Here is a 124,162-nt window from a genome sequence, read left to right as displayed (position 1 = left end):
GCTGCTTAGAATGTTGTGGGAGCAGGCTGGGCCATAAGAGTAGGCTGTTCAGCGGGAACAGGTTGGGCCACGAAAGTGCTCTGCTCGGCGGGAGCATGCAGGGCCACAAGAGTGGGTTGCTCGGTGGGAGCAGGTTGGGCCACGAGAATGGGCTAGGCCACGAGAGTAGGCTGCTCGGCTGGAACAGGCTGGGCCACTAAAGTAGGTTGCTCAACGAGAGCAGGTTGGGCCACGAGAGTGGGCTACTCGGCTTGTGATGCACGCGGGTGCAAGGCTTGGGCTCTGCTTGGCAACGCGTTGGGCGTGGAGTGACATGGCTTGGGCCATGGTCTTAGTGCCGTGAGCCACCTTAGATGGCACGGCTCGGGTCGTGGTGGTGACACTATAGACCTCGCCGTTGGTAGCTACCGTGGTAGCCACCGCGGTAGTTCCCGTGGTGGAAACTCGTGGTGGTGGTGCCGCTCCACCTATTGTCACATTTAGCCTCGTGGATCACCGTGGTCCCATCTCTTGAATGTTGAAATTTTCATTTGTTGAATTTTCTAAATTTCTAGTTATTGTACTTCTCTTTTACGTATTTTCAAAGAATTGTTACAAATAAAACAATAGACTACTAAGAATGTATGAAAGATCTACAAATGGACAAGAAAATAGAAAACCTTGGATGCGAGAGTCTTTTACGAGTGTGGGACTCAACTCTTAATGAAAGCACCAATTTGTGGATGCAAATTTTCGCCTTCTCCTTCTTTGACAAAATTGCACCTACAAAACAATCAACACATTTGGTCAAGGCAAAGAGATTCACGCGCCCATGATGAATTAGGGGGGGGGGGTGCTTTGGTTGAAGAACCTCCTATGCCAAAGTTAGAATTTAGAGAGAAAAGTGTTTGGAGAGTTTTTGGGAGTTTTACAAGAATGTGTTACTTAGCTTTTTAGAGAAAATGGGGTCCAATTTATAGAGCATGGCCAGCCATCTTTGGGAGAGAGAGTGGCCGGCCTTTGGGTGTCTTTTGGGGTGTAATGGGTGAGTTATTTGGCAATTAATGGATTAATTAGGTAAGAAATCCATTAATTGGCCAATTAACTCAATTTATATGGAATGTTTTGAAGGTTATGGAGTAAATATCTTGTAGGGAATATAAGATGAGGATGGATGAAATAATTTTGAATTTGTTACCTATTTTGGGCACTTTTGGCTTGGTTGAGGGATGCTTGCCCACTGCTCGTGCGTAGGAAACCTGGTGTGCCTCGAGGGTAATTTTGTCATTTTTCCCCAAAAATCAACGTGTTGCCTCTTCATTATTTTTGGCTCCACAGAGATGTTGTCACATATTAGGGATGTAGCATCTACTTTGAAAATGTAGATGGATCGAGGAACCCAATCCCAATAGATAAATAATCTCAATGTAAGATTTCAATCATACTATGTAACAGTGATGAACAAAATGTAATATGCGGATAAAAAGAACATAAGACACACGATATTCTTTTACATGGTAAAACCCTATACACAATGGGGAACTCTCACAAGCACACAACCGGTTAAAGAACCACTGAGGAATAAGAACTTTTACAAGACCCAACAAGACAAACAATTTCTGTACTTGAAGTTCTCTCTTGTAGTTTAATCTTGTAGCACACCGTCCTTCTTTTGCTCTATTTTGGATGAACATAACGCACTCAGCAGGGGTCTCCTCACAAGCAAAGAGATTGCACTCGACTTCGTCACAGAGATGCGCATGACTTCTTCACACAAATAAATATGATCAATAATATGCAAGGTATTAAGTGTTTCACTAAGATCACTTTTCTAACTTAGCACTCAAGAACATTGCTTTAAAACCTTTTATGCTCAAATCTTATAACCAAGGAAAGATGAATGGTAAGCTTGATTTCCAATGAAACCAACTGTACACCCCCCCTCCCCCAATTTATTTCAGAATTTACATTTAGGGGTAGGCCAAAAATGTCATAGTTACCCTTTATGTTAATAACCATTCTAACTTTTCTTTTGTAACGATTTTCCACTACAATTTAATCTCGTTTATTTTATGGCTACATCTAACTTCTCGTTACACTACTTACGTACCCGTTGGAGGGATCAAGCCAATCGTAGTTCACCAACCCTAAGAGAAATTGAACAAACCCTACTTAGTCACACACTTACTTAATACTCAACAAAGAATTATATATACATAACCAGATTCCGCCATTTTCTTATAATTCCTCCATCAAGTCCAAGATGAATAACATTAACCAAAGATTACCCAAAATTCAAGGTGAGGCTCATGGCAAGCCTACTCATCAACTTAAACCAATTCTTTACCACTTTAGTTACAAGTTTAAAATCCACACAAATTCATCCAACTTACACCAAGAACTTAACATAAATTAACTCATCTATTAGAACCAAAAAGAAAATATGATAGGGTTTCTTAGGTTCTCACCTCCAAACTCCTCCAAAGTTGTTCATCAATCTGCCACTTCGCTACTACGCTCTTAAATCAACTTCATCACCACGAATCCTCAACAAGAACCCTGAAATTTCAAGTTAAACACTTCAATCTCAAACTTGTTCAAAAATGAAACTTGGAATTCGAAAGATCCACTTACATATCCTGGAAGTGCATGATGAGAGGAGTATTTTTCTCTCTTGGGTTGAGACCCATCTCCAGCGAGGTTGGCCAGAATCGGCGAAAAACCCACGAAAATATGAGCACGCTTGGTTCCAGCATATGGTTTTGGTATCAAATTGAAGAGAGCTTCGCTATGAATACATAGCCTTCAAGCATGATTTCGTTGCCGTATGAGAAAGTTATCATTTTTGGAGTGAAGAAGAATTAAGGGGGAAAAGAACAAAGTAGCCCCCCTGCCAACCGGGAAAGAAAAAAGAAGAGAAGCCTTTGGCTTCTAGAATACTCCCTCCCAAAATTACCATTTTGCCCTCTAACTTTGCTTGTTCATATCTTATTTGTTATAACTTTGTTTCACGAACAGTTTTTGCCTACACCATCGTAGGGTCGTCCTCTATTTAAATATATCAAGATATACAATAAAATATATGAGGATAAAATACATCCTCGTATAATTACGTTAACCAAATAGGGGCATTTTCATCATTTTTGTCATTTTCTACTTAACAAAAAATTATACGACATAAATAATCAGAAAATTTGGAAGTGGGATTTTACATTTTCCCCGTTCGAATTTCATAACTATGAATCGATTTATTTTCGATTTTCTCCACATATTCATAATTATGTATATCAAATTCATATACTTATATTTTTCAAGGTATTACACCAACAACCTAGAATAAAGGAAACTGGAATTCTGTACTAAAAATCAAATTGGTTTTATGAGACAATAATTATTGCATACATTTTTTGAGTGAATTCAGTTCTCTTTCACTTACTTTTGTGTTTTTCCAAGGTTTACGGAGTAAAGATGAAGACACAACAAAAAGGATAGATTTTGCAATTGAAGCGAGTTATCTGTCCTGGAAGCAGAAACTGTCTATGTAGAATAGCCAAGTTGACGGAATAAACTGCTTCCTATGAAGGAATGAGCTGTTGAGCCTTATACCATTGCAAAAATATAGATGTTAGCTTTCAGATAAATTTTAAGGACTGCGATTTCGAGTTTTCTAGACGATGTTATGAAGATTTTCATACATGACGTCAGTCAGCCAAGTCCACGGAAATTGCGAATTCTGTTGGGCTTGTCAAGTCACAATTCAACCGAAGCCCAAAGCCCAAAATAGAACATGTTGGAGATGACTTCAATCTTATTTCAAATGGGTCTGGAGTAATTTACTTGCCAGGACAGATTGCAATACAAATGAGTTGTGCAACACAAATGAGGAAAAGATTGCAAATGACCTAATCATGCTAGGATTTTGACGAATATATGAAACAGAGATTGTAGGAAGTCTGAATGACGTTCTTTTGGGGGATTCTCTGCGACATTTTGAAGAGGAAGAGCAGCAGCCATCTACCATCGTTCGATTCTTCTATATTTCAATATCGTTCATAAGTTTTTCATGTTCTTTTCTGGACTTTTCATTATGTTTTTGTACTCTATGAATAACTAAACCCTTTTCTATGGCTAGGATGATGCTCTAGTATGAATTTTTATGGTTTTCAATGACTATTTGATGGATATTTAGTTTTATTGGATGAATTCTTACTCACCACAAAAATTGAATGCTTTGTGTTGAAATTCTTTGACGGATCACCTTAGGGCTTTGCATATAGTAATTTGAAGATAGATTTGAGGAGTAAATGCACTATAATTCAAACTAGCTTCTTGTCAATAAGGGTTGTGAATTACATAGAGGCGGTAACAAGATTTATAACTCATGATTCTTTGGTTCTGTTGTACGTAATGAGTTCTACATGTTAAATTTATGCCCTAGCCGGATAGACTACATGTTAAGATATACGATCTCTGCCTTAAATGGAGAGAATCATATACTTATGGAGAACTATGGCCAATAGTGCCTTAACCGGACTTAGATATGGGAATTGTCATCTAAGAGACAAAATATTCCATTGAGTGCATTGAACCTAAATCGAATTGCTTGTGGTTGATTCTGAATCCCTAGATTTTCATCACTTGCCTTAAAACTCAATGTTTTCTTCTCTTTAATCTTCATTTTAATTTTATATTCTTTTTTTGTTTGCTTATAAATTCATCACAACAAACTCTTCATATCTTTGATTGAATTGTTAATTAAGATTGAGTCTAGTTTGTTATTTGGGTTTATATTTTTGTGTTTGTGTGTCTTAAATATAACTAGATTTGGTTTAGTTTATCAAATTGGAGATTGAATTAGCATCCTCGTGGGAACGATACTTGGACATGCAAAACGCTATATTGCGACTGTCTTGTGCACTTGCAAGTTTACATTAAGTTTTTGGCGTCGTTGCCAGGGACTCTAATTGAGCACCCCAACTTGATATTTTATTCCATATCTAATTAGTCGTTTATTGTAGTTTGTTCAATTTGATTTTGTTTTGTTCTCTACTTCGAGTAAGAGTCATAACTATAAGATAAGTAAAAGTAATTTTCGTCACTATTTTATTTCAGTTTCTGTATCACTGTTTTGACATAGTTTTGGACTGACTTATTCAAGTTTTTACCAGGCACATTTTATATCGTTGGAAAGCCCCAGAAGCCTAGTTTTCAACCCAAAAACCAGATCAACAATTGGATATTTGAGTTGCAAGAAATTTGCTAAATACCGAGCAGTGGTTAAACAAGGAGCAAAGTTTGATCGTTTATGCACGGTAGACGTTCGTTACAACTTGAGTTGATTCCTATAGATCAAGAACTTGAGTGCAATTTAAGACACTTATGGAGACAACAAGATGTTGAAGGACTAATTATGGGTGATGACAACAATGGTGGAAATGATCCACCCCCACAACCAAGGCTCATGCGTGACTACACAAAACCAACAGAGTACAACGAGCCGTCGTGCATTGTATTGGCCCCCCATTTTGCAGCATTTCGAGATTCGCCCACAAATAATTCAAGTGTTGCCTATGTTCTATGGGAAAGAAGAGGAAAATCCTTAGCATCATATCAAGGCATTCTTCATGCTATGCTCCACATTCATCTTTACCCAATGTTAGTGAGGAACAAATTCGACTCCGTTTATTCCCGTTCTCTTTGAGGGATAAAGCAAGTAGCTGGTTGGATTCCCTCCCTAAAGCCTCCATTGACACATGGATAGAGTTATCCAAGAAGTTTCTATCCAAATTCTTCCCTGCTCAAAGAACCAATGCTTTAATTAATGAAATTATGAGTTTCCGATAGCAAGATGGTGAACAATTTCATGGGAATTGGGAGCGATATAAGGACTTGTTTCTTCAATGCCCTCATCATGGTTTTAATACTTGGCAGAATGTTCATTATTCTACAAAAGTATAAACCCTCAATGCAGGAGCTTGGTTGACTCAACTGTTGGTGGAAATCTTATGGACAAAACTCCAGAAGACTCCATACGTGCTCTCGAGGCCTATGTGAAAATTCTGAGCATTGAGATTTTCCGACAAAAGACTCGAGAGCCACAATTACATCGTCAACAAAAAAAAATGAGGTCTTTATGAAGTTGATACAAGGACTGGTTTAGAAGCACAAGTGGCAGCCCTTACAAAGCTTCTCACTCCACTAGTGAGCAAAATAAGTACACAACCATGTACCTTATGCGCTAGCATCACCCATGATACTGCAAGTTGTCCAGCAAATCTTATTTTGGAAGAGGTGCAAGAGGTCAATGTATTTAGTGGAATGCCTCGAAATAATCCATGATACTCCAATACATATAACCCGGGGTGGAGAGAACATCCTAATTTATCGTGAAGGGACTCGCAAAATACCATGGGACCATCCAATTCATCAAGGTCATACCAACAGCTCTATCATGCTCCAATCGATCAACAAGAAGATGCTAGGTGTGAAGGAGATGCTAACTTAGTTGTTGAAGAAAACAAAACACTACGATCAAAGTATATCAACACTTCAGAAAGGTCAAGCTGAGCTCGAAAAACAAATGGGGCAGATTGCTACATCTGTGAGCAAACTTCATAGAGAGCAGGGTCATTTTCCAAGCCAAACATAAATTAATCTAAGAAATAATGAGCATGTGCAGGCAGTTACAACTTTGAGAAATTATTGACAACAATGTTAAAATACGTGAAAAAGTTGAAAAAAAAGAAGAAGTGAGGGCCACAAATATGAATGACCAGTAGCTAGATCATGCTATTGAAAGCTTGAAACAACCATCATCTGAGCTGAAAAGAACTTTAATTGATCCAACACTTAAGGATGTGGTGTATGACGCTCCTTTACCATTCCCTCAGCGTGCAAAGAAAACTAAGAAGGATCAGTATATGGGGCATATATTGGAACAATTCAAGAAAGTTCAAATCAGCATACCATTGCTTGAAGCCATCAAAGAAATTCCTTCCCATGCAAAATTTCTCAAAGATCTCTACACAAATAAAATAAGATATGGAGAAAAATGAAAAGGTGATGCTTCCGGAGACTGTTAGTTCAGTTCTTCAACGAAAATTGCCATCAAAGCTTTAGGTCCCAGGAAGCTTTACAATCCCATGCGTTATTGGCAACAAAACATTTGAAAGGGCTTTGCTCAATTTAGGGACAAGTGTCAATCTTATGCCTTATGCTGTATATGAGCATTTAAGCTTGGGGGAATTGAAACCTATTTCAATATCTTTGCAATTTGAGGACCATTCTGTGAAATACCCAAGAGGCATTATTGAAGATGTACTTGTCAAAGTTGATCAATTTATCCTCCCAACTGATTTTATTATTTTGGACATGGAATAAATTGACATCAAAGATTATGAACTTCCTCTCATCCTAGGCTAACCCTTCATGGCGACTGCAGGTACAAAGATTGATGTCAAATCCGGTTTACTAACCATGACTGTGCAGGATATTACTATTGAGTTTCAGGTGTTCAAAGCTTTAAAAAAAAATCTTTGGGAGCTTATGATTGTTTTAATATTGACGTTGTGAATCATCTCGTCGAAAAGACTTTCATTAAGACAAGCATTGATGACCCTCTAGAAGTATGCATTACACAACATAGCATGGAGTTTGAAAATGAAGAAAACATAGCAGTTGAGGCAACACTCAATGCTGCAACCATTTACCCACCTAGATGGCAACCAAAGTTTGAAATTTTGCCTCCACAAACCAAAATTGTTTTGTCCATTGAGGAGCCTCCAAAGTTAGAATTGAAGCTTCTTCCTGATACGTTAAAGTATGCATTCTTAGGAGATTTTGAAACTCTTCCCGTCATTATTGCCTCTGATCTAAGTGCACGTGAAGAAGAAAAACTACTACGAGTACTAAAATAAAATAAGACAACCTTGGGATGGATAACTGCAGACATTAAAGAGATTAGCCCTTCTATGTGCATGCATAGAATACTACTTGAAAAGGAATCAAAGCCATCCATAGAAGCTCCAAGGCGTCTCAATTCTCACATGAAGATAGTGGTGCGTGCTGAAATTTTGAAATTGTTAGATGTTGGGGTCATATATTTGATCTCTGACAGTAAATGGGTGAGTGTAGTACATCAAAATGATTAGCTATTATTGTAGGAAAGAATGAAGAAAATGAGCTGATTCCTCGAAGAACAGTTACAGGTGGGAGTGTATTACTGATTGCAGAAGGTTCAATGATGCCACAAGAAAAGATCACTCCCCTTCTCCCTTGATTGATCAGATGCTCAAGAAACTTGCTGGAAATCAATATTACTGTTTTCTTGATGGTTATTCCAGTTACAACCAGATTACAATAGCTCCAGAAGATCAAGAAAAGACAACTTTCACATGCCCCTTTGGAACTTTTGCGTATAGATGAATGCCATTTAGATTATGCAATGCACCGGCGACTTTTCAAAGATACATGATGAGCTTTTTTTTTTGACATGGTGGGACTAATTATCAAGGTATTTATGGATGATTTTTCCATCCTGGGTTCTTCTTTTGATGAATGTCGCTATAATCTTACATTAGTGCTGAAACGTTGTCAAGAAACCAATTTGGTTTTGAATTGGGAGAAAAGTCACTTTCTAGTGAAGCAAGGCATTGTTTTAGGTCATGTTATTTCCTCCAAGGGCATCCAAGTGGATAAAGCTAAAATTTAATTGATCTCTAAGTTGCCAATTCCTACATCTATTAAAGGAATTCAATTGTTTCTTCGGCATGCGGGGTTCTATAGAAGGTTTATTAAAAACTTTTCAAAAACCACCAAGCCTTTATGTGATTTTTTGGTTAAAGTTGTTGTCTTTGATTTCAACGAGGAGTGCTTAAAATCATTTGAAATGTTGAAAAAAGAGCTAACACAAGCTCCCATCATGCAAGCTCCAAACTGGGATTTTTCGTTCGAATTGATATGCGATGCGTCTGACTATGTACTAGTTGCTATTTTAGGACAGTGGGTTAACAAGCTTCTCCACGTCATATATGTTAGTGTGAATCTGATTTTGCTGTGTTTGTTTTAGAATGCTAAACAGAAGCAAGAAAGCAAGCAAGCAGAAGAAGCTGAACCGAAAAAGTTTTCTTCTCTTTTTGTTCTCTCTCTACAAAAGTATTGCAGAGGAATAATCTTTGTACAGCACACACAATGCGCACTCACACTGCTTTACATTTAATTGATGGCCTTAGCTTTAGGACCACACAAAACACTACTTTTAATCTTAGTCACTCATCACCTAATTACATGGATCAAATACCACATGGCACTCATGGCCTTACATCATTTAACCTTACACTTGGCAGATATGCTCAAATGAATACACACATTAAAACTCATCTTATTTCTAATACTTAATCAGCTAGAGACTTATAATTCAACACTCCCCTTTAAGTCTTGAGCTGATTTCAATCCTAGCATGCTCCTGAGATAATTAAACCGATCTTTAGGCAGAGGTTTTGTGAAGATATCAGCAAGTTGTTCATTAGTTAGACAGTACACCAGATCAATGATGCCATCCTTCAGTGCATCCTTGATGAAATGATATCATCTGTTAATGTGTTTGGTCTTCTGATGGAACACAGAGTTCTTGGTGATTGCAATTGCTGAGGTGTTGTCACAGTGCACTGGAGTGGCTTCGGTTTGAAATTCTCCAAAGTCTTCAAGAACAAATCTCAACCAAATGGCTTGAGTAGTTGCTTCTGAAGCACTGATGTACTCTGCTTCTGCAGTGGAAAGAGCAACACAATTTTGCTTCACAGATGCCCAAGAGAATACTCCACTGCCAAAAGAGAAAGCATAACCAGAAGTACTTTTACTGTCCTCAATTGATCCACTCCAGTCACTATCACAGAACCCAATTAACATTGAGTTCTTGCCCTTCACATATTCCAGACCATAATCAAGTGTACCCTTAATGTATCTTAATACTCTTTTAGCAGTTCCAACATGCTTACTGGTAGGGCAGTGCATAAATCTGGCTAACAGACTGGATGCATACATAATATCAGGCCTGGTTGCAGTGAGATATAAGAGACTTCCCACCAAACTTCTGTATAATTCTTCACTTGCAGCACCATTTGCATCATCCATGGTTAACTTCTCAGTTGCAACCAATGGAGTAAGCACAGGTTTGCACTCTTTTAGACCAAATTTGTCTAACAAAGAGCTTGCATATTTCTTTTGGTGGATGAAAATGCTTGAAGTGGTCTGAATTATTCCCATTCCAAGAAAATGATATAGAAGACCCAAATCAGTCATCTCATACTTTCGTTTCATGTCTTCCTTGAATTCTTCAAGCATTCGTTTGTTGCTCCCAGTATAGATTATGTCATCCACATAGATCGACACAATCAAAATGCATTCCTCTTCTGTCTTGATGTACAGTGTTGGTTCACTTAAACTTCTTGTGAAACCACATTGTGAGAAATAGGTATCTATTTCTCCATACCAGGCCCGTGGTGCCTGTTTTAGGCCATACAAGGCTTTGTGAAGTTTATATACCCTGTCTTCCTCCCCTTTAGCTACAAAACCATCAGGCTGCTCCACATAAACCTCCTCCTCTAGAACACCATTCAAAAAAGCCGATTTGACATCAAGTTGATAGAGTTTCCAACTCTTTTGTGCAGCCAATGCTATAAGGGTTCTGATTGTATCTAAACGGGCAACAGGAGCAAAGGTCTCGTTGTAATCTATTCCTGGTTTCTGGGCATATCCCTTTGCAACAAGCCTTGCCTTGTTCTTTTGCACAGTTCCATCCAGGTTGAGCTTTGTTTTAAACACCCATTTTACTCCAATTATAGTCTTGTTACTTGGCCTGTCCACTAACTCCCAGGTTGCATTCTTTTCAATCATGGAGAGCTCATCCTTCATAGCATTCATCCAAGATTCATCCTTAGCTGCATCTTCATATTTCTCTGGTTCTATAATGCACAGATTACATTTAGCAAGTACATCATCCAGCCTTCTCCATTTTAATGGAGTATGATCAAATGCCTGAGTGTCACTCACACCTGCACTTGACTGTGAGTTGATCTGTGTATCATCAATACCACTTGAAACTTGAATGTCATTTTCTGTATTCTCACTTCTTGATGTATCAACAGAGTCAAACTCATAAGTAGGCAGTGACATATATCTTTTTGTGCTTCTTTCCCATTCCCAAGATGAGTTTTCATCGAACACAACATCTCTTGACAAAATCAGTCTCTTAGAAATTGGATCAAATACTCTATAGCCTTTCTTACACTTTGCATATCCAACAAAGACTCCTTTTATACTCTTGGGTTCTAGCTTGTGTCTTAGCTCAGATGGAGTATGGACATAACACACTGAGCCAAAAACCTTCAAGTGAGCAATACCTGGTTTCCTTTTGCTGTAAGCTTCAAATGGTGTTATACTATCCAGTGATTTGGTAGGACATCTGTTTAACAGATAAACAGCAGTATGCACAGCTTCTGCCCACATATAGTAAGGCATTCCTTTGTCATGAAGCATAGACTTGGCCATTTCAATAACCGTTCTGTTTTTTCTTTCAACCACTCCATTTTGCTGTGGAGTGTAAGAGAGAGACAGTTGCCTTTGGATTCCCTCTGTGTCACAGTATTGCTTGAATTCATTTGATAAGAACTCCCCTCCTCTATCACTCCTTACACATTTTACCTTCATTCCACTTTGCAACTCAGTCATGGCCTTGAATTTCTGAAAACAAATAAAAGCTTCAGATTTGAATCTAAGAAAATACACCCATGTCATCCTGGTTGCATCATCTACAAGCAACATGAAGTACTTGTTTCCTCCAGTAGACTCAATTCTCATCGGTCCACACAAATCTACATGAACCAATTCAAGTGAAGCACCAGCTCTTTGTGCTTGACCACTAGGAAACCTTTCTCTGTGTTGCTTACCATATTGGCAGCCTTCACACACTTTGTCATACTCATCTAGATATGGTAATCCATGAACCATGTCATTATCCTTCAATTTCTTGATTCCACCAAAGTGTAGGTGGCCTAATCTTCTGTGCCAAGTCAGAGAACAATGAGCAAAACTGGTCTTCAACACAAGTTGCTTCTCAGGCCTTAGAGATAGAGGATAGCACCTGTTTTCTTTCATTTTTACACAGATAATTTGACATTTCAGAGAAGGACCATCAAAAACAGTACACATATGTCCACCAAACACAAGATAATATCCGTGCTCATCCATTTGTCCTACACTTAATAGATTCTCTTTCAAACCAGGTAGGTACATGACTTCTCGAATGTATTTTCTTCCTCTGTTAGTCTCAATTTCCAGTGATCCCATTCCTGCCACATTAACTAACCCTCATGTTGGCATTTGAACTTTCCCTGCAACATTTGTATTCACATCAACAAGAAGATCAACATTTCCTGTCATATGATTACTGCAGCCACTATCTATGTACCAATCTCCATTAACCTTAGTCTCAGCAACTGCACAATTTGCATAAAACAAGTTCCCTGTTACTTCCATTTGACTTGCACAGTTTGCCTTTTGAACAGACTTTCCAACAGTACACTCTCTGGCCCAATGACCAAATCTATCACAGTTATGGCACTTGGATTTCCCCTTATACCTACATTCACCATAATGAAACTTTGAACACACCTTACATTGAGGTTTTACACTCTCTTGACCCATACCCTGTGAGGAAGTACTATTCTGTGCAACATTTGTGTATGATTTTTGCTGAAACTTTGGTTTTGACTCCCATTTCTTGCCCTTTTGATTCCAATTTCTCTGTGGTTTAAAAGTACTAGACTGAGCATAACTTCGATTCTGCCCTTTTGAACTAACAGTAAAAGAAGAAAATGCTCTCTCAGTTGCATCTGAGGAATGCAAATCAAACCTCTGCTCTTGACTCTTCAATATAGCTAATACCTCTTGCAGTTCAACAGATTCTAAACATTTGGTATTTTCTATCACTAAGCATATAGGATCATATATCTTAGTGAGACTGATTAATACCTTCTGTACTAGTCTCTCATTTGACATAGTCTCACCAAACGTTTTCATTTGATTTATCAGATCATTTAACCGAGTAAGATACCCAGTCAAGGATTCATCATCACGCATTCTAGTGTATTCGAATTCTCTTCTAAGATTCTGGAGTTTCACAGATCTTACCTGATCCCCACCGTGATATTCGCCATATAACAGATCCCATGCCATTTTTGCTGAGTCTGCGTTTGTGATTCGAGGGAAAATCTGGTCAGAGACTGCCTTTTGAATGATTCCGAGAGCTTTTGCATCTTTCATGAAGATTGCAGCTATTTTCTCATCATCGTCAGCATCAACATCTGTATCTTCATCAGTCTTAGCTTTCTTCTTCTTCGAATCAGAAACTGGAATCGCTTTTTCCACCAGGTTCCACAGTCCATATGACTTGAAAATGGTAACCATTTTGATTCTCCAGAACTCGTAGTTCTCACCGGAGAAGATCGGGGTCCTCACTTCAGCACTCCCAGATCCAGCCATCGTGAGCTTGTGTGAATCCAGAAAACACGTAGTTCTTAGATCACAGACAAGCTCCGGCAAACTTCACCGAGTCCAGAGACGATGATGTTTGAGCTCACAAAAACACGCCCAGATCTAATCGAAACAAGGCTCTGAGGCCATGTTAGTGTGAATCTGATTTTGCTGTGTTTGTTTTAGAATGCTAAACATAAGCAAGAAAGCAAGCAAGCAGAAGAAGCTGAACCGAAAAAGTTTTCTTCTCTTTTTGTTCTCTCTCTACAAAAGTATTGCAGAGGAATAATCTTTGTACAGCACACACAATGCGCACTCACACTGCTTTACATTTAATTGATGGCCTTAGCTTTAGGACCACACAAAACACTACTTTTAATCTTAGTCACTCATCACCTAATTACATGGATCAAATACCACATGGCACTCATGGCCTTACATCATTTAACCTTACACTTGGCAGATATGCTCAAATGAATACACACATTAAAACTCATCTTATTTCTAATACTTAATCAGCTAGAGACTTATACTTAAAACTCATCTTATGCTAGCAAGACTCTAAGCGATGCCCAATTAAACTACTCACAACGGAGAAAGAATTACTTGCAGTAGTCTTTGCTTTGGAGAAATGTCGGAGCTATTTGATTGGCTTTAAGGTGACTATATATATTCAGACCATGTTGCTCTTAAATATCTCTTACAAAAAAAAAAAAAAAAAAAAAACAATGCCAAGCCCAGACTTATAAGATGGGTATTATTGCTTCAAGAGTTTGATTTCGACATTAAGGATAAGAAAAGGTGCGAAAATGTGGTTACAGATCACTTGTCCAGATTAAGAAGTGCCAAAGTAGCAGATGCTGAGCTTCCAATCAATGATCACTTCCTTGATGAGCAACTCTTCTCTTTTCAAGAACTCTCATGGTATGCTGACATACTAAACAACTTGGCAAAGCAGTTTATGCCGGCGAAATGGTCAAAACAACAAAGAAAACAGTTTCTATCTACTGTGAAGCAGTACTATTGGGATGATCCCTATTTATTCAAGCATTGCCCAAATCAGATCATACGAAGGTGTGTGTCTCACTCTGAAGTTCATAGCATTCTAACTTTTTGTCATTCTCATACTTGTGGAGGCCACTTTGGTGCAAATAAGATAGCGTTAAAGGTATTACAAAGTGGATTCTATTGGCCTACGTTATTTAAAGATGCATATGCCTTTGTCATCGCTTGTGATAGGTGCCAAAGAATGGGGAATATTTCTTCTAGAACACAAACGCCATTAACCAACATTTTGGAATTTAAATTGTTTGATGTGGGGGAATCGATTTCATGGGCCCGTTTCCTACATGGCGGTAGATGATGTCTCTAAATGGGTGGAAGCAATGCCTACAAAAACCAACGATCATAGGGTTGTGTTAAACTTTTTGAAAGAGAACATCTTTACTCGATTTGGGACACCTGGAGCTATCCCTAGTGATGGTGGTTCTCACTTCATCAACAAGCCGTTTGAAGCTCTCATGAAGAAGTATAACATTACTCATAAATTTGCTACTCCATACCATCCTCAAACAAGCGGACAAGTTGAAGTTTTGAATAGAGAAATAAAACATATTTTCAAGAAGATGGTGAGTCAAAACCGCAAAGATTGGGCCAGTAAATTGAGCGATGCATGTTGGGCATGTCAAACGGCGTTTAAAACTCCCTTAGGCATGTCTCCTTATCGACTTGTCTTTAGGAAAGCATGTCATTTTGCCGGTGGAGATGGAACGTAAAGCATTTTGGGCTATTAAATTTTTGAATTTCGACATTCAAACAACAGGAAATTTGAGGAAGCTTCAATTGAACGAGTTGGATGAATGGAGGAATGAAGCTTAGGAGAATGCAAAAATCTATAAAGAGAAAACTGAAGCTGCCCATGACAAAGCCTTAATCCTAATCTTTCAAGCGAAACCAAAAATTTTTATTGTATAATTCAAGGCTTAGATTGTTTCCTGGGAAGCTTTGATTGAGATGGACTGGACCTTATCTCATTGTGCAAGCATATAGCAATCCAAGATATGAAGAGTGGTTTGACATTTAAGGTGAATGGCCATCGTTTAAAGCAATTGTTAAGCAAACATTGTACACAATATGTAAACAAATAATTCACTCGACACAATTTCACCCTCATTCATTTTTCCAAACAGGGTTTTATTAATTCGAGTTCAACTCATTCTAGGCTACACGCCTATTAATTACAACCCTTCTTTTGGAAAAGGAATACCCTTTGATTCTAATATGAATAAATTGTAACTTTGGGGATTTGGGTGTTTATTTGATTTTGTGACTGCATCTAGGTAGAGCCTTAGATTGCCTACGTATCCTCGTTGAGGGATCAAGTCACTCGTAGTTCCTTAGTATTTGGTACTTGTTTGGATTTGATGCCTTGTGCAGTTTTAGCTCATGCGGGCGAGGACTTTGAGCCATTGGAGGATTTGATGCCTTGTGCAGTTTTAGCTAGTGCGGGCAAGGACTTTAAGCCATTGGAGCATTTAATGCCTTGTGTAGTTTTAGCCCATGCAGACGAGGACTTTAAGCCTTTTGAGCATTTTAATGCCTTGTGCAATTTTAGCTCATGCAAACGAGGACTTTAAGCCGTTGGAGCATTTTGGTGCCTTGTGCAGTTTTAGCTTGTGCGGGCAAGGACTTTGAGCCATTGGAGCATTTGATGCCTTGTGCAGTTTTAGCTCGTGCATGAGAGGACTTTAAGCCATTGGAGCAATTGATGCCTTGTGCAGTTTTAGCTCGTGCGGGCGAGGACTTTGAACCATTGGAGTGTTTAATGCCTTATGCAGTTTTAGCTCGTGCAGGCGAGGACTTTGAGCCGTTGGAGTGGTTGATTCCTTGTGCAGTTTTAGCTCGTGCGGGCGAGGACTTTAAGCCATTAGAGCATGATGTGGCTTCGTGCCATTCGAATCTTGTTGCGGTTTCGTGCCATTTGATATTTGATACGGTCTCATGCCATTTGAGATTTTTCTTAGGCTTCGTGCCTTTTGGGATTTGATACGGCTTCTTGCCATTTGAGGCATCTTTGTGCCATTTGTAATTTGAATTGGCTTTATGTCATTTGAAGTTTGATGTGGCTTCGTGCCTTTTGAGCGGCTCTATTTTTATTAATGTGGCTTCATGCCTTTTGAGAGGCTCTATTTTTATTCACGGAGTCCACAAATATAAAGCTCACGTGAATACAAAATTGTTGTTTTACTTCAATCTCATATGGAGTAACATTCCCTAAAAAAACTAGGAACTTTGTTGCATAAGCAGCATCCATTAATTGGAAATCTGGGAACTTGTGCTTGAAGACTTCTCTTTTACTCTTTGTAGAATGTGTAATTACTTGATCAAAGTAGTAGGAGTGAATTTAGTTTATATAAACCAGGGATTCGTTTCGGTTTCAAGGTTGCGTCTAAAACTTGATATAATCCTTAACGGAATCAAACTGGCGTAGTTCGTAAGATATTTGATTTGGATTTGTATTCAAACTTTGGCAAAATGAGAAACCATTTGGATTTATTTAAAACCCATATATGACCTTTGGTAATTACCTAATAGGCCTTGTGAAATAGGAGTTTGATTTTGTCTTTTCCTTAAGTAGTTTAGGATTTGAAGACATAAGGTAAGACTCCTAGGCCCACGTGAGATGCACTTATCAATTCTTTCGTGCAAGAGTTTCTGGCAACAATATCTCTTCGATTGGTTGTTGAACAAACTATTTTGTAGTACTTTGAAAACAAGTGTTAATTCATGGCTCCAAAGGTGAGAATTGCCCTCCCTGAATTTTGTAGTGACGCACTCTCCATGTCTGCCATGCTTGATTGAGTTTTTGGTGCGTTAGTGTGTAATTATCACTCTGGCATTTCTATTTTCACATAAACAATTATTTGATTGGTCTTGAGAGTGGGCATTTGTACACCCTTTTTGTGTTCCCATTCATGTTTTGTTTTCGATATCTGCCATCCTTTCTCATTAACACTTGTACAAAGTGATGCTTTTCCCAAAATCTTTTGTAGCTTTGGTTTGTCTTCTAGTTCTTTGGGTGTTAATACGAAGGTTGCCATGTGAATGAGTTTCCCAATTAATTTGGGAAATTTGATAGCAAGCTTTTCCTTCTTTGTAAACTTGGGACAACTTTGAACTCTTTCAAATCCAACTTCACATGACAGAGAAGTAAATCCCCTTTAGCTGTTTATTTAGAGATTGGCAAGTTTCCTTTCTTTCCCTTTGTCTTGTAGCATCTGTCAGTCTTACTTCAATGCTTTTGGTCAATATTTTTGACCCATACTTTAACTTTCTTCTTTGGTAAAGTCCCATGCTTTGACTTTGGTCCATCTTTGAAATATGCAAACATCATCCCAATATATTTTGTTGGAACTTTATAAAGGGAGACATCATCTTTTCCAATTTCACTTTTTCCTTGGTCTCTTATCCCAAGTGAGTTTTCATAGGATTTTATGCAAAGGCCTTCTCCTTGTCTTGTACTCGTGAGTAGCAAAGAAAACAGAACAATTTCTTTCCTTTTGAGTTGCATTTTGTTATATGTTGATCCCTTCTTGTTTTTCTTCACAGAGACCAAGCATGGGTCAGTTTAAGGGGAACAAAAGTTGTATTTGACTTCTTTTCCTTTGTTCATTTGTCCATAAGTGCACCTATTTTCTCATTGGACTGCAAAGAATGACCTTGCATATAAGACTTGACTTTCTATGTCTGCTTCCTTGGCTTGATTTTTGACCGATAGCAATTAGAATGATCCCTTGTTGTCTTTCAAGTCTCCTTAACTTTGCCCAACATGATGACCATACGAATGACATTCATGTTACCTAGAAGACTTGCTGTCAATGTTCAGAGTCGAATGAAACTTTGCTCTTTCTTTATCCAAAACCTTTGATCGCCGTAACACTAGTTGCTCCTTTCCTTCTTGGCATGGACGGCAAGCATGGGTTACTTAGACTTGATTGGAACTTCACGGGATGGTCTAGGCCATCCCGAAGAAATTCATGGGAATGACGGCAGTGGCGAGAAGCGAAACTCTTGTGTACTTTTGCTCTCTTCAGATTTAGGCAGAAAGAAAACATGTGGCTACTTTTTTTTTTGGACTGCTTTGTGTTGTTGTTGCAGGTATAGAAGAGTAGTCGCGCTACCATTTAAGAAACCCCCCCTTGCACAGAAACCTTTTATGGTGGCTTGTTGGCAATTTTCTTGTATAAATTGAAGATTACAGGTTCTAGGTAGTTGATTATGCCCCATTTTTTCACTTTTGTCTGCAACACAACATTAAACAAGAGAGATAAATAAATTAACAGAACTTGTTTCATACCTGGTGATGAATGTTCGTCTTTGGGCGAAAGCACGAATGGTTGAACTCCTTGTTCACTTTTCTGGCAACACTTTGTTGCTTTTGATATTTTCTCTCAAAGTTTTTCTTATTTTTCTGCAGAGTATCCCCTCTCTTTGTCTGTCTCCTTTTTGCTGCAACTGATGCCTATTTATAGGCATCCTGGGAAGGCTCTAGAGTTTTTTACGTGGGGGAGATGGAGGCCATGTTTTCTGCCACTTTCTTTTAACCTCTTCCACGTTCTTTTGTTGCAGAAAAATGGGGAGCCCCCCCTGTCTTGCACGTTTCTCCCTTTTGTAGGAAGGGATTCACATCCTGTTTACTTTTATTATTATATTTGTTGAGGCATAAAATCGACGAGGATTTTGGTACAACAGAAAGTGTCAAGTTTGTGGCCTTCGCTAGGTTGCTCTGGTCATTAGTGTGGATAAGTATGTAAATGAATAGAGACAGGGAAGCAAATAACACAAGATGTACGTGGTTCACCCAGATTGGCTACGTCCACGGAGTAGAGGAGTTCTCATTAGTTGTGAAGGTTTACACAAATACATAGGTTCAAGCTCTCTTTTAGTGAGTTCTAGTGAATAGTTTAGTACAAATGACATTAGGGATTATTGTGGGAGAATGATCCCCTTTTATAGAAGAGAGTTTCTAGCTTTGTTCTGACATTGACACGTGTCGTGTTGTGATTGGCCTCTGATATCGACACGTGTCGCGTTGTGATTGGCTTCTGATACCGACATGTGTCGTGTTGTGATTGGCCTCCTGGTTGGAGGAAAAGTCTTGTGGGTCCTTAACGGTATGCTGTTGACCGATGCTTAGTAGTTTCGGGATTGGTCAAGTATGGTACAAACAATATTTATTTTTTAAAATTTATTTATGGATGTTTGACTTGTATGTAAAGCCCATCCTCATCTTTTGGGCTGAATTACATTTTTGTTTTGTCTTGTATCTTGATCCAATTTGTATGGATTTTATTTTTTTTATGTTATATATTTTTGTTGTTCAACAGCAAGACTTGGAACTTGTCCCACAAATGAATGAGGAGGTTTCGTACCTCAATAAGCCTAAATAAAGACTGTTATGTTCGGCTGAAGACTTAAAACTTACTGCTTCTTGGGAGGCAACCCAAGTTTTTAAAGAAGGCAAACTTTACTCTTTATTTTTCACATTATTTTTACTCAGCTCTACTTTTCCTTATTTGTTTAACTCATTGCATGCCTTGTATTTCACTTCACTTTGAGGACAATGTGTTATTCAAGTTTGGGGGAGGGGTCGCATTTTGATAGTTTTTCAGTTAGTTGTTTTGTGTCAGTAAACGTAGGCTCTCTGTTTTGTTAAATTCTGGAACAATCTGTTGTTGTTTCTAAGTTGTGGTCCCTATATGTTCTTCAATTTTTCGTTCTGAATCCAACCATATAAAGAACGTATAATTCTGCCAAGTATTTTGTGAGATACATGTCAAAAACCAAGCAAAGGTCAGAAACTGATTATCATAACTTGGAAGTCTGCATTTTTTAAATCTTTTAAATTTTGATTCTTGTTAGTTTTTTTTTTTTTTTTTTTTTTTTTTTTGTCATTAGTGTCCTAAAATCCTAAAAAAAAAAAAAAAAATTGATAATTTGAAAACCCAAAAAGATTTTTGGTTAGTTCTTTGAGTCGTTTTGGTTAGTCCTTTCCAAATGCAATGATAATAAATTGGTTACCACTTAAATATGGTTCTAAGAAATTGATAAGCATTGTTTCTGTTCTTTGTTTGATTCTTTGGTTAGCTATGCTTTATAAGATCATTCTTTACACCTTTCTCATGCACATACCCAATGTTAATGCAATTGTTTGCTTACTTACAGAATTATATGTGGATTAAGTAATCATTAGATCTCAACGAACACTAGAACTTGCTACAATATCTCTTGAGACGAAGTCCTAAATCATGCAATATTATAGGGAGACAATTTTGGCTCTCTTCGGACCGTTTGAGCCTTTCTACTTAACCCTTTATGTTATGTTATCCTTAGTTAACCATTTGAAGCCAAACAGTTAGTCTTTTCTTTCATCATCCACATGAATCCTTACCCATTTAACCTATATTTAGCCATACCCTATAGCTTGAGATGAATACCAAGATGATGAAGACAGAGATAAATGTTAAGTTGCACATCAAACAAATGGTGTGTACCCAAGTACCATGTCTCATAGTACTATTCATTTATTGTAAAAAAAAAAAGAGAGAGAAAAAGAAAAAATGAAATGAAATATTTGAAATTGTTCCATTCCTATGACATGAGTCCTAGATGCCAAGAATCAAAGATCAAGCTTCAAAAGAAGGTTAGCCGAATTACATATGAAGAAGTCTTGGTATATCTCAAGTTCTAGTTTTTCCCTACCATTTCTTTTTTAGCCAATAACTTAGCCAAATGTTACGATCCTTGTAAAGACCATTTGATCTTTGATGTTGCAATGATTTACAACAGTGGAGAGATGATATGAAGAGCAAGTTTATGGGGTTCGATACATTCATTATCTAGAGATCACTCATATTATATATTATACTTGTTTGCATATACCTATTCGAATTGCAAGCACTGTAGTAATTATTGGCTAGTCATATATATATCTGAAGAATGTTTATGTAAGGTGTTGTTAACTTTTGAATCATGTTTTAGAATACTTACAATGTTTATCTGTTCTTTTGAGCTACAGTTTCCATGCAATTTTTGAGGAATATATTTGGAAAGTCTAACTGCATTGTGTTTTTTTTTTTTAAATATAATCTTTAGTCTTTGTTGTGTTTGCTTGACAAGCAAAGCCTAAATTTGGGGGTATTTGATACAATCATTATTGCATACATTTTAATAGCCATTTTATTTAGATTCACGTGATGTTTTTGAGTGAATTCAGTTCTCTTTCACTTACTTTTGTGTTTTTCCTAGGTTTGAGGAGTAAAGACTAAGACACAACAAAAAGGATACATCTTGCAATTGAAACGAGTTATGTGTCTTGGAAGCAGAACTATCTGTGCAGATCAGCCAACTTGACGGAATAAACTGTGCTTCCTCAGGAGTGAGCTGTTGAGCCTTATACCATTGGAAAGATATGGATGTTAGCTTTAGGAGCATTTTACGGACTGCGATTTTGTGTTTTCTAAACAATGTTATGAAGATTTTCGTACATGACGTCAATCAGCCAAGTCTACGCGGAAATTGCAAAGTTTGTTGGGTTTTTCAAGTCACAATTCAACTGAAGCCCAAAGCCTAAAATAGAACATGTTGGAGATGACTTTAATTCTATTTCAAATGGGTCTGGACTAATTTTCTTGGAAAGTTTACTCGCCACATCATCAGTTGTCCAATACAAATGAGGAAAAAGATTTCAAAAGACCTAATCATGCTAGGATTTTGACGAATATATGAAAGTGAGATTGTCGGAAGCCTGAAGAACGTTCTTTTGGAGGATTCTCTGTGACATTTTGAAGATGAAAAGCTGCAGCCATCTACCCTCATTCGATTCTTTTGTATTTCAATATCGTTCATAAGTTTTTCATGTTCTTTTCTAGACTTTTCATTATGTTTTTGTACTCAATGAATAACTAAACCCTTTTCTAGGGCTAGCATGATGCCCTAGCATGAATGTTTATGGTTTTCAATAACTATTTGATGGATATTCAGTTTTATTGGATGAATTCTTATTCACTACAAGAATTGAATGCTTTGTGTTGAAGTTCTTTGACTGGTCACCTTAGGGTTTTGCATACAGTAATTTGAAGACGGATTTGAGGCGTAACTGCAATGTAATTCGAACTAGCTTCTTGTGAATAGGGGTTGTGAATAAATAGATGTTGTAACAAGATTTATGGTTTGCATGATTCTCTGGTTTTCTTGTATGTAATGAGTTCTACATGTTAAATTTATGCCCTAAACGGATAAACTACATATTAGGACGATCTATGCCCTAAATGGAGAGAATCATGTACTTATGGAGAACTATGGTCTTTAGTGCCTTAACCAGACTTAGATATGGGAATTGTCATCTAAGAGACAAAATATTCTATTGAATGCATTGAACGTAAATTGGATTGCTTGTGGTTGATTCTGAATCCATAGATTTTAATCACTTGCATTAAAACTCAACATTTTCTTCTCTTTAATCTTAGTTTTAATTTTATGATCTGTTTTTGTTCTTAAAATCATCACAACAAACTCTTCACATCTTTGATTGAATTGTTAATTAAGATTAAGTCTAGTTCATTGTTTGGATTTATATTTTCGTGTTTGTGTGTCTTTGACATAATTAGATTCGGTTTAATTTATCAAATTGGAAATTGAATTAGAATCCTTGTGGGAACAATACTTGGACTTGCAAAACACTATATTATGACTGTCTTGTGCACTTGCAAGTTTACACTACTTTATTTCTTAAAACTAGGCAATTAAACTGATCTTACAATCTTCAAGATATGCAATGATGTGGTTCTCGTTTCCTGAATGCACATGATACTCCAATATATGCCTTGATGTGCACGTTTTCAATACTTACACCTCGAAACTACGACACACCTGAAATCTAGAAGTAATATATTACAAACGCATTACACTTGTCTACGAAATGTAGTTGATACAATTTATATCCAAACCAGAGTTAGAGTTGTCCTCTTGCAACGTGTTAAATATGGAAGCGATCGAGTCGACTGAATCAGCAAGAGGGAACGGCACTAAGCTATCGCCTGGTCCCAGAGCTTCCGTAATCGGTGGACCAAAACTCCAACAGCTATTTTCACGTGCTCTGGTTTTGCGCCAGAAACGAAAAGAGTCCGTACCCTGGACTCTGGACGCAACTAGCTATATAACTGGTTGCAACTTGCAGTGGTTTTGGACTTTGTTTAATAGGTAGAAGTTTAAAAGATCTGAGATTATTGGAAGAATAAGCCGTTCTACAGCCGTCAAGCCGTCCTACAGCCGTCCTACCTTGTCCTACCTACACACTAGCCGTCCTACAGCCGTCCTACCTTGTCCTACCTACACACTAGGACGGCTACCTTGTCCTACCTACACACTTGTATCATGTATATATATCCTTGTAATCTTGTAGAGAAATATAAATGAGAAAAAGCATTCTCTTCCATATTTTCCACATGGTATTAGAGCCGGAACCTTAACCGGCCTGACTCCATTGTTGTCTCTTCTCTTCTTCTGCACATTTGTTTCGATAATGGCAGAAGATAATCTTTTTGACTCAGAAGCTGAAAGCTTCACAGCTCCTCGCCCTAGTTTTCCAGAAGTTGAAGTCAACCCAAACCAACGTTTGTGTTCTGTGTTGTTAAATGAGTTTAACTATCTTCCATGGTCCAGATCAATATCTCTTGCCCTTGGAGGAAGATCCAAACTTGGATTCGTCAATGGAAGTATTGAAGCACCTGACGTCACATCACCGGAGTATGAAGCATGGCTGTGCAAAGACCAGTTGGTCATGTCGTGGCTCCTCAACTCCATGGATCCTAAGCTGTCTGAAATTTTCAGTTTTTCAGAATCCTCTAGTGCTCTTTGGAAGGCAGTCAAGGACATGTATGGAAATCAAAACAATGCTGCTCGAGTGTTCCAGCTTAAGAGGAATCTTGCAAGTCTTCAACAAGGTGATAAATCCTTTGTTCATCATCTCGGTTGCATGAAAAACATGTGGAACGAACTAGAAATGTATCGACCACACACTATCGATGCTGCCGTACTGTTAAAAAGGTCCGAGGAAGACAAAATCTTTCATTTGCTTGCAAGTTTGGGTTCTGAATATGAAGATCTTAGAAGCCATATTCTAATGAATCCCGAACTTCCATCATTTGCAAGTGTTTGCACTACTATCCAGCGAGAAGAAGTACGCAGAAAAGTCATGAATGTTGACGTAAAACCTAGTCTGTCTGAGGCTAGAGCTTTTGTGACAAATCACAAGTCATTTGGAGATAAAGTATACAAGGGAAAAAAGCCAGATCTGAAGTGTCTACATTGTAATAATGTTGGACATCTAATAGATAGATGCTGGATATTGCACCCTGAGTTGAAGCCAAGGTTTGAGAACAAGCCTTTAAGAGATCATAAGGGCTCACACGCTAGACCACATACAAACAAGTACCATGCTGCTACTGCTACATCCATCGGTGGGTCGATGAACTTTACAGCCAATCCGGCTGACTTGTTGAATAAGTTCTCAACCTACCTTCAAACCAGAAAATGAAGCACAGGTGAAACGTCGATTGGGGAAAGTCAAACTGCTCTTCTTGGACAGTTTGCAGGGTTCTTAGCTGAATCTGGTCATGTGTGCTCTTTCAACTGCTCTAAATGTTAGTCACTCTCATGATTTTTGGATTATAGACTCAGGTGCCACAGATCACATGACAAATCAATATTCTAAGCTATACGATTTTGAAAGCCACACTAAACCATCACTAGTTTCTGTAGCAAATGGTAGAGGTGTGCCAGTTATAGGTAGAGGGAAAGTTAAACTGATCTCAGAAACTGTTGAGTCCACAGCGTTATATGTTCCATCTTTTCCTTTTCAATTATTGTCCGTAGGAAGGATTACAAACTCTCTAAACTGTCGTGCAATTTTTTCCCCCCACAATGTTGTTTTTCAGGGTCTAGCCATCAAGAAGTTGATTGGTGAAGGTCACTACCTAAATGGGCTTTACTATTTTTCAGAGGACCTCAATGTTCCAAAGGGGTTCCAAGTCAGCTCAAACCTAGAACATCGATTGTGGCATCAACGCTTAGCACATCCCTCAGAATCTGTGTTGTCTACGTTGTTCCCTAGTTTATGCAAATCCTCCCTTGTATGGGAAATTTGTCATTTGTCAAAATCTACTAGACTCCCATTCAATTCTTCCATGTCTAGGACTAGCAAGTTGTTTGAGATGGTGCACTCCGATGTTTAGGGACCTGCACCTCTAGAGTCTTTTGATGGTTATAGGTACTACGTTATCTTTGTTGATGATTTCTCAAGAGCCACTTGGTTGTACCTCCTAAAATTCAAAAGTGAAGTTATGGATGCTTTCAAGGACTTTCATAATCTTGTCATGAACCATTTTTCGTCCCAAATCCACATACTAAGGTCTGATAATGGCACTGAATATACATCCAAAAATATGACTAACTATTTGAGCACCCATGGAATTATACATCAAACAAGTTGTGTAGGTACTCCTCAGCAAAATGGAATTGCCGAAAGGAAGAATCGGGACCTACTTTAAAAAACCAGGGCGCTAATGTTGCAAATGAATGTGCCTAAGAGGTTTTGGTCTCAAGGAGTTCTTGCAGCCACCTACCTTATCAACAGACTGCCTAGTCGTGTTCTGGATACAAAATCACCATCTGAGGTTATGCAAAACAAAAAAATTAATCTTTCCCATCTGAGAATATTTGGATGTACCTGTTATGTTCATATTCAATCCCATCACCGAGACAAGCTTGATCCCAAAGCTGTCAAGTGTGTTTTCATGGGATACTCCTCCACCCAAAAAGGGTACAAATGCTACAATCCGTGCTCCAGGAAGATGTTTGTCTCAAGAGATGTACGGTTTGATGAAAACCAACCATATTTCAACAAATCATCAGATCAAAATCGTCAGGGGGAGCATTTCCTAGATCTCTTCCCATTGCCAAATCCAATCGAACCAAGTGACTGTGTCCATTCACTACTTCACAACCGGGACTCTCATGCAACTCTTAATGACAACCTGCTTATTGGAGACGACACTGAAGCCTCAGAAGCACAAGTAGTTCCCCATGACCATAACACAACATCTATACAAGAGAGTGGAGCTGAACCTATTGTGATCCCAGCTCAACCCCGCAGGAATCCGACTTGAGATTGACATCCACCATCAAGGCTGCAAGACTATGAAACTTACCATGCCAGGTACCCTATTCATAAGTTTGTAAATTACTCCAAAGTCTCTCACTCTCATGCAGTCTTCCTCAGTAAACTGTCCTATGAAAGTGAACCAAGGAACTTTCAAGAAGCCAATCGTCAAGTTGTGTGGAGGCTAGCCATGGAAGAAGAACTCAAAGCCTTGAATGAAAATAAAACCTGGAGTGTAGTTCAACTTCCCAAAGGCAAGAAGGTGGTAGGCAGTATATGGGTCTATAAAATCAAGTTTAATTCTGATGGCTCAATTGAACGACACAAGGCAAGATTGGTGGCTCGCGGTTTTACTCAAACTTTTGGAGTGGACTATAAGGAGACATTTGCTCCCGTGGCTAAGATGAGCACAATAAGGGTTTTGTTATCTGTTGCAGTGAACCATGAATGGCCATTGTACCAAATGGATGTAAAAAATGCTTTTTTACATGGAGACCTCGAAGAGGAAGTCTACATGCAACTACCCCCGGGTCATCCACAAGCACAGAATTCAGGTATGGCTTGCAAGCTTCATAAGTCAATCTATGGCTTGAAACAATCTCCTCGTGCCTGGTATGCCAAACTGAGCTCGGTACTTGAAAATTTTGGGTTCAAGAGAAGTCATGCTGATTCCTCCCTATTTGTTCGAATAGGATCAGTTGGCAAATTAGTTGTACTAATCTATGTTGATGATATCATCATCACAGGTGATAACATTGATGAGATTCACACTCTTAAACATTCTCTTCATCAACAATTTTCCATTAAAGACTTAGGAGTTTTAAAATACTTCCTTGGGATTGAACTGGCCACTTCCCCCAAGGGACTTTTTTTGAGTCAAAGGAAATATGTGATTGACTTACTTCAAGAAGTGAAGATGATGGATTGCAAACCAACTCGTACTCCTCTTGATAGCAAATTGAAGTTGGACTTGACAGGAGAACCTCTCAGTGATATCAGTTACTACCAACGATTGATGGGTAAGCTTATATATCTCACCATCACCAGACCGGATATAACTTACGCCGTCAGTCTTGTAAGCCAATTCATGCATGCACCCACTCAAGCTCATTTAAATGTTGTTAAAAGAATTCTCAGATACCTCAAAGGCTCCATTGGTCGGGGAATCGTCATGAAAAACAATGGTCATACTCAAATCATTGCCTACACCGATGCTGACCGGGCAGGGAATGCTATTGATAGAAAATCCACTACTGGCTACTGCACGTTGGTTGGAGGAAACCTCGTGACATGGAAGAGCAAAAAACAAAATGTAATTGCTCGCTCAAGTGTCGAAGCTGAGTATAGAGCCATGGCTTCCACTGCATGTGAACTCATTTGGCTCAAGGGCCTTCTCTCGGACTTGGGGTTCTCAATCAACACACCTATGTCTCTTTTCTGTGACAATCAAGCAGCTATGCATATTGCCTCCAATCCGGTGTTCCATGAACGCACCAAACACATTGAAGTTGACTGTCACTACGTTCGGGAACAAGTCCAGTCCAAGGTAATTCAAACCACATTCACTCGAAGCCAAGATCAACTTGCTGATATTTTCACGAAGTCTCTTGCTTTTCCTCAGTTTCAAAGTCTGCTCTCCAAGTTTGGATCAATTAACCTCCTTGATCCAGCTTGAGGGGGAGTATTGGAAGAATAAGCCGTTCTACAGCCGTCAAGCCGTCCTACAGCCGTCCTACCTTGTCCTACCTACACACTAGGACGGCTACCTTGTCCTACCTACACACTTGTATCATGTATATATATCCTTGTAATCTTGTAGAGAAATATAAATGAGAAAAAGCATTCTCTTCCATATTTTCCACAGAGATGCATCAATGGAGAAGACAAAGAGTTCTTTATTTGCCCTACATACAGAGATAAGGACAGATCAACATCCAACAGCTAGCTAGCCAGCCAGCGAGGGCCAATGGATAATTGGTGCGTATATATATTATGCCGCCACCCTCATGACGCCATGATAGAATTTCTTTTCTACGTCTTAAAATTATTATTAAATTTCTTGACGCATGCGCAGCCGGCCGACACAGATCTTCTACATGCAAACATCTTTTTTTTTTTCCCTATAATACACTTTGGATTTTTTTAATTTTTCAACCAATTTTATTATTACATTTAGTATACCGGATTATATTTTCAGCATACCGAAAAGTCTCTCCTACTTTTACCCTATATATGGTTTTTCTACACTGAATCATTAATTTCAATAGTTTTGCTACACTCAGTTAATTATAGTTTGCTACACTGAATTATTTATTTAAATAGTTTTGCTAGACTGATCAATATAGTTCTGCAAGTTATTTTAGGACACACGTAATATAAATTTTTTTCAATAATATAGTTTTGCTAGACTGAATAATTAATTAAGGATAATGCATGTGTGGGGACTTACTTGTCCCCACTTAAGTTTAACAAACTTATACCGTCCGAGTATCATAGTTGAAAATGTTTCGTCCTCATTATCTTCATCATCTAATTATCATACATGCAAAAGATTATTCAATTTGGAAATCTTGTAGTCATTCATATACATAAAATAAATGGACGGTTCATCATGAGGATGCTACTTGTTACCAAATCCGTTGATTGGTTTAACACATATAGATGACTAAACTAGTAAACTTATAGGCCTATGCAGTTCCACCACCAATATCACCAATTTTGTCCCAACTACCTATTACTATGTGTTGAGTTTTATCACAAAAATCCTCATTGATATTAGGGGTGGAAACTTCCATATATTAATTGTATATTTTTTTTTGTCATGTGACCGATGTGGGATCATATTCTCAACACATCCCCTCCCCTCCCCTCCCTTTCCCCCTTTTTCACGAATGGCCCCACACGGGATCACATGGGAAACCAATTCCCACATTGAAAGTTGGTCAAGTCATTATACTGGAACTAACGTCAAACTTTTCGAAGGCTCGGTCAATCGGTATTCAATCTCTAGAGCCAATGCCACTCTTTTCTAAGCCCAATCATTTAGTTGCCTTAAGTTGGAGCTAGCACGTCTTTTCTTCAGGAAACATGTTCGAGCCCATGACGCGTCAAGAAAATAGCCTACTCTAATACCACACTAGACTTGGGTTTAATTCTTCAATTGTATTCTTCTCACAATGGAATAGGCCCTGCTCCTGCCATGTCATCATTTAACTGCCAAATTGACAAAAAATTTAACGGAGTTCTGACATTGTAACAAATTCATAAGTTGAGGTATAACATTGCAATGTTAAAATAATAAGGTATAAGATTGTGGTTCGACCCATAATTAACGTAGTTTTGTATAATTTACTCATATTTGTGTGTGTGTGTGTGTGTGTGTGTGTGTGTGTAATACTGATTTGTTTACAAGCAAGAGTGAGTAATACCCCCTATCCCAAATACAAGGAATCAAACGCGTAAAATCTTACTAATTATACATATAGTCAACTCACACCAACATAAACGATCTCCAAATTGAAGGACATTTTACGTATATGATTTTTAGATGATGATAAAGAAAATGAACAATTCCTCTTATGATGTTTAGGCGGTAAAAAATTGTTAATAGTAAGTACAGAGACAAGTAAGTCCTCCCATGAAGGGACACAAACATTTATCCATTATTTAAAATAGTTTTGCTATACGTACAGTTTCTGATGACAGTTCAACTTTCCAACAGCAATGGCTAGCTAAGGCACGGAAAACCACTACCGAGGAATGAAGACTAAACTCAATTATTACAAAACTAACGAAACAAAGATGTAACGATCGAACAAGACTCCAGTCTTTGAATAATTGAAAGATGAGGTAACCAGAGACTCCACCTTAGACCTTCATCTAATCTAACAGTTCTAACTTGCACATATAACAATTAATGTTTTAACCCCCTTCCCATATAATATGAAAGCAATTCTTGTTATAATAAACCTTTATGGGAATCCAAGCATTGTCTCTGATAAGGCCTTTCACAAAGAAATAGAAGATTTAAAATTTTAATCCATAGATATAACACTACCAAGAAATTTTAGATTGAAAGTTCAAGATATGTGGTATCTTATGAAATCATGGAAATATTCACAAATTTTAATTTAGATAAAAAGGAGATGGTACTGGAGGTTGAATAGTAAAAACATGAATAAAATTGAGTGTTTTCATTTTTAATCATTTTAAAGTCTTTTATAAAAATAAAAATAGAAACGTTACGTTGTTGTGATGTGTTTGTGGTAAGATGTAAGTTATGAGACAATATTTGTGATTTCTATTGGATTAATGGGCAAAATATGCAAGTTGGCATGAGAAATTCATCAATGTGGCGAGAAAACAGCCAACAAGCCAAATGTCATAGTACAAGTGATTGAAAATCTTTTTTACAAATTTTCAATCATTTATATTATTAGACTTGATATACCGAGCCGTGTTCATGACATATTGAAAAATCTCTTAGTTGGCATCCATATTTCATTTAACATTCATTAAATTTAGTTAGTTGTCCAAGTCAAGTCAATCCTAAACATCGAAGGAAGCGGTAAAGTATTAATTTGGATCCGAATGAATGCTAACTGTAATTTGATTTAGTTTTCAATTCGAAATCATTTGCTTATTTAATTCTCACTACGAAATTTCAATATTTTCTTTGAACAAAGTGTCTGTCAAATTTTCTTAACTCAACTAGATACCACAAATATTTCTTATTTGACTAATTTTTTATAAAGATGATTTTTGAGGGGCAACTTAAAAAAAAATAATAGATGGTTTGAATTGTTAAAATTCGATGTGGTGTGAACCCTACAACTAATCCTCATTCCTGTATATATGAATATCAATACAAGTGATCATGGATGCGTATATTAACAAATAAATCCAAAATCCAAAATCCAAAATATTGCTTTCGCAATATATTATTCATCAATATTTGTTTACAGAAACCACTACCTACCAAGAGAAGAAACAAATACACCTCCGTGCCTTGGCTCCCTCTCTCCTTATTTGTTTCTTTTTGTGATATAGTAGAAAATAAAAAAGCAAAAACCAGAGAAATTAGCATAACCCAAATATGTCAAAATCCAGCAACACATAATAATTAAGCACCTGGGCAAGTGTTTGAATCTTGTTTCGGTATGACCACAGGCTCCATAGTTATCCTTTTTAGTTGCTGCTCAATCTTCTCCAGACACCAGAAGGGTAAGCACATTGGTACCAGCTCCACCGCGTATTCCAGTGAACTGTTACACAAGAGTTCAGCTGTTGAAACCACACCCGGGCATCCAATTGCATTGCCATAGAATCCCAAAGGAACATTGAGATTTTTGCGCTTTCCACGTGCATTGACGACTAGCGGACATGAACAACCTCGTTCAGATACATTGCAAGTGCAATGGTTCGGCATTTCCACAAGTACCCTGTTATGAACTCAAATGTGGAGCAAGTGTTACTAAGGTTTGGTGGAAGATGTTTCCTGGCAGCCCTTATCTCCATAGGACCGAAATAGAAACACCGCTGGACGAGGTCTGACTGATCCATGGACGCAATGACGGAGCCTCTGCCTGCGATTCATTCTCTTCCCCGTACTCGTGATGCATATACGTAACCTGCGGCAGCTCTCGGGCGTTCAAGAGTTCTCGTTCCCAGATAAGTGGGATTGATGGTGCATGTGCACCTCGTGCAATCTCGCCAACTGCGTTCAAGAACTGGGCAAGCCCAACTGCATCAAACATCGTGTGGTTCATGCGCATTGCAAATACGAAACCTCCACATTTCAGACGGGTCACCTACATTGATTACAGACAATTTTTGGTCAATTAAACAGAAAAATTATGGCGTGGTACTGGAACCGATCCCTTCGCATTGTATAATTGATTTATGGTATATATAGAGTACCCTAGTAACTAATTAAAAAAAAAAATTCACCTGCTTATAGTTCGAGTAAAATAATAATTGTCATGTGACTATTTCAAATACATCAAAAGATTACACCATAAATGTTGAGTAAACAATTACTTTAGGGAACTGTTATTAGCACTCCAAAAATCTCTGTTTTGTTGTAAACATTTCTAGTTTAAGTATGATTGTGTAAATCCTAGATTAGATTTGATTCTAGTTATCTTTTCCTATTGTATCTTGTATTTCTTGGGGATGAAGGAATATCATCTCTCCCTTTACTACTATAAATAAAGGCACAATGTAGGAGGGATAACAACACACACATTCCCCTACAATTCAACACACACATCTCTCTCTCTTCTCCTTGCCACCGGCCCTCTCTCTCCTTGTCAGATAAAATAGACCACAACACGTTATCAGCACGCTCCTACCGCTGCGCTTTAGGAATCTGACGTTGAAGTATTTTTTTGCATCAAACCAGTTCATCCATATCACCACACAATCAGGTTATTTCAAAACAACGGTTTTTATCTCGATATTTTTGCAGCCCTAATAGCATGAACATTCACCATGATGCATGACCCAACTGTACGTTTTACATATTATAGATTCTACATAAATTGTGTATGCCTCATAATCATAATTGTTGAATTATGTGAATTTGATATTTGCTATGAATTGAATCAATATATTTGTATATGCATCACATTGAATTAAATTAACATATTATTGTATTGAATATGCATATAATTGAATTAAAAAAAAATTAAAAAAAAAATTGTGATTAGAACAGTTAGGGTTCTTTGAACCGGTGTCTTGCCCTACCCCATCCATGGTGATGGGCCACACTGTGCACACATAGTTGTGCCCTTTGGGCTCCTATTGTCTCCCACGTGCTGCCAAGCTTGCAGCTTGCGTTGAGCCGAAACCAGGAGCCATCGGCTCCTTGCTTGCCCCGAGCCACTGGGCTTGGCCTCTCTTTCCTTTTTTTTTTGGCATTCTACTCCAGCATGTTGGGCTTTGGAGCTCCCTCGGCCCAAACAGTTTCTCACGGCCCGCATAATAAAACAAAAAAAATTTGGGCTCGCCTGAAACGGCCCGCTCGAAAGAAAAAGAAAAACATTTTTTTAGCCTTTTTTTTTTTGTCTGCCTGCAGTAGCCCAATCCTTGCCCAACACTCACCGTGGGCCTGCAGCCTAACCAGAGACCCCCAGCCCAATTCTTGGGCTTGGGATACACGGCACAATATTTTTTTAGCCACCCATGGCTTCATTTTTTTTTGGGCCCTAAGTTTTATTCCCTAATTATTTTAGGCCCAATGAGTTTAATATTTTTTCACCCAACCTTAATTTGGCCCGAAGTCCAAATAAATCAATTCAATTATAATTATAAACCTAAAAATTCTATTTTTGCATATTTGTTTGCATATATATTTGTGTTTGCCTGTAAGAATATATGAACCTGAAGTTCATAATTATTTTTGAAACCCGGAGTTTCTTATACACATGCCTTGTTTGAAAACCTGAAGTTTTCACTTAAAAACATCACCCATGAAAACCCGAAGTTTTTCATGCAAAACTAAACCAATACATGTCTATTAGAACTTGTATGTTCTACTCCTACGTGAATGGATTGATTTTTTCTCCATTACACTAACCACTTCTTGTCCATCTCTTTTGTGATAGGAACATGTCGAATTTGAACAAACTCGACTTCATCGCTTTAGAGGTCTCTGGAAGGAACTACCTCAAGTGGGTTCAAGATGTGAAGCCTCATCTCACTGCAAAGAACTTGCGTCCTGCTATTGAAGAAGAAATAAACGAGCCTGTTGGCGAAGCTGAAAAAAGCCACTGCTATGATCTTCATCCGAAGACATATCCATGACACTCTGCAAACTAAGTATCTTGCTGAGTAAGATCCATGTGCATTACGGGTCGCTTTGGTTGATTATTTTGATCACCAAAAGGATATATTCGTGCCTGAAGCAAGACACGAATGGCAGCACTTACACTTCCAAGACTTTAAGTCTGTGAATGAATAGAATTCTAAAGTTTGTCGAATCCGATCACTTCTCAAGTTTTGCAATGAAACTTTGACTGAAGAGGATCTCCTGGATAAGACTTATTTAACCTTCTCTGCTTCTAATATTATCCTGCAACAATAATACAGAGCTCAGAAGTTCACTAAGTTCTCAGATTTGATCTCTGTTTTACTTCTTGCTGAAAAGCAGAACCAGCTGTTGATGAAGAATCATCAAGCTTGACCTACTGGGGCGACTGCTGTGCCTGAAGCACATTATAGCACAAACCAATGCCCAAAACGCCAAAAGAGGCATGGTAGGGGCGGCCAGAAGCCATCCCACCAAGGTCAACAAAGTCAAGGCCCATCTAAGGGAGGAAACAAAGCCCAGAAGAGCCCAAACCTCGCTCCTAAGGCCCCGAACTTCAAGAATAAGGGCAAAGCACTTGACACCATTGATGCGGACATGTGTTATCACTGTGGTTCAAAGGACCATTGGTCCCGTGTTTGCCAAGCTCTTAAAAAGGTTGTAGATGAATATCATTCTCGTCGTAAGAAGTTTGAATCATACTTTATGCAAGTGGACGAATTAGAGACTACAAAGATGAAGGTTTCTGACTTTCAGAAGGATACCACCCCTATGGAAGATTAGAATCTTAGACATAGACTTATCTTTTAGATGAAATAAGACAATTGGAGCCAAATTCCACTAGGTGGCCGAACCCCCTTTTGTTTTTTTGGTTGATTTTTGAACAATTTTCCTTTATGTTTGGATTATTAGCTGGTAATTTATTTTTGGATATTAAGTTTTAATTAATTACCATCCTTGAATAAATGAAATTACTTTGAATTGATATTTGTTTTTACGAACTTTTATGCATGTGACCAATTCAAATTAATTTTTCATTCTAGGTATGACTAGTGCGAAAGTTAATTGTCTGGCAGATAGTGCAACCACGCACACTGTTTTGCGTGAATGCATCTATTTCACTAACTTCATACCTAAGAATGCACCTCTGACAACCCTCTCAGGCCCATCCAACCTGATAGAAGGATATGGTAAGGCACGTATAATGTTGTCCAATGATACAATCTTGACCATTGATGAGGCACTCTATTCTTCACATTCCGGAAGAATGTTGCTAAGTTTCAAGGACATTAGAAATAACAATTACCACACTGAAAGCCACGTAGAAAATAAAGTTGAATTTATGTGCGTAACTTCTTAAGAATATGGCCAGAAGCGTATTCTAGAGAAGATGGAGCGTAACTCGAGTGGTCTATATACTACGACCATACGCCCCATTGAATGCCACTATGTGGCTGGCCCTACTACTGGGACGGTGCACAAAATTACACTTTGGCATGATCGTTTGGGACATCCTGGATGAATAGTGATGCACCGTATCCTCAAATCTTCACACTAGCATCCACTAACCTTAAGTTTAGGTTTAATTCAAGGAATCGTATGTCAAACATGTTCAATGGGAAAGCTTATTACTAAGCCCTATTATGACAAGATTCGTTCAAATCCTCCCATTTTTCTACAATGGATTTAGGGGGACATTTGTGGACCAATTCACCCTCCTTACGGACCATTTAGATACTTTATGGTTTTGGTTGACGCTTCCACATGTTGGTCACACGTGTGCTTGTTGTCCACAAGGAACACTACATTCTCCAAACTGTTGGCTCAGGTTATTAAGCTCAAGGCTCACCACTCTGATTATCTGATCAAATCTATTTGATTGGATAATGTTGGAGAATTCACATCGAAAACTTTTGATGACTATTGCATGTCGGTTGGGGTTGAAGTTGAACATCCTGTAACCCATGTTCAACCTAGAACGGTCTGGCAGAAGGTTTTATTAAGCGCGTACAAATGATTGCTCGATCGTTGGTCATACGTACCAAGCTCCTGATCACTGCTTGGGGCCATGCAATATTGCACGTAGCAAAGTTGGTCCGCATAAGGCCTGTTGCGACACAACCATTTAGTGCCCTTCAGTTGGTTATCGGTTACGAACTCGACATATCACATCTGCGTGTTTTTGGTTGTGCGGTATATGTGCTGATCTCGCCGCTCTTTTGTACAAAAATGGGGCCTCAGCAAAGGATTGGAATCTATGTCAGATATGATTCTCCTTCGATTATTCGTTACTTAGAACCTTTGACAGGCGATCTGTTTACTGCTCGTTTAGCAGATTGTCACTTTTATGAGACAGTCTTCCCATCACTAGGGGGAGATAAGAACGTCATCGTTCTTGAAGAATGACGCAAATTATCGTGGAAGACACCCACTTTGTCTCATCTAGATCCCCGCACTGCTCAGTCTGAAACTGAAGTGCATCGTATATTAAATCTTCAGAGCATAGCTCAGAACATGCCAGATGCTTTCATCGATCTAGTGCGCATGACAAAATCACATATTCCAGCTGCGAATACACCTGCAAAGATGGATGTATTAAATGCACGACGAAGTGCCCTCCTGGAAGCCCAGGACACCAATCTTGGTGATCCACGTACATTAGCGGCTAGTCAATCATCTGCTCCTACACAAAAAACGTGGTAAACCACTTGGTTCAAAGGATTCACACCCCTGGAAGAGGAAAACCATGGCATAAGGTCTCGAAGAGCCTACCGTGAATCTGACTATCGCTTACTTATTATATCCAACTCATGAGAAATTCTAGATTATGGAAGCGTCCTTGAAAAGACGAATCATCCTCCCGAGAATCATGAGATTTCAGTCTATTATGCTAGCTTAGATGATGTGTGGCATAGAAATGAAATGATTGTCGATGATGCATTAGCATTTGCAGTAGCTACTGAGATCATGTTGAGCAATGACATTGAACTGCGTTCCGTTGATGAATGTCGACGTAGAACTAATTGGTCAAACTGGAAACAAACAATCCAAGTTGAACTCGATTCACTTGCGAAACATAAGGCGTTTGGACCTGTAGCTCCTACTCCTCCACATGTGAACCCCGTTAGCTACAAGTGGTTTTTCGTTCGGAAGTGTAATGAGAATAATGAAATTGTGCGTTACAAAGCTCGTCTTGTTGGACAAGACTTCTCACAATGCTTCGAGATTGACTATGATGAAACTTATTCACCCGTTATGGATGTAATTACTTTTTGCTACCTTATCAGTTTGGAAGTTTCCAAAAAAGGGGATATACAGCTGATGGATGTAGTAACCGCGTATCTCTATGGGGATCTTGATACTGAAATTTATATGAAAGTTCATGAAGGACTTACATTGACTGGTTCAAATATTTCCAAAACCCGGGACACGCTCTCAATTCAGCTGAAGCGTTTATTCTACGATTTGAAACAATCCGGAAGAATATGCTATAACCGTCAGAGTGAATATTTGACTAGTCAGGGATATGTGAACAACGAACTATGCCTTTGTGTGTTCATTAAGAAGTCACATTCTGGATTTGCAATTGTTGCAGCATATGTCGATGACATGAATCTTATCGGAACTCCTAAAGAGCTCGCGAGAACTGACGCGCACCTGAAGTCGGAATTTGAGATGAAAGATCTAGGTAAGACTCGATACTGTCTCAGTCTCGAGATAGAGCATTGTTCAGATGGAATCCTAGTACATCAATCGAACAACACCTAAAAAGTGTTGCGCCGCTTTAATAAGGATAAAGCAAAGCCTTCGAGTACTCCTATAGTCGTTCAATCATTAAATGGAAAACGAGATCCCTTCTGTCCGAAGGAGGATGATGAAGAAATTTTAAAGCCTAAAGTTCCTTCTCTAAGTGCGATAGGCGCTTTATTATACTTAGCTCAATGCATTAGACCGAACATCTCCTTCGCTATTAATCTTTTGGCAAGATACAGTAATGCACCTACACGCAGACACTGGACTAGCGTGAAAGACATATTCTATTACCTTAAAGGTACTACGGATTTGGGTTTGTTCTATTCCTAAGAATCCTCGAATGATGTCACACCCTTTGCTCCTACAGTCGATTCTCGCCTTGTTGGTTATGCCGATGCAGGATACTTATCTGATCCGCACAAGCCGCGCTCTCAAACAGGTTATGTCTTTACCGTTTGAGGCACTGCAATCTATTGGAGGTCAACTAAACAGACCTTAGTTGCCAATTGACGAAATTTTTGTTTCCTAATTAGATCATCTAATTTAGATGGTTTTTTTAATCTTCTAAAGAATTGTGAACTACCATGATGATTAAGAAAAAAGTCTAGTAACTAATTTTTGCAATATATCTGCAGGTGACCCGTCTTACATGTGGAGGTTTCATGATTGCGTTGCGCCTAACCCACACAATGTGTGATGCACCTGGATTGCATCTATTCCCGAACGCCATTGCGGAGATGGCAACTAGCGCACATGCACCATCTATTCTACCAGTGTGGGAGAGAAAGCCCTTGTTTGCTCGAGATCCACCAAGAATTACATGTGCTCATCATGAATATGAAGATGTGATTAATCATTCTGATGGCTCATACGCATCCAGTAGCCAGTCAAACATGGTTCAACGATTTTTCTACTTTGGTGCCAAAGAGATGGGAGTCATTTGAAAGCAGATTCCACCCTACCTAATTTCCACTTGCTCCACATTTGACTTGATCATAGCTTTTTTGTAGAAATGCCGCACTCTTGCACTTAAAATTAATCCAAAACAGGCTATTCGCATTTCATACATTGTCAATGCACGGGGAAAGCACCACGATGTACATCTTCCCTTGGGATACTATAGCAATGCATTTGCATTTCCAGCTGCAGTTTCAATGGAAGAACTTCTATGCAAAAATCCACTAGGATATGCTTTGGAGTTGGTGAAAAAGGCTAAAGCTACCATGAATGAAGAATACTAAGAGGGTGACATCAATATTCATCGACATGAAGTTATTTAATAGTTTCTGATACAACACGTGCAGGTTTTGGAGATGCCAATTTTGGATGGGGACAACTGGTATTTGCTGGACCCTCCAAGGCCTTGGATTTGATTAGCTTCTACGTTCAACACAAAAACAACACCGAGGATGGAATATTGGTACCAATGTGCTTGCCATTCTCGGCCATGGAGAGATTTCAGCAGGAACTAGAGAGGATTACTTTGGAACCTAAGGAGGATATATGTAACCTTAGATCAACTAGGATCACGTCGATGATGTACATGTTAAACGAAATGCACTTTCTGTAGGTTAGTTGTATCAGTTTGTATGTAGAGTTGTGTCTCTTGGGAAGTTTATGAGGGTTGTATCTCTTTCGAAGTCTAGGGTTTTGTTTGTAACTCTTGGAACGAATCCAAGAGTTATGGGTGTTATGAAAAGGTCTGAATGTTATTATAAATAGCCAATAAGATGACCTTGTGTTGTAATATAAAATTGAAGGCAATAAAGTAAGTTACGTAAACTTCAGTTCCTCTCATCCTCCATATTCTCTTGTATTCTTCCTTTCTGCAGTATCATTCAAAACTTCTGATCTTTCCTCCAACAGTAAGAATCATATTATCGCTCATTTGTTAGATAATTTAGTAAGATTTCAATGGATTTCTTAAAGTATCATGAAAATGTCAAGAAGTCTTAGCCTTAATTTCCTCATAACATTCAGTGCAAAATGATATATATATATGCAGTTGAGAGCACAAAAGCAAACTAATCACACACAATGATAGGAGACTTGCTCACATGTAGAAGCATATGGAGAAACAATTACAAGCACTCAAATATTCTTCCCACCCGCTCGTAATTTAGGGTTTTGAGATCTATTTGGCTCGTTCATTCTAGTTAGAATCAATCATTTTCAGCCCTATTTGTGTTAAAAGTTTGTCGAATTTGAATTGAGTTGAGACTCAAATTAAAGTAAAAATCAATACTCGTGGGAATGACTTCATACTTGTTCTTACTATACTACTATTGGTCTTGTGCACTGGCAAGTTCAAATTGGGTTGCTTATCTATTTTATAGGTACTTCAAGCTCACATCACCGAGCAGGTTTCACTGGTTCAAGTAGAGCTTAGGCGACCTACCAAACCGAAAACATAGTAAAATATATTACAATGTTTCAAGCAAACCAATTGAGGAAGCTAAACCCAAAAAATAGAACAAAAAGAAAGTCACTTACTAGGAAAAACAAATCCATGTAGCCAAGCGGTCAAATCCAGAATGCAAGAAACAAAAATTGTAATAAATTATTCGATGGAAAAAAAAAAGAGGTAAACAAAAGCAATTTTTGCCAAAATGGTTCCTGAGATTTTCATAACATATAACTTTGGTCCCTGAGATTTAAAATCAATAGAAGTGGTCCCTGAAATTGTTCACCATCCATTATTTTGGTCTTTCCATTAAAAAACTCCGTTAAGTGGTCCCTGAGCTTTTTAACGGAATGATCAAAATGATGGATGGTGGACAATCTCAGAGACCAAAGTTATGTGTTATGCAACCTGGTATATCTTTTTGTTAATTCCATTGATTTAGCCTTGTCTATGAATATACCATAGTTTGAACCATTCATTTCATTATATTCAATGTGCAAACTGTACAGATTTTTCCAAAAATTAATGAAAGGGAAAAAGTCAAGTACCGTTTGCGATGATTTACTTGTGTATGATGCCAAATCATGTTTAATAATAGTTGAAGGGTTAATATCATTGCCAAAATTTGCAACATAAGGGTGTTTTTTGAGAGAAATGAGAGAAATGAGAGAAAAAGGGTGAAAAAGCATGTGGAAAAATTGATTTGACAAAAATACTCTCAACTTAACGGATTTTTTTAACGGAAAGACCAAAATAATGAATGATGGACAATCTCAAGGACCACTTCTACTTATTTTAAATCTTAAGGACTAAAGTTATGTATTATGCAAATCTCAATGACTATTTTGACTAAAAAGTCCAAATGAAATTTCAAGCAAGTAAACAGACTGAGGGAAAACAGGGCATGCACAAGCCCATCGAGGGTCTACATAAAGAGTTCCATGTCGTTTGTTTGTCCCTAGTCTTTCCAGATAAGTTTGTTGCGATCTCGTAGCATTAACGAAAGGCTATTCCAAATGGCAATTGACATGTCCAAGGAGTAGTTTGCTCTCCTTCATTATGCTCATATGGTCTTTATGGTAGTCGAGGTAAGCATCAATGGTGGAGTCCTCTAGGTCACAGTTGGGTGAATATTATTTTGTATTATGCTTTTTGCGAGTGCAGTGGTAATGGTGGCATTAGGGTGGTTAGGGATGGGGAAGGGACCTGTCTTGTTATGGTCGCTACTCTTCAGAGGGGTACTGCTAGTCCTTTTCACGTAGAAGCATTGGCAGCGTTACGAAGTGTTCCAACTAGCCCTCCTATTGAGCTTTTGTATTTTCATTCAGAAAGGGATGCTTTACAAGTGGTATTTGTTTCAAAATTTAGCGACGTTGATGCTACTTCCTCTGCAACAATTCACAGAAGATAATTATGGTTAACAAGAATTTTCATTGCTACAATTGATTAAATGAAATCAACAATATATTGAATACTTATTTTTAAGGTGTAGAAATTGCTCTCTGCCAATATTTAATTAGAACACCACTGTAAGTTGAGGCCTATACTTGAGAGTAGATTTCGTTTCTAAAAAATAATGTCTCCATGTAGCAGATTATGATGTACTACCTTTGGCTTTGTCTATAAACTTGCAATACTCGAGTCCAACTAACAGTATTATTCTTTCATTTGGTAAATAGAAATTAGGGCAATTAGCATGGATAATCACTTTTTGACATTTAGTTGTAGAAATGACCATTTTTTAATAATGGCAACATATTGATCACATTGACAGTACAACGATGACATAAAGACACATGATCATTTCTGCAACCAAATGTCAAAAAGTGGTCATTCCTGCTCTAGAAATTAAACGATATACTAGCTAATGATGGGTCAAGAGAGGAGAGGACCGGTTCTACGTTACCAACGACGGTTAAAGGATTCGTATGGAATATTAAAACTTATTACATGTTGAAGCATTAAACAAAATAAAATAATGGAAAGGATCAACAAGGAATACATTGTTGTGCACCTTTGCGGTATTTTGAAATACCGCAAGGAGGAAGGCAGGATCAATTCTCCGACTCCCTCTCTGCTTCCTCTATTGTTGATAGCCACCGTCTCCTCACGCTTTGCATTGGGGCTCTCAATTCAAATTATGAATCTGAATTTGGCCTCTTCTTGGATGAATAGTGAATGTCTTTCCTTGCAACTCAATTGTAAATCAATTGCAAAAATGTAAACATTCCAACAAAATTAATCTGTTAACCATCATAACCAAGCATTTTGGCTTCAAATTGAAATCTATACTTCTTTCCCCAAGATATAGAGCAAGAAGATTGGGGTGAAGGTACCACAACAATAAGACATTTGTAGGGATGACAACGGTTCGGTTTGGGGACGAAAATGTTATATCCATCCTCATAACCACGAAAATTAATCATATCCATAACTATCAATTAACCATCGGGTATTATCCATAACCATACCCATCGGGTAACGGATTCCCCACATGTTAACGGTTATTCCCATATTCGTCAATACAAAAAATATAGTTGTTCAATTGTCGCATGATAATTTAGCAAATATTAATTTCATCATTAAATATTTGATGTATAAAATGATTTAATGAATGGATCTTGTGGAGCATAAAAATTAAAGCTAAACAATGATAATGTCGGCTGATCTTTGATATCTCTCATAAGTACTATTGATCTGGATTCTCATAGATTTTGATTCATATCAAAACTTTTTAACTTGCCCACAATGCAACTTACACAATGCAACTTATGTATTCTTAAGGTAATGGATTCAGTGAATAATAAATAAATAAATATATATATACATATATTATAATACAATTATATTATATATAATTATATATAAATATTAGGGTAAAGTACAAAAAACTATTTCAACTATTGGTGTCACAACACTTTCATACCTCATCTTTTAACATTGACAATGTCATACCTCATCTTTAGAATTTGGTCCAATGTTATACCTTCCGTTACTTGATCGTTTACTTTTCAGTTAAATGCTCACGTGGCTTGATTCGGGACCCACTTTCTATTAAAAATTCATTAAATATTATTAAAAACTAAAAAAAAAATATTAAATATTTTTAAAATAATAAAGGAAAGTATTAAAAAAATTAAAAAAAAAACCTCGTCCCTCCCCCCCCCCTCTCTCTCTCTCTCTCTCTACATCTTCTTCCCTGCTTAATATTCAAAAAACAAAAAAAAATTTGAAAACCCATTAACAACCCCCCCCCCCACCGCGTGTGCACGGGGAAGAAGAAGAAGAAGAAGAAGAAAAACAAAAAAAAACAGAAAAAAAAAAACCCAAACCAACCCCCCTTCTAGCCCAAAAAGAAGGAGGAAGAAGAAGAAGGAAATTAAGCAAGTCGCTGAATACCAACTAGATAATAGTATTACCCCTACACATTTGAACCATTTGGTTGAGAAAGTTCTAAACATTCTAATAAAGGACTGGTTTGGGATTGTAGTGCTTTTAAAAAAGGAAACTTTAACAAAAAGCTCCCGGTGCTGTTCACTTTAATGAAAAACCATATTTTTACACTAAAAAGTTAATCCTGGTAGTATTAACTTTACTCTTTATTTTGTCCTTATTGTTAAAACTCAAAGTTTTTAAGTCATTTTTATTAGTTTTCTTTTTAAAAAAAATCTAGAACATTACGTGTGTTTGGTAACACAAAAAAAAAAAAAAAAAAATAAGAAGTGATTTTAAAAAAAAAAAAAAAAAAAACTGTTGACAATGATAGTAGAAAAACATAAAAAACAAAAACAGGGTCTACCATATTTCTAAAGAAAGTGCCCTTTTTGTTTTGTTTTTTTCAAAGTATAGTAATTAGTGCTCATTTATTAAAATTTTCAAAGGGCAAGTACAACCCCACATATTTTACAAAATTACAATTTTTGCCCCTACGTTATTGTCTTTGACAATTATTATATCACACTACATACCATATCCTTTTTAGTTATTTAACACATTCACAGCACTTTATATAAAAGTTTACCAACCACTCAGACACTATTTTTTTTTTTTTTTTTTTGTTAAAAGCACTTTTACAAAAAAAAAATTACCAAACATCCAACAACTTTATTTTACAACTGTTTATTCTCATAGGACAACATAATCACATCTTTTTTAAGAAAGCATAGGAATACCAAACTAACCCAAAGTATTTCCGCTTAGTACTACGGTCTAATGGTTTTCCTCTTCACTTAGATTTTGGGTTTAATTCTCGACAAAAACAAATTAGAACCATATTTTGCTAGCCCATTGTGAGGTTTAGCCCACCCTCTCCCTTTAACGTAGATAATATCATTTTTTAAAAAAAAAATCTTTTATCTTAACCCAATTTCACCATTAGAATTAAAGGAATTACAACCCTTGATTAAGCCCGAAGTCAAGGACGAGTTTTTTCAAAATGATGTTCTTCCTTGGTGCTAGAGGCTACTTCTCAAACAATTTGACTTAGGTTTGTTCTTATTGAATGCAAGTATGAAAGCGCAAGCTTTTTTATTTGGCTAATTTCCTAGACAAGTTTAATGCGTCTGTAATATATTAGTTTTAGATTTTAGGCGTGTCGTAGTTTCTAGGTTTAATTATTGAAAACGTGCACATCAAGGCATATATTGGAGTATCGTGTGCATTCATATAGGAATCGAGAATCACATCATTGCATATCTTGAAGATTATAAGATCAGTTTAATTGCCTAGTTTTAAGAAATAAACCAATTTGATTTTATTCTGGTACATAATTAATTCCAGTTTCCTTTATTCTAGGCTGTTGGTTTCATAGGAAATCAAGCCTATCATTCATCTTTGCTTGCTTATAAGATTTGAGCATAAAAGGTTTAAAGCAAATTGTTCTTGAGTGCTAGGTTAGAAGAGTGATCTTAGTGAAACACTTCATACCTTTCATATTATTCACCATATTCATTTGTGTGAAGAAGTTGTGTGCAATCTCTTTAGTTGTGAGAAGAACCTGTTGAGTGAGTCGTGTTCATCCAAAAGAGAGCAAAAGAAGAAAGAGAGCAAAAGAAGGATTGTGTGCTACAAGATTAAAAGAACAAGAGAGAACTTTAAGTGTAGTAGATGTCTATCTTGTTGAGTCTTGTAAAAGTTCTTATTTTTCAGTGGTTCTTTAATCGGTTGTGTGCCCGTGAATTTTCCCCATTGTGTGTGGGGTTTTACCACGTAAAAGAATATTGTGAGTCTTTTGTTCTTTTTCTCTATGTCATTTTGTTTTTCATTGTTACGTATTATGATTTAAATTGTACTTGAATCCTCCTCTAGAATTTTAGTTGAGATTATTTATCTATTGGGTTTGGGTTCCTCGACCCAGCTACGTTTTCAAAGTGGATGCTATATCACTAAAATTTAACAACACCTTTGTAATTGCTATGACAAGATATCCTCTAATTCACTAAAATACAAAACATGTCATGAGGAACCATCACTTTATTAGAGACCCTTTGTACGTCAGATAATGTGATTGAATTACTCTATTGCAAATATGAGGATCAAACTGTTGATATATTTACTAGGGCTACACTAAAAGAGAATTTTGCATACCTCAGGGATTTGCTTGAGAAGAGAATGCTCATTTGGAATAATTGTATGTCTTATTCATCGCTCAAGAAGGTGTTTATAAGATGTTACAATCCTATCATTCAGGAAAGAAATAATTTACATAAAAACATATTAAACTAAGAATCCCAAGATTACAGGAATATACACAAAAAGTCAACACTTTCCCTCAAGTTGGTGCATATATGTCACACATGGCCAACTTGTGTACCAACTGATCTTCCGTTCTTATTTCCAATACCTCAATTATCTTCCCTTCCAATTTTTCTTTGATGAAGAACCGATCAACTTCAACATGCTTTGTTCTATCGTGCTATACTGGATTATGTGCAATGTCATGGGCAGTTTTATTATCACAAAACAATTTCATAGGTTGATCATGTTTTATACCCAAATCCCTTAGCAGAAGCTTAAGCTATAAAATTTCACAAATTCCTAAGGCCATACCTCTGTATTCAGCTTCTGCACTAGACCGAGCAACCCCATTTTGTTTCTTACTCTTCCATGTAACCAAGTTACCCCCAACGAATGTAAAGTAACCTGATGTTGAGCGTGTGTCACCCACTGATCTTTCCCAATCTGCATCAGTATAACCTTCAACTCTAAGATGATTATTCTTTTTAAACAAAATTCCTTTGCCACGGATGGAAAAGCCGAGCTCTCTCTCAAGCATGCAAGAAGGTTCGTCTCTCTCTCTCTCTCTCTCTCTCTCTCTCTCTCTCTCTCTCTCTCTCTCTCGCTCTCAAACCTCAACTTGTCTCTTTCACTTTCTCCGTTTTGCTGAAAAACCACCCAACCAATAAACGCTTTTGGTTTGATTTGAAGAAAAATTTTACCCATAAAGGATAGCATTTCTTGGTGAGTTCTTCGGATCTTACATTTGGGGTTTTCTTTTGTTCAAATATGGGGTTTTGTGATCGTGGTTTTCCTTTTCTTTTTTTCTTTTTTTTTTTTAAATTTTTTTATTTGAGATTTTGTTTGGGTTCTCTGTTTTCAGATGAGTTTTGCATCCCTGTAAACCTAGATTTCTCGGCGTTATGTGGAAGGTCATAAAATTGGTTTCCAAGGTTTTTTTTCTTCCTGATCTTGCAATTGCTGATGCAAGGGTTTCAGAGTATTTCTCAATCTCTCCTTACACAGGTAACTAAATCTCACTTCTTCTCAAGTACCCAGAAGCCAAATATTTAATTTTTCACTGTACTTAATCTCTTTTAGCAACCTCCAGTTGTCCTCTGCTTTTCTCACTCTCCAGTGTTCATCAACACCAACAGGTCTCTCTCTACCTCTACCTCTCTCTTTCTCTCTCTATATCTCCGATATGTTTATACATGTCGTTGTGTATCTATATATCAGGTTGAAAAAGTTGTTAATTTGATTAATTTTGTTAGGGAGATTATTTGTTTTGGTGATGGATTTGTGGGTTTTAATCGTGTTTTGGATATACTAACAATTTTGTTTTGCAGTAATTGCAATGTGTTGTCCACGATTTGCCTGGTAAAACCAGATTTTGCGTGTGGGTTTATTCGTAGACGAGTCTATGATTTTTCAGGAGTTGCAACGTTGTTGGTAAGGCTTGAGCATTTTCATCATATTAGCTATTCCGTACATCAGTCCAATATGTTCTTATCCCTTGCACTCCGTTGTTTATGTTTGGAATTTGTGATTAGAAATTAGAGAATTAACTTCTTGATAATTGCATGTGTTTTTGCCCCCTCATGATATCATGAGATCTAATGAGATTGTTTGCGATCTGGTTAAATACATAGTAATAAGGACAATAGTTCATATTTTTAAGGAAGGTTAATGGTTATGGGTTTTTACATTTATTGTTAACAACTATAATTGTTATGGTTGATTATCGTTCTTTTAGTCTTACTAGGTTTCTTTGTTCAATGGTTTGGTCCATCTTATTAAGTTTCTCACCAGAGATCTCTGCTAGCACTGCTCTTCTCTTGGACCAGGTACAACTTCTTTGACTTTCTGTTTGTTTCCGGGAAAATTTAGAGCTCGAAAGTGTGTAGAACTGTAGAAGTAAAAAAAGTCTCAATCTTTCTATTGTCCTGTACAAAAAGAAATTGAATTTTGAATTTGTGTTTTGGCATACCCTTTACTAGAATTTTGTGATTTGGGAATTGTAGAAGTTGGTGGCGATTCAAAACCCATTAACTCGGATGAGAATTAAGAGTAATTTGAAACTAGACAGCAAGGAATTGCAAGTGGGTAATGATAATGATAATGGTGAGGATAATGATGATGACACAAATCCGCTATTTTGCATATGGTTTTGAAGATTGATTTTTTTTTTTTTTTATTTTGATTTTTCTTTTTTGTATTTTTTAGCAGGTGTTGTTTTGGTTTTTCATTCCTTATCATCGCTACTACAAAAGAGGTTAGTTTTGTTTTCTACATTTAAAGAGTGTTTAAAGAAAAGTTGCATGTAATTGATTTTCTGCAATAATGTTTTGAAATTCCTTATTTATATTGTTCTACATATTCTTGGTTTGCATTTATTTTATGCGATGATATTAGTGCTTGCTTTTGTTTTTACCCAGCTACCTATTTGTTGCTTTTGGTTGTAATTTTGTAAATACAATGCGCAAAGCAACTAGAACCACCCAGAAAAGTTTAAACATACAAGGAAGCCATAGTTCTTTTACTTCAAGCGGAATTGAAATGTCTAATAAAAAAGTTTGTTGCACTAACAATGAGCATCAACATTGTGAATTTTATTTGTTCCCTAAAAGTACTATACTAGCCAATAGAAAAAAATAAAGCCGCAATGATGAAAAAAATTGTCGGAGTCAAAACAAACGATAAAGAATCCTTACACTATTGAGCCATGATTGAAATAAATTTGATACTAATTTTATGTGTGCATAGCTGAATGTGAAACAGTGTAATTAAATGTGAAACAGTATGTTTTCAGTACCTTGGTATATAGTACAAGATTGGGGGTAATGACACCAATAAAAACTGGGTTTAGTGCAAAGTGAATCATTCGAATGCTCAGAATGTATTATATTTGTAAATTCCAGCCAATGCTGCTCTAACATGATACAAGAGATCAACACTTTCATCCATATGTAAGTTCCTCTAATAAGTACTTTGCACAAATGCTTTACAAATTTGAGCTTTTATCTTCTGATTATTTTATGCAGGGGTTTTTATTACTTTTTCTTTGATTGGAAATTTGGTGGTTTCTTAAGATACAATGATATCAAATTAGATTTTTCTAATTTTCTTATTTTGGTGTTTTGCAGGGAGTGCTAATATACTGATATTTGGGATTTTTTATCTTTGAAATAGGTAAATGCTATTTTTAATGTTTCAGTTCTGGCATGTTTGGTTCTTTGAATTCTGTAGTTTGATTGCTTCTTCGTTGCTTCGTGATTTTCATTTTTCAGTGTAATTAAATTCTTGAATTTTGCATATTGAACTAATGAAGTTCATTCTGAATTTCCAATTCAACACTATAGCATTATAAAATTGTTTTGCAAAGAAATTGTGTGTTGTTCATGTGCATTCTTCATTGTTTGTACTTTCAATTCAAGATAATGCAGTATATTTTCAACAGTAACCAATGATATATTCTCAGATAATCGTGGCAGGATGCCCATGATGTGTTATTTAGGGGACTTTGAGTGGAATAATTTTGTGATGGTTATTAGTTTGAAACGTTGATGTTTTTTAGTTATTTGACTACCTTTACATCTCTTTCATTTAAATACTTGATTGGGAGCTTAATCTTTCTTTTGGTATTTGTTTAGTTTTCTTTTGTTGGCTATGTTTTGTATCTCATTAACAACGGTAAGCAAGTGAACGCTATAAGTTATCTATTACCGGTATCCATTTTAAAAAATCATATGTATGATCCTTGGTGGATGTTATTTGAGATTTCTCATTATTGTAGTGGTGTTGTGTTAACATTTCTTTTGCAATTTGATACTTTTCTATTTACACATTTCTTTACATGCAATTTAATCTGCATATTTGTGATTTCGTAAATTGATAAAATTGATATTTTGATTCTATAACTTTGTAACTAAATGAAAATGGTTTCAACTCTGCGATTTGCCAGCTTTTAATCCAACAAGAAAGATGAAGGTTCGTGCCTGTTGAGTGTGGAGGAGTTAAAAGTAGGTGAGTTAAAAAAAAATGTAAGAATGCAGGAATGTAAGTAAGATTAATCTTTTTCACATGCACATCATCTTTTGTATATAGATTCTATCAATCAAATCTTTCGTATATAAAGATTTATTCAGCATTTTCTGTCATACAATCTTTTATATCTTTGAAACAAAATTTTCACACAATTTGTGATCCCGCAGCAACGCGCGGGCAAAACTATCAGTGATATCTGAAAGCCTCGTCCTTTTAATTTATTTTCTCTCTTATACAAACTAACACACCAAATTGGCCTTAGAGCCAGGTTGATGGCTAGAAAAATCAAGCTCCGCCAGAGTCAAGTTCTGCGTTGGTAGTTGTGGATGTTTAGCAGGAGCAGTTCGCAACCCAACTCCAGGAGATGAACGAGACGGTGACAACAATCTCATCGCACCAAGAAGCGGATCAGTCCGAAAGGACGGATATGCAGCGGGCTATCATGTCGTTGACGGCGATGTAGAACCAGTTTCAAGCATCCTGGAGCTCTCAACAAGCTAGCCTCCAACTCACGATGCTGAAGTAGATTTGACAGCTGAAGCCGGCTTCTCGACCTTCATCGTTGGAGAGGGTCTTTCAGATTCCGTCGTTTGGGTCCATTTCGTTGCCACCTTCTTTGCCAATTACAGGGGTAACATCGACGCAGCCATCGGTTCCGAATTTGTATTCAAGCAATTCGATCTTTGGGTACGCTTCAACCACAAGTTATTCATCTCTTCCGCCAATGACACTCCAACGGTTGTCGACACAATCAATCCCCATCCTCTCTACACACCCAACCTCAGTTGCTTACCTACCCTACCCCACATCATCGATTCCCACGATTGGGCATCCAAATTTCCCATCTCATCCAAATTATGGGCCCTCAGGATTGCCCCTATTTTTCGCTGAGTAGTCATCGTAGGGAATGGGTCAGGGCATGAAACCCATGCGGTTGGATTTACCCAGGTTCTGTGGGGAAGATCCACTTAGCTGGTTAGCCCTGGCTGAACAATTTCTCAACTAACATAAGGTTCCGGAGCATCAGAAAGCTGTTATGGCCGTGGTTCATCTCACCGGCAACGCCGCCTTATGGATGGGCTGGTTTGAATCACGAGGTCATCGCGATAATTGGGAAAAATTTGGGGAAGAATTGCTAAAGAGGTTTGGGTCTTGCAAAACGGTAAGCTTCACAGCTCAATTGTCCCACATCCAACAACATAGGGCCCTTGATGATTACGTGGTCGAATTTATCAGAATCTCCTGCAGAGTACTTGATTGGACCGACAAACAACTTAAGGGGGTATTTGTTGGTGGAGTTAGCCCAATTTCTAGCTACGTTATCTCGTGCGATGGAGTTAGCCCAAATCTACAACACAATATCATCGAGCCTAGAAAACCAAAATCGACCATTTAGGCCATTTCCCTCAAATCCCCAAGTTCGAAATACTAATATCCCAATTAGATGCCATAACAACCCATCTCCATATTTTTATAAGCCTTAGAGGGTTTAGGTCTGGTTTGGTACTGAGGTGATTCTGAAAAAAGTTGGTATCAAAAAAAGTTGGGAGTTGTTTTTGTGTTTAGTAAACATTCAGCTTCAGCTTTTTTTTCACAGTTTTGGGTAAAAAGAAACCAAAAACAAGAAGCTGCAAAACCCAGCTTTGAAAAACTGGCTTTTTTTCACATCTGTTTTACATAAAAGTTTACCAAACACTATAATACTGTTTTTTTTTTTTCAAAAGCACTTTTACAAAAAAGTTTACCAAACACTTTACTGCTTTATTTCACAGCTGCTTATTCTCACAACACAGCAGAAGTAGCTTTTTTTCAAAGCACAGCAATACCAAACCACCGCTTACTCCAGTAGAATACCAAGAAATGAGAGAGAATGGACTGCCACTTTTGCCCTGAGTAATATTCGCCAGGTCATCAGTGTAAAAAGCCTCAGCTGTTGATGTTTGAAGCGCTGATTGAAGAACCAAAGGAGCAGGTGGACGAAAATGAGATAGCTATAATGGAGGAAGATGAAGCACATGACCCACCATTTACCATGTATGCTTCAATGCATTCGTTGTGCCCCAGAACCATTACACTATATAGTAGATCAGATAGGAAAACCCTAGTAATTGGGTACCACTACAACTATGATTTAGTGTTGCGCAACAGACAGATAGTAAATAGAAATGACACCTAATACTTAAGGGTCAAAACAGTAATTATCGCATCAAGTACAATCCTGAAGCTTCTGATATCATGGTCAAAACTCGGAGAAACCAGCCTCATCCCAAGCATGACTCTCTTCATAATGGGTGTTTTTTTTTATTACAAGAATCGCATGTTTGTACCTCAATATTCACAGTGACGTTACTCAGGTTATTTAGCCACCCAAATGCGCATTTCCTACAACTTCATGTGGCCTGGAATCCGCAAGGATATCAGAAACTTTGTTGCCACTTGTGATACTTGTCAACGACAAAAGAATTAGGCAATCAAACCCCCAGGTCTTCTTCAATTTTTACCCATTCCTCAAGATGCTTGGCAGGACATCTCTCTTGACTTTGTGGAAGGGTTGCCAGCATCTAATCACAAAAATGTTATCCTTGTGGTCGTGGACATATTTACTAAATATGGACATTTCATACTTGTCTCTCACCCTTATACAGCAGTCAAAATAGCTGAGCTTTTCATTCACCATATATTTCGCCTTCATGGTATGCCTTGATCGATTGTGAGTCATCATGATTCCACTTTCCTTAGCCAGTTTTGTGATGCCTTTTGCAAGGTTCAGGGTTCAATATTGTATCGAAGCTTTGCATACCATCCTCGATCAAATTGCCAAATTGAGGTAATAAATAGTAGGGCTAGGTTCAGTTTGAAACGGTTCAGTTTTTTGCCAAAACCAAAACCGAACCAAAATTTCGGTTCAGTTCAATTTTTTTTTTTTCTTCTTCTTCTTCTTCAATAGAAAAAAAAATTCCACAAAACAAAGCTTGCATGATCTTCTCTTGCGCAGAATAGGCTTTAGGTCTACCGCAATAAATTTGAACAATAAGAAACACAGATTAGTTATTCTAATAACTACAAGAATCTGGCAAGGCATCAAGAAATCAAAACCCTAAACGAAAATGCATACTTCCAGATAATTAGAGCCAAATCATGTAGTTAATTTTCAGACCACATATGTATATAGTTAGATCAGTGTTACAAAAACTTGAACCAATTGAAGGCAAGAGTTGTCTAACAAATAGAGAAAATCATTTACCTTTGTGGCTGTGGGAATACATAGTTTCAACGAAGAATTGAAATGGGTTCCCTTGAAAATGTAAAGTCAGGCAAAAACTACAAGAATCTGGCAAGGCATCAAGAAATCAAAACCCTAAACGAAAATGCATACTTCTTCTTCTTCTTCTTCTTCTTCTTCTTCTTCAATAGAAAAAAAAAAATTCCACAAAACAAAGCTTGCATGATCTTCTCTTGCGCAGAATAGGCTTTAGGTCTACCGCAATAAATTTGAACAATAAGAAACACAGATTAGTTATTCTAATAACTACAAGAATCTGGCAAGGCATCAAGAAATCAAAACCCTAAACGAAAATGCATACTTCCAGATAATTAGAGCCAAATCATGTAGTTAATTTTCAGACCACATATGTATATAGTTAGATCAGTGTTACAAAAACTTGAACCAATTGAAGGCAAGAGTTGTCTAACAAATAGAGAAAATCATTTACCTTTGTGGCTGTGGGAATACATAGTTTCAACGAAGAATTGAAATGGGTTCCCTTGAAAATGTAAAGTCAGGCAAAAAGTGGAAGAAATGTAAAAAATCAGGCAAAAAAATGGAAGAAATTGTTGACAGCTGGCTTGGGTTCGGTTAGAGAGAGAGAGAGAGAGAGAGAGAGAGAGAGAGAGAGAGAGAGAGAGAGAGAGAGAAGAGGATGAAAGATGGGAATTGGGAGCGGCTAGGGTTAGTTAAAGTCTTAAAGAAAAGTTGGGATTGGGATGAAATGTTGGAATTGGGAGCGGCTAGGGTTAAATAAATATGCTACTCAAAATGGTATTAGTAAGAAAAAACTTCTTGTGAAAATGGTTTAAGTGAAAGATACTCAACCAAGCAGGAAGGGGTTCAAACGTCCTTTGCAGTAATTTTTTTTTGTTTTTTATAATTAAAATATATTTCGGTTCGGTTCGTTTTTCGAACCTCAAAAACCCAAATTGAAACCGAACCAGCCATATTCGGTTTGGTTTGGTTTGACAATTTTTAATTTGGTTTTTTTAGGCTTCAATCTGGTTTTTTTTCAGTTTTCGATTTTTTGAACCCACCTCTGCTGAATAGGACATTGGAGCATTATCTTCATTGTTTTGTGGGAGACAAGCCTTCTTCTTGGACCTCTTATTTGCCATGGGCAGAGTGGTGCTACAAGACTTCTTTTCACTTTTCAATTCAAATGTCCCCTTTTGAAGCCCTTTATGGTGGACCTCCACCCACTATCAGCTCCTATACTCCTGGATCAACTGTTGTTCATTAGGTTGATGTGGCCTTGAAGACAAGAGATAAGTTATTTTATCAACTGTGCCACAACTTATTATTGGCTCAAAATCGAATGAAGCAAAAGGCGGACAAGAACATAACACAACGTGAATTCAATAAGGGAAACATGGTATTTTTTATGTTACAACCTTGCCGCCAAGCTTCTGTTGAATTTCGCCATAATCACAAATTGTCACCGAAGTTTTTTAGACTTTATAACGTGTTGGCCCGTGTGGGAAAAGTGGCATATCGATTGCAGTTCTCGCATTCATCTTGTGTTTCATGTTTCACTATTGAAGAAACAAGTGGGAAAATTCCAGCCTTGTCACCTTTATGCTACCTCCCTTGGATGGCTGCAATAATCAAGAAAAACAGCTACCAGAAAAGATTTTGCAACGTGGAATGTTCAAGTCAAAGAATCGTGTTGTGACCCGTTGGCTCATTCAATAGAAGGGTGTACCTGAATCTGATGCAACATTGGAGGATGCTGATGTTTTCATCGAGTATTTCCCTCAAGTCCAACCCTGAGGATAGGCCTGTTCATCGGGGGGAGGGGGGAGGGGGGAGGGTGTACTTGATGCGATATTACTGTTTTGACCGTTAAGTATTAGTTTTCATTTCTATTACTATCTGTCATTTCCATTTACTATGACAAGCGTTGCGCAACATTGAATCATAGTTGCATTAGAACCCAATTATTACTAGGGTTTTCCCATCTGACCCACGACATAATGTAAAGGTTCTGCCTCTTGAAGGGATATGATGTATGAAAGCCCCTTCTTTTTAATTTCTTCTCTCTCTTATACAAATTAACGTACCAAGGACATGTTGGTTTTGTCTCTGGCTACCGTCGGTGGAATAAGTATTTCCCGATTCTCTTTTACCTTCGTTTTCCTCTTAGGGAAAAAGAGAAATAAAGAAAATTGAAGGTGGCAGCTAACTACGTTGCTTCGACTGACAATAGCTTTGGCCTGAGAGTTTGGCAGCTGAGAAAGGAAAAGCTGGGCTTAACTTTAAAACAATGCCCCATATTTAAACGGTGGGTTGTTTTGATTGCCCGTTGCCTGGAACCGGGGAGTCGGTGCATTCTGACAAAGCCCCATGTAGGATTTATACACCTAATTTAGGATGTGTTATCGATTTGTGGTATTTGTTCCACATTGATCATTTCCCTTTCTCTCTTCCTTCCTAGCCATTATATAATGAACGCTTTGGGAAAGGAGAAAACACACCAACAAAGACAATTCCTTTTAGCTCTAGAGAGGAGAGATAATGCTCTTCACTCTCAGTAACCTTTTTCTCTCTTAGTTTAGCCTCTAGGGTATCATCTTGACCTTAGGATTAGGAGGCTACTAAGAAGTACAGCGCTTTGATCCATGTACATTGGCACAAGGTACGTAGGCAATCTAACGGGGTTAGATACAATTGAATCCTCCCTAGGATGATGCTCTCCTTTGACGTTCGTGCAATGATTTGTAGGAATGAGATGGCGATCCAGAATTCGTTAATTCTGCAAGGTATATCCTATATCAAATTCTTTATATTATTAGTACAAATTCCCAACAGTGGTATCATAGTCATAGGTCATAGAGTTCAATTCCCGTTCTCAACCCATGACCAATATGAGCTCGAAGTTTCCTTTGTAACCCCCGGAACTTCTTCGTAGTGATTCTTTGATAGAAAGAAATCACAAAAAATGGTATGTTGCTGCCGTTTTGAAACGATTTAAAGATCACCGAAGTAATGTCTAAACCCAATGATTCAAGGCAAAGATAAAGATCATAGAACAAGGAAATACCGTTTTCAATTGTCTCAACAACTAGATCATATTTAAGAATCAAAATAGATTCTAAAGGAGACAGACAAAAAGGGTTAGAGACCACTCAATAAATTTAATACCTAAAAGGTTTCTTTTGAATTATTTGAGAGTTATTCAACTTGAGTTATGAGGATACAAATATTTTTTTTTTTTTGTTGGGGGGGAGGGGGGGGGGGAAGACTACGAAAAAGTATTTAAACTAAAATCAATAATATAATGAATTTGATGATTTTATGGATTTATTTGATATTATGATTCTATACATAGACATAATTTAGACATAGACATAATTTAGAATTTTCTCGAGCCGTACGAGGAGAAAACTTCTTATACGTTTCTAGGGGGGAGTATTGTTCATCTATCCCAATGAGCCATAAGGTGCCAAGCCCGATTACAGCACGAGTAAGGGATTAAGCTGGATTGCCCATTTCCAAATAGACGGAATTGGAGCTAGCCATCTTTCATGGAAGGGGGAATTCAATTAAAAAAAAAAGAATAGGAATCGCAAGAGCAGAGCAGAGAGATCAGAAGCAAGTAGGCTCTTAGATGGGCTTGTGAAAGAAGAAGGGGATGGGGGACTTTCGGAGCTCTTCCCTTTGCTATAATAGGGTGGACAAGCTTTGGCAAGTAAGCTAGGAATTTCTATAGTCTAAGATAGAAAGCGGGCATATCCCCTAGTTCGAAAGAATTCCCAGCCCAGCCATTCCATCATCGAGTTCGGACCTAGTAAGGGCACTCCGTTAAAGCGGTTGATCATAGAATCCCTAGTTATAGCTCCTGATCCTGATTGCGTTGGGTGTTGTGGAGGGAATGCACGCAGCCAGTCGGTTATCTGCTGCTTTAGCCGTCCCTGTAGAAAAGAAGGGAAAAAGGAGAGAAAGAACCTCTTGCCACTGTTCTTGCCCCCGCTACTTTCCCCGATATGAATATCCTCCCGCAGGTCCGCTATAAAGCCTACCTCATCAAGAACGAGAAAGCCGACCACCATAACCGACTCTTGTTGCCGAATCGAGCTTGTACCAGGCTCTAAAAGAGTCTTCTTCGAGCGAGCGGTCTTTCTCCCAAGGAAATGCTTTTTGTAGATTGAGATGGATTGATCTTCGCTATCGTGCCTCTTCCTTGTACCAGTTGATGCTGCGGGAGTGCCTAATATGAGTTTGCTCCCATCGATTACAGAGGTTTCAACCACTGAACTTGCTTATGCTCCCCTTTGATCGACTATAAAAAAGATTTAGTAGGAAAAACTGGAATTGGCTTAAATCGAGATTGCCTCGGCTTCTTAGGCACATGAGGAACCGGCCTCAATCGAAATCCCAATCAAAGACAAGTTCTACCAAGGCCAGGATCTGAAAGAGAAGATTCACTGCCATTGACATGGTTCCTTCAGAAGCTAAAGTTGAATGATCGAAGTCTCCTTCAGGTGAAATTGCTCAGGATACCCTTTTTTAGCTTCTAGAATCTATTTCTTAGTTCAAGATCCCTCTTACTAACTGGAATCAAAGAATTTGTAGATCTGTTCCGCCCAAAATGGGAATGGGCTAGGGTTATGAACTTATAATCTATAATCTAATGATCGAGTCGATTCCATGATTATAAGTTCATTCCATACCGGACCAGACCGGAATAGGGTTATATACATTCTAATTATGAGAAGGGGTCATTCGAGCGTATCTAAATAGGTACTATGTTTACATATGGATCCCTACATCGTTACATTCCATTTAGGATTAGGAACAGGCGTAATCGAACCTGCTTTTTACATATCTCTCGTTATTTGGGATGAGACCCTATTCACCTCACCTCTTTGGGCTTCTATTGAATCAAGAAATCGGTTTGATTGTCCATCTTTTTGATATAATAATATATATTTTTGATATAATATATATAAGGCATCCCCCGGATAATTCAAATCGAAGCAATTGGATGTCCGACTCGGGCCTATATGACATGACTGATCAATAGAAATACTCTAACACTCCACCTTTGTCATATATTCCATACATCACACTGGATAGGTATCATATTCATGGAATACGATTTACTTTCAAGATGCCTTGGTGGTGAAATGGTAGACACGCGAGACTCAAAATCTCGTGCTAAAGAGCGTGGAGGTTCGAGTCCTCTTCAAGGCATAATATTGAATATTGAGAATGCTCATTGACTTGGAATAAGTTCGGCAGCGGATCACGAAATCTTGGTGATCTTCTCTATCTAATGAATGGGGAGTCTGCTTTGAAATCGTTCGCCCTGCACCCACCCCCCCCCCCCGAGTATATGCTTCAACAGGAATCACACAAGGGTAGATTGATACAATAGAAACCTCTGGTAAAATGCCCATCCGTAATCCAGCAGATAAAGTACATTACATAGTCCGTTTTAGGGATTGGCGACTTACCCATTCAGTGACTTTGGCACTAGACGTTCCAAAAATGGGTACTATCGGGTCGGGTGAATTGAATTCAATAATAGATGCCTGTTGGCATTCCAGCCTTCCTTCTCCTTTCAGGGCCTATCCAAAAGAGAATCCAGTACTTCTTGGTCGTGAATATCTGAATAGGACGAACCGCCCGGTGGATATCTTTGCTTCGGAACAAAACAATTCAAAGATCCCCTATATGGATAATACACATTCCAGTTGACAATTAGATGTAAATTGCAAGCAATGTATTAAAAGTGTGAGGCGTGGGTGAGGCATCCAAGGCAAAGCCTCATGGGATTAAATTTTTTTTTCTATATATATATATATGTTTTATATATTATACATATAATTGTATAAAAATAATACTATGTAAAATAAACATCCATTCTCAATTTTTCATTCAAATTCATAGTCATTCAAAAGATAATATCATCCAAATTCATCATTCAAAAGGTAATACAAATAAAGAAAACAATCATTCATCCAAATCATCTTCATATAAATCAAAATACAAACAAAGATATCAATCATTCATCCAAATCCTCTACATCTAAATAAAAGGCAACATCATTCTCTTCATTACCAACTCTAGATGAACTTGTCGGGTATGTCATCAATTCATCAAAAGAATCTTCCGAATCATACTCCACATTTCTTCGACTTGAGGATTCTTCATTACCCCATTTTCTTTTGTATGTAATAGGACCCCAAGGTTGAGTAGGCTCGCGAGGATGAGTACGCTCACAAGAAGGAGGAGGAGTAGGCTCACGAGAAAGAGGAGGAGGAGAAGACTCTCTAGGCTCTCGAATGTATGAGCCACCTTCATAAACCAGGGGTGGCACATTCCTTATGGCCTCAACATTATGCAATAACTCATCCTCAGCCATGTAGGATCTTCGAGAAAAACGGGATCTTCTATCTTCGTTATCCATTCATCATCAGAGGTAATTTCTTCCACAACAATAGGATCATACTTCTCCCTTATTTTCTTACTTCTCTATTGTAAAGCCAAAATGTAGTTGACACAGGCTAAAGCATTAAGCCTTTTGTGTTCAAGCCTATTCCTTCTTTTTGTATGAATCTACAAATAAATCAATTCTATTATTCAAGTCTAATCATCTTAAGCAAAAATGACACTTAAGATACTAATAATATATTTACTTACCATTGAAAATGTGCTCCAATTCCTCTCACATCTCAACGCACTACAAGGAAACTTCATTAACTCGGGTGTTTTATGCCCAAAACGCTCCCACTAAGCTGCTAAAACAAACAATATTAGTAAGGTAAGTAATGTAAGGGTTAATGATAAAAAGATATTTCCAATTGACTAATTAAATCTTACTTGGTGTTCGCTTTTTCCTAGTTTGCATAGTCATAAAATCCGCAAATGGACCACGCCTATCATTATATAAATACAATCGAACATCTACCTCTTCATGTTCTTTCCCCTTCCCAAGCATCCTATCCATTCAAGCAAACAACCCATTTCACACTTCATCAGTATCTGAGATATTATCCCCATACCGAAATTATGGGTTTAAGTAATAACCCGCTGCATGTAATGGTTGATGAAGTTGATTGTCCCATCTACGATCTATCTTTCTCCAAATAGGCATATATTTTTTTTTCTCCACTTTGTTAAGATTGCTTGCAATTTTCTCTTTTAAGGCATCCATCAACTCATAAATAAAACCCATGGGGGGGGTCTCTCCTCCGAATCAACCTCTCTAAACACATGATGGTTAGCCAAATTTTGCTTCATGGGATTTTGCATAGGTACTTTCCGATCATTCTTGAGAGGTAAACAAAGCAACAAGACTTTCCTTTTGCTTTTGTAAGCTTTGTAGTGTAAGGAAAGAAATGTCAAACCTAGTGGCCGCGGGATGAAGAATATCCAAATTGTTGGTGTATTTTCTCATCAAAGCTAGTACCAATTGATGCCCATATAGATACTTTGAAATACACCTAGCACATTTGAGTGTGTCTTCAAACCATGCCATCTTAGTAATATCTTTTAGCATCAAATCAATGCAATGAGCCGCACATGGAGTCCACCACACCTTCTTTTTCCTCTTCATGAGTTTTTCCCCGGCATTCTTGTTGTTCGAAGAATTGTCGGATATAACTTGAACCACATTTTCCTCCCCAATTTGTTGAATAACATCATCCAAATAGCCATACAACAAATCTCCATTCTTAATAGAGGCCGATGCATCTACCAATTTCAAGAACCAAGTACCTTGCGGGCTATTGACAAGAAAGTTGATTAAACACCTACTTTTGCCATTCGACCATCCATTCGACATAATAGTGCATCCATATCTTTTCCAAGCCTTTTGATGTTCTTTCATCATACTTTGTACATCCTCAACTTCTTCTTTGAGCATCCAAGTTCTATATTCATGGCTTGTAGGACATCAAAGTCGGGACGAAAATTGGATACCAATTTCATTGCATTAACATAATATTCATTGTTTGCCGCATTGAATGGAATGGCACTAGTGTAGAACCATCACGCAAGTGCTCGGGATGCTTGCCTTCTTTCCTCTTTTTTGAAAGGTGTATTCAATGTCGTTTGACAAGCTTCCGATGTAACGTACCTATCAAGTGGTCCCCTTGACCTAAGTGGTAGAAAAGAACCGGTTTGTTGTGAATATGTGGCACTCATACTCCCACTCCTACTCCCACTACTTACATATGGTGTCCTTGTTGTGCCCATATCAACTCTTCACTTTCTTCTCCACCACCACAACACAACTCACGGCTAGCTTTCCTCTTTTCTTTAGTTCCCATAACATTAGCAAAGCATTCTTCCTTCACATTGGGTAGGACTTTTTTACATCTTATCATTCCTCCCGAACTTACACCACCCAAGTGATATTTGAATCTAGAAATTGAACCCGTGCATTTGTGGTTACAAAAAACACAATAGAAGTGCTTGGTGATAGGATCCAAATCTTTTGTCCATTGCCAAGCAAAATCTTTCTTAGAAGAAGAAGCCATATTCTTTAATGCCTAAACAATAAACATTCGAAGCATACAGTTAATGAACCAACAATCTATTAATTTATGCAACAATTACTATGATGACCATACTCAATTACTTTTTTGAATGAGATAAGGCAATCCAATAAATAGCTTAATAGAACACTTCGAGAAGATGGACAGCCAACAAAAATTGTTTGGAAAATTCACATAAGGCATACAAGAGATGCACCACAAAACCATGAAGAAACAACCTGATTAAAAAAAAAAAAAAAAAAAAAAAAAAAAAAAAAAAAAGAGTATCACATACAGTTGAAGTTTTCCAACAATACCAACATGGGACTAATTTTTCAATTATTTTTATGTACACAACACATACAGTCCAATCAGTTGGATCATCCAACAAGGGATCAAGCAACAAAGCAGGTCAGTTGTACTAATTAAACACACGAATCCTTCTCCCATCCCCTTAAGCCTTTAGCCTCCTCTCCTTATACCTCCACTCCTCTCTGTTTTTCTGCTTTCCAACTCCAAGGCTTTCACACCAGTTTTAAAAAAAATAATAAATAAATAAATCAAAAAATCAAATCCTTAACTTTTTTAGAATTTCAGAAACCCTAACCTTTAAAATAGGGGATTTGATTATAGGCTTACTAACGGCGCTAGGGTGTCAGCGGCAGGGTGATAACGGTGTGGTGACTGGGAGAGAACGATCGACTGGGGTGACAAGGTTGTGTGTTTCTAGGCGCGCCCCGAGGATAGTTTTTTAAAACATTGATTGTGAGAACCATTATATCCACCATGGTTGCATAAACCCGAAAAAATCATGTTTTGATTTGTTGCATTTTTTTGAGGATTTCTTTTGAGAAATATGTTATCCCATGTGTGAGAATCATTCCCTCAAAATTCGTGCAAGTAAGTGCCAAGGTTTGAGAGAAATCACAAACCCTAGTTTTGTGATTTCTTGAAAATTTCAGTTTTGTCAGCTGTTTTGCAGGCTGAATTTAGGGTACATGGAGCTGATTTTTCTGTAGTTTGTTGCTTGGGGTTTGTAGTCGGCCACATAACCTTCAAAATCATATAAAATACACGTCATTTTGACGAGTATTGAAGAACATATGGCGTCACAAACATGCCTTAGCGAATCTGTGAAATCTAGGATTTCTGCAGAAAAATCGGAGGAAAAAAAAAAACGTGATTTTATGTTTAGATTTGAGAGCTCTTTTTCGTGCTATTACTATTAGAGTCAGTTTTTGGAATTTATTCCTGAATATAAGCTGTAGCTTGTAATCTAGGCTTTCTAATGGTATAAGATAGGCATCAAAAGGATGCATATCGAGTGAGATACGGTCTTGGGAAATTGGCCTTACAAAATTGAAAATATAGAATTTTCAGATTTTTTTGAGGAAGATAATCTCTAATATTTTGAGATATTGTGTTAGTTTAAATTAATCGTCTCGATTGAGTATTTCAAATGGGATAATATATCATTTTAATTGCTCCTTTTGAGACTTGAGCATTTAAATGGCAAAAAAAGTATTTTTTTTGTAGAATATTATTTCATGAGATTAATTCTAATTAGGTGATTTGATTTTCATATTATCCTGGTTATCAAATTAGAACTAGAATTACTAAAAAATTATCTCCTACTATCTCTTGAATTAATGTGGATTGATTATCTAAGTGATTATCTCCTTACTAATTATTTTAAAGGGGCAGTTCGATCCAGGTCCAAAAAATTCACCTGTTTTCGGATTGGGTCCAATTTTATTTGATTTTTTATTACACCTATTTTTCCCCTTGAAAATAAAAAAATATTTAAATTCTTTATTTTTGAATTTAAAATTTTTGAATCTTCAAATACATTTATCTATCCATTTTCTAATTAAAAACATTTTAAAAACACATTACAGCCAATCTTGTAAGTTTATCAAAAATTAAAAGAAACATTGTCGAGGTAGATAAAAAATTTGTGATGTAGGTAGATGATATTAATTAATCTACGATATAGGTAGACTATGAATAAAAACCTATCGTATAGATAGATAACACAAAATAATATGTGATATAAATAGACTAATGAGCAAAAACATATCATATAGGTAGATAAAACAATTAATTTGAGATAGAAAAATTTGTGATATATAGGTAGATAAAATCTATAACACAGGTAGAATAAACAAAATATACAAGTAGATTCATTATAGAAATATATAATACAGGTAGATAAACAAAGCAATGCATTTCCTATAAAGGTTGAAAAGAAAAATATGTATAATCCAAGTTCAAACTAAAAATTAGGAAGAAATTACCAATGCACGCATGAAACTCATATTTTCATGGCAATGTTCCCAATCAAAACAACCTAACTAGTGCTATTGTGGGAGCACCTGGTTGGGATGACGAGTATGAAGATGCAAGATTTGATGCTACAAAACCAAAACCAACCACATACATCAACGCACCTTTTGTTGGTGTATTGGCATACTTCAAAGCTCTATATCATTGCAAAAAAATTAGAAATTGTGACCTTGTGACCTTGTATTTCAAAAAGGAGGAATAAATCATAAGAGCTTGAAAGAAGAAGACTAAACAAGAAGGAAGGGGATCGGAGAACACAGCACAAATTGTATAAGGGAGTTATGGAAGAAGAGATATACATTAAAACTAATTCTACAAGTAGGGGATTATTTAAAGATAAATAATCAATTATAATTAATTTCATAATACAAGTAAATCTAGAATTAAAGGATAATGTTAATAGAGGGGTAATTTTGACACAAAATGAAAATAAAATGACGTGGACAATGAGTCATTGGACTTAAATCAATAATTAAATAAAATTGAACTATATCTAGTAATTGCTAACAAATTTGGACTTATTTCAAGTTTCCCCTATTTTAAATTGATTATCTTCTGATTAATTTATATATGATTGTTTATTCCTCATTATTTAATTATAAATAATTGAATATTGTTGTTGGGCTTATTATGAGCATGTCATTTAGGAAAATGATCCATATCCAGGATCTTCATCAAACATGGATTGGGGTTCACTAATGGTCACTTCTTAGTTGATGTGGTGTCTAGGAAAAATCTTTAAGGAGACACTTTGGGTGTCCAAGAGGATCGGTTTTTAAAAGCTTAGCGCTGCCACCCTTCCCAGATTTTACCTGGCCACGCTTACAGAGGCCCATTGTCTAAAACTCAAATTTAATCCCAATGAAAGGCCTATTATATGCATGAGTACTATATGATTGTTTAATCTTTTGCCCATAAATTTTTTTTCTTGTGCTCAATTGGATGTAGCATGAAAACGAAATGGAAATGTGTTTGGAAAAATGTTTGGAATTTTTTTTTCAAAAATAAATATTTGTTTCCAAGATAATTAAAACTGTGAACTCAACCTATAATATTGAGTGGTAATTATGAGTGACTTAGCGAACGTCTCTAATGCTCCTAGGAATTGGATACACTTTGACCCAAAAAAGAACTGAGATCTTGATGAGAATTCTCATGAAGAATTAGCTCGAAAGTTAAGGAAGTGCCCTAGGTGGCATGCTAAAAGTACTCCAATTGAAGAAGTCGAGAGAGAAGGGATAAGATTGCTCAAGCATAGTTGGTTCTATTAATGTTGAAGATAAGACATCTCACTCACATTGGTTGAGTAAGTACTACTATGATCTTCAATTTTAACTCTCTACTTAATGAAGTATACACGGTGAAAACTTAAATGAAGATAAGACAACTTGGTTATCTAATTCTATTGCTTGAAGTACTAACCGATTGATCCGTTGGAAAATGTAAGGAGATTGTGAATGAGTTCACATTCCTTAGTTTGGCTTAGAACATTTCTTCAACATTTCATAATTGAGCAATGTTTTTGGAATATATGTCCTTTTCGATGCACCAATATTTGAGAAGTTAAAATTACTTCATAATTTTAAGACGACACTATATCTCAACTTGCATTAAATGTGTTTTTTCTTTAAATATGGAATGCTAAAGGTCAGTTGATCAAAATGGTTAGAGATAGGTCACTACTTGATCCACTCACTAAGTGATCAACACTACTTTGACATTTTAGTAAGTTTTCAAAAAGTCTCATGGGAATGCTATTCAAATCTATCTCAAATTAGTGAGCTAATTCACTACAATTGCAATTTTATTTGAGAGCATTAAGTAGATGCTTCCCATATTTTCCGAAAAAGGAAAAAAAAAAAACTTATTATTTTTTCCTACTACTTCAAGGACCATTATTCTTTAATTGTACACTGTCGTAAAGCCTTGGTTTAACAACAGCTTTATATGTACATCAAAAGAATACAGTCTATTATACTCTTCTTGGAAAACCATGAAAATGTGAGTAAGTTTCCAATCACTTGGAAAGGAATTTTCAAAAATTTTGGGTAATGTCACACCATTTAAGGTAGTGTAGGCACAACTGAACTCTTCCAACCTAGTGGGAGACATTTTTTGAAAGTTTTCTGCTAACAATTAGTCCGTAAAACCCTAAAGCAATTGAATGAGTGAAGTAATGACTTTGAATTTTCAATTAGCTTACACCACTTCTCACATATGGTGAGACTGTTGTCTAGGATATAGACTTAAAGTTTGACTAATTTCTTGTGACATTTAAATTGCAATAGAATTGATTATAAACTTGTTCTTCACATTGGAAAAATCTTCCAATCTTTAAGCGAAGGTGGGAAACATGAAATATCTTTACCTAATGTCGCTAAAAGATTGTAAGTTTAGTGGGAGTACAACTAATGGAAGTGTACCGCTAGACTTTAAAGATTTTCCAAGAAATAGGTTGATGGGCCTAGTAGGAGTACTAATAATGGAAGGGTACCACTAGTCTCGAAGAAATCTCTAAGCTAGAATGCTAACTTAAGTACAAAAGGTTGTAAGTTTAGTGGGAGTGTAACTAAAGGAAGTGTACTATTAAACTACAAGGAATCTTCCACCTTAGGGAAGTTGTACAACTGAAGAAAATGTACTAAACAGCAATGGGAGTACAACTAATGGAATCGTACCATTGCAGTTATGTGAGAGGAACAAAGTTTTCACAAAACAATATAGCTTGTGAATATGATATAGTCAATAAATTGAGTGACTTGTGATAAAAGTCATAAAAAATGTGAACTGAAACTTATTAAAAATAAGAGTGGTCTTAGAAGGTTCATAATCCCACTTAGTAGTTGGATCAGTAAAGTGGTTGACATTTAGTAGTTGAATCAGTAAAGTGGTTGACATTTTTGGATTGTTGAACTTAGGATCCTAGCACATCGCAAAAAGGCTATTAGGTCTTAAAGGCATTCTCCCTAGATGGTGAGGAATGTTACTCCGCTTTATTAAATGACTAAAAGAGATAGTCCTCACAGACAAATGTTTCATTAACAAGCGAAATTGAAAATTTTTCTTTTTATAAAAGAAATGATTTTTCAATAGGAGATGAAAAGTATGAGATGTCTTTCCAAGGTGAGGTCAGACGTGACTCATTTTTTTTCCATGACCTAGCCTAAGTGAAAAAATTTCAATCTGAAAAGAGAATTGGGTTCACACACTATTGACTTTTAGACAAGTGTCCTTATTTGTGTTCACGTTTGGAAGTCCTTCTAACCGTTGTTGTTGTACTTTAAGACTTAGAGCCCAAGGTGTTCTTATCTTTCCATGAGTGCTGACAATTGATGTCTTTGTTGAAAAATAGATTGTCTCCATAATTGTGGTGTGAGACACAAAGCATTTTTGACATGCTAGAGAAGTTTCAATGATACTTTTAGATGCTTCCTAGTTGATTTGCTAAAAATTAACGTATAGAAGCTCTACGGTTGCCATATGGGCTATTCTAAAAGTCAAGACATCTTAGAAGAGATAGAGTGTCGTGTGATTCTACACCAAAGCTTCCTAGAATATGAAATGAGGAATAGTGTTAACCATTGTCTTAAAATGAGCATCTAGATGATAAGAGAAATCATACATGAGTCAATTGTAAGGCAATATGTACGACCCACGTGTCTATATCTAAATAGTAAAAGAGCTAATATGTGCCTCAATCGTGGGAAGCCATGTATGACTCTTTTTGTCTACACGCTAATTAAGTAGCGGCATGTGTGAAACATGTGTGTGGATAAGAAATAATATAAATACCATTTTTGAAGGTGTTTATATATAAACTCATCACTCTCATGATAAAATGGTGTACACCACCTATTCATAAAGCATTGATGCGTAGTCTATTCGAGAACTGGATGATTGTCCAAACCAATCCATTTTGAAGTAATCATATGTCATCGCTAAACTTAGAGCAGTAAAAGGATTTTTGATGTCCATAAAACATCATTTTGGTTCTTATATCATCATAGGATTAACATAAGATCCTTCGTGGAAAAAAAGATTGTTCAAGGTACAAGCAATAGAATGTTGAAAATATACTTGCATTTACCTTATTTGGAATTGAAAGAACCCACCTACTTTTGAAAAACATAGGTGCTCCTTATGGAATTATTTTGGAGGTATTTTGCATTAACAACTTCTATGTATAAAAACTATAAGAGACTCATTAGAATTAACGTTTTTTTGGAGAATGTTATGATGCACATTTTTTTTTTAGTGTCAGCAATCTGGAATCAGTTTCACTCACACAAAATGATTCATCCTAGCGCTGAGGTAGCGAGCAGGATGAGACATATACGTCTGAAATGCATTTGAGTGCGAGACCAGACATGTGTATGATTTCACATGTAAAAGCTTGTCAAGCCAGATGTGAGTAACTAGGTAGGCATTGAGAGGGGTGACTAGGCTAAATGCTTAAGTTAGGCGTTTGTGTAGTGCTTAGACTAAGATCCATATAGTGTATGTCCAATGGACATGTGACACACTCATTAAATTGAGAATACACCATAGCATACATTTCATATTGTATGTGCTGGTTGTTGCCGACAGTTGGAGTGACGAATTGATCCCAACTTCAAGTTACTGTGTGAGACACTAGATCTATGTGATCCTACCCTTATACCCTTTGAACTAATGTCTATGTCAGAAAGATGAGGTTTGATGATCGCTACTTTAGCACGTTTATCTAAAATAGTCAACTTAGTAACTGTCCCAAGAGGCGAGTCTAGGCAAGCAGTTAAACCAAATTAGACTGACATGAGAGCTTAGGGAAGATAGTTTAAAGACTACACTGTGTCATGTGATTCATTAGCTGGCCAACGTCTGTTTGATATTAGTTGTCAAACGTACGACATAGATACATGATACTTGTGGACCATGACGTTTCTTTTTCTATTGTAACGAGGGATAAAGAATGTCAAGTTTGGTGTATGATGAATTTTCTAGGGTATAAAGCGATGAACTTCTGAGTGATGCATTCTTGTTAAGTTTGGTGATAGCTTAATGACAGCGCTCCTGGATGTGTACGTCCCATATCCTGTATGAGAAGTAAATTGTAATGGATGGGAATTAGATGAGCTAATTGAGATGATACCAACACCCTATGTGGGTAAGTGGGAGATGTAGGATTTATACACCCAATTTAGTGTTATCGATATGTGGTATTTGTCCCACACTAACCATTTCCCTTTCTCTCTTCCCTCCTAGCCAATATATAATGAGGGCTTTGGGAAAGGAGAAAACACACCAACAAAGACATTTCTTTTAGCTCTAGAGAGGAGAGATAATACTCTCCACTCTTAGTAACCCTTTTCTCTCTTAGTTTTGCCTCTAGAGTATCATCTTGACCCTAGGATTAGGAGGTTACTAAGAACTACGGTGGTTTGATCTATGTGCATTGGCACAAGGTACGTAGGCAATCTAACAGGGTTACATGCAACCGAATCCTCCCTAGGATGACGATCTCCTTTGTGGTTCGTGCAACAATCATATGAACAAACTAGAAATCCAAAATTTGTTAATTTTGCAAGGTATGTCCTACATCAAATTCTTTATATTATTATTACCAATTCCCAATACCCCCTTCATTTTTTCCTTCAAGTGCTCTCATTGTTGCGGCAGAGTGCGGGGAATTCCACCATTTTGCTCTGTGTTGGTTTTGGAATTGGTCTCTGCCGCTGCCATTGGTTTTGTTTTTTCTCAGAAGTTCTTTTGATAATTTGATGTTGCTGTCATGGTGAGCCGGTGGGCTTTTCAAAGCCTCACCGCCATTTAGCTTTGAGAAAGGGAGAAAGATTGAAGAAGCAAAGTGTTTCTTGGGAGAAACTTTTCATAGTGATCTAAATACGGGTGGTATACTACGTGTTTTCATATACGTCATGAAAAATTTTATTTTTCAAGTTATTAACTTTTTAACACATTTATGCCACCATTTAGGCCATCTCCAACCGAAAGGGAGCCAAGGGGCCATGTTTAGCCCTATAGCCCTGCAAGAAATTATTTTTTAATGAACATTGTCAGACCATATTTATATATCATCTCCAACCTAGTAGGCCATAGGCCAAAACATAATCCGTTTGACAAAAATCCCTTCTCCAAAATGGCCCCTTCAATAATTTATTATTCTTATTGAATTAATATAGTTAATTGAATTAAACTATCTTATTAAAATAAGGTTTTCGGATGTGAGAAATGGTGTAGAAATGGTTATGTGGAATTGAATTAACTTTTTTTAGCCACGTGTCGAGATGTAATTGGTTATGGAATGGTGAAAATGATGTGAGAAATGGTATAGGAAAAAAAATTAGAATTTTTTTTAATTTTGTCTTAAAAAAAGTTAAATTTCAACGGTAAGCCTTAGCTAGCTTGCGGCATGCTGACGTCCTGGTTATTGTTGCATGGATTTGGGCTACTACAATCATGCTGGTTGGCTGGCTGGCTCTTTTTGGCCAGCATACTGGCCTTGTGGCTAGAATATGGTCCAATGGGGCCCGTAAGCCTTTTGGCCTAACCCTTAGTTGGAGATGATTTTTGTGTCAAAACGGATTATATTTTGGTCTATGACCCTTTGACCAGATCGGTTGGAGATGACATTATATAATGACACATGGTGTACCACCTTGTATTCTAGTTCCACTAAAAAATCTCTCATTTCTTTGAATGAGGATCCCGAGGATCCTCAAACTGTGTTCTTTTATCGTACATCGTGTGATCAGTTTTCATCAAATACCTTTCATATTTAATTTTAAATAAAAATATTTAAAATAATTTCTCACCGCACAATGTATAATAACATATACGATTTGAAGATTATCGAAATCTTCACAAAGAATATCTAGAGAGGATCCTCAGTCCATTTCTTTGCTTCTTTCTCTGCAAAACCAAGGAAAAAGAGACAGCCAACAAGATTAAAAAAGGAATACTTATACTTTTTTATGTTTGTTGCTTCTCCTTTGCTGTGCTTTTCCAACTGCGTTTCTCTTGCTTTTTTTGCTTTTTGTTTGTTCTCCTCCTTTTGTTCCTCCTCTTGCCGTGTACCCCTTCTTCTCCTTGCCGTGGTTTTGTCTGGCCTGTTTTCCTTTCCTTTCCCCGTGTATCTCCTCCCCCCTCCCCTCTCCCCCCACCCCACCCCCACATTTTGCTTTGGCTCAGTGCCATTTTATAGGCAAACGGTGGACATGACAGTTGGAGTTAGTGGGTGAAAGTTACTTTGCAGAGTCGAGAGGTTCAAAGGAGGCCACCACTTTGAGTGGAGAACGTGAGTTTTGGGAGAGTTCCAGACTCTGTGTGAGTTGTAGAGATTTTTCTTTCTTCCCTCTTTTCTTATTTGTATTTTCCTTTGTGAAAATATATGGTTCAATTATATTATTCGTCAATCTTGTTTACAGCAACCCACTACCTACCAGGAGAAAGAACCAAATACACCTCCGTGCCTTGGCTCCCTATCTTCTTATTGATTTCTATTTGTGTATATAGTAGAAAATAAAATTTAAAATAAAAAATAAAAAATAAAAAAATAATAATAAAAAAACTCAGAGAAATTAGCATAACCCAAATATGTAAAAATCCAGCAACACGTAATTAAGCATCAAGGCAAGTGTTTGAATCTTGTTTCGATATAACCTACACAGGCTCCATAGTTATCCTTTTTAGCTCCTGCTCAATCTTCTCCATACACCAGAAGGGTAAGCACATTGGTGCCAGAATTTTATAATCTTTTTCTTGATTACTGTCCCGAACATAAAAGCTGATCAAATTGACGGACTTGGCAGGTCCGGCAATTATTGGCCTTCCCCATCCGAAATCAACCTCTCCCACACCGGTGCGCCTGTTATCCGACAGTATGAAGTTATTCCCTGCCAATGTAAGTGGAGGCCATCCTCTCAATGCCAAAAGATCTGCCACTGATTTTATGTAGTCTTCATTCATCTTATTTTTTGCCTCCCTCACCAGCTCCACCGCGTATTCCAGTGGACTGTTACACAAGAGTTCGGCTGTTGAAACCACACCCGGGAATCCAATTGCATTGCCATAGAATCCCGAAGGAACATTGAGATTGTTGCACTTTCCACGTGCATTGACGACTAGCGAAACTCGAACAACCTCGTTCGGATTCATTGCAAGTGCAATTGTTCGGCATTTCCACAAGCACCCTGTTATCAACTCAAATGTGGTGCAAGTGTTGCTAAGGTTTGGTGGAAGATGTTTCCTAGCAGCCCTTATCTCCTTAGGACCGAAATAGAAACACCGGTGGACGAGGTCTGGCTGATCCATGGACGCAATGACGGAGCCTGCCTGAGATTCATTCTCGTCCCCGTACTCGTGATGCATGTACGTAACCTGTGGCGGCTCTCGGGCATTCAAGAGTTCTCGTTCCCAAATAGGTGGGATTGATGGTGCATGTGCACCTCGTGCAATCTCCCCGACTGCGTTCAAGAACTGAGCAAGCCCAACTGCATCAAACATCGTGTGGTTCAAGCGCAATGCAAATATGAAACCTCCACATTTCAGACGGGTCACCTAAATTAATTACAGACATTTTTTTATCAATTACACAGAAAAATTATGGTGTGGAACTGAAACCGATGCCTTCGCATTGTATAATTGATTTATGATATATATATTCTTACAAAATAACACATATATTGGACTTACAGACCCTTGAAGGGAAATGATCCTCATTTTTTTTCAACAAATGAAGATTAGTTGTGAGACTCACTCCATATCAAACTTCAACAATTCAAATTGTTTATTTTATAAGTCTCAATTCATATATCATGCTTACAAAAATTTAACCCAATCCGAAATTGTTTGCCTATTTAATTATCACAATCAAATTTCATTATTTTATTTAAAACAAAGTATTCGTCAATTTATTTGAACTTAATTATATTTCACAAATATTTCTGATTTTGCTAATGTATTGCAAGAATAATCTATAAGGTGCAACTTGAAAAATAAATGGTTCGGATCGTTGAAGTCCGATACAGTGTGAGTCCCACAACTAATCCCTATTAAATATATAAATAAATAATAAACAAACTGAATATCTCTTCTCCTAAAGGTCTCCTTAGAACTAATTATAGGGTACCTAGTAACTAATAAAAAACAAGTTTACTTGTATAATTCGAATACACCATAAAAATAAAAATAAAAAGACGACACCATAATATTGAATAAACAATAAAAATAAAAAGATAACACCATAATATTGAATAAACAATTACTTTAAAACCAAAAGATGACACCATAAAAATAAAAATAAAAAGATGACACCATAATATTGAATATACAATTACTTTAAAACCAAAAGATGACACATAACATTGAATAAACGATTACTTTAAAACCAAAAACTAATCCTAAAGGGAGCCAAAGTTCTATAGGCACTTTTTTAAAGGTAAAGTTCTATGAGCACTAAATGACAAAATAATATATAAAAATAATTTAAAAAATAATTTTTTTTTTTAAAGAAATCGGCCAATTTCCAACTGTTTTGGAGTTTCTATTTTTTTTATTTGTTTCCTATCATAATTATTTTAATTCTCATGTTAGATTTGGTTTTAGCCTATCCAAATTTATTAATATTTTTAACAATATAATTACATTTAGGAGTAGTGGAATAGATTACTAAGATTAGTGTCTTAATTCAAAATTATTTTATTTTGTACTTAATTCAAAATTATTTTATTTTGTAGAGCTATTATGTATACTCTAACTAACTAATCCTATCAGTACATGCATGACGGAGTCTCTCTCTCTCTCTCTCTCTCTCTCTCTCTCTCTCTCTCTCTCTCTATATATATATATATATGCTTGCATGCTCTTCTATCTAAGGTATCTAGAGGGAATACTTAATTAAATTAAATCCAGACGTACACATTAATTGATTACATGCATGAATGAACTAATGAAGCCGACGTAGTCACCTGAACTATCAGCAAAGGTGTGCCAACAATGTCATATGTGCCTGGAACATCATACAGGAAGTCCTCCAAGAGTGGACAAGGGGGTTGAAGAGTGTCTCCAAGCTGCTCGAGCGTGACTTCAGCATCGGCCTCTATGAACAAGACACCTTCTCCATTGCAGTCTACCATAAGCTTTTTGTTAGGCCCTTTCCTAACCCTACCAGCTAAAGGGTAGTAATACACTAATGATCTACTTAGGGCATCCCGAATTACCTGAACGGGGTCGATTTCTTTCGAAGAAGGGTTGCTGGTGTAAGACCATATAAATGGAACTTGACATCTAAGGGCTTCTTGGTTATCTATTTCTGAGAGTATCTTTTGCTCACAAGGTGTTGGACTTGCCGGTGTTACAAGTTCTGGTTCCAATCTTTTTACCTGAAACAGTAGGGAGATTGGTGACGACCCCATTAATTACAGGCTATTGGGTTAACTAAGTGAGAATATTAATCAAAACCAACTCCTGGATAAAATCAGTGTCTCACTGTCTCCCCTTATCGTTGTGCAATGTGATTAAAGAGTGAGGAGTTATGCATGGTATATATAAGGGTCGGATTGCAGTCTTCAATTACGTAACTTGTCTCTAGTCAAAGAAGGATAGTATCATGTAGCCTTGAATCAACGGCGAAGCTACTAACAGGCTGAAGTGGCTTTAGCATAGGGAGAGTCCTAGTTTTTTAAGCTTTAAAATACCAGTTATTTGGGCAATTTTTTTATTTTTAATTGTAGCCCACCCAATATATACAGAGAGTGTTAGTGAATAAAATATAATTATTATATTATTTTAATTAATTCAAAACCCATACGGTTCCTAGATTCTAGAGTAACCATTAACTTTTAATGATTTCATTGTTTTATTCAATTAAAAAACATACGGTTTTAGGTCTCCAATTCAATTCAGAACTGTCAACAGAAATTGTATGCATAGCAAATCTATTTTTTTTTAGTACATCGATATTTTTACATTAACAGAAGGGGGAGTTCGACTAAACTACACAATGGGCAACCTATTTGTGCCCCTACATACGATTAACAAACTTTTGCAGTCCAAATGTCATAATGGGAACTGTTCATATTCTCTTTATCATCATCTAAATATCATACATGTAAAAAATTATTTAATTTGAAGATTGTTTATGTTGACGTGAATTGACTATATGTGTAATTAGCGGGATTTTCACCCGTTTGATTCCTTGTAATTAGTATAGGTTTTATTACTTGCCTTGTAAGTCAAATTTGTATTATATATATTTGCCTCCTTTGTGAAAAGAATACAATTGAAGAATTAAACCCAAATTTAGGATGGTATTAGTGTAGCTATTTTCTCGACACATTCTGGAGCTGAGTTATTGGGCTCGAACATGGTTTTTGAAGAAAAGATGTGCTAGCTCCAGTTAAGGCAACTAAATGACTGGTTCTTCGAAAAAATTGGCGTTGGTTCCAAAGACTAAATATAGTCTAACCGATCCCTAAAAAACATTAGCTTTAGTCCTAGTTTAATGACTTGACCAGTTTCCTATATGGGAATTCGTTGCTCTTGTGGCCCAATGTTGTATGGCCACTCATGAGGGAGGCGTATTGGAGAATAGGAACCTACATCGGTCATATGAAAAATAAATAAAAAATAAAAAGATACAATTAATATATGGAAGTTTCAACCCCTAATATCACTAAGACCTTTTGTGATAAAGTCCAAGACATAGTAATAGGTGGTTAAGTTGGGGAAATATTAAGGATATTGGGTAAACTTGCATGGGCCTATAAAGTTTAGTAGTTTAGTCATCCATACATGTTAAACCAATTAATGATTCTGGTAACAAGTAACATCCTCATGATGAACCGTCTAGTTATTTTATGCATATGAATGACTAGAAGATCTTTAATTTGCATACATATGATAATTACATGATGATAAAGAAAATGAACTTTCCAATTATAATATTCGGATGTTATAAGTTTGTTAATCGTAAGTGGAGACAAGCAAGTCTCCACACAAGCAATATCCTTAATTAATTATTCAGTCTAGCAAATCTATTTAAACAAATAATTCAGTGTAGTAATATTTTTTTTTTTTTAACAAACAATATTATCTAAACTAAGAGGAAGGGGTGGGTTTAGTTTCACATTAGGCTAGTAATAATTTGGTTCAAATTCACCTTTGGCGAGAATCGAATCTAAGACCTCTCACTTACAAGTGAAAATGAATACCACTAGACTATATTACTAAGTGGTCAGTGTAGCAAACTTATTTAAATTAGTAATTCAGTGTAGCAAAATTATATATATTACATATATCAGGGGCCACTTATTATGACTAATTTATTATGAGGGTAAACCTCTATCTTCTTTATTAGTGTAGATAATATTATTTGTTCAAAAATATAAGGAAATAAGTAGGCCACCAATAAAGAAGTTTGTTGTAGAAGATCTGGGCGGCTGTATGCATTAAGAAATGTAATAATAATTAAGACGTAGAAAAGAAATTCTATTTGTCGTCGTGAGGGCGGGGGCACCATATAGAATTACATTCTAGAACAATCACAATATTTTTAATCGATCACTTATATACGCACCAATTATCCGTTGGCTTGCTGGCTGGCTAGCTGTTCGATGTTGAATTGTCCTCCACCTCTGTATGTAGAGCAAATATCGTAGTTTTAGACTTCTAACTATTAAACAAAGTCCAAAACCACTGCAAGTTGCGACCCACCCAACGGCGGAGTGACTAACAATGCTGAGGCGGGCTTTGACGTAGGAAGGGTTACTTGAATTTAATAATCCACCCAATATATTCACACACAAGTCTGTTAATGAATAAAAACATAATTATTAACATTATTTTTAATTAATTCAAAGCCCTTACGGTTCCTAGATTCTAGAGAGGAATTATTAACTTTAAAATATTTAATATTGTATTCAATTCAAATCATACGGTTTTAGGCTTTCTAGGAGTAAGTAATTATTAGGTTTTTTTTTCTTTCTTAACAAGCGGTATTATTTACTCTAAATGAGAAGGAATGGATTTAACCTCATAACTATTAGTTTTATTGTTTTATTCATTTTAACAATTAATTACACGTTCCTGGCTTGTTTGGTCATTGTACTTTTGGGCTTTGAAGGCACATCAGCCAATTTTTCTAGAATGCTACGAACTCGTTTGGATGTATTTTTAAAATGATTGAAAACGCTTTTGGTTAAAATGTTTTTGGAACCAATCATTAGTAAAGATGCAATTAAATCCTAGAAAAGCACTTAAAGTGCTTCTTGGAATAAGCACATCCAAATGAGCCCTACGTCTCTGATGTGAAATATTCTAACACACAAATTAAACCCTCTTATTGACAATTGTAGTAAAGATGTAAGTAGGGATCGTTGTAAGTGGGGGATTAGGAGGGTTTGCTAATCTACTTAAAACTAACTCAAAAACACAAAACTAGACTTAAAAACACTTGACTAGACTCAAAGAACTCAAAAAACTCAAAACAGCATAAAACAATCAAATAAACTCAAAACAGACTCTAGGACTTACTTTGGACGAAAATTGAATTGATTTTGACTCAAAACAATTAAAAACACAAATTAGGATAGATTCTAACTAATTTGACACAACAAAGTAAGGGGGATAGGGTTTTTGACGAATTTAAAGTCTAAACAAATAGATTTGATTAACAAACTAAAGGAATAAGAATTTGGGTGAATTGATGGGTGAGTAGCTAGCTAGAGGGTCTTTCTCCACACATGACACACTTGCATACAATTTGATTTCCAGTTGCTCTTTCAATAAACCATGAACCTCAACGCCCCAGATTAACCGTGAACAGCACTAATTAACCCTCATATTTTCCTCAAGTCATTGAATTGGATGGAATACGCATTGGCAACCAAATTATTCTTCAAAAGTTCCCTACATGAACAACATAATAGAGATACAATCAAAGATCATTAAGCTTTGTGAAAATCATAAGCATTAACAAGGCATTCGTAATTATGAATAGCATGATACTCTTTCCAGGAATTTACTTAACACGATTGTGACTAGCAACCTCCACTACTTGTGAATATAAGTTCATAACAATTAGGTGAAACTCTCTTATATTCTAGCATCAAATTCATGCATGCAAACTAAGTATGCATCCTCAATCAACATACAAGAATAAGTTATCAATTGAACAATTAAGTAAATTGCATTCACGATTTATGAAATCACAACTGGAGGTAATCAATTCATATTGCAAATATAATCATGGTTTCAAAGTCTCCTTTAGCCAAAACGAAATTAGTTCCTCATGTTCACAGTAAAACAAGGAAAACTTAAATTAAACATTGAAAACAAAAGATGGATTACACCTAAGAATGCTCCAACAATCCAATCTTGAGTGGCAAGCACGTCCCAAGGTCCTCCTTCTTCTCCTTTGCTGCGACACAAGGTGTGGGTAAAGGTTTGAGTGGTGAATTGTATGAAGGAATGGTTGAAAGGTTGAATGGTAGTGAGTGGATCCCCAAAGGCTGTGGCAAAGGCCTTTATTTATAGGTTTAGGTAAAACAAGGCCTAACTTAATTTGGTAAACATGTTTTGGTCCCAAATCCACAAGGAAAAGGAGAAATAAATGTCAGAATCCTAGGGATAAAGGGAAAGGATATGCGGCAACCTAGAAAGAAAGGGGAATGTGCTTCCTTGTGCGGCAAGGAAGGAATTTCAAAGGAATAGGTGCGACATCCTTCTTTGACTGGGATTAGGGCTTCTAGAACTTATATTTAAGTGTCCTAAATTAATTAAGAACCCCTTTTGGTAGCTGGAACATAAGTAGGAAAAGATTAGGATTGACTAAGTCAAAATAAGGAAGTTTGACTCATGTTTCCTTCTTTGTAGCTGATTCCTTTTCTTCCAAATCTTGAATTAATTTCTTCCATCTCTTTTAACAAAATCTTAGCCTCTCTTGATCTTCAATTTCATCCATCCACCTTGCTCCATGCATATGCTATCCATTCCAAGCCCAAAACTGCTCCAAAATGCACTTTCTTGCCTCTTTAGCCCTTTGGAACTACAAACACATGAAAATAGCTTAAAATACCAAAATAACTAGGAACTAACAACATAAATGCAAGGACATAAGCTAATTAAATCACATAAATATGCTCCTATCACTCCACACTACTACAAAATTGGTTTAATGTATCGGAGAGTGGTGGTAGTTTTATACGATTACTGTCGAATAAAATATATCCGACATGTTTAAATAGTGTCAGATAACAAAGTAGTGTCGTTGCTTAAATCCGATATAAGACATGAGTGTCGGATATATCCAACATTACTTTACTACTTTCCGACAATAATAATGAAGCAAGCCCTTAACTCCACCAGATTTATTTTTTAAATAATTTTAACCAAATTGGCGGATATAGCCGATATGAGTAAGTATGTGTCAAACTATATTATATTATTTTCAAATATTTATACTAACTCTAGCGGATATATCCGCTACAAATATTTTCAAATTTTTTATACTAACTCGACCTGTTATATACGATACAAATATTTTCAAGGGTTAACCTTAGTTTACTACCTTGAAGTTTATTGGTTTTCAACATTTCATACATCGAGTTTTTTTCATCCCAGTCTAGTACCTAAAGTCATAATTTTAGGACACCTTCATACATCCGTTAAGTTTTCCGTCAGAATCTCTGTTAACTGATGACGTGGTGCCCATGTGGACAATAATTGGGTGCCACGTGTCAATCTGGGTCTGCGTAGATATTAAAAAAAATTAAAGATAAAATAAAACAAAAATTTTAAATTTTAAAAAACTAAAAACCAAACCTAAGCCTAAAAAATTTAAAATCGCCCTTTGGCCGTTGCCCTTTTCTTCGCACATTCTCCAAACCCAGTTACCAACCCTTCAACCATATCAATCGACGTGAACGAGCTGATCGAGATCTGATTGAAGAAAAACAGTCAGCTGCACAATCTCTTCATCTCCGACGACGACGGTGTAAGCAGTAGCTCATCTTTACACTCCTTCCAACTCTCGCTAGACACAATTTCTCGCCAAACTTCGTTGACAGTCTTGGGCAGCAGTGCTGATGTGCCATTAATTTTTGCAGCGGCATTGAGTAGGATTATTATTTGGGTGTCGAGGAGGGTGGCGTCGGTCATCCGGGTGGGGTTGGAGGCGTAGAAAACGTTGCCAACGGTCATGGAGCTAATTGGAAGCAATGGTGGTGGGCTTGGGCAAGGGCCGGTCTAGAGATTTTTGTGGCTTGGGGCGACATAAAAAAATGTGCCCTCACTTTATATAAGAAAATTATTTGTTTTCACACGTAAGACATCGATAAAATTATACTTAGAAAAACACTTCAAACTTAATAATTTAGAAACAAGGAAAAATAATTTATTTTGTATTGTGAGAAGCAACAAAACAACTCTGGGTTTATAAGTAGATAGATATGAGTTTTGTTTTCCATCTAAACTTTTAAAGTGTTTTTGTATAAATCGTGAGGTGTTTTTTTTTCTTATTTACTAACCTTGTCAATATGGGACTAAAAAAATTATGATATTTTTGAGTCCTTAATTGATATGTATAAGTAATAAATTGGTACTAAATTAAACTTTTTGTTGACACGTTATATGATTTGTAAATTTGGTCTAAAAATTTGGTTAACGCATTACTCTTTGTGGAAGATTAGGAACAAATGTTTAAAAATAACAACCCACATAGCTACTAGTTATTAATCAAAAATAAATTAACAACCAAACAAAAATTCGTAAAAATTGAAAAGAATAAACATGCACTTAGCATTTCGAACTTAGGACCTCTCATTAATTTTAAACAACAAAAACTATTGATTCTAATTAAACCTCTTGATCATTTAGCCAAATTTTATATATTTATACTCTTATGAAATGAAATTTGTAAAAATTGAAAAACAAATAAGCACACATCGTGTTTTGAACCCAAGATCTCCTCATTAATTTCAAATGACAAAACCACCAGTTCTAGTTAAACTTCTTTGTCATTGAACCAAATTTTATAAATTTATACTCTTATGAAAACATATACAAATATACCACCCTAATAATTTTGGTGCCCCCAATTATTTTGGATCCCGGACGGTCGCCCTACCTGCACTGGGTCTGAGCCAGCTCTAGCTTGGGCTTTGTAGTGAAGGAGAAATTGGAAGGGAGTCGGGGCAAATTTGAGTTTCGTGATCTCGATGACAAAGACATTTGCTTCGACGACGCTGTCTCTTCCGTCGTTGATTTCTTAGGCCCCTCGGAATATGTCCACTCTCTCTAGAATTGGAATTTTTAGGGTTTTGATTTTTTTGTTGTTGTTGGGATTATACTTGGACCGTAGCATAGAGATGAGCAACCTTTTCAATGAGCGAAGCAAAGAAGTTTTCCAAAGGATGATGGCTTACCCGATTTTTGTGGCTTAGGTAGCAGCTTGGGTGGTCTCAATGGCCTGGGAGGAACAAGTGGATTGGGTTAGACGTTGCGGCTGATGGCTTTCTGTGTTGGATGGAGAAGAAAAAACAGAGATAGGAAGAAGGTTGGGTGCAAAGAAGGTGGCAATTTTAAATTTTTTTAGGTTTAGTTTTGGTTTCTAGTTTTTTTAATTTTTTTTTAATTTTTTAATATCCATGTGGACCCAGATTGACACGTAGCGTCCAATCATTGTCCATATGGGCACCACGTCATCAGATAACAGAAATTCTAACGGAAAACTTAACGGATGTATGAAAGTGTCCTAGAATTATGACTTTAGGTACCAAACTTGGATGAAAAAAACTTGTTGTATGAAATGTTGAAAATCAATAAACTTCAGGGTAGTAAACTGAGATTAACCCTATTTTCAAATTTCTTATACTAACTATGTCGGATTGTATTATATTATTTTCAAATATTTATGTTTTGTTAATCACATTCAAAGGCAACAGCAGAAGCACATCCCTTCGAACCTTAGACCAAGATGTCATATGTAGAAACACTTCACCATCAGGCTGGGAAGATGGTCAATTAAATATAAGGAAAACTAATGAAAGGGGCTTGAAAACTTAAGTTTTAATGATAAGGACAAAATAAAGGGTAAAATGAATAGTACCAAGATTGAATTTTTAGTGTAAAAATGTGGTTTTTCGTTAAAGTGAACAGTACCGTGGACTTTTTGTTAAAACTCCCAATATTAAATACATTCGTAAACTAGTTAATATTTAATATAACATAAATATTTATTTATGTTTTTTTTCGAATAAATATTTATTTATGTTAATTAATATATTTTTGTTCACTATAATTGGTATGAAGACGTACAAGACTTGAATTTAATGAATAATCATGATTAGATAAGTATAATTTTGATTACCTTCTGCTTTTTTTAATTTGTTTTTACTATAGTTATATCTTTTTTCAACGGCGTGCTTAAAAGGTCAGAAGTAATTGTTTATTCCCAAGGGCAACAAGTGGTCGTCGACAGTAATTTCTCTATTTTATAGGGTGGTTAGCTATTGTTAGATGTGATTTCTATTTGTGAGGAACTAGAAGCCGTAAAAGAAACTACATAAATTTAATTGATTTTGTAGCCACTAGTGTAAATATTTTAAATTGAAGATTGACATTGTTCATTGTAATCTTATAGGGTCAAGAGTGTATCAGTAAAAAAATCATGCAAATCAGAGCTAAATTTGCCGTTAAATCATGATTTTTTTCTTTATACCCGTCGAAATTTTGAGTCCTATTACCTAATCTCTAAATGTTTTTTTTATTTTTTTATTTTTTTATGCATGCTATCTTGGAGTATATACAAACATGGTTGCATCGTTGAAACTAGTTTCGTAGAATGCATATCCCATCAAATTGATAGATTTAACAAATACTTCTAAGTTACTTTATACTTCCAATAAGTAAAACATAAGATTTTGTGATATCCACTAGTGCAATATTTTAAATTGAAGATCAAATTCATTCATTGTATTCTTACAAGGTCGAGGAGTGTAGCTGTAAACAATCATCATATCAGAGTTAAACTAACCGTTAAATTGTAAGGTATTTCAGTGGATACGTGTTGAAATATTAAATAGTGTCATTTTTCTTTTTTTTATGTATTATTAAGTTGGAGCTTACTAAAAAATATGAACTCCTTCGGTAGCTATCTGCTGAAACTTTATATAGTTTTGGCAGATACCTGTTGAAATGGTGCATAATTTTGGTAGGCTTATTTTTAGCAATATTCCTTTGTACGCTTGATCAAGTCTGACTTTATTTTCTATAGGTTAGCGGGGATGCAAGTTTTTGTTCACCTAAACCCTAAACTTCAAGACATGACATTTCATAATCTGCAATCTCATCCAAGTTGTTTTCTCCTAGTATGTCTAATCACTTGTAAAATGATCACTTTTTCATTCACTTAAAACATAAGGTTTAGCGGGGACGGCTTTACGGCTCAAGACATGACATTTGAAAACACCGCCGGACCCGACCAAGCTGTCGCAATGCGCTATGGCACCAACCAAGCGGTGTTTTACTGTTGTAGCTACAAAGGCTATCAAGATACATTATACGTGAAACGCCAATCATAGTTCTATCATGACTGTGATATATACGGGACGACATATTTTATTTTTGGCAACGCCGCAGTCGTGCTCCAAAACTGCAGCATATATATACGTGAGAAGACCTATGAAAAATCAAGTGAATGTGGTGACGATTTGCAATCTAGGGAGTATCTGATCAGTTCACTTGCATTGTTATTCACAATTGCCATGTCACGGCCGCTGAAGATTTAAGACATGTGCAACTCTCTTTCCGAACATATTTGGCTGGGCGTTGTGGGTGTACTCAAGGACGGTGATCATGAAGAGTACTTTGAACGGATTGGTGGATCCTGCTGGTCGGATGCCGTGGAATGGAAGTGTTGGCCTGTCCACACTTTACTATGGGGAGTACATGAACTCCTGAGGTGGTGCCTATACATGCGGGAGGGTCAAGTGGCTTGGTTATCACGTAGTAAGGAGTGCAGCGGATGCTGAAAAATTTACTGTTAGGAACTTCATAAGCGGAGATTAATGTATTTCAAGAATAGGAGTACCCTTTGACAGTGGTTTAGAGTTACCAAAATTAGTTTTGTAGTCCGGAAATTGTATACATATGCAATTGAATTATAAATAGAAAATTAGATTTCAAGAATAGGACTACCCTAGCTGAAACTAAGGAATACTGAAACAATTTGAACTAAGTTTGACGATCGGATTTGATATGTATTAGTGCGGTATTATTATTCAATTGGGCCAACAGATAGATAAGGCCTCTTTGAAGCAACCCGAATGGCTATCTAAATGGCTATCTAAAGTCATCTCTAATCGAATGGGCTATGTTTAGTCTCATTCAAAGTTATAGTAATGCAAGAAATTATTTTTAAATAAATAGTGTCATGTGCCCCCATTTTTTATTGCTTTTTAGAAATTATAAGCCTCTCTCTCTAGAATATGAGAGATATCTCTCAAATAGCAGAACCCCTCTCATTTCAGATTTCACTCGACCCTCTCTCCCATTTCTCTCCCATTTCTCTCATACCTCTCTCTCTTTAAGATTTAAATATAAAATTAAAAAAAATAAAAAATAAAAACCAAATAGCTCTCATTTCCCTATAATGAAGAACCCTAGCCGCTCCTCATCTACCATTTTAGCTCCAATGCTTGACCCTCCTCTCTCATTTCAATACACCCACTAATCTTTAGCTGCTCACAATAGTCAATCTTCTCTACAAAAACCAAAACCAGCGAGTCTTACCATGGAAATGGTGGCACATTGAAGCTCCACTCTTCCCACAGAAGTAAGCATCACCCCTGCCATTGTTGAATATGTATCCATTTGATGATTAGAGACAGAAAAAGTAAGAAGACTAACACAAACTTTTTTTTTTGTTTTTTTTTTTTTTTTTTTTATATGTATGAGGGTGAGGAACCGCCTAGGCCGCCTAGAGCCCAGCCGATTTTTCCAACCGATTAGCAAGAAGTCACCTCGAATCAGCACCATCCCGCGCCTAAGCCGTTTTCTAGAACACTACTATACAGTTCTTTAGATAGACAACGTAGATATGAAATACCTATGTGCCACTCAGAGAACGTATAGAGATGACACCGAAATCCCCACAACCGAAACCTAATCCTTGAACCATAAACTATGGACCATAACTGTGCATTCCTAAACTATCCAAATAATGAGACAATTCAAGAATTAATTGGACCGTAGTCATGCTTTCACATCCACGCGTGAAATCCAACTAATCCTCGAATAGGAAACTAAGTTTTACTACAAAAATACAGGTACGAAGTTAATTACAATTAACTCCGTACATCATAACATATTTGTACGTCATGTACAAATTTAACAACATAATATAAATATAATTTCACAACATAATATAAACATAACAACATAATTTAATTATTTTTATATTTTTTAAAATAAAACGAAGAAAATACCTTCCAAATCGTTCTCCATTAATCGCTAATCACACACAATATCTCTATAAATAACGAATTTCATGGCGTTAGTATGAATTGACATTAATAATTTTACCCTAAACAAAAACAGGCTTACCAGACACACCAAGATAGCTCAATCAACCTAGAGAAGAAGATGGAGGGAGTATTAGATGATGAAATTGAGAGAAAATGGAAGTGACGGATGCCTAATTGAAGAAAAACGAAGGGGCAGGAGGTGCAGAGGCAGATTCTGCAGTTTCTGCATTTGTAGCTGAAGTCACATTATAAAGATTACTTTTGCATTTGTGTGACGAATATAGTATTCATCGCGCAAAACACATTTGCGCGGTGAACCTATATATTCGTCGTACAAGTCTAAATATTTTGTTTTCTTTATAATTAATTAATGTAAACAAGTTGCGCAATGAATACTCTATTGGTCACGCAACATGCATAGTTTTCTTCTTCTTTTTTCATTTTTTTCGTTTCCTTTTTAACTAATGTAAATTTTTATTTTACTCTAAATAAAAAACTCAAACCTAATTAAACATTACCAAAATAATTAATAAAATTAATTTATTAACCCAAATGCATATTATAACTAATGTAAATATTAATAATCATCCATATAACATAAATTTATTAAATAAAGTTAAACATAACGTCAAATTTCATTAAAAAAAAAAAAAACAAACAAACAAATAAACTTCAATCCTCCTCCTCCGGGGCATCAGCAGGGGCATCATGAACTCCCCCACGCTCCATAGCCTACTCCACATCAAACTTCCACTACCGAAAATGCATATTGAAAAAGTCATCCAGATACTTCCATTGCTTCTCATCGGTTTCATCAACATCCCAATGTACTTGTATTTATGCCAATAAAAATAAATTAGTAATTTAAAAAATGCTACTTTTTAACAAAAATAACTATACATTTTTTAATACAAATTTACCGTTAAATCCCTCACCATGGATTTCTTCAACTCCTCAGGCACCATTTTCAAGTACCTCTCTATTCGCAACACAACTTTCCTCATTTCTTTTTCTACCCCAAAATTTTGAAAGAAATAGACTATTAAAAAAAAATAAAAAAATTCAACCATATCAAATATAAGCCAACTAATTCAACAATAAATTTCTTTTTTACCTTTCCCTTTGCAAGAGCCTTCTCCCTCACAACTTTTCGTTGAATAAGGAACCAAATAGGCCATCGTCTTTGAAACAAAACCTTTGAAAACTAGGGTTTATATAGAACCCATAACACTTTGTGCGACAAACCCCTTGGTCGCGCAAAATGCGTTATAAATGCACACTAAATGGGAGCAGTTAAGGGCATCTGACCGTTTTCAGTAAAACCTTGCGTGACAAATATGTGGAAATATTCGTCACACAAACATTTGGTGGCAAACAAATTTTTCCTGCTTTTTTTTTTTGCATGACAAACACGTGCGCGACGAAAATTTTCATTGCATAAAGTTTTTGGTTTTTTTTTTTTTTTTTTTATCATGCCATTTTTGTGCGACCAATCTATGTTCTCATCGCACAAGAACCACTGAGGCAATGAAATGTTTTTCGTCACACAAGCTATTTTTTTTTACTAGTGTGTCTTACTCCAACCATTATACACTCAAAGAAACCATCGTATTATTGATTTTTTTTTTGTCGAAATTCAATTATTGATTTATCTCAAAGCTTCTTCACCACACAATACTACGTACGCATGCCTTAACTATCACAAATTCACAACAATGATGGTAACTTGATAACGATCACCTGCCAAACTAAATACATTTTAATGTACGGGGACCAGGCGGAGATGGGTGGTCCAAAACATAAATGCTACTCCAATCACTCTCACAATATGTAGTCAAGCTTAGGCAGCTCTAGTGTATATGTAGTCTCTAAAAGGGTTGACCATATGAGATGGCGGAATTGTGTAGCTCCCTCGCATTTCAGGTAAACCGGTCGGAGCCACAACTCATAAAGCCGGCAAAGCCAACTCCTCGCGAAACTAAGCGGCTGTCAGATGTAGACGACCAGCAAGGCACTAGGTTTCATTTTCCACTCATATTGTCTTACAGGAACAAAGAAAATCAGGGTGATCCCGTTACGGCGATTAGGGACGCACTAAGCAGGGCATTAGTGTATTACTACCCTGTAGCTGGTAGGCTGAGGGAAGGGCCAAACAAAAAGCTTATGGTAGATTGTAATGGAGAAGGTGTCTTGTTCATAGAAGCCGATGCTGATTTCACGCTTGAGGAACTCGGGGACACCATTCGACCTCCTTGTCCTCTCTTAGATGAACTCCTTTTTAACGTCCCAGGCTCTGATGGTATTCTTGGTTGCCCTATCTTGTTAGTTCAGGTAAGAACAACAACTTGAGTTAATATATAATTTAAATAATTTTATCAAACTTTTAACCTTTAATTCTTTTCCTAATTGAAATTAACCTCTCTCTCTCTCTCTCTCTCTCTCTCTCGAATCCTAAACCATCAAAAACATGGTTTCCATATCCAACAGATCAATAAAAGCTTAGTATAAGAATAAAAGAGATTCAACATTTTAACAAATGTCTCACAAATCCCATAAAAATTGATTTTATTCGTTTGACGTTTAACCGGATCAGTTTATGTGAAACGCACGGTGGTGCTATCCACACACCAATTTTTACCTCCCACACATCCCTTGTTAATTTTTATCCTTTGATCTTCAATTCATTCAATCATACGGCTGAAAATTGAGATGGGTGTGTCGGAGGTAAAAAAGAGCACTAGTGTGTGGATAGTGTGAGAATGTGAGGAAAGTGTTAAATCCATGTAAGGGCTTATAAGAGTTTAGGCTACTCCCCATATTGCAATTGATTTTATAGTGGAACCCTAATTTTCTTCATGGTATCAGAGTAGGATGACCCACTGTGAAGCTTAACCACCGCACATGTTCCACGCCACCCTATTTGTGTTGACCATATCTTACGCTTGAAGTGGTGTGTGAGAATGTGAGGACAAAGTCTCACATCAATGAGGGATCAAACCATGTAAGGGCTTATAAGTGGTTGGGTTACTCCCCATATTACCAATTGATTTTATGGTGGAACCCCAGCTTTCTTCAGATAGCACCACTCTATGTGATACTTCACAACCATATGTTTTTCTTTCCTTGACCGAGGTTGCCATTCTTATTGGGAATTGATTTTCACACACCTTTTTTAGCCCTATTACACATCTTGTTCAATTACAGGCATTGATTTCGTTGAATTTGTTTAATCTGATGACCATAAATAAAGAAGGGAAGCTAAAAAAACGTATGTGAAAATTGCTTCATAGCCTTTGATTCCATTGAATTTGTTCAATACAATGGCCATAAATAAAGAGGAGTGTATGCGAAACTAAAAAAAGGTGTGTGAAATCACTTCTTTTGTTGTAATGGTCTGCATTATTGGGAATCAAGAGGACAATCTATCGAATAAGCTAACGGTAGAAGTAACTAGGTTAACCTCTGTTAAAACAATAGAAAATAAAATGAAACTAATTAAATTTAGTGGTAGATGATGTGTCATATTTTAACTCATTAGATTGTTAAAATGATCTATAGATAAAATGTGTGTATATGTGCATAATAGCCAAATGTAGAAGCCTTTTTTTTTTTCGGATGGAAAATAGCTAAATGTTGAGGTTCGAGATCCACCTCATAAATTATTTGTGTCTTATATTGGTTTTAGTTTCTGCTTCCTTTTTCAGTTTGTAATCGTAAAAGATCAGGTTTATAGTTTGGGTAAAGGTAATGCTAGGGAGACTAAAGTTGTAAACTAAATGACATAGAAATTAATGATTGGTTATTACTTAACGGTTGATAAACATATTTATTTCTATTTGTGACATATTATTTAGTTTGCAAATTTCGTTTACAAATTTAGTCTCGTTAGCATGGGTAAAGTAGGAAGACTAAATTTTGGAAACTAAATGACATGGAAGTTGATGATTGAAGTATTACTTAAGTGTTGATTAATGTGCTTATTTTTATTGGTGACACATCATTTAATTCTCAAATTTAGTTTACAAATTTAGACTATCTAGCATTGCTCTTATAGTTTTTGTTGTTTTCTTTTTTCGGTTTTTAGTTCAGGTCAGTCAACTTCTTTGTGAGGAAAATTTTAGCAAATAAATGAACATACAAATAGAAGTATGCTAATTTGCATTACGTGTTGGCAGACATATATAATCTATCTATCAAGCAAGTGTACGCAGTTTTTTTTGTGTAGATAATCACGTATAAGTGTAACGTGTTGTGAAGCACATATCCAATTTTTTTTTTCTTCTTTACATTCATATGTTCATCTTTTGTTTTGTTTGGTAAAATTTTTTTATGAACATTTTAGGATATAGCAAGTGGGTGCTCCTGTCAATTTAAATCAAGGGAAAGTCTAAAGATTAATTCAGAAAGTATTTGCTGCACTAAATAATGCAGGTGACTCGCCTGAAGTGTGGAGGCTTCATATTTGCATCGCGCGTAAACCACACAATGTTTGACGCCGTGGGGTTGGCCCAATTCTTGAACGCAGTTGGAGAGATGGCTCAAGGCACACATTCACCCTCTATCCCGCCGGTGTGGGAACGAGACCTCTTGGATGCCCGACATTCACCACGAATTACATGCACACATTATGAATATGAGCACATAAGCAATCCAGAAAGCTCATTTCTTTTAACCAAAGACGAGGGCTCGTTGGTCCAACGATCTTTCTATTTTGGTCCACAGGAGATAAAAGCAATTAGGGAAAAACTTCCGGCACACCTTTCCACTTCCTCCAGGTTTGAGCTGATAACAGCTTGTGTTTGGAAGTGTCGCACACTTTCACTGAGATTGAATCCGGAAGAGATTGTCCGCCTTTCATGCGCGGTCAATGCCCGTGGGAAGCACAACACTTTATGTCTTCCTTTGGGATACTATGGTAATGCATTTGCAATTCCAACTGTCGTTTCAAAGGTGGGACTTTTATGTGAAAATCCGTTGGGATATGCCGTGGAGTTGGTGAAGAATTTGAAATCTAAAATGAGTGAAGAGTACATGAAATCATTGGCAGATCTTTTCGTAATAAGAGGACAACCTCCACTTCCAATGGCATGGAATGTCCTTATAGTTTCTGATAACACGCGTACTGGTTTTGGGGAGGTAAACTTCGGCTGGGGAAAGCCAATATTTGCCGGAATCGCCAAGTCTGTCAATCTAATTACCTTCTATGTTCAGGACAACAGCCTAAAAGAGGAATATGGAGTTGTAGTACCGATATGTTTGCCCTTCTCATGCATGGAGGCGTTTGACAAAGAGTTTAAGAGGATGATTTTGGAACCTGTCCTGGAAGAAATCAATGGAGGCGTTTAAGGAGTCCAGGAGGATGACTTTAATCTTTGGAGCCTGTCCTGGAGGAAGTAAATAAATAAGATGCAAAGGTTTATGTGTGATTTTCCTTTTATATGAGTGTAAAATTATCGTTGGTTGGAGATAAAGGTTGAGAGACCTGATGTTGGAAAGTTAGAACGAATTAAATTAATAAATAAATGACAATTCATTAAGTTATTTTGTTATTTAGAACCATTGATGATGCAAAATAATCTAGGAGATCAAAAGGAATCATGATATAATCATTAAGTGGTTTTTTTTTTATTTTTTTAACAAACGATATTATCTACATCATAGGGGATGGGATGGGTTTAGCTTCACAATGAGTTAGCAATAATGTGGTTTAAATTCAACTTTGACAAAAATCGAACCTAAGACCTCTCACTTACAAGTAAATAGGAATACCACTAGACCGTAGTACTATGCGGCAAGTTATTTTGTTATATAAAGAAAATTAAACTAGTTAACTATGGTTAAACTATAAATATGTGGCTCGTTTAAGGAGGAGTGGTAATATTCACCACCTAAATAGAGTGATAAGCAAATTTAAGCTATATTTATTGAAGAATGAATTGTCAATCTATGAAATGTTTGGAAATAATGATCTCAAATTCACTTTGGTAAGAAGTTGAACTAAGAAGCACTCTCTTTGGTCGCATAATAATAGTTTGTTTTTGTAATACCCAAAATGGCATGACATTTAGTTATATTTTCTTCAATCGTACTGGTCTTAATATGGTTAAAATCTCTTATGTAAGTTATGTTTAGTACAATATAAGAAAACAAAGGAATTTAAGTTTTCGTTGTAACTTAGAAATTGGTTTTGGTGGCGTGGTCATCTATATATATATATAAAAGGATGAGGCAAAAAAAAATGAAGCTTTCATAATACTTAAATTGCTCTTCTCCCAAATTAAATTGAAAATCCGAGAAAAAAAAAAAACATGCAAGGTGGTTAGCAAATTCATTAATTTTCAAAATATATATTTTAATAAAAACAGCAAAATCTAAAATTAAAACAATAAAAAAAAAACCAATTGTAATACGCATAGTAGATTCAAACGGTATTTTATTTATTTTCCTCCTTCCTTACAGTCAACGCAAATCCAAAAAAGGAAATAACCAAATTTAAGTTTAGGTTTATTTACTTCAACTCCCGTTGAAACTATATGTGGCAAATGGGTCGTGTCTATCGTGTTCGTGTCGTTTTCGTGTAACACCTGTTATCTTAACGGGTCGTGTCGTGTCACACCCGTTATCTTAACGGGTCTTTAACAGGTCCTGTCACTTTACTCAACGGGTGAAGTGAACCGACCCGTTATGACCCATTAAGAAAAAAATATATTTTTTAAAAATTTGCACATACCACACATTGCCACATAAATATTATTTCAAAACATTAAAACATTTCCCGTTCAAGTACTATATCTACACTCGAAAATAATAGCCTAATAAAAAAAATAATACATACACTACTAATCTATTACAAATATTAAATGTGCAAGGATAAAGAGTTTTTGTTTTTAAGATTGTAAGTCTTTCTCAAAAGTTTACACCTCCATTTACAAAATCTTCAATATATATATATATAATTATGAAATGGACGGCTGAGATTTAATCTCAGCCGATCCAATGGTCCTCAATTTTTAAATTTAATTTAATATATATAATTATATTATATAATTATTATAGTTTTTACTTTTTACGGATGTAAAATTGTTAAATTAATGTATATAATTATTAATATTATAGTTGATTCATACTTTTATTAAGTATATAAATTATAACATAAGATTTTGTGATATCCACATCCACTAGTGTAAATATTTTAAATTGAAGATCAAATTCATTCTTTGTATTCATATAGGGTCAAGGAGTGTAGCTGTACAAAATCATCAAAATCAGAGTTAAAATAACCGTAAAATCTTGATTTTTCGTTTATAACCGTCGAAAAGCTTTGTCCCGTTACTTGATCTCTGAATGTTTTTTTTTTGTGATTTTTTGCTGATGTGATCTCTAAGCATATACAAACAATTTTGACGGTTTGGATCGTTGAAATTAGTTTTGGAGAATTTGTATCCCATCAAAACGATAGATTGACTAACACTTGGAGTTTATTTATACTTTCATTAAGTATAACATAAGATTTTGTGGTATCCACTTGTGTAAATATTTTAAATTGAAGATCGAATTCATTCATTGTATTCATAGAGGGTTAAGGAATGTAGCTGTAAAAAATCATCAAAATCGGAGTTAAAATAACCGTTAAATCTTGATTTTTCGTTTATAACCGTTGAAAAGCTTTGTCCCGTTACTTGATCTCTGAATGTTTTTTTTTGGTGATTTTTTTCTGATGTGATCTCCAAGAATATACAAACAAGTTTGACGGTTTGGATCGTTGAAATTAGTTTTTGAGAATTCGTATCCCATCAAAACGATAGATTGACTAACACTTAGAGTTTATTTATACTTTCATTAAGTATAACATATGATTTTGTGGTATCCACTTGTGTAAATATTTTAAATTGAAGATCGAATTCATTCATTGTATTCATATAGGGTCAAGGAGTGTAGTTATAAAAAATCATCAAAATCGGAGTTAAAATAACCGTTAAATCGTGATTTTTCGTTTATAACCGTTGAAAAGCTTTGTCCCGTTACTTGATCTCTGAATGTTTTTTTTTTGTGATTTTTTGCTAATGTGATCTCCAAGCATATATAAACAAGTTTGACAGTTTGGATCGTTGAAATTAGTTTTGGAGAATTCGTATCCCATCAAAATGATAGATTGACTAACACTTAAGAGTTTATTTATATTTTCATTCAGTATAACATAAGATTTTGTGGTATACACTTGTGTAAATATTTTAAATTGAAGATCTAATTCATTCATTATATTCATATAGGGTTAAGGAGTGTAGCTGTAAAAAATCATCAAAATCGGAGTTAAAATAACCATTAAATCGTGATTTTTCGTTTATAACCGTTGAAAAGCTTTGTCCCGTTACTTGATCTCTGAATATTTGTTTTTTGTTATTTTTTGCTGATGTGATCTCAAAGCATATACAAACAAATTTGACGGTTTGGATCGTTGAAATTAGTTTAAGAGAATTCGTATCCCATAAAAACAATAGATTAACTAACACTTCTTAGAGTTTATTTATACTTTCATCAAGTATAACATAAGATTTTCTGGTATCCACTTGTGTAAATATTTAAATTGAAGATCAAATTCATACATTGTATTCATATAGGGTCAAGGAGTGTAGCTATAAAAAATCATCAAAATCGAAGTTAAAATAACCGTTAAGTCGTGATTTTTCGTTTATAACCGTCGAAAAGCTTTGTTCCGTTACTTGATCTCTGAATGTTTATTTTTTACGATTTTTTGTTGATGTGATCTCAAAGCATATACAAACAAGTTTGACGGTTGGGATCGTTGAAATTAGTTTTGGAGAATTCATATGCCATCAATCAAGTTCCGTGTGTGTGTGTGTGTGTGTGTATATATATTTATTAAGTAGATTTAAATCTATTTATTTTGTACATATAAATTATAATTGATTGGTACATGGAATAGTACATACATCACGTGTGTCATTATAAAAATAGTGAGATATGTCATGTGTGTGATAAAAAGTTAATAACTTAAAAAAAAAAAAAAAAATTCTCACCACTTCTATTAATTTTCATTTTTCCCTCTCTTTTTTGTTTCCTTTTCAACTTTTTCTTATCATTTTTACTTTTCCCTCCAACATCTTTCCCTAATTCCCTCACTTTTTTGTTTCATTTTCAACTTTTCTTAACATTTTCATTTTCCCTCCATTTTTTTTTTTTCAAAAAGGGCGGCAACGGCAATAAATTGAATGGAAAGAAATCACATCAATGGATGCAAAATCATGCAATGCATCATGCATATTAAATTATTAATTAATAATTATTATAGTTTTTATAAAATTTAATATATATATATATATATATATAATTATTATAGATAGTTAATATTTTGGGGGTATAATTATTATAGTATATATAATTATTATAATTATTATAAACTTTATAGTTAATTTAATATATATATATATATATTTATTATAATTTTTAGGGGTATAAAATTGTAAAATTAATGTATATAATTATTACAATATTTTTTTAGGGTTATAAAATTATAAAAATAATATTCTGCTTATCGTGTATCGTGTTACCCACGTGTATACCCGAATCAACCCGTTATCTTAACAGGTGCTTATCGGGTTACCTGATAACGACCCGATTCGTTATCGTGTCGACCCAAACACCTGTTAATTTCGTGTCGTGTCGTGTCGGGTTATCAGGTCGTGTCAGAAATTGCCAGGCCTAGTTGAAACTCGTACTCGCTCTTACTTTTCCCTATGAAACTCATTTTTTTTTATCGCTTAACCCCCACGATTGTACTACATATCTCAATATGCCCCATTTTTGTTCATTTAGTCAAATAAAAGTTAGAAAAGTAGCATTTTTTACAATGAATTTTTAAAAGTAGATTTTTTGAGATGTAGGTGATGGGGGAGAAAGCACCATTAACTCTGCCATGGGGAAGGGAGAGAGGGGTAGGCCAAAGAAGAAGGAAGGTTGGGTTATGGGTGCTAACTATCATGATGACTATTCAGAAAGGCTGGTGTATATTGAATTAAGATTAGCATGGCCTTGTGCTATGCGTTTTAGATACGTGATAGATATACAGGTGCATGTCTGTCGAACAACTTCACTGAGCGCTAATTACCTAAGAAGCTTAAATGTATGGATTGCTTACCACATGTCGAATTTTACAAAGTTTTGCATTGTAGTATGTAAATGGTTTTTAGACCTGAGGCATTATCAAATATCTTTCGCTTATAGATGTGAACTTGAACTCAACCTCAAAGCCCTCACTACCACATAGGGCCTAATAGTGTGTTCTTGGGTTCATATGTAATTGTTCACATTCTTGCAAGGCTCGATAGTGTGCTTTTTAGGTTCATATGCAATTGTCCACCTTAACAAATATAATGTAATAATAATTAAGAAGGCATCTTTTAAATCTTCAACTTAGTCCTCATTTTTCATAGGGACAACCCTGAATCAAAGAATTCATCATACAAATAGAGATTTTTATAAAATAGATAATCCAAATAATTCAAGATTGAAGTTCATTAGCTAAAGAAAACCCTGGCGAATTCGCTTGGCCTGCTCCACAAATTCAAGCGATAGAGGTAAATTGCTTTGCAAACATTTTGATTGGTATATCAGGACTAAGAATTTGGTAAACATCTTAAGCGTTGAGCTTCCTTTCTCTAGAGAATGGTCCCTGCACTTGTTTTCTGGCTTGTTCTTATTATTGGATTGTTTCTCATCCGTCTTCTTCTAAACTGTCTCTAAGAACTTCTGTGAGGTTGCTCAGTGTCTTCTAGGCTCGTTTGGCTTCATCCCAAAGTGTGTGCTTTTCTACGAAAACAAAGAACTTGTCAGGGTTAAGTATTCAATTATGATCAGCTATCCGAACAGGTGGTTCTCAGCTGGGAGTCCCTTCTTAAATGCTGCATTGACTACCATGTCATCACATCTGGCAATCTTTGATTTCTTTGCCTTGAACCCTTTCATGTAGTAACGAAGAGTCTCATACGGTTCTTTCTTGATGTTGAATAAGTGGTCAGACTTTTTCTTGATTGAGTGGTACGACGAATATTCCTTGATATAAACCAAGGAAAGTATATAGAAGTTCTGGATTGATTCCAGCAACATAGTGTAGAACCAATCTTGCACCTCGCTTTGTAGGATCATAGTGAAAATCTTGCAAACGCTTTGTTGTTCCCGTAGAGATTCATGATGTTGCAGTACTGTTTGAGGTGTCTTTCCAAATCCTCATCTCCTTTGAAAAAGGTGAAATGAGGCAGCATGAACTTGCAAGGTGGTTCCGTCTGCTCAATCTCGTATGTGAAAGGCAAGCTACTCATGTTGGTAACATCCTTGCAGAATGCCTTATCAATGGTCTCAATGCACTGGAAATCATGCAGTTCTTAATTAAGAGCATGTCTACTTATTTCTGGATCTACCTCTACTGAGGCAATGATGCCTCTGTACGCCTCTAGTGATAGTCTGCAGGTATGTGCTACTTGTTCGTGCCATAACTGCAGTTCATATCATTCATCCCTGTTTGGCGAACGGGCTCCTCATGGTTGCGTTTGGTGTTGATTGCCAGTCAAACTTGAGATGGAACATTCTTTTGCTTATTCCCACCCTTGTGATGCATTCTCAGGAATGAAGTGGGAGGAACTCTCTTTAAGTCAAGTCGAGAGTGAACACTGTGTGCAAAACTAAGTTGAATGTTAGTCGCAATGTGGACCTAACCGTGAATGTACACATGCGTTAAGTCAGGAGTGAACACTTCTTTGCATCCTAAGACAGGAGAAGATGTTGTCCAGAGGGTCGAGACGAGAATGTACACTACCTGAGCCCTTAGTTCATGGCTTGTTAAGTGGCTACTTACTGAGGAGTTGTTGGAAAAAAACATCACCATTTGCCCTTGTCATGCTTCAGGACACCTTGACGTGTGCTAAGTCTCAATGTTCTCTAAGAGTTTACTCACCATGGTTGTTTGCATTGTGATGATGTTTGTCAATTATGCGACTTATTAGCATGGTATGGATCACCATTCGAGATGGAAGAGCCCGGTTGGTATGTATCTCCATGAGTGAAATACGTATAATGGACATCGTGCATGAAATTTAAGCTGGGATGCATTAAAATTGTAGAAAAAACAGGGTAAAAAACCATCGGTTTAGTTGCCACTTCGATGGTCAAGTCGGCCTGTCTAGGAACCTAGAGCCAGTTCAACTTAACCGATCTGAAGGTGCGGCCTGATCGCTAGAGATATAAGGGTGCATGTTGAGTCGTGGGTTAAGCCCCATCAACTGCTAGGTTGGGCATCATGCGATGGGCTTGCTGGTTTTAGGCTTTGGAATGTTAAGCCCGTTTGGCTCTTGCTGTTGTTGTAGCTGTGTACACTTAGGCATCCTACCCTTGTCTCGATAGGGCCTGCACAAGCTTACTGTGTGCTTGTATAGTTGTAGGTTAGGCAGCAACGCCTGGTCTAGGCTGCTATGGTGGCAATCATGGTGGTCTTTAATGGAGGCAGGGTTCTCCAGCTGCCGTGTTGAGCCGCACAAGGCCATGTTAAGGTATCCGTTCATCGGTCCATTTCCAAGTACACCATATGCACCGTTTGTAGTAAAGGTGGGTTCAAAAAATCGAAAACCGAAAAAAACCGAAAACTAGACCGAACCGAGGCCGAAAAAAACTGAACTGAAACTACCAAACCGAATCGAAAAAAGAATCATATATAAATACTAAAAAATACATGTTGTCGTCAGGGTTTGAACCCTTTCCCTGCAGGTTGGGGTTGGTTGTTGCAAGCCAACTTGACTGTAGGCTTTGTGTTGTTATAATTGTACCAGTAATTTATTTATAGGTTTCTTATGTTTAATGCTTTATAAAATTTCTTAACTTTACAAACCCTAGCCGTCTCACTCCCATTTCATTTCAGATCTCAAACACCTCTCTGTTCCGTCCGCTGCTTCCTCTTTGCCTTTGCTTCCTCTCTTTCTCTCTCTCTCTCTCTCTCCCCCTTCCTCTCCCTCTCCTTCCTCTCTTCCTCCAAATCACTCTCTCTCCAGTCTTCTCCTGTCCTCCTCGCGAATTCCTTCTTCCAAACCATGATTTTCCCTCGCCCTTTTTGGGATCCGACGAAAAGAGGAATTGAAAGAGCTTGCGACGATCATGGCGATATCGCTGCAACAAAGGTTGTGGTTTTATTTATTTGTCAGTTCATAGGTTTTTAATTGTATGGTTACTCATTTGAAATTTATGTAATTTAAGGTGAAAAATTTTGTATTTTTCTCTGAATATGTTTTGGAATTTTCTAGATCTATTGTGGACTTGACTATGAATTTGAACGTGGGCACTGGGCATGCGCTATTGAAGTCCGATTATGGTATTTAGAACAACCCAATTGCTTTTTTTTTTTTCGATTTGCATTGATCAGTTAATTTGTTGAGTTATTTCATGATTTTGTAAATTTTAAAGTTTTTGAATTTTGAATCCTGGAGATGTACATTTCCTTGAAGAATATATGTTTATGTATTTGCTTAACTTTTGAAAATTTGAATTCGTTCTGCTTGATCACAAGTAGTTGAATTACTTGAATATATTCAGGATTTTGAGGCTCTCAATTCTCTGATATATGAGAACTGAGAGGTTGATAGGTAGGTTCCTTCCATTTACATCATTTAAAAATAAAAATAAAAAACCGAAAAAAAACCAAAACCGAACCAGAAAAAACCGAAACCGAAAAAAACCAAACCAAACCGAACCGAAATTTCGGTTCGGTTTAGATTTTGGCAAAAAATCGAACCGTTTTGAACCGAACCGAACCCTAGTTTGTTGTGGTTTCAGAATTTTCAGTCATGTTCACTTTTCTCTAGGGACTAAAAAAAAAACTTTGTCAAAAAATCCAAAGACTGTAAGTGTGCAAGAAAATTAAAGAGGGGAAATTTGAGAAAATGATTATGAGAGCCTTCTACAAGAATTAAATTAGGCTTTCAATGAAAGCATCAATTTGTAGTAGCAAAAATATGTCGTTTCAGTCTACAAATTTGTACCTACAAAACAATTAAACACTTTTCTCAAAGACCAAAACCACGTTCTTAAGGTTTTTTTTTTTTTTTTTTTTTTTTGAGAGGGTGGCGGTTTGGCCAATGGATCTCCAATGCTTTAGTTAGTTTCTCTGAAAGTTGCATAGGGCAGCCACATGTGCAGGGTTTGTCATGTCATGTGTCAACATCTCATTAGCTAAGATGTGTCATTTACTGGATGGAGGAAATAATTATTTCGAAGAAATTATTGAATAAATAATATTTTAGAGTTATCGTGCAGAATCGTTGATTGGATTTGATTGTGATTCCTTTTGGATTTGATTGTGATTCTTTACTTGATTTAGTTGATCTTCAAAAAGGAAGGTATAAAGATAAGGATTTGATTATTAATCTTATCTTCAATATTTTTGACCTTTCTCCTTGCCATGGCAACGGAGCTTCAAGAGATTATAGCCACCAGCAGCTCAGGTCTTCAAGAATGCTAAACTACGCATGGAATCTAATGAGGAAATCTTTGTCATTCGTAAATAAAAATTCTCATGTCAGTTCCAAAAAATTTCATGGTAATTTTTTTCTCCACAAAAGTCTCTCATTTGAGTAGTCTAAAATCAACAAAACAAATTAATTATGTTACATAATCGATAACCCACTGCTTCGACCTGTTCCTTTTTTTGCATTTTCAAATATATTGTATAGGTAGCTAGCTAGCTCTGTTCATTCTCTGTTTGTTGGAGAGCCAGACTGGAGGGTTTAAATTTGAGAATTAGAGTAGGGGTGAGTTTTGAAAATCGAAAAAAAGGGATCGAACACTAAATCAAAATTGAAAAATTGAAAACTGAAAAAAACCGAACCCAAAAAAGGAAAACCAAACGAACCGAATTTTATTGGTTCGGTTTCGATGTTAGAGGTTTAGAAACCAAACCAAACCGAACCGAACCGAACCGAACTGAATCTCTTTACACTTAAAATGATGCCCTTTTATGCTTAGTATTTAAGCCTAAGCCTATAAGCTTGATCTTAGTATTCTTCTTAAATAATAAATAAAATAAAAACCAAATCTTAACTTTCTTCTTGAAAGCCTAGCTGGTATCTTCTTCTTAGTGCCAAACTTTTAACTCTTTAGCATTAATTGAATATGTTTTCTAATGCTTTGAACCTTTATATTTACAAGGACATGATAACCTTCTTTGCCATGAGATGGGATGGTTTATAGGGTTTAGTGGCATAGAGGAGATGACATCACATATTCACAAATTGGCATCGTATGATTTCATAACTCCAATCTTGTGTTCTCATGTGCACCAAATACCACCATGGTTCACCAAAAATATTTACAAAAAATGCCACCATGTGGCTTTGAAATTTGTTGAAACTATTTAACTTCCTCTAATGTTTTCTACTAAAAGTCCCTATTTGATTGACGTATTGTTTGGATCCAAAATTACATCAGTCCGTGTAATTAAGGTCGTTGGATGAGTATAGCTCTCAACCATTGGATAGGAAAGTTAAGATAATTTTATTATAGTTAAAGGATAATATTATGGTTTTTATCATAATAATTATATTTTAATATGAATTATCTTGACATATTTTTAAATGGGATAGATAGGATGCGGATTATATCCCCAAACAAGCGGTACAGTTCAAATTGATTTGGGATGTCTGGCTTGTGGTTGTGGTGGCAGATTGACAAGTAGTAAGAAATGAATTTAAAATAAATTTGAAATTCATTAAATGGGGATCAGGATACATGGATGGGTGATGGAATTATAATGAGATAAGAAAGCCTAGGTAGGCTAGGCTTTTGGTCATAGGATAAGCATGGATAGGCTTTTATTATCTTTGAAAAGTCAACCATATAAAGATAGGCTTTAGCCTATGCCACAGATTAGTTATTCTATGAGTTTGAGTTTCAATTAGTTTCTACGAAATTATCAGGCCGTGCCAAGCAAAAGTATGGATGCTATAAATACAGAATCGCGGGCAACATTTGAGGGACCCCTCCAATTCAACACATAAATTTCCCTGCACAAAGCTTCTCAACAACCTTTGAGATTTTATCATCTTCCCGTTTCTTTTGTCAACACATCTTCAGCTTGGAAAAACAGCATTGTAAGGGCAACATGTGACATTTTCAGTTTGGATAAACAGCACTGGAGCCGTAGAATCAGCCGATCAAGGAGCACCTTCAGTTTGAATAAACACCACTGCTTTGAGACCGACTGCTTATGTATCCAAGTCTCGATCGACAAGGACTTTCGAGTTCCTATTGGTAGTGGTCATCTCATCAGCCTTCTCGGCGAAATGAGGTGTTACAGATTACTAGGCTCGACACATTGAAATCCGAGTTGTTTTATGATTACAGTTTGGACTTTCAAGTTCCTGAAGATAGGCTTTAGCCTATGCCACAGATCAATCATTTTATGAGTTTGAGTTTCAGTCGATTTCTACAAAATTATCAGGCTGTGCCAAGAAAAAGTATAGATGCTATAAATACAGAATTGCAGGCAACATTTGAAGGACCCCTCCAATTCAACACATAAATTGCCCTGAGCAAAGCTTGTCAACAACCTTTGAGATTTTATCCTCTTCCCCTTTCTTTCGTCAACACATCTTCAGTTTGAATAAACAGCACTGTGAGGGCAACGGGTGACATCTTCAATTTAGATAAATAGCACTGGAGTCGTAGAATCAACCGATCAAGAAGTGTGCACCTTCAATTTGGATAAATAGCACTGCTTTGAGACCGACTGGTTATTTATCCAAGTCTTGGTCGACAAGGACTTTCGAGTTCCTGTTGGTAATGGTCATCTTATCAACCTTCTCGGCGAAGTGAGGTGTTACAGATTACTAGGCTTGACACATTGAAAGTCGAGTTGTTTTATGATTAGATAATCGCAAGTGAGTTTCAGAGTTCGGCATTCCAACAGCCGAACCACATTTACTATCAAGACATATATCTCTTTCGAGTACTTGTGTCCATATAGCTTGGTGCCAATTCGGCATGCTTATACTCTTACGAATATAATCGCCGTAACCGAACTAGGCGTCGACGATTTGTGAACTTCACAGAACTAGCAGCCTTGTCTTCAGGTTCTTGAACCCAAAGGTCGAGACATGTTCCTTCCTCGGCTACAATCGCAGGATCAAGAAGTCAGCAACTCGCTCAACGCAACATCAACACATTTTACTCCCTGGTCGAGCTCGGCCGTTGAGTTGGCATGCCCCGCACACAACCGAATGATGTAATTAGCTTATTAATTACTTGGTATGCGCACCACGTAGGCTTGGTAGTTTTTAAGATCAACACATATACACAAGACTAGCTCAGTGTATAGTGAAGACAAGACAAAAGTCATTGTTATGTTGCTATCAAGACTTAAGAGGAATGCTAAGGTCAGTTGTTTAAGTGTGCGATATTAATAAAATAAGAAAAATCAAAACTGAACCGAAAAAAATCGAACAAAAAAAAAAAAAAACAAAAGAAATCGAACTGAACCTAACAGAATTTTCGGTCCGATTTTGGTTTTGGCAAAAAACCGAACTGAATGAAACCGAAATCACTTGTAAATTAGAGAGTCAAAAAAGGGCAGGTTTGTAAATGTACAAGACAAAGTGGGTACTTTTTGTTAAATTTGAAAGTGTGAGGGTTTTGTTTTATTATTTAGACTTGCAAATATCGAGTATTTTGGGCTAAATTACCCTATTCCTTCCTCCTCTGGCTTTTGCCTCTCTTTCCTTTTAGGGTTTGGTTTTCTTCAGGTTTCCTCCTCCACCGGCAAGCCCTCTCCCAATCCAACCAGAATTCCTTCTCCTCTAGCCACAAAACCAATTGGGAATCCCACAAAATAGAGGATCCTCTCTCTTTGCCCCCAAAACCATCACAAAGTGTCGTCGTGTTACATCAACAATGAATATAATCTCATCGGCTTCCGTCGTCTCCGTCGTCGTCACCTTTGAGATTGAGAATCTTCGCGTCCTCGGTCCCGGCTTGAATCCTTTGGCTCCAAACTACTGCATGGCCAATCATTCTCGCTAAGTCTCTCTTTCTCTTTCTCTCGCCCTTTTCTTCCTAAATATTGTTCTTCCGGTACTTTTGTTTTTTTTTTCCTACTTTTTTCCGCTGTCATCTTTCCTACAATTCATGTAAATCTTGGGTTCTGGGATTTGAATTCTGGGGTGAGAGTTGTTGTTGTAGTTGCGTAAAAGTGGGCTTGGTTTTTCTTTGTTGGTATCAAATCGTGCGTTTTTGGGTTGTGGAAGAAATTGAAACCTTGCCCCTAGAGGCGGAGGTAATGGGTACGCTCAGGCGGAGCTTGTCGCGGCGGCGGTCGTTTAGGTCCGGTGTGGATATGGATGATAGAGGATGGACTATGCTGCACATTGGTTGTCGAAAGGGTGATCTTGGACAGGTAAATTCTTGGTCTCATTGTATTATTCATGTTGTAGTTGTTGAGAATGTTGCCAAATGCTTGGTTATAAAGATAGAATAGCATCCGGTGAAATCGATTAGGTTTGGATGGTGTAAAATCTGGTTAAAACTCGAAACTTTCATTAGCCCTGCAAATCGAGTTTAATGCGTTATTGAACAGAACCTGCCAAAACTAATCTTCTAGACAATAGGGATGATAAAGTCCGGTGTCGCATAATTCTTTTCTGTTCTAAATTATTTGTCTGGATGATAAATTAGGTCTCTGAAAATTTGTGACAGTCAAGGATTTTTACATGCTTTGCAAATCTAACTGGACATGGACTTTAGCTGCATTACTTGTATGTTATTACTAATTAAAGATTTATGTGTGTGCTATGATAGCTGGAGCGCGAACGTGTTCTGTTTTTAGACTGAGTACTTGTAATTTATTTGTGAAGGGTCCTTTAGGGTATTTCAAATGAGTTTCTGGATTTGAATTTTGAGTATAAATTGCATAATTGTCTTTAGATAACGACTCTAAATTGTCTTAGAGTTCTAGATTTCTACTTTAAATTGACTTCCAGTTTATGAAATTAATGGAACTGTAAATTGACTTTCAGATTGCTACTCTAAATCATGAAATTGATAAAATAACTTGTTAGAGACTTGTGTATTCAATGTTACTCCCTAGTCCCTGTAAAGTGCATCACCTCTTTGTTCAACCTTTCATCGTCTTACAGTGTTTTTATATATTGTTTTGGCTTTTACTTATATAACGAGTACAAAAGCTACTTGTTTTGTGTTATTGGGTTATTTTTCTGAAAAACCTTCTAAGCACGATTACTTAGGAGAGAAAGTACAGGTCTCTTTTGACTTTGTTGACAAAAAATATGACTCAATGGTAACTTTAAGTGGCTACAAGGAAATGAAATTAAAAATTAGCACCCTGGTCAAAAAGTACTGTCTATTTTTAAATTAATATCAAATACAAGCTTTGCATTTTCTTGTACTTTTTGTTACATGTTGTGCCCCAACTATTTTGTTTCTTTAAAAAAATTAGTCACTAATCATTTGAAATTTTTCTGTATTTTCTTTCTTTTGGAAGGTGAGGCGGCTTCTTGATGAGGGAATGGATGTGAATGCTGCTGCTTGGGGTCGCAAATCAAAAGGGGTTACCCCTCTCCACCTAGCTGCTGAGGGTGGCCATTTAGATGTTATGGATGAATTACTTGAGCGTGGAGCTAACATTGATGCCAGAACTAAGGGTGCTTGTGGCTGTAAGTAGCATTTTACAGCATCAGTCTCCCTTTCTTTTCCTCTTGATTTTATATATTTTAAAGTTTTTATGTTTTAGTTGAGTAGATGAAGAAATATAAATAGTTAAGATATTCCCTGATGTGTTCTGCTTCCTTTATTTGTTGAAACAGGGACTCCGCTTCACAGTGCAGCCAAAGAGAGGAGGAGGGAAGCAGTGAAATTTCTGGTAGAAAATGGAGCATTCTTGCCAGATGACATGTATGATTGTAGGTTTAACCCTCCACTCCATTACTGCCCTGGTCTTGAGTGGGCTTATGAGGAGATGAAGCGTCTTCAGCTAGAAAGTGCATCGTCAGGGGAGAGCTCGTGCAGCTCTGAAAGCTAAGTGTTGCTGCGGTATTGTCACAATTGGTTCGGTGATTGGTCTTGTTATATCTATGTAAATATATAGCGCGCACAGATAAATAAGATGCAATATGCCTCTGTGTCACCATCTTGTGTTTGTTTGGTTGCTGCTGTCTTGCGTGAAGGATGTTCAGGTGCTTTGTTATGATGGTTCTTATAAAAGTTTGTGTTTTCGAACTTACTGTGGGTACTATGATGTTCGTCAGGGGAGTGCTCCGGTAGCTTTGGAAGCTAGTGATCGTTTGGACTTGTCGCATTCAGGTTGGGGATTGGTTTGCTTATATATATTATCTGTATATGCCGGTGCTGCTCATAGAAGAATCTCATGGCTTCTGTGTCACCATTTTATGTATGTTTGGTTCCTTATGTTTTGTATCCGAGATGTTCGAGTGTATTGTATGATTGGTACCTTCAACAATACTGTTGTATGATAATAATAATGATGCCAACCTGTACCTTTCTTCTTTCTTTGAAACTATGATGCGCGTATGTTTGTTTAACTTTGTGGAGGAGGAAGTCAGATTTAGTTCTTCTGGTCTATTGACCTGGATATGACTTCATCAATGTGGCTGCCATGAGTGCAGGTTCATTTGAGTATTTTTGCTCACCTCAATGGGGCAATGATGCTCATTGCACACTGCCTTGTATATTATTGTTAGATGAGTTTAAATATTGAGATTTGTATGGTAAATAGATTAAACTGAACTCATCTAGTGGTAATTATTGAGGTGGTCGAGCAAAAATATTTTCGGTTCATTTTGTGGATGGTTCTAGTTTGCGTCTGATTCAATTGGTCTAAATAAACGATAGAAATTTTATTAGGTTTGAACAAACGATTACATCATGGGCTAAAGTATCCCTCCCTCGAAACAAAAGAAGTCACTAAATGTGTTGCCTTATTACAAACACGTGGAGCAAAAAAATTTCTATTGACCTCAAATGCATTTGCAAACACTGAATGTCAAATAACAAAACCTTCAAGCAAAGCGTCATGTTGAATTTTGAACCATTGATCATGCCCACAGGACATTTAAAATCTGATTCCACCTGAACCTCTAAAAAGCCTTTCTCTACGCAAACCAAATGAGCCGCCCTTATCGCTTCAGCCTCCGCAGTTATACTTGATTCGCAGGGGAAGTTACCAAGGGCAACGGCGCCCTTAAAGATGCCTGCAAAGTCCCTTGACACCCATCCAAAGCCACCTTTCCTAGTCGCCTTTCGCCACGCTCCATCACAGTTCACCTTGCTTGTGCGAAAAGGTGGTCGCTGCCTCAACAGATAGGGCTAGACGCTTCAACCTGAATTGGACGCCGCACTTCATCCACCGAACCTCTTGCCTTGGTTTCATATCTTACTTCAGCCATGGTATTAGGAATAGGAAAATGATACACACTTTTGTTTAACTCTCGCACATTTATGTTTAATTATGTTCGTTTTCATGCGCTTTATTCAATTTGACGACAGAAAATAAAGAGAAATGTGAGAAAAGCTAAAAAAAAGTGTGCAATCACATTCCTTAAGAATACCCATGAAGAATGTAGACAATACATAAAGCATGATAGTGCCCAACTAAAAACTAATCAAGAACTTAGCTCCTTCCTCCTAATCTGCAACGTCAAATTGTTATAGTAATCCAATATGTACATGTTCAAGAAAATGTTTCTGTTTTTAAAGGTATTTCATGATACATTAATGATAAACTAATTATCCTCTCTATGCAAACATCGAGTCAAACGGTATGCTAAGTCAAACCAGAGTCCAGGCCCTCCAATATGCCTATGTGGGAGTTTGAAGCCAAATTGAGTATTCCAAACATTTGCTTGCCTTGAATGCCTTCTACTAAACCAACTCCATGAAGTTTATTATAGTTTTATCAACAAATGGTCTTTGAAATTGGGACTTCTCAGTTTGGTCATTGAAATTGAAAATCGCTTAAGTCTTCTCAAATACAACCCATAATTATTTTTTGGCGTGCCCAAAAATCGAGCACATACTCTATATGTCATTATATAAGTGGGAGGACACTTCAAAAAAAACTTTCTCTACTTATATAATTACATATGCGTACCATTCCGTATTCCGAGAACATTAAAAATCCTCTTCATACTTATTGCTGCCCTTCCTCCCTTTTCACTTTTGAATTTACCATGATTATTTGTTGCTCTCCCACTACACCACACCGCACACGTCCTATACTCTTGGTCTTGGACCGCATTTATTTTACACATGAACATATTCGTCGGCCTTCTTTTAGAGAGGTTTTTTGATGTATAAGACACATAGTTCGATACATCAAATATAATAATTTAATTAATTAAAAATTTGAACAAAATTTTTTTAACCAATTATATTATGATATTTGATAAATTAAGTTATATTTCCGGTACACTAAAAAAATTTTCTGAAGGACATCGGCCCAACAGCACCGCAACGGGGGCCTCTTCACACTTCTGAGCATCTCCATCCCATTAGTTAAATGATCACCTGAAAATAAAAGGACAGGAGAATTATTCCAATTCAGTCACCAAATCCTACATGAATTTGCTAACAACATCCATTACTCCTCCAAATTAAGTCATGAGGGTCCTTCACTTGAAAGCCCAACACAATATAGATAAACTGTGAGTGCTTCTTAGTGCTTGACTTGGACAGAAAGAAGACCTATCTTTTGTTGTTAACTGGGTCTGAAAGTAATAGTTTGAAGTAAGAAAATAAGCATGTTTTCTAGACTCCAAAACTTCAAAATGAATAATATAAACATCCTTTATTCTCTAAGAACCGTGTGTGGTATGAAAGTTTTAATTTAATACTATAAAATTTTAGTATTAGTTAAAATGATGAGTTTATTTAACATTCCATAAAAAAAAGCAGCTCTAAGATTCAGACTTTTCATTTGCTAGATAGGCTATGACCATTAAAAAGCATAAAATAGAATGATTAGTATTTCTAAGCTTAAAGAACTAAAACTCTCCTTATGCTAAAGTCCACCACAACCTTGTACTTGGCTCTGCTGTTGTGTGTTGGACTGATAACCTATGTTAACCGACAATTTATAAAACCCGTGCTATTCTGGACTTGAATCCAAAATGAAAATCCAGTCCATGATGCTATTTAATAGCATTAAACAATGACATGGGACTTGAATCCATTTTAATTATTCATAGTATATCCCATCCACCCTACCAAACGAGCTTTTCTTGATCGTTTTGGAGTGATAAAAGGCTTCCGTTGTTGCTCAAACACTAAAATTTTCAACCATGTTCTTGTTATATTATCAAATTGTTCATGACTTTGCCAAAGTATAATGTAGTACTGGAATCCAGTCATCATTCAAAGAAAGCAACTTTTTTAAATAATGGCACTTTATTGAGAGATTTCTTCATGTGACTCAAATACGAGTAGGTACATTAATTGTCATTCTATAAGTGAAGAGAAATTTAATACGTAATATAACAATCTGTGTTTTGGATACACTAAAAAAACTCTTCAACTCTGTTGAATTACAATCCATCCAAATCCGTTGAATTTTACATTTCTCTATTATTCTGAAAAGCATAGCTGGCTATAGTTGCATTGATATCTAAACATATCTGAACATCTCACACATGAACATTATCAAATTGTAAGGGCCAAAAATTGTATCCAGTGCTATTCCAATTGAGGAGTGATAATGAAACCTCAGTGCTATTCCAATTGAGTGATAATGAAACTATCTTAAGGTGAGATTTTTTGTCATTTACAGTTTAACATTAATATCTATGTTAATATTATAAATATTATGTTGAAAGCATGAAGTGATAGAAAAAAAAATTGTATCTAGTGCTATTCCAATTGAGGAATGCTAATGCGACTTTCTTAAAGTGAGATTTTTCGTAGAATTTCTCCATGTTTTTTATACAATATTATAATATTAGCATAGATATTAATGTTAAACTGTAGATGACAAAAAATATATATAGATAATCTCATTTTGAGAAAATCTTCTTAGTATTTTTCATTCCAATTTCCAACCTTGTTTTTTCAAAAGTAGACAAATTCTAACTTTCAGTAATTAATTGAATAATTCAATTGATATATGTCTCTCCTTTTCCTCCAGAGGATATTTTTCTCACAAAATAACCTGACCACTCTATTATCACAATTAAATAAATAAAACAACAAAATAAAAAGTTAAAAAAAAAATGATAAACTTAGCATCTATTTGTATTATTATTTGTACAAAAATGTTAATCTTACCACATATTTGTACCATCTCTAATAGAGACATGACTTACATGTGTTGATAGACCTTAACTCTATTAGAGAGATGATTCAAATGACAGTACAAAGGAAAAATTAGTTTCTGGTCTCTAGCTTCTAATGTTTATTGACTAAGACCTTATTAGTTTTTAGATTTTGATTAAAGTCCCTAGCATTAATATATTAATGAATTACATGTAAGTTACATAATTTTTATAAATAAATAAATAAATTAGTAATTGATTTAGAGTTTTAATACTCACACCTTTATTAAACTCCTAAATTAATTTTCAATTCAAACATTTCCCAAATAAAAAAATAAAATTAGGCTAAGTTTGTACCCATTAAATTTTTATAAAAAAATTCAATTTTTTAATCTTATATGTATTCATTCTTAAATTTACCAATTTGCTAAAAATGTGCCCTTTTTCAATTTAAAATGTACCCATTTTTTATATAAAATTTCATTCAATCTTTTCTCTAATCCATTTTTAAAATTTATATAGGTACATTCTATTTCATTGATTAGAGCAAAGGGCAAAACCAAGTACAAGGCTCCCCAAGGCTATAGCATAGAGAGAGTTTGATTCTTCAAGCTTAAAAATATTAATTTTTGGGTTAGTTTATGATTTTTAATTGTCATATTCCACTTAACAAATGAATTTTTTTTTATTAGTAAGGCTATTTTTAATAATAATAAGAGCTAGTAGATATTAAATAAACTTATTACTTTAACTGTAAATGGATCTTGTAAGCCTTATATGTATATTCTCATCTCTACCTAGCACGAGACCTTTTGGGAGCTCACTGGGTTCGGGTACCATCGGAACTCCAAAGTTAAGCGAGTTCGTGCGAGAGCAATCCCATAATGGGTGGATGTGAAGAATTCCTTTCTTCACGGAGAGTTACAAGAAGAAATGTATATGCAGCCTCCTCCAAGCTATATTGGCCTTAAAGGCAATGTCATGTGTAAATTGTACAAGGCAATATATGGATTCAAACAATCCCCGAAAGCTTGGTATGCCAAGCTTAGTTCAGTACTAGAGAAAGCTGGATTTGTTCGAAGTAATGTTGATTCCTCACTGTTTGTAAAAACTGGTACCAATGGGAAGTTGATGGTTCTCATCTACGTGGATGATCTCATCATCACAGGGGATAGTGCTGTTGAAATTGTGGCACTGAAACGTTTTTTACTTCAAACGTTTGCTATCAAAGATCTACGGTGACTCAAGTATTTTTTGGGCATTGAAATGGCAACTTCTTCAAAGGGGCTGTTTCTACATCAACACAAATATGTACTGGATCTTCTTTAGGAAGCAAACATGCTTGACTGCAAACTTGCCATCACTCCCGTGGATTGTAAACTGAGACTCAACATAAAGGGAGAAGCCATGATGTGAGTTATTATCAATGGTTGGTAGGGAAGCTTATTTATCTCACTATCACACGCCCAGATATCACATATGCAGTGAGCTTGGCAAGTCAATTTATGCATTCTCCCACTGTTGATACCTTCACATTGTTAAGAGAATCCTACGCTATCTCAAGGGTTCAACAGGGCAAGGAATCATCATGCGCAACAATAAGTCTGTTGCCATTAGTGGCTACACGAATGCAGATTGGGCAGGGAATGCACTTGATAGAAAATCTACCACAGGGTATTGTACATTTATGGGTAGAAACCTTGTTACTTGGAAGAGCAAGAAGCGACAGGTCATTGCTTGCTCCAGCGCAGAGGTTGAATATCGAGCCATGGCAGCCACTGCCTGTGAACTTATTTGGCTTAAAGCGCTCCTTTCAAACTTAAGGTTTCCTACTCCGTCCCCAATGTCTCTTATGTGCAATAATCAAGTAGCCATGCACATTGCTACCAACCCTATGTTTCATGAAAGAACCAAACATATCGAAGTGGACTGTCAGTTTATTCAAGATCAAGTTCAAACTCAAGTCATACAGACCATCTTCACACAAAGCCATGATCAACTAGCAGATCTCTTTACCAAGGCTCTGGCATCGACTATGTTTCATCTCTTTTTGGGCAAGCTTGGCTCAATTAACCTTCTTCATCCAGCTTGAGGGGAAGTGTTGAAGGAATGAAGTGTGTCCCGATGGGTTTAGGGTTAGCTTCTAGGGTCAGCTACCATGGGTAGTATCTCTAGGGTAAGCTTAAGGACATATTGTTGTAAATTAGCTTTTCCTTAATTTAAGGGAAATGACTGATTAGTGTAAAGTAGATAAAGCTTTTCCTTGATCTAAGGAAGATGACTGATTGGGTTAAGTAAGTGAGCCCTAGTTGGCTGTGATAGACAGCCTTCTTTTCTTCCTTCTAGTTAGCTGCTTGCAGCAGCTAACTACCCGGACATCTCCTCGCTCTCCTCTCTCATATATACCTTGTCACTTGTACATTTGAATATACGAAAATACATTGAATCTCAAAGCTAGAAAATCTACACCAACCAATTGAATTAACTTGGTACTTTTCCCTTTTGATTAAGTCCCACTTCTCCACTTAATGCGCAAATCCATAGAGAGGTGGGACCCGATCCCACTGGCCACATAGACCACGTCACGTAGCACTCCTACCACACACCAGCAGCGTGGCGTGGTGAGTGGGGGACCGAAGGTCCAGTTTCTGGTAACTGGGTCGAAGACCAAAGGGCGAGGGAGAGTGGGGTGAAAGTTGTGGGTGGTGGCAGCGAGGAGGATTAGGTTGCCGGATGCAGAGACGGATTGGATGGGGAAGTTGCGGGATATGAAAGAGGGGTGGTGGAGGACAAGGCAGAGAGGTGGGTCGGGAGGGGTTGGGGGGAGGGGATGCCAGTTGGAGGAGATCGGGTCAAAGCTGTAGAAATGAATGGAATTAGAGGAGGCGAAGGCTGAGGAGGAGAAGAGGGCATAGAGAGAGAGAATGAGGGAAGGAGGAGGAGTAGTTAAGGCGGGGCCACGAGGTGCAAACGGAGAACAAAACGGAAGGATGGACGAATGAGAGGCAGAGTAAGGCTATGCTGACCAAGCAGGAGGGGCTGATGTTGGTCGTCGTTTTGACTCTGTTTCGTGCGTTCTAAGGGAGATATGGAAGGCTCTGCCTCCGACATTGCCATAGGAAAAATTATGACGAATAATTTTGTCGAAACATGTATTATTCTTATAGTGAAAGCAAAGAAAGTTATCCTTTTCGCCTTTAGAACCTTGTTTTGGTTTGTTTGTGTGAGAAGCAAATATACATAAATAAAGAAAGGAGTTGTCGAACTCAACTGACATCGTTCTTGCTCTGGTTGGCAGACAGACACAGGAGAAAGTGGGCATTCAAAATAATGTCAGCACCCGGTAACGTGATAATAATAAAAGACAAAAGCGGGTGAGAATATGACAATGCGCTACTTTTTGTGTGTTTGCCTGGTCCACCGAAAATAGCAAAAGCTTAAAAGGCATAATAGGTACCATCTTATATTAATGGATCCCACTACGTCCGGCAAAATTATACACGATACGATAACCCTTGAAATTTAACATGTAACAGGTGAACACGTTAGTAGCCTGTTAATTTACACGGCCACTCGAATCGCCCAACAAGTATCTATTTTTTACCTATTTGTTTCAACCCGTTAAGAGTATGGCTGATTTAGAAATTTTACATGAGAAAGATTTGGTCCCTCAAGGATTGAAGAGGAAATCCTCCTCAAGATCCTTAGTGAGCTATTCACAAAAACTCATATTTATGTTTGGAACTGTTTATATTATAAAATAAATAAATAAATAAAATTAAAAAAAAAAAAAAAAAAAAAAACTAAGATCGTTTTGTTATCGAACTATATAAAAATTCATTGACAGATTTGGTAAAAGCATTACAAACAGTATATCTATTTGTTTCCGTTGAATGATCTAAACGATCTTAGCTTTAATTGATTTCTTGTTGAGTGATTTATCATATGAACAATATGCTCATAAACACAAAGTTTGTGAATAGGTCACCAAGTATTTTGAGGAGGAACTCCTCCTCAACCTAAAGGAGCCAAGCTCTTCTCGTTTTACATACCTACAAAAAACTAACATGAATTCACCACCCATCTTCTTTTCTCCCTTCCTCCCTAAGTTTCATCACTCATCACAACCATCGCACGCAATATTTGAATTGTACACGAAGTTAACATGAACCAAAGTTGAAGTAAATAGAGTAGTACTCATACTCAACTAAACAAAATTTGCTCATATGCAATGGCACATTACTTGCTCCCGAGAAAAGAACAAGACACAAGAGTCAAGAGGGGACAGAAGAGGCAGCGGAACACCCGATCGAGAGGAAACCCCCAAAAAAAGGTTTATATCATTCGTAAGATAAATAAGTTAACGTGATGGAAAAAATAAAAAATATATAATGATCATAACCAATAGAATGGATTTGGAATATTTGAACAAAAATTATTGAGAATTTAGAGAACAAAATATATAAAATTTTATAAAATTAATAAAAAGTTAGAGAGAACAAAGAGATTTATAAACCTTAATATTATTGTGGCTAGAATTTTCAGGATAAAATACATGAAATTTCAAGAAGGAGAGGAGGAAAAACTCAAAGTTTATTATTCTTCGGTTGGACAATGTGAAAGAATATTTTCTTTGATAAAACTAAATCAAACTTTAGATTTTAATTTTTAGAGTTATTGATTATAAAATAAGATGTTAAATGTAGTTTTAAGATGGGTGTTATTGGAATTGAAAAGAAAAAGAAACCTCTTGTTTTAATTATTAGTGAATATAATATAAGAATTTTGTGTAAACTAAAACCAATATCATACTAAATTGACCAAAACAAAAAGTATAATATTAAATTATTTATAAAGGATGAATCATGAAAGGGTGAGGGTAGGCATACTAGGCTTATAGTGCCTCCGCCTCTGCAAAAAGGTGGATAGATATAAAATTATTGAGACATTTATTTGTAATGAAAAAATTAAACGAATATGATTTACATAATGTTTAAAATAAGATATAAAAAATAAATAGTTGGTCACTAAAAAAATATTATGGAATAAGTTTTACAAAAATGTGTGTCAAAAGTATGTGGCCTGAAATCTTAACCCATAAATATATTTTTTCGTTGCTATAAAAGAACAAAGGAAAAACCTTGTATCGGTATTTCCATGCTACGTAACCGGATGAATGACATTTATGACGAATAATTTTGTTGAAAATTTGTATTATTTCGGTTCTAAAAGCAAAGAAAGCACGGTTTGGCTTTACAACTTTGTTTTGGTTTGTTTGTGTAAAGAATACATAGAGAAAGAAAGGACTTGTCAAACTCAATTGACCTAGTTCTTGTTCTGGTTATCGTGTTTGCTGGCGATGGCAGCGAGGACGACGACAACAGTGGCGCATCTACCAATGATGACGACGAGTGATCGTTCATACAGCGGGGTGTGGATACCCGATACATACTTAGGTTATTCGATGTTTTGAATAACATGGTGCACTCCGTTTTTACTAATTCAGAGTCTTTATCACGTTTGACTTAGGAAATCTTAAATTTACTTAGAAAAGTTATTAAAAGTGTTAATTACAGGTGCAAGCTTGACTAGCGTTGACAATGACAAGGCGCCTGTTGTGGAATCACGATCCGAATTTCTATGAATGGATCCATTGAAATGTTTGATAAAAAATGTTGATAAACTTACATGCCTTTGATTTTTTTCTTTTGTGGAGTCACGAGATGCAAGTAGTTAGATGTCATGGAAGCAAAGGTATTTGTCTGAAAAAGGAACAAAATAGAGATCCCAACCTACAATAAATTCAAGATAGCCATCTGATATCATTGAGGGTGTGTTTGTTTCCCTTTACTAGCCCTCATTGGACTGGACTAGATTAATAGTCAGTCTAGTCCCATGTTTGTTACTTCACAGAATTAGCTTTAGTGGGAGTAAGCCGGACTCACCTTGACTAAGGACCGTGCTAGACGGTCTTAGCGATAGACATCGCAAACCATGGGACTAGCTAATCCCTTTGATAGCTCTCTGCTCGCGTCCTCTACTCTCCTCTCTGCTCGCGTTCTCTCCCTCTCCTTGTCCCCAACCCTGAATCATGAACAAAGATCTTGAATCGAACTTCAATCAGAGAACTCACGAGCTCCGTCATCCGATTCACCTTCGCTCAGACCAAGCTCATCGGTCGTGCCCTCAGACCCAGAAAACAGAGATATGAAGAACTTGGCCACAAGCTGCATCTTTGTCCTGTCCCACCTCATTCCCTCCGCTGAGGAATAAAAGCAGAGAAACGGACGACCACCACAGCCCACCCCATATATTCGAAAGAAACAATTCACATGGCATTGGCTCTGAATAGCATAATCCCCCACACCACAGATTTAAGCCTAAGCACTTCTGTGGCCTCTCCCAGAAAGTCCTCGAGCCCTCAATTCCAAAATAAATACAAAGTTTCAGCTCGCTCCGTTCCCGCAGCTCCAGCACCCACTCCATGCCGTTTTCTTTGAGTCAAAACAAAATAAATACAAAGTTTCAAACTTTAAAAAATAAGAAGGAGGCCAGAGTAATTTGAGGTGGATCGGAAGAAAAAAAGGAAGATGGGAGAAGACAGAGGTACAGAGAAAGGAGAGGTAAACAGTGGGCGGAGAAAAAGAGAGGTTTAGACAGAGAGAAGATGTCGAACAAAGAAAAAAGAGTTGAAAGAAGATGATCCTAGAAAGAAGAAAAAAGGTAAAATATTATAAAATATTAGTGTTTGATTAAATTTAATAATAAACTATTAAAATATATAGATTATATAATATAATACTAAAATCCTGCTTTTCAGTCCGACACTGCACCAAACGTTTCATTAAATCAGTCCAACTTAGTCTAGTGTAAGCCAGTCCAGCTTAGTTCCTGAAACTAGTCCAATCCGAGATAGTCCGATGCAACAAACGCACCCTGAAGAGATAAGGATTCACTCTCCCCACTTTTTTTCCTTCCCTTTCCTATCCTCCTGTTTGAATGCTCAATATTTCAGCTTTGTAGAAAAAGAAAAAAGTAGAAAGAGAAAGAAGTAAAACAAATCATAAGAGGAGAGGAGGGAGGGAAGAGAAAAAGGAAGGGGAGAGAACTCATTCCTCATTAAATTAAACTTTGTCCCTCGATTTGATTCGACGGGGACTCCGCCCCTCGTGTCGTCGGAAGTTGGAAGGCCGGGTTGGGAATTTATCATGGTAGGCTGGGAATTATCAAATTATGGATCAATTTTTTCCGAGCAATCGTGAATTTTGTCTTCTTGGTCTTCTTCATGGATTTCATCGTCTTCTACAACGTAATCAGGAATATGAAAAAGATCTGAATCAACGGTTCAAATGGTGATTTTGGAGGCTCCGGTTCAAAAGATCCAAAGAGGATATGAATCCCTTTTATTACTTTCAAATTTTATTTTGTGGCATTCTATTTAGAATTTGACAACTCATTGGAAATGCTCTTACGGGTTGGCTATAGTTACATAACTTGCATGACTCTGTCAAAATTGGAAGGGCCAAAAATTGTATCCAGTGTTATGCCAATTTCCAAGCACTAGTTTTTTCAAAAGTAGACAATTCGCGCTTTCAGCGTTTAAGAGCAATTGAAACATCTCTCTCCTTTTCTCCACCAAAAGGATTTGTTGCCTCACAAACGTTAAAAAACAAAACAACAAAATAAAAAGTTAAAAATACATAAATAAATAATCAATCCGCGTTGCTCATTGAGGGGCAAGATATCGATCGCCACGCTTCTAGCCGATATTCTGCCGTCTAAATTGCAGAAAAGATTCGGATTCGAGTGGACAGGGTGAAGCACATCCGTTATTTTTTTTTTTTTTTGCAGAATATTAAATTGTCACATAAGTCATCAAATTCACTCTTTTAAATTGGGTCATGAGAGTTCTTAACTTGAAAACTCAACACAGTATTGATCAATTGCGAGCGCTCTTCAGTGCTTGACTTGATCAAAAGAAGACCTACTTTCGTTGTTAATTTGGTTTGTCAGATCATGCATTCTACAAGGAACCTCATTTTCAAGTTATGAGGAGGTGCGACCGTGCGAGCGAAGACAACGAGCGTGTTTTGGACTCATAGCTAATGTCAATCGACAAGTTATGAAACCTGTGCTACTCTGGACTTGAATCCGAAATAAAAAATCAGTCCATGATGCTATTTAATTGCATCAAACTATGGCATGGGACTTGAATCATTTTAATGATTCATAGCATGTCCCATCGGACTTACCAAACAGTTCCCTTCTTGATCAATTGTAGTAAAAGACTTCCATTGTTGCTCCATCTTTTCAACATAGACAGAATATAGATCCCTTGCCACCACTAGTCCTCAACTCACTTGGATCTCCAAATTACTCGACGAAATTGGGTTTTGTTTTCCGTGCACTCCTGATCTCTTCGGCTTCTAATTCAATTTTTTTAATCCACTTAACCAAAGGGAATTGTTATTAACACTCCAAAAATCTCATTTGGCACTTCAAACATTTTATAATTAGAAAGAAAAATATACTTATGAGGAGTGTAGAATGAGATTTTTGAGTGCTAATAACAGTCTCCATGACTAAATGGTTATTTCCAAGAAAGTTGCAGCTAATTATGTATGTAGTTAAGATTAGGGCTTACTATGTTTTACACCCTCAAAGCTTGGGATGAATTAAAAAATAGACCATGAGGTTTAATTTTAAGGAAAATTAACTAAAAAGGCTTAAAAACTTTATATTTTAACCAAAAACCACCTAATAACTTTTTTTAATAGTTAGAACAAAATCTAATATCAAACCAGCCCAACAAAATTAACCCAAAAAATGTAATTTATCAAACTTCCAATTTTGCCCTTAACGTCGTGGCTTTCCCGTTTATTTGGTCCGTTTCGCGAGAGAGGAAAGGTATACAGATCTCAAATTTATTTATCCGTGATGTCTGTAATTTTCTCTGTGATGTCTATAGATCTTCTGCTCCGTCAAATCAACGAGCTCCTATTTTACTTGATTCTTTGGTTTTCCAACTGACTAGGTAATTTTCTCTTCCAACTAAATTAAGATTCAACTCCTCTCTGTCTTCCCTCTCCAATTCCAACACACGCATCAACAACCACCAACTCTGAAAAATGGCAGTGGAAACCTGATGCATGTGATGAACAGATGCAGATTGCGTAGATAGATATGCGACTTGATTTTCTATCTTTAGTTTGATTGATGAGAAAATTGAGATTAATTAAGATGGGAAATAAAAGCTTTCTCTATTTAGCATTCTTCAACTCCCAAGCCTTTTGACACTGCCTTTTACAAACCTTTTAAAATCCCTCGCAAGTTCGCAACCCTTTGAAATTATCTTCCAAAACGTCACTGTTGAAAATAAAAACCACAAATTAATGCAAAAAAAAAATAAAAAAATAAATTTCTTTGTTCTTTTGTTAGATGAGAGAGAGAGAGTGAGAGACAGTGGCGGGTGCCAAATCCTATTTTCATCAAGTGCTATCTGGTTTTCTATGCATGTATAAATCTGTGTTTTGTTTCCTTAATTTTAATTTAGAACAGAGGATCAGATCGAACATGTGAGGTATAATACTATTATTTTATAGGTCTGCAGTTTACTAACAAGTTTATTTTTTTTTTCTTTCTTTCTTTTAGTTGAATTAAATATTACGTAATGGATTGATCTTGCTCAAAGTTTTGTCTAGCTTGGTAATTACAAATTTTAATTGTTCATGCAGGTACTACTTGTGCTACAATCTTGACCAAGGCTATTTATACCAATTGTCTTTTTTTTTTTTTCACCTATATTTTTAATTTCATTCACCATAAAAAGTTAAAAAATTGAAATGTTATTTCTCCACTCACTATTTTTTTATATGGTTATGTCTGAAACTGGACACGGGTACTATATATGAAACTAAACATGGATACTACACTATTTCTTAAATAGACTATTTCTGAAATTGAACACGGACGCTAAACTATTTCTTAAACTGAATACTGACTATTTTTTAATACTATATACGGGTACTATCACTATTTGTTAAACTGAACACTGACTATTTCTTAAATTGACCATATATGAAACTAACACAGGTACTACACTATTTATTAAATTCACTATTTATGAAATTGACACGAGTACTACACTATTTATTAAACTGACTGACTGACTATTTATGAAACTGATACAGGTACTACACTATTTATTAAACTGACTGACTATTTATAAAACTGACACATGTACTACACTATTTATTAAACTCATTATTTATGAAACTGACGCGGGTCCTACACTATTTATTAAACTAACTGACTATTTATGAAACTGACACGAGTACTACACTATTTATTAAACTGAATGACTATATATGAAACTGACACAAGTACTACACTATTATTAAATTGATTTACTATTTATGAAACTTAATACTGACTATTTCTTAAACTAACTAGTTATGAAACTAACACGGGTACTACGCTATTTATTAAACTCACTATTTATAAAACTGACACGGGGGGTACACTATTTATTAAATTGACTTACTATTTATGAAACTGATACAGGTACTACACTATTTATTAAACTGACTAACTATTTATGAAACTGACATATGTACTACACTATTTATTAAACTCACTATTTATGAAATTGACACGGGTACTACACTATTTATTAAATTGACTGACTATTTATGAAACTAACACGGGTACTACATTATTTATTAAACTGACTGGCTATTTATGAAACTGACACAGGTACTACACTATTATTAAATTGACTAACTATTTATGAAACTGAATACTAACTATTTTTATAAATTGATGTTCATGCATGTTTGTGTGCCCTTCTAATTAATAGAGGATAATGCTAAAGAAAATCAAACTTTAAACTAAATTTGCAAACGAAATGATAAGCACATTAATTAATGCTTAATTAATAATTCAATAATCAACATCTACATCATTTGATTTACAAAATTTGGTAAAAATTTGGTCTCTATGGTATTAACAAATAGAAAACAAGTGTGTTAATAATTGATTGGCACACATATAATTAAGCATGCATGGTAAGGAAGGAAGAAGGTCGACTCAAGGCTCGAAGTACCAATCAGTGACAACCAACAGTACTTAAATCGAAGATAAATATTAGTTGTCGCCTCCAAATTCAACTTCAACTTCAACTTCAAATTCAAGAAGTACATTAAAGAAGCTTAGTTAAAAGAATTTAGTTTTTTATTTTTCTTATTTTGCTTATATTTTATTGTTATTCAAAAGAAGATTGAGGGAGAGGGATGTGGAACAAGGCACACAGAGATGGTGTCAGTCTCACAGACACGCATCAGCCATGCATGGCACTTGCTAGTGCAGAGTTTAATAATTTATTAACTTTTCGATGAACAAATAAAAAGCCCAAATCCCATCTCTCTCTACTGTACTTAATTGACTTTTACATCAATTGGGTTCTTGTTACTTGCATTTTTTTTTTTGAAGTGCCAAATAGAGAAACTGTCATCGGTTAGAAGAAAGCCAATACCACAATATCAATGCCTGGACCTTTCAAATCACAACACGACAGTCAATCACATTTTAAGAATAACATTGACAAGATTACTAATCCTCTTCTTTAAGGAAGGAAGTCTACGAGGATCACATAAAGCTTGGGGAGAACTTCCATTGAAAGCCCAAGGCGAACTTCCATTGCATGATGTGTCCACAGGCCGGAAGGTTTCAAATTCCCAGGGGGTCATTTAGGTAATCCTCAAAGCCAAAATCATCCAATCTTCTAGTCATAGCTTCCAAACCCAGCATTGAAGAAGGAATTGGTTCGGCAGGCCTCTAGAATCGAGAAGGGAATCCATCTTTAGTGGAAACGCACTTCCATAAGTGTACCCCAAGATTTTCGTATTTATCTGCTCTTGAGTTAACTTTGCCGATTCCAAAGCAGATTTGAGAGGGTGAGCGCCGACGAGGTCTCTCTTGACACTGTGAAGTCTGAACCAAAGGGCGTTGTTTTGGATTCCTACGATTTGGTGCTTCGTCATCTTCGGTGCCTCCCTTTTGCTTTCTCTGTTTCTTCCTTTCCTCCTTCATGTGTCTTTCATCTCGATTTGAATACCAAACACATTAATTTTTGTCTGGTGGATTAATGAGGTAGTGGCATACTTGTAAATAAAATGAAGTTTATTTGTAACAGAATTAGATGATAGACTAGGTTCCGTTAGGGGCAAGGCCTTATTTCGTTTTGGGCTTTTGATTCAGCCCATGTATGTTCAATGTTTGTGAGGCTTGGTATAGATTAGTCTTGTCCTTATGATTAAATATGAAGCCCTTTTGGTTAAAGAAAAGTACATGGTAGTTTTTAGTTAAATTAAACTTAGTCCAAACCATTTTCATTAAAACTCCCTTAATTTTATCATATTACACAATTAGATATTGAAATTATACAAAGTTGTGCATTCGATGTGATTGAATATATGATCATTCATTAAAGTGTATCCTTTTGTGTTCTAACGTGTAAGTAATATTTGAACTATATTGAAGAAAAAAAAATATTACTCATCAATTTAATGGAGGATTAGACATTCAAAGAGACAAAAAAAAAATTAATTTATGCAATTTCAAAACCCCAAGGTGCAATGTGATAAAATTGGAACTTCATGACTCATTTGAAAACCACATTAAACCTAGAGGTTGTAAAATGTTGTTAACAGTTAAGATTACTTCCCGGAAGACATTCATACCAAGTCATTGTCCAAATCTCGATTTCTATGAGAAATGCTAATTAGGAGACTTTCTCAAAAGTGTGACTCTCCATGAACTCTCTATTATCTCATAGTTTAACATTAATTCTCATGTCAACATTATTAAACATTGTACAAAAGACAGGAGGTGGTAGAGAGTTCATGAAAAGTCTCATTTTGAGAGTCTCCTTAACATTCTCCAATTTTTATTTCTCCGATTTACATTATGGATAATATGATTTTATTAGTTTGTTAATAGGTTGACTTTGTACTACGGTCTAATGGTATTCCTCTTCACTTGTAAGTAAGATGTCTTATATTCGATTCTCATCAAAGATGAAGTTGAACCACATTATTCTACCAGGCCCATTATGAGGCTCAGCCCTCTCTCACACTCCCTTAGTGTAGATACTATCGTGTTAAAAGAAAAATAATAATAATAATAAAGGTTGACTTTTTCGATTACAATTAATAGGTTGACTTTGGTAACCAAATTTCCTATAAATACATTGTTAAGGTTAATATATTTTTATTTTTTTCCAAAAGAAATTTGGGGCCTCTCCTAGAGGTGTCAAGGATTGGGAGGAGTTGTATTGGATTGTTGAAGGAATGCTGTTTTGTTCTCTTGTATTAATAATTGCTCCATCATGCTCCAGAGACCAACTTTCGACTTTATGTTCTTACGAGGTGGAAATTAGATAGCCTCATGCTCACAACTCAATGATACAACTAATGGGTTCTATGTGAACAACCTAATTGAGTCTAAAAGTTTTGGTCTTGTCTACGGGTTTCTCTTCGGTAGTCAAACTTATCAAGTAGTTCAACTTTTTTATAAAAAAAATTTACCGTACGATCATTTAGAGTCAATCTTTTATCGTTCATTTTTCGAGTATTGAAGAATATTTGTTTACAAAGGAGTACTCCCCAGTGATGAAACTTAGGTTTTTTAAGGTCTGCACAGCCTACTAAATCTTAGCTCAAATGCTTAATTTTTCGAGCATGTTCATGTTATGTT

General features: G+C 36.4%; 4 protein-coding genes, 2 long non-coding RNA genes, 2 other non-coding genes and 4 pseudogenes across 8 annotated transcripts; 7 read left to right on the top strand and 5 right to left on the bottom strand.

Annotated features, from left to right (window-relative positions):
- Window positions 1–5,788: 5,788 nt before the first annotated feature.
- Window positions 5,789–5,897, bottom strand: LOC125472904. Its single transcript, XR_007254879.1, has one exon. It is a non-coding gene; the product is annotated as a small nucleolar RNA R71 (small nucleolar RNA).
- Window positions 5,898–12,345: 6,448 nt separating this feature from the next.
- On the bottom strand, window positions 12,346–13,518 carry LOC125472886. Its single transcript, XM_048574908.1, has one exon. The coding sequence runs from the start codon at window positions 13,516–13,518 to the stop codon at window positions 12,346–12,348; it is 1,173 nt and encodes a 390-aa protein (XP_048430865.1).
- A 13,673-nt stretch (window positions 13,519–27,191) lies between these two features.
- Window positions 27,192–28,403, top strand: LOC125472885 (uncharacterized mitochondrial protein AtMg00810-like). The gene is made up of 2 exons (XM_048574907.1): window positions 27,192–27,282; window positions 27,421–28,403. The coding sequence occupies exons 1-2, from the start codon at window positions 27,192–27,194 to the stop codon at window positions 28,401–28,403; spliced, it is 1,074 nt and encodes a 357-aa protein (XP_048430864.1).
- A 3,447-nt stretch (window positions 28,404–31,850) lies between these two features.
- Window positions 31,851–32,615, bottom strand: LOC125472884 (annotated as a pseudogene).
- A 277-nt stretch (window positions 32,616–32,892) lies between these two features.
- On the top strand, window positions 32,893–39,866 carry LOC125472883 (annotated as a pseudogene).
- Window positions 39,867–47,042: 7,176 nt separating this feature from the next.
- On the top strand, window positions 47,043–48,674 carry LOC125472901. Its single transcript, XR_007254877.1, has 2 exons — window positions 47,043–48,257; window positions 48,435–48,674. It is a non-coding gene; the product is annotated as an uncharacterized LOC125472901 (long non-coding RNA).
- A 601-nt stretch (window positions 48,675–49,275) lies between these two features.
- LOC125472903 lies at window positions 49,276–50,456 on the top strand. The gene is made up of 3 exons (XR_007254878.1): window positions 49,276–49,379; window positions 49,557–49,602; window positions 50,375–50,456. It is a non-coding gene; the product is annotated as an uncharacterized LOC125472903 (long non-coding RNA).
- Window positions 50,457–58,840: 8,384 nt separating this feature from the next.
- Window positions 58,841–58,921, top strand: TRNAL-CAA. The gene has a single exon. It is a non-coding gene; the product is annotated as a tRNA-Leu (tRNA).
- A 12,494-nt stretch (window positions 58,922–71,415) lies between these two features.
- LOC103955605 lies at window positions 71,416–75,052 on the bottom strand (annotated as a pseudogene).
- Window positions 75,053–87,824: 12,772 nt separating this feature from the next.
- On the top strand, window positions 87,825–91,615 carry LOC103955585 (alcohol acyl transferase 1 allele GSa). Its single transcript, XM_009367488.3, has 2 exons — window positions 87,825–88,409; window positions 90,510–91,615. Exons 1-2 carry the CDS (start codon window positions 87,969–87,971, stop codon window positions 91,422–91,424), a joined length of 1,356 nt encoding a protein of 451 aa, XP_009365763.2. The 5' UTR covers window positions 87,825–87,968; the 3' UTR covers window positions 91,425–91,615.
- Window positions 91,616–103,822: 12,207 nt separating this feature from the next.
- Window positions 103,823–106,643, top strand: LOC103955584 (phytochrome-interacting ankyrin-repeat protein 2-like). The gene is made up of 3 exons (XM_009367487.3): window positions 103,823–104,523; window positions 105,628–105,799; window positions 105,950–106,643. Exons 1-3 carry the CDS (start codon window positions 104,407–104,409, stop codon window positions 106,162–106,164), a joined length of 504 nt encoding a protein of 167 aa, XP_009365762.1. The 5' UTR covers window positions 103,823–104,406; the 3' UTR covers window positions 106,165–106,643.
- Window positions 106,644–112,803: 6,160 nt separating this feature from the next.
- LOC103955583 lies at window positions 112,804–113,524 on the bottom strand (annotated as a pseudogene).
- Between the last annotated feature and the right edge of the window lie 10,638 nt (window positions 113,525–124,162).

The sequence above is a fragment of a genome, unplaced genomic scaffold (assembly GCF_019419815.1).
Source record: "Pyrus x bretschneideri cultivar Hongxiangsu unplaced genomic scaffold, Pyrus_bretschneideri_v1 Contig76, whole genome shotgun sequence".
In the NCBI taxonomy this organism is placed as follows: Eukaryota; Viridiplantae; Streptophyta; class Magnoliopsida; order Rosales; family Rosaceae; genus Pyrus; species Pyrus x bretschneideri.
The sequence above is the reverse complement of the archived record's forward strand: the minus strand, read 5'-3'. Positions and strand labels throughout refer to the sequence as shown.

Bases quoted from the DNA above. Each gene is read 5' to 3' on its own strand.
- LOC103955585 (XM_009367488.3), top strand. From the start codon at position 87,969: ATGGCGGAATTGTGTAGCTCCCTCGCATTTCAGGTAAACCGGTCGGAG. The intron at 88,410-90,509 runs GTAAGAACAACA...TAAATAATGCAG, and splicing joins GCCCTATCTTGTTAGTTCAG to GTGACTCGCCTGAAGTGTGG.
- LOC125472885 (XM_048574907.1), top strand. From the start codon at position 27,192: ATGGATGTAAAAAATGCTTTTTTACATGGAGACCTCGAAGAGGAAGTC. The intron at 27,283-27,420 runs GTATGGCTTGCA...TTGTTCGAATAG, and splicing joins TCCACAAGCACAGAATTCAG to GATCAGTTGGCAAATTAGTT.
- LOC125472886 (XM_048574908.1), bottom strand. From the start codon at position 13,518: ATGGCTGGATCTGGGAGTGCTGAAGTGAGGACCCCGATCTTCTCCGGT.
- LOC103955584 (XM_009367487.3), top strand. From the start codon at position 104,407: ATGGGTACGCTCAGGCGGAGCTTGTCGCGGCGGCGGTCGTTTAGGTCC. The intron at 104,524-105,627 runs GTAAATTCTTGG...TTCTTTTGGAAG, and splicing joins GAAAGGGTGATCTTGGACAG to GTGAGGCGGCTTCTTGATGA. The intron at 105,800-105,949 runs GTAAGTAGCATT...TTGTTGAAACAG, and splicing joins AACTAAGGGTGCTTGTGGCT to GGACTCCGCTTCACAGTGCA.